Source organism: Pseudophryne corroboree, chromosome 8, assembly GCF_028390025.1.
Source record: "Pseudophryne corroboree isolate aPseCor3 chromosome 8, aPseCor3.hap2, whole genome shotgun sequence".
NCBI lineage: Eukaryota > Metazoa > Chordata > Amphibia > Anura > Myobatrachidae > Pseudophryne > Pseudophryne corroboree.
In genome coordinates this window covers 197,879,715-198,023,893 of record NC_086451.1, presented here as the reverse complement: position 1 = coordinate 198,023,893, position 144,179 = coordinate 197,879,715, and the positions used below count along the sequence as shown (strand labels likewise).

General features: G+C 43.8%; 1 protein-coding gene and 4 pseudogenes across 3 annotated transcripts; 2 read left to right on the top strand and 3 right to left on the bottom strand.

Moving 5' to 3' along the window:
* Nucleotides 1–45,900: 45,900 nt before the first annotated feature.
* On the bottom strand, nt 45,901–46,018 carry LOC134950192 (5S ribosomal RNA; annotated as a pseudogene).
* A 139-nt stretch (nt 46,019–46,157) lies between these two features.
* Nucleotides 46,158–46,275, bottom strand: LOC134951854 (5S ribosomal RNA; annotated as a pseudogene).
* Nucleotides 46,276–49,767: 3,492 nt separating this feature from the next.
* Nucleotides 49,768–49,885, top strand: LOC134951842 (5S ribosomal RNA; annotated as a pseudogene).
* Nucleotides 49,886–50,024: 139 nt separating this feature from the next.
* On the top strand, nt 50,025–50,142 carry LOC134950191 (5S ribosomal RNA; annotated as a pseudogene).
* A 25,498-nt stretch (nt 50,143–75,640) lies between these two features.
* LOC134948808 (gastrula zinc finger protein XlCGF17.1-like) lies at nt 75,641–141,584 on the bottom strand. Of its 3 annotated transcripts, none has more exons than XM_063937048.1 (2): nt 141,511–141,584; nt 75,641–78,180 (listed from the first exon to the last, which is right to left on the bottom strand). In XM_063937048.1, exon 2 carries the CDS (start codon nt 78,122–78,124, stop codon nt 77,045–77,047), a length of 1,080 nt encoding a protein of 359 aa, XP_063793118.1. In that variant the 5' UTR covers nt 78,125–78,180; nt 141,511–141,584; the 3' UTR covers nt 75,641–77,044. The 3 variants fall into 3 exon arrangements, with proteins under 3 accessions (XP_063793118.1, XP_063793117.1, XP_063793119.1); XM_063937047.1 differs by having other exon boundaries at nt 141,504–141,583; XM_063937049.1 differs by lacking the exon at nt 141,511–141,584 and adding an exon at nt 141,457–141,504.
* Nucleotides 141,585–144,179: the final 2,595 nt, after the last annotated feature.

Here is a 144,179-nt window from a genome sequence, read left to right as displayed (position 1 = left end):
TTCATATTGAGAGCCATTTCGTTCTGTGCGGAAACAGGTGTGTGGAGGAACACTACGGACTCAGTAGAAAGTGTTTATATATTGATGGGATGTCACTTTATTCCAAAACCAAGTGATATCGGTAGAGAGTGGCTGAGTTTCCTTGCTAGTTCAGGAAATCGAGCACATAGCTGCATATCCTACGATCCTTTAGATCCTGGATATTGATACTTGGAAAAGTACCTAAGTGTTAAATGTTAAAATACTTAATGGTTTGGTTGTATCCAACCTCCAGAATTATTATGTCATCCACAAGAACAGTGGATCCAAATTGTTCCCTGGTTTATACAAAAGTATCAGGATGGCAATGTACAAATAGAGATTGTTAAAATTGTAATGTCCCTAGGTCTGAAAAATGCAGACCTGATAAGTGGCATACTGCCCACAGCACGTACTGCTAGAAGCGGTAATGAGGGAGAGTTAAGGGTTACTCCCTATAAGCAAGGTTCCTGGAGATGTCCCTTAGAATGTAAGCTCTCATGAGTAGGGCCCTCTTCCCTCACGTGCTTATCCGTTTCTTACTTTAATAATCCTCAACTGCCCAAATCGCACAGTTTTTTGGCCACCTGGAACATATCTCTATCATTTACTGGTGTAGTTATGCTTAGTTACTATGTATTTGTCCTAAATTGTATTCAACTGTAAGTCACTGTTTTCCTGTTTTGATTATGTGCATATGTACTTTGTAATTGGGCGCTGTGGAACCCTTGTGGTGCCATATAAATAAAGGATAATAATAATAATAATAAAGATGTGAATGTTCTCAGACCAATACATCGTCTAGATTGCAATACATCGTCTAGATTGCAATAGCTAAGAGAAAGTAACCGTTACAGCCCGTCTGTGTTGTAAATCCCTCAGGGAAACCACAAATGCTGATCCCATATGACCAAAGTACTGTGTAAATCCAAAATATTACAAAATCTGAACAATAGATATATCAAAGTTTTATCGTAGTAGTAAGATAGTAACATTATCAAGTATAATCTGTTGTTCTATGTGCTCTGTAAATATACAGACTGGGAATGGGAAATAAGGTTAGTTCTATGTGACTAATGACATGCGGATGTACAAATGTTTATGACTACGGAATATGGATAAGATAACATAATAAAATATAATATATATATATATATATATATATATATCATAAGAAGTAAAGAAAAATTGCATTAGAAAACAATTGTCATTTTTATTCCTTAAGGTCTTAGAATGTTTTAAAGATAATTAGAAAGCAGTAAGTTTTATAGAACATTCTACTGTAAAGTATATTAAATGGTGACTATGCATAATTATGCAGATTTATATATATTTTTTCATAAAGTAATTTTTTCACATATGCAATGTGTATTTTAGTTTTGGGTTAGAGAATATTTCTCAGCTGTCAGGTAGCTGAAGGATAGCAAGCATAGTGCTCATTATTACAGTGCTTTATTATTGTTATTTAAAATACTAAAAGTTTTGTGATGCAGTTTTTGATACAGGGAAAAATGAGTTAGACATGGTAGCTCCAAACATATTGATTGAGAACATTACATACCATGGTGTCAGTAAAATGTGTTGGGAATTGTAAACAAGTTGCCAGATTTGAGGGAATAGAATCCTGCTGCATTCTTTTAGTAAATACGTGTATGATATGTGATATATGTGTATGTGTATATATATATATATATATATATATATATATGTATATATATAGACCCTGTTAAGTACATTTAGAACAGGTTTTAAAAGCACGGCAACAGGTTTCTTATCAGCCATATGTTAGGCAGCACACACAAGATGATAGAATATGAGGGTGTGCAACTCCTGTGTCGGCAACAGTGTACTCAGTCACCACTGGCAGTTCGATAAAAGTGACTTTACCCACAGGAGACACAAGGGTTTCAAGAGCTGTTTTTATGCACAACCAGATTCCTCTACGTTTACTTACAGATCAGGCCATTGCAACTACTGGATTGGGAGGTTAAGCCCTACCCCTGCAAGAAAGCAAAGATGTAACCTGAAATACAAGCTGCTATACAAGTCTATCTCTCACAGGAAAAGTAAGACAAAGAGGAACAACAACTCCCAGCATGAACATCATTATGTTGAACACCAGCCTGGGTGGACTTGGACTAAGAAGATGACATGCCAGCAGCAGTGGGAAAGAATATGCAAGTAAAGAAAGGACAAAGTATGAAGAATAATGGATGAATCATAAAGAGAGGTGATTGGAAAAAGAAAAGTTGAGAAGCAATATGAAAGTTTGGAGACTAAAGGAAATCTGCTTTAAGTAGGACAAAGAAAGACATCTGACAAGTGGTCAGTACTACATGGCAAGATTACAGAGATAATGCCATGATTTAAAGCAACAGAAGCTCCGGGGTTTAAAGCAAATAATAAGGAACAAGACAGAAAAAGTTCCAGAAGACAAATGAATGATGCTTCTTCTGCCAATATGAAGTACAAGCTTCTTCAGGTACTCCCCAGTAAACATAATGTCTCCAGAGGAAACAACAGAAGGTATGATTACAGTCACCTTGCCCACTGGAGAAATACGTTTGTGTCTAATAAATACTGGAGCCAGCACATGCAGAAGACAGCAGAGGGAGATACCACAAGAACTGATGATATCAGAAATACTTAAAAGGACAGGAGATGCAAGAACTACAGTCACCAATACCAGCCCAGTTCTTGACCTCGGAGTACATGTCCAGTGACTTTGCTGGAGCACAATGTACTGAAGCTTATCCAAGGAGAATACAGTACACACCAGCAGAAGTTGAACTTTAAGCAATACTACTGGACCAGGATAGCCCTGTGGAGGGGCTATATCACCAAGTGATTTATCCACAAAACACACAGCTAAATACAGGATGTGAATGAACTGCTGATTGCCACCACTACTAAAAGAAGCACCAAGAAGGGGCAGTGTCCTTAGTGAAGTTTCTGGAAGAACAAGACTGCAGAGCCTCAGAAGGAGAAATTGCAGCTAGTCAAGCAAGAGGTAATCTTCCTAGGACACCCAAGGTACCCGACATCTAACAAAAGTGAGAAGGAAAAGATTCATACTGCAAGCTAAGATGCCAACTAGTGTCAAGCAAGTCAGATGATCATTCCTGGGCCTAGTAGGACACTACAGAACACGGATACCTCTAGCACCAGACTACATGCAAGCATTGTATGACAACACTGAAAGGGAGGAGGGTCCGCATCCTACATACAGCAACAGATGAATGAAGCTATTGAACAATTGGAAACAGCAGTTGCCTCATCTCAAGCCCTAAAACTACCTGACTATTAAAGAAGGAGGCCATACATAGAAGTCCTTATGCAAAATCATGGACTGAGGTGAAGACCAGTGGCCTACAACTCAAGCAAGCTTGACAGCAGTAATCAAAGAGCACCTACCGGCATCAGAGCAGTGATAGCAGCAACAGTCCTAGAAGAGTACAAGAGCACAGACACAGTGCTGAATCAGTAGTCCTAGAAGAGGACAAGAGCACAGGCATAGTGCTGAATCATCAACTTATCATCCAGGGTCCACATGCAGGTACAGAGAAGCTTCAACAAGCAAGAACCAAACACCTGTCAGTGGCAAGGCTGACCATGTATGAAGTAGCACTGCCAAAGTGCGACAAGTAACCATCAGAAGATGTATTACCCTCAACTCAGAAACCCTTTTCCAGCATTAATCAATAAAGGTGTTGAATCTCAAGATTCAAAAGGAGGGAAAAACAGATTATCTACTGATGAATGGGAAAGCAAGAAGTTGATGATAAGGACTAGGAAGGTGGTCCAGAAGAGCAAGATACAGCAGATCATCATGGATACAGGACCGGAGGGATGGTCCAGAAGAGGAAGAGAATAATTCTGGTAATCAAAAATTTTGGTGTTAATGGAACAAGTACCTCAACTTGCCATATGTTACATACACAGCCCTACCTAATGCTCAGCAAGAGCTATGTGTGGATGGATCAAGGTACCATGAGGATGGAATTCCTTATACAGGAGTAAGTGACCACTGAACATAGAGTTGTGGATTCAGGATCCTTACCACCCCAGTACAAGAGTGTGGGCCAGATATGGAAAAGCAGAGGCTTCAAGAAGGCAAGTGGCGAAGACATACGACATGCTTCACTGATCAGACACCAGTCCAGAGCTCTGCAAGGGCCACAGAAAAGGTTGCAGTAATGAAGATCCAGGCACATGCAAGAAATGACACTCCTGAAGCAAGAGGCAACAATCTGGCAAGATGCTGAAGCCAAGAGGGCAGCAGGAAAGGCAAGTCTATCCAGTAACCATTCCAGTGCCAGACTAGAAACGCTGATTGAATTTTAGAACCAAGCAGGAGAGGGTGAGAAAGTAGCCTGTGGATAAAGAAAGCAACCAAACAACCAACCAACCAGTAAAGGTAGCCATCTACACCATACAGACAGAAGTAACAGAAAGAAGCAAGGCCTCAAATGCCTGATCTACAGGATTTGAAGAAATTTCAGGAACAAGCAGGTCCTGAAGAAAAAGCAGCATGGCAAAGAAGAAGAGCCAGACAAGAAGAAGACACTGGCTTCTGAAAATTAGAAGAGAAGTTATACTTACCCAGAAGCTTATATCCACATATTTGTTAAGTCAGCCATGGACTCACACACCTGGGAGAGGATCAAATGGAAAATTCAGTTAATGGAAGATGGATAGCTCCAGGATGTTATCCAGCAGCAACCAAGTTTGTACAAGCCTACTAGATATGTAGGCCTACTGAAAATGTCCAATCCAGGACAGAAGGTCAAGTCAATCATTGGAGCAATCCCAAAAAAGTTATTTTCCATTTCAAAGACTGCAAATTGACTATATCTAACTGCCAAAGATGTATTGGCAGCCACAGACATTTTAAGTTATTTGCCAATGGCAAAAGCCACAGCAAAATCAATAGCTAGAAAAATAGTTTCAGAAGTTATGTGCAAATATGGAATACCAGAAGTTATAGTAGCAGATAGCGGTATTTATTTCATTAAAGAAATAATGTAGTACATAAGGTATGATTTGGGAATACAACAGGCATTCCATGTATCCCCCACAGGTTAGTGGGTGTGTCACAGAAACCACCAGAGGATGCTAAAGTGTTTATTTTTAGTACTGGTTAATATTAGAACCATAGGTTATTCACCTTATGAAATATTGTTTGATAGCATACCTAAGATAAAATGTTATTATCCGTAAGGGTTACGGCATACATATGGTAATTTGACTGCATATGTTAAAAAAGTCTTACTGAAGAAACTGACACTTCTGTATTTTCTAGTTTGCCTTTCTCCCAGATTCAGGAGCAAATCTAAATCCCCACAAGCTTTAACCAGGAGATTGGGTGTATCTGGAAAGACATGTAAAAAAGTAATTTGAGCCCAGATTTGATGGTCCATATCGAGTGTTGCTGACCACGCCCACTTCTGTGTCAATTAAGGAAAGAGAGACTTGAGTTCCACTGCAATTTTGCTCAAGTTAAGTTTGAACAATGAAATACACAAACATGCAGAGGCTAATTGGGCCTAAACTAGACAGACCACTATGGGTCATTATATTGGGAACTTCAGTAGTCATTGTTGTCATAATATAATCTATATCTCTCATAGGAGAGGACAGGGACTGGCATGTCCGCCAATCCAAAGTCACGTACCAGTGTTCAGTATATAAGTATATACTTTTTATATATGTAGTATATGTAGTATGTACTTCTTATATATATATATGTATATAAGAAGTGTGTTTTCACACTAGAGTTTGTGTTAAGTCAAGTTAAAGTAAAGATCATGAAATCTGTAGAAGTTCAAAGATACCAGTTAATTAAGAAATGCTGGGCTCACATGGGCCCACATCTGGAAAAGGAGGGGAATGGACATCTGTCCCCACTACATTAGCGTATAATAGGTTTTAATTTGTTTAAAGCAAATACATACTACTAAAATAGTGTAATATTTTTTAGAATATGTATCAAGAGAACTCCAAGAATGTGTTGTATATTATTACTAATGAAACAAATAGTGCGCAAGAAGTGGTTTAGAGAAATGTTCTGCTCAAACCCAGCTAATTGATTTAGCGGGATCAAAGAGTAGATTGTTGGAATAGTGAAGTTTTTATTAAAAATTGTTGGCTTAGCAATTTGCATATATCTGTATTTTAAGATGCTATTTTGTTTCCTTTCCTTTCAGCTTGAAAGAAATCTGTAAACTCAAAGATGTGAATCCTCCGAGTGTTAACAAAACTACAGAAGAGCTTGGCAAGAAGGAGCCGTGAACAGTCTACCTTAATGGATATGATGTGAACGGTTCTTTACCTTCCGTGGGAAAGAGTGACAAGCACGATCCTATGGGAAGATAGCCTTTAGCACCATTATAGCTAGACTGTTTGCTAAGTCTTTTTAGGCAGAGTTTATGTGATGCCTTGTAGCTCAACTGTAAAGTCATATTGTTATCAGCGGTAATGTCATTTTATTATGAAAGGAGGGACTGAGGAAGATAGATGTATATAGCTTAAGCATGTCAGCCATTTTGTTAAGTAGCATCCATGATATAGTGAAGTAGAAGTATGCTTTGCTGAGTTAATCATAATAATGCTGACATTTCATAGTTAGTACATTCTGTGCGAAGCAAGGTCGTAGCTATAAGTCTTGAAAACATGTTATTAGACAGTCTCTTATGTTTAGACTACTGTGAAGGACACATAGGAGGGTGACAGCCTGAGAGGAATTATGAGAAGAGATGCATTATTGTTTTTAAAATGTGACGTGTATCAAGTGTTCATGCAAGTAGCTTTTTCCTCTATATAATGCCCTGCTGAATAAAGTAGAGCTAGTCTCATTTTGCTGGACATAACTGACATGTGGTGTCGGCTTCCTGGGATTCCCAATCGATTGGTAAACAAAGGGTAACAACAGACAATTGAAGGAAATTGATAAGAGGAGGCTTATCTCCAACAGAAATAATATAGGCAACTTTAGCACGATCACTGGGGAAATTGCCTGGCTGTAGCTCAAAATGGATTTCACACTGGTTGAGAAATCCCCTGCAGAATCTTGGAGATCCGTCAAATTTTGCTGGCGTTGGAAGATGAAGACGTGGAGTAGAAATGGGTAAGGTGGGTGGGGTTACAGCTGGTGTCACTGTGGTGGACGCACCGGACGCGCCTGATCCATTGAGGGTCGTTTGAATCCCATCCAGCCGAGTAGAGAGATCCTGGAGACAGCGGATGATGTGGCCTTGTGCAGCCTCCTGATGTTCAAGTCTGGCTGCCAGTTCTTGCATCGGCCTGGCCGCTTGATCCTGGTCTCCGGCTGGATTCATATGGTCAGTGCTTACTGTCACAACTGAGGGTTTAGGCTGACAGGAGGAAGCCTCAGTTGTAGGGGCTGAAATTAAATTAAACTTGGGAGGTTTAATCAGACCCCTGGACATGTAAGTGTAGAAGGATTACCCGAAGGTGTGACCATGACAACCAGGTTAAAAGTCAATAAAAGCTTTATTAACAGACTCCGTGTAGAGACAACAGTATTCACAGTTGGTAATGAGCAGTGACAAATAATACAGTTCCTGGATCACTATAACCATGGAAGGTATCACAGAGCACTGGTAGGTTGAGGAACAGATGTTAAAGTCCTTTGATGGAATAACCTTACCAGGCCTGGCTGTAGTAGTGAAGGTAGCCGAGGAACACGTTAGTAGGTGTATTAGATGAAGCTGGTAACTTGAATAGACTGTTGTAGATACTGGATAAAACCAGCCAGATGGTGGAAACACAGAGTGGATGCTGGATGGAACCAGCCAGGTGATGAAGACACGGAGTGGATGCTGGATGGAACCAGCCAGGTGATGAAGACACGGAGTGGATGCTGGATGGAACCAGCCCGGTGATGAAGACACGGAGTGGATACTGTGAGATGCTAGGGAGCGTGGAAACAGAAGAGTTGAAAAGCGGTTACCGGTGGTAGTGGATACTGCTGGTAAGTAGGGATCCGCTGGAACAACACCGGCACTTTAAGGAAGCTGGATACTGCTGGAAGCTGACCGCTGGAAGCAGATGGGTTAATAGCTGGAAGCTGGAATAGCCACGGAGGACTGCAGAGTCAGGCTGCACCGCAGGATGGAAAGCAGGTGCGGGTCACTTAGTGGAGGCTGGAGACAGGAGCTGGAAACCTGGAGAAACAACCACAGGAGAGAGAGACTGGAACTAGGTTTGACAACCAAAGCACTGACCATTTCCTGGTTCAGGCACAGAATACTTATACCTGCTGCAGGGCAGGCATTGGCTGACCAATCATGCAGATTCCACAGCGCAGCGGATTGGTGGAGATTGAACATGTGACTGGAACCAACATGGCTGCGACCATGTTAGTACTTGGAGGGAAGGTTGGTTTGGAAAACCATGTGGAAACATAACAGTAATGGCGGCGCCGGCCTCGGAGGACAGGAGACGCTAGACTGACAACTGTACACCGAGACACATGGATGACAGCGGAGGCCGCGGCAGGCATAAGGCACCACTCTGACAACCTGCATACTGGAACACAGGAGCGGCGGCGGAGGCCGCGGAGGACGGGAGACGCCATACAGGATTCAAACATGGCGCTGCTGTGACAGCATCTCAGAGTGACAGGAGGGATATGCAGAGCGTGAACACAGATGAGATCCGGCCCTGGAACGCTGAGCCAGCCTCAGGAGACATCGAAAAGGCAAGTAATGGCGTCCAGATACCCGAATCGTGACAGTCATCCTTCATTGAAAAGAACAGGTACCAGCAACATTGCAAACAAACAGGTTACATCGGCCTTTGTACCACATGCAATCTTCCAGCGGTTGAGAACTACACATCCCAGCATGCCCTGACACAGCGTAAGCATTGCTGTGTCAGGACATGATTTGAGATGCAGTTTTGCAAAAGCAGGAGGGCCGCAGTTTGGACATGCCTGGGTTACTTGGACAAGAGAGAGTTTTGGGCAATACATCTCACCTGAGTGGTGTCTCTGCAACATGGCGGAGGTCCAGGTCCACATCACAAGTAGGCCGACCATGGTACAGCTGGGGTACTGTCGTGTCACTTTACATCCATGCTGGGTACTTAGCACTTTGGGAAGGCTACTCCGTAAGACTTGTGGAAGAGAATAGTATGAAGTTCCAGGTATTTGTAATAGAGTCATCCTTCGTGGAAAAGAACAGGTACCAGCAACATTGCAAATAAACAGGTTACATCGGCCTTTGTCCCAAATACATTCCTCCAGCGGTTGAGAAACTACACATCCCAGCATGCCCTGACACAGTGTAAGCATTGCTTTGTCAGAGCATTATGTGAGATGCAGTTTTGCAAAAGCAGGAGGGCCGCAGTTTGGACATGCCTGGGTTACTTGGACAAGAGTGAGTTTTGGGCAATACATCTCACCTGAGTAGTGTCTCTGCAACATGGCGGAGGTCCGGGTCCACATCACAAGTAGGCCGACCACAGTAGAGCTGGGGTACTGTTGTGTCACTTTACATCCACGCTGGGTACTTAGCACTTTGGGAAGGCTACTCCGTAAGACCTGTGGAAGAGAATAGTATGAAGTTCCAGGTATTTGTAATAGTGTCATCCTTCGTGGAAAAGAACAGGTACCAGCAACATTGCAAACAAACAGGTTACATCGGCCTTTGTCCCAAATGAAATCCTCCAGCAGATGAGAAACTACATATTCCAGCATGCCCTGACACAGCGTAAGCATTGCTGTGTCAGGGCATGATTTGAGGTGCAGTTTTGCAAAAAGCAGGAGGGCCGCAGTTTGGACATGCCTGGGTTACTTGGACAAGAGGGAGTTTTGGGCAATACATCTCACCTGAGTGGTGTCTCTGCAACATGGCGGAGGTCCGGGTCCACATCACAAGCAGGCCGACCATGGTAGAGTTGAGGTACTGTCGTGTCACTTTACATCCACGCTGGGTACTTAGCACTTTGGGAAGGCTACTCCGTAAGACCTGTGGAAGAGAATAGTATTAAGTTCCAGGTATTTGTAATAGAGTCATCCTTCGTGGAAAAGAACAGGTACCAGCAACATTGCAAATAAATAGGTTACATCAGCCTTTGTCCCAAATGCATTCCTCCAGCAGTTGAGAAACTATACACCCCAGCATGCCCTGACACAGCGTAAGCATTGCTTTGTCAGGGCATGATTTGAGATGCAGTTTTGCAAAAGCAGGAGGGCTGCAGTTTGGACATGCCTGGGTTACTTGGACAAGAGGGAGTTTTGGGCAATACATCTCACCTGAGTGGTGTCTCTGCAACATGGCAGAGGTCCGGGTCCACATCCCAAGTAGGCCAACCATGGTAGAGCTGAGGTACTGTCGTGTCACTTTACATCCATGCTGGGTACTTAGCACTTTGGGAAGGCTACTCCGTAAGACCTGTGGAAGAGAATAGTATGAAGTTCCAGGTATTTTTAACAGTGTCATCCTTCGTGGAAAAGAACAGGTACCAGCAACATTGCAAACAAACAGGTTACATCGGCCTTTGTCCCAAATGGAATCCTCCAGCAGATGAGAAACTACACATTCCAGCATGCCCTGACACAGCGTAAGTATTGCTGTGTCAGGGCATGATTTGAGATGCAGTTTTGCAAAAGCAGGAGGGCCGCAATTTGGACATGCCTGGGTTACTTGGACAAAAGGGAGTTTTGGGCAATACATCTCACCTGAGTAGTATCTCTGCAACATGGCAGAGGTCCGGGTCAACATCACAAGTAGGCCGACCATGGTAGAGCTGGGGTACTGTCGTGTCACTTTACATCCACGCTGGGTACTTCGCACTTTGGGAAGGCTACTCCGTAAAACTTGTGGAAGAGAATAGTATGAAGTTACAGGTATTTGTAATAGAGTCATCCTTCGTGGAAAAGAACAGGTACCAGCAACATTGCAAATAAATAGGTTACATCAGCCTTTGTCCCAAATGCATTCCTCCAGCAGTTGAGAAACTATACATCCCAGCATGCCCTGACACAGCGTAAGCATTGCTTTGTCAGGGCATGATTTGAGATGCAGTTTTGCAAAAGCAGGAGGGCTGCAGTTTGGACATGCCTGGGTTACTTGGACAAGAGGGAGTTTTGGGCAATACATCTCACCTGAGTGGTGTCTCTGCAACATGGCAGAGGTCCGGGTCCACATCCCAAGTAGGCCGACCATGGTAGAGCTGAGGTACTGTCGTGTCACTTTACATCCATGCTGGGTACTTAGCACTTTGGGAAGGCTACTCCGTAAGACCTGTGGAAGAGAATAGTATGAAGTTCCAGGTATTTGTAATAGTGTCATCCTTCGTGGAAAAGAACAGGTACCAGCAACATTGCAAACAAACAGGTTACATCGTCCTTTGTCCCAAATGGAATCCTCCAGCAGATGAGAAACTACACATTCCAGCATGCCCTGACACAGCGTAAGTATTGCTGTGTCAGGGCATGATTTGAGATGCAGTTTTGCAAAAGCAGGAGGGCCGCAGTTTGGACATGCCTGGGTTACTTGGACAAGAGGGAGTTTTTGGCAATACATCTCACCTGAGTGGTGTCTCTGCAACATGGCAGAGGTCCGGGTCCACATCACAAGTAGGCCGACCACAGTAGAGCTGGGGTACTGTCGTGTCACTTTACATCCACGCTGGGTACTTAGCACTTTGGGAATGCTACTCCATAAGACTTGTGGAAGAGTATAGTATGAAGTTCCAGGTATTTGTAATAGAGTCATCCTTCGTGGAAAAGAACAGGTACCAGCAACATTGCAAATAAATAGGTTACATCAGCCTTTGTCCCAAATGCATTCCTCCAGCAGTTGAGAAACTATACATCCCAGCATGCCCTGACACAGCGTAAGCATTGCTTTGTCAGGGCATGATTTGAGATGCAGTTTTACAAAAGCAGGAGGGCTGCAGTTTGGACATGCCTGGGTTACTTGGACAAGAGGCAGTTTTGGGCAATACATCTCACCTGAGTGGTGTCTCTGCAACATGGCAGAGGTCCGGGTCCACATCCCAAGTAGGCCAACCATGGTAGAGCTGAGGTACTGTCGTGTCACTTTACATCCACGCTGGGTACTTAGCACTTTGGGAAGGCTACTCCGTAAGACCTGTGGAAGAGAATAGTATGAAGTTCCAGGTATTTGTAATAGTGTCATCCTTCGTGGAAAAGAACAGGTACTAGCAACATTGCAAACAAACATGTTACATCGTCCTTTGTCCCAAATGGAATCCTCCAGCAGATGAGAAACTACACATTCCAGCATGCCCTGACACAGTGTAGGTATTGCTGTGTCAGGGCATGATTTGAGATGCAGTTTTGCAAAAGCAGGAGGGCCGCAGTTTGGACATGCCTGGGTTACTTGGACAAGAGGGAGTTTTGGGCAATACATCTCACCTGAGTGGTGTCTCTGCAACATGGCGGAGGTCCGGGTCCACATCACAAGTAGGCCGACCACAGTAGAGCTGGGGTACTGTCGTGTCACTTTACATCCACGCTGGGTACTTAGCACTTTGGGAAGGCTACTCCGTAAGACCTGTGGAAGAGAATAGTATGAAGTTCCAGGTATTTTTAATAGTCATCCTTTGTGGAAAAGAACAGGTACCAGCAACATTGCAAACAAACAGGTTACATCGGCCTTTGTCCCAAATGGAATCCTCCAGCGGATGAGAAACTACACATCCCAGCATGCCCTGACACAGCGTAAGCATTGCTGTGTCAGGGCATGATTTGAGATGCAGTTTTGCAAAAGCAGGAGGGCCGCAGTTTGGACATGCCGGGGTTACTTGGACAAGAGGGAGTTTTGGGCAATACATCTCATCTGAGTGGTGTATCTGCAACATGGCGGAGGTCCGGGTCCACATCACAAGTAGGCCAACCATGGTAGAGCTGGGGTACTGTCGTGTCACTTTACATCTACGCTGGGTGCTTAGCACTTTGGGAAGGCTACTCCGTAAGACTTGTGGAAGAGAATAGTTTGAAGTTCCAGGTATTTTTAATAGTCATCCTTCGTGGAAAAGAACAGGTACCAGCAACATTGCAAATAAACAGGTTACATCGCCCTTTGTCCCAAGTGCAAATCTCCAGCGGTTGAGAAACTACACATCCCAGCATGCCCTGACACAGCGTAAGCATTGCTGTGTCAGGGCATGATTTGAGATGCAGTTTTGCAAAAGCAGGAGGGCCGCAGTTTGGACATGCCTGGGTTACTTGGACAAGAGGCAGTTTTGGGCAATACATCTCACCTGAGCGGTGTCTCTGCAACATGGCAGAGGTCCGGGTCCACATCACAAGTAGGCCGACCATAGTAGAGCTGGGGTACTGTCGTGTCACTTTACATCCACGCTGGGTACTTAGCATTTTGGGAAGGCTATTGCGTAAGACTATATGTAATTAGAGATGAGCGGGTTCGGTTCCTCGGAAACCGAACCCCCCCCAAACTTCACCCATTTTACACGGGTCCGAGGCATACTCGGATTCTCCCGTATGGCTCTGTTAAACCGAGCGCGCCCGAACGTCATCATCCCGCTGTCGGATTCTCGCGAGATTCGGATTCTATATAAGGAGCCGCGCGTCACCGCCATTTTTCACTCGTGCATTGGAAATGATAGTGAGAGGACGTGGATGCCGTCCTCTCACTTTGTTTCAGGGGGCTGCATATCTTTATTCTGGGGACCAGCAGTATACGTTGTCTGCCTGAAAAACGCTCCATATCTGTGCTCAGTGTGCTGCATATATCTGTGCTCACACTGCTTTATTGTGGGTACTGGGGACCACCAGTATATTATATAGGAGGAGTACAGTGCAGAGTTTTGCTGACCAGTGAACACCAGTATACGTTGTCTGCCTGAAAAACGCTCCATATCTGTGCTCAGTGTGCGGCATATATCTGTGCTCACACTGCTTTATTGTGGGTACTGGGAACCACCAGTATATTATATAGGAGGAGTACAGTGCAGAGTTTTTCTGACCAGTGACCACCAGTATTATACGTTGTCTGCCTGAAAAACGCTCCATATCTGTGCTCAGTGTGCTGCATATATCTGTGCTCACACTGCTTTATTGTGGGGACTGGGGACCAGCAGTATTATATAGGAGGAGTACAGTGCAGAGTTTTGCTGACCAGTGACCACCAGTATTATACGTTCTCTGCCTGAAAAACGCTCCATATCTGTGCTGCATTGTAGTATATAGTAGGAGTACAGTTCATAATTTTGCTGGCCACCAGTATATAATATATAGGAGTACGGTACAGAAGGCCACTGCTCTACCTACCTCTGTGTCGTCAAGTATACTATCCATCCATACCTGTGGTGCATTTCAGTTTTGCACAGTTTGCTGACCACCAGTATATAATATATAGCAGTACGGTATAGTAGGCCAATGCTCTACCTACCTCTGTGTCGTCAAGTATACTATCCATCCATACCTGTGGTGCATTTCAGTTTTGCACAGTTTGCTGACCACCAGTATATAATATATAGCAGTACGGTACAGAAGGCCACTGCTCTACCTACCACTGTGTCATCAAGTATACTATCCATCCATACCTGTGGTGCATTTAAGTTGTGCGCAGTATATATATATAGTAGTAGGACAGTGCATTGCCACTCGTAGATGGGCCAGGTGTTTGTGTCGGCCACTTGGTTCACTTAGCTTAGTCACACAGCTACCTCATTGCACCTCTTTTTTTCTTTGCATCATGTGCTGTTTGGGGACTATTTTTTAAATCTGCCATCCTGTCTGACACTGCAGTGCCACTCCTAGATGGGCCAGGTGTTTGTGTCGGCCACTTGGGTCGCTTAGCTTAGCCATCCAGCGACCTTGGTGCACCTCTTTTTTTCTTTGCATCATGTGCTGTTTGGGGACTATTTTTTAAATCTGCCATCCTGTCTGACTCTGCAGTGTCACTTCTAGATGGGCCAGGTGTTTGTGTCGGCCACTTGGGTCGCTTAGCTTAGTCACACAGCTACCTCATTGCGCCTGTTTTTTTCTTTGCATCATGTGCTGTTTAAGGACTATTTTTTTGAAGTGCCATCCTGTCTGACACTGCAGTGCCACTCCTAGATGGGCCAGGTGTTTGTGTCGGCCACTTGGGTCGATTAGCTTAGTCACACAGCTACCTCATTGCGCCTCTTTTTTTCTTTGCATCATGTGCTGTTTGGAGACTATTTTTTTGAAGTGTCATCCTGTCTGACACTGCAGTGCCACTCCTAGATGGGCCAGGTGTTTGTGTTGGCCACTTGGGTCGCTTAGCTTAGCCATCCAGCGACCTCGGTGCAAATTTTAGGACTAAAAATAATATTGTGAGGTGTGAGGTGTTCAGAATAGACTGAAAATGAGTGGAAATTATGGTTATTGAGGTTAATAATACTATGGGATCAAAATGACCCCCAAATTCTATGATTTAAGCTGTTTTTGAGGGTTTTTTGTAAAAACCACCCGAATCCAAAACACACCCGAATCCGACAAAAAATTTTCAGAGAGGTTTTGCCAAAACGTGTCCGAATCCAAAACACAGCCGTGGAACCAAATCCAAAACCATAACACAAAACACGAAAAATTTTGGGTGCACATCACTAATATATATATATATATATATATATATATTTATATTTATATATATTTATAAACACACACACAAATCTCCAAGAGTTCAGACCATGAATTACCTTAGCTATCTAAATGTCATGTTTGTAATTTGTCAGCTATTTCAAATTGAGTTTCTCTTCAAACTAGGTTCCTGGATATTGTCTTTCTGTTTGTCCTGTCTTCAGATAAAACAATGACAATCCAGTATTTATTGTCTTCGACAGATACTGGATAACTCTAGAACAATGGGAGTAACCAAAAGTATTTGCCTTCTTCATAGGATTTCAAAGCTTTGCGTAAACAAGGCCGTCTGGTACATTGGCCCTCATTCCGAGTCGTTCGCTCGGTAATTTTCATCGCATCGCAGTGAAATTCCGCTTAGTACGCATGCGCAATATTCGCACTGCGACTGCGCCAAGTAATTTAACAATGAAGATAGTATTTTTACTCACGGCTTTTTCTTCGCTCCGGCGATCGTAGTGTGATTGACAGGAAATGGGTGTTACTGGGCGGAAACACGGCATTTTATGGGCGTGTGGATAAAAACGCTACCGTTTCCGGAAAAAACGCAGGAGTGGCCGGAGAAACGGGGGAGTGTCTGGGCGAACGCTGGGTGTGTTTGTGACGTCAAACCAGGAACGACAAGCACTGAACTGATCGCAGATGCCGAGTAAGTCTGAAGCTACTCTGAAACTGCTAAGTAGTTTGTAATCGCAATATTGCGAATACATCGTTCGCAATTTTGCTAAGCTAAGATTCACTCCCAGTAGGCAGTGGCTTAGCGTGTGTAACTCTGCTAAAATCGCCTTGCGAGCGATCAACTCGGAATGAGGGCCATTGTATTCGAGTTTCTGGGAGGATAATTTATGTGTGAACCATCTTCATGCTATTATAAGGATGAGCAGACAGTGGGTGATTTATGTATTATATTGATTAAATATATAATATGTCTTTGTGGCTTTTCCATGCGAGTACAAATGCCTCCGTAATTACTCATACCACGCGCTAACACGCTCGACCGTGTGAGCGATCATACGCAATTTGCGAATATGTGCACGCACGGCAGAATAAGTACTCGCACGGAGGCCATCTGTGTAATGTTTGTATGTGATGTGTGTGCTGTAATATTTTCCGACTTCGACACACCTCACAGTGATCCGATTAGGAATGGAATGGTAGGGTTACATCCTGTCTGGGTAATAGCAACTCCCAATGGGAGAACCGATAGACAGGGAGTAACCCTCACCAGAAATTCTGCAATGTATTGCCCATGGACCAGATCTGAACTACAGACAATCATTTCAGAATTCCCCGATCCCCGGAGACATTTAGCCAGATGTCAGAAGTTTATTAAGGATCTGGGTAATGCCCATGAACCTACAAACAAAGATTGACGGACACTTTTGAAAGCATGCCTATCTCCTAATATTGACACCCAAAAATTTATCACGGATTGTAAAATACAGTCAGATAATCCTCTGCCTGATGAATACAATCAGGAGAACGTGAAACGAATTTACATACAACTAGGATTGTACTTCCCCATTGTTGTCCGGTGGAATACAATTTTCTCCAGAAAACAGAGAGAAAATGAACCAACATCCGAATACTTCCATAGGACCTTACAAATAATGGCTAGATATACTGGGGTATCGGATATAAGGAATGATGTGAATTACAGGGAGGTGGCTGTCTCTGTGCTAATGGACAGGCTCAATAAGGCATTGAAAGTCAGGGTACAGACTTCTTTGCCTAATTGGAGAGGGGTCACACTAGATACTCTCAGAGAATGCGCTATTGAGCATGACAGGAATATCTCCAAATGCAGAGAACAGCAGGAGAAGAGGTTGAAGACGGTAAGCATACAGGCACTTAAAGGGATGTTTAATCAACCAAGATCCGAGGCCCCTAAAGACTGGAAACGGGCAAGAATATGTTATATTTGTAGAAAGGAGGGACATTATGCCAGGGATTGTAGGAGTAATGGGACACATAGTAAATATAGACCCCCTAGACAAAGAACATGAGCCACGTTAGCAAACACATAGACGGGACCAAGGGACATATAGTAAGTATTTAAAGCCATAGAGGAAAACACTAATTCAGCAAATGGGAAGAACGAGAAAAGTGCTACATTACCCTTTGACAAAACCTGCAGAAGTTATGATTGGGCCTCTATGATGCTAAACCTTTTTCTTTTTTTTTCCTAGCAGCAGTGGCCCCTGACTATCTTAATCAACAGAGACTTTGTTAAATGTGAAATACATATAGTGTGCCCCCGCTCAGGAAGTACAAAGTATGTTAGATACCCACAAAGACTAATGTTGCATTCCACTGTTCTAGATTCATGACCATCACAGGAAGTGGAAATTATCTCGCAAAATACCGGGATCCCTATGAACTTAGGAAGGACAGGACACTGGATTGATGGCTGGGATAGTCCCAGTAGTGATACAACAAGCACAAACTTTAAAGGGAGTATACCAAGTAGAGAATCAATTCCCCGTAGTGCCCAATCCAGTTGTTACTTTAATAAAATCCTCTTCACCTCTACAGAACCTATCTGTTACCAACCTCTATGTGGTTTTTCTTCACAGTTTCCTCTTCATCTTTTACGTTCACCTACAGGAGCGTACAATACATAGACCCAATTACAGTTCATACACCACTTGCCTTATCGGTCTTTCAGAATGCTGCCAGAACCCGGTATATCTCACCAGCACAATGGCACCAGTATTACTGCAGTGTGCCTTGTCATGCACAAAGGGTAGAGAATGAGAATACTGGTGAAGGGAAATTGTGTATAGACACTGATATGCATGATGGTGTGTCAGCCCGTTGGTGAACGCAAACCTGACACATTTTTTTTTCTCCTCTCTCTCCTCTAGAGATGTTTTTACCCTACACAACAAATACACAACAGTTAAATCGAAATGCAAAATTTGTGTTCCCTACAGGAGAAGGCCGTCTGGAAGGCGAAGGTATATGGTTAGGAGTCCTCAGGACTTTTGAGAGATAGACAAGGTAAGCCAGTGGCCCACAGGGCATATCTCTCAAGCCTAGCTGAGGCGGCACACAGTCTGACTCATCTGGGCAAGGAAGGTATGTGCAAATTGGTAAGAACCTACTGGAGTGCATCAGGGTTCTCTTCTCATGCAGGCAAGAAAGCAATGACATGTCTTACTTGCTTGAGGAAGAATATTGGTAAGACGATACCAATGGAGCCATCCATATTCCTCCTACAGACGGACCTTTCCAGGTAATACATATTGACTTCATACAGTTACCACCCTGTAGGAATTTAAAGTATGTTTTGGTATGTAGAGATGTCTTTTCAAACTAGGTAGAAGCGTTCCCTGCTGCCACAAATACTGCCGTATTCACTGCAAAAAAAAAATCGTGCAGGAATTTGTGTGTAGATATTGTATCCCTAAAATAATTGAAAGTGATAAGGGTACCCATTTTACATGTGAAGTCTTTCACGTCATGTGCAAACTGATGGGTATTAATAGTAAGCTACATACTCCATACCGGCCACAGGCCAGTGCGAAGGTGGAGAGAATGAATAGCACTATTAAGAACAAACTGAGCTAAGTGGTGGCTGAAACTGGACTGTTGTGGCCAGAAGCATTGCCACTAGTGTTGTACAGCATCAGAACCACTCCCAGGTCACTGCTTAACCTATCAACTTTCGAAGTTCTTTTTGGATGACAACCCCATGTAATGATAGACCCCCAGGATGATTTGAAGTGCAATAATGAAATGACGGTACAATATTTGGTTAGGATGAGCCAGCAACTGAGAAACCAGAAAAGGAATCTGAAACTGGCGATTCCTGACCTACCAAACAGTAATTGTCATGAAATTGAACCTGGGGACTATGTGATGATTCGAAATTTTCTACGCTCAGGTTGCCTCATTGACAGGTGGAAAGGACCGTATCAAGTTTTGTTGACCAGCACGACAGCACTAAAGGTTGCCGAGAGAGAGAGACTTGGGTCCACTCGTCCCACTGCAAGAAGGTCGCTGACCCGGAGAAAACTTGTGACAAAGAGAAAGGTGAAGAGAACCTCGTATCACTAGAGAATCTGTTCTGGGAAAGCTGAGAGACAGGACTGTTGGACGGCACCTGAGTGTGGTGAACAGCAAAATCAAGGATGGTTGTCGTAACATTTTTATTTTTTCTCCTCCAATCACCCCCCCACTGCATTTTTCTTTTTTCTCCCTTTTTATTTTTCTCCTTATTGAAATGGATCCACATCAAGAGACTGTGTTTGCGGCTTTTTCTGGTGACTCTGTTTTTGATCAGGACAATTTGTTTTTGTGAGGGCCCCCGAGAGGTCGAGCAAGGATCTGGAATGGGTTCTGATGGGGAGGATGGATTCGTAGGACTCCAGGATCAGTCCATCACTTTGGTCAAAGCTGGTATCAGTAAGAGATCTGGTAGTCACGGAGCTCAGAGGCAATGTGAAGGGTTATTGTCTGATGAATAGTGCATATGTAAGTACTGCGAAAACATAGTCAAAGATGGGTGCATCCAGAGATTTCAGTCAAACACTAATACCAACATTGGCGGACATCCGTTGAGAGATTACCACTTATTAGTGGGTACGGTCTTAAACCAAACGGAATGCTGGGTGTGCTCGCAAGTACCTCAAGGACAGAGTAAGTCGGGATTAGTGCCATACCCTTTAACAGTAAATGAGGTACTCGAATTACATGGAGGGAGACCGGTGGACAGGAAATTTAATATATCTAGGCCCAAACCAATATGATGCCCTAGGCAAGATTTTGGCTGGTGCCCACTAGCACCGCCGCTAGTTCTGCAGGAGATGCCTGGCATGAGTCAGCTGGCAGCTCTGTTAACGTTGGGCGCCTTTTGTTTATGAAAATGCATCTTATTTGCATTACTATGTGGCCAGGATGCACAAGCAGCTTCTGCTGATTAAAATTATATGCAGCATGCTTATATTCTGTGTGCGACTGCGGCTGTATCTGCATACAAAATGTTACATTACAGTGATTTTCAGGAATACACTGCAACGTAGCATTTCATATGCAGATACAGCCGCAGTCACACACAGAATATAGGCATGCCGCATATAATTTTAATCAGCAGAAGCTGCTTGTGCCCCTAAGCATACCAAATGCCCCAGGCATTTGCCTAGGTTGCCTATGCCTTAGGCCGGCTCTGTCTAGGCCCCCTAGCTTGAAGCTCCACCAGTACCACGTAGATAGGTCACTGCTGTGTTTTAACGTGTCCAATTTCCAGAAACCAGGAAATTGGGAAGTGACATGGAACAATCAAACAATGACCTTCTCACATAGGGCTGATAAAGTACCCATCAATTCTGAACTTGTACGCAGGATAGCCACAAGTAGGAATCCCACGTATACACGTGGGATCAAAACCTTGTGGGTTGGAAAAGTGAAACAGGGATATTGTGCCCACATCATCCAGCCCGATACTTGTACTGAACAAATGGGAGAACTGGGGACCGGTTTCTTTGTGAGAAAAATCTGTGATATGGTGTTGTTACATTTTGTCCCCTATGTTCTTCTAGACAGAGATCATGACCACTACACATGACAAAATGAAAGATATTCACTGCAACGCTCAGACTCCTTATAGTCATACACATTATGAACACATTGTCAAGAGACACCTCATAGATAGGACAGAGCCCGCAGCCTCTGATTTGATCCCTGAGTCCACCGGGATTCAAATTCTTCTCGCATTAGATATCACCCTTACTGCCAGAGGAATTATACATTATAGGTACATCCATGCACTAGCGAACTTGATAGATAATATCACTGAGATGTATGATGACACTTTCAGGTATACAGGTAGGGAGCTACAGGCCTACAAGAAGGAGCTGGTCCAGCACAGGATGGTCTTAAATTACGTCACGGCTGTGACAGGTGGGTACTGTGTTACTCTGGCAGCTCAATATGGTGTGAAGTGCTGTACTTACATTACCAACAGTACTGAAGACCCAACGTAGCTCATCGATCAAAAGATGGACGATATTTTACAGTTGAAGTGTGAGTTCAGAAGGAAACACAACCTTACCTTAATGGCTGAGAGTAATGAATTGATTGGCTAGGCCTCATGGTTGAACCCACTCAAATGGTTCTCTGGGTTAGGAGAGTGGGCACAAAGTGTAATTGCTAGTGTGGGAAAGTTTTTCCTCAGTATCCTGGGTGTCGTCATAATTATCGGTTTGATATTCAGATGTGTTCGAATTTTGATGTGGCACAAACACAGGACAAATTTGATGAGTCTAAGGAGTGAGGGCGTTGTAACAGTGGCAGACTTGATATATGATCCGACCGTAGAAACAGTGTTGTGATAAGGATTGTAAATGAATTTCATGGCCTTATTTCTTTCATCATTTTTCTGCTTTCCCCTCTACCCAGAAAACATCCAACCGGAAAAGACTTCAGTATACCCAAATTTATGTAAATGTATTTTTATATGTCTTACCCTCATCACTGCAATCTTCAGTTAATAACACACATAGGGGGAAATTCCAAGTTGATCGCAGCAGCAAATTTGTTAGCAGTTGGGCAAAATCATTTGCACTGCAGGTGTGGCAGATATAACATTTGCAGAGAGAGTTAGATTTGGGTGGGGTGTGTTTAAACTGAAATCTAAATTGCAGTGTAAAAATAAAGCAGCCAGTATTTACGCTGCACAGATACAAAATAACCCACCCAAATCTAACTCTCTTTGCAAATGTTATATCTGCCCCCCCCAGCAGTGCACATGGTTTTACCCAACTGCTAACAAATTTGATGCTGCGATCAACTCTGAATTACCCCCATAGTCAGTAAATGTTATCCAAACATAATAGCATACACATACATCTCCCCCACATGTATCATCAGATAAATGTGCTCCCCATTTATTTTTCTAAGAAGCCGGACAAGGTGAGGGCTAATGGCCCTTGCCTAGAAAGAGTCCGGTAATGTTTGTTTGCCCATGTACAGACCCTTAATATGGGATGAGAAGGATTAAATGTATGCTTTGCAATACCTCGAAGCTTACTTTAGAACTTATACAACACGATGATACATCCCCCTCAGACTCTTACTCATACATACATACATACATACATGCTTTTGTCTATCCCACTAGGCTATATATTTCCCACCTACACCTCTTCCCCTGTTACCCGAATATTGTATATATTGTAAATGTAATATTTTCAGTATTATTAGTTATGTGTGGCAATTTTTGTTTGCTGCCAAAGGGTGGACTGTCGAAGTCGAAAATATTATACTCACATCCAACATGTACAAACACCACACAGAGTGGCCTCCGTGTGTGTACTTGTTCTGCCGTGCGTGCACATGCCCGCACGCTGCGTACATTGGCTCACGAAGCCCTGCGTATTAGTGCGGGGTATGAGTAATTACGGTAGCATACGCATTCACATGGAAAAAGCCACAAAGACATAACTGATATTTCATCCACATAGTGCATAATTTACACATAGCCCACACACCACACCAGCAAGTTACATTTACTTTAGAAATGGAACAATAGAGATATTCACCTTTACAGGATGTGAGGGGACAGAAATAGGTCAGAACATAGTATTTGGTATCCACATGTACAGAAATTCAAGGGCAATATTCTGATCACAGTTTGCAGATAATTGCATGCTCCTGTGCATAGTTATGCACAGGAATACAATATTTATATCTCACTGTATGTACTATACTCCTGATACCCTGGGACCCAGTGGAAGACATCTGCAAGTACACCTGAACTAAGCATCGCCCACCTGTTCAAACCAACCTATGACCCCTCACATACTGTAAATGACCTGCCCCTTGACCTATGGATGAAGAGCTTACAGTTTCCTTTGTTTCATGCTTTGGACTATTGTATAGAAACCAAGCCTCCTGGCCGACCTCAGTCTATTCTCTGAAGGTCAACTTTCCAGATTGACTGAGGACCGGATCCAGGTGGCGCAGGTGAACAAACGTATGTATCCATTGGTTGTAGCTACTTCTCTGTAATATCATTGTATTTCATTGTATATCCCCTTTCAGTAAATAATTGTTGCTGCATTGGACCACAACATAACATATACTACTGGTGTCGCATTCCGTTTCTGTTAAGGGTTTAAAGTGCATTTCACCCACACGTGTAGCTGCATTGTGCTCACAGCGTGTCGGCGTGTGTACGCAAAGTGTGTACGTATTACGCCCGTTCGGCGTGAGTACGCAAAGTGCGTACACAGTACAGGCCTGTGTACGCAAAGTATGTAAACAGTACAGAGGTTATGGATTGCATTCAGCGGCTGCAGCGGCCTGAACTTTAGTGTAATAAGGTATGGCTTTTTCCTGTAAGTTAAAACGAACTTAACATAGGTGACCGTGCAGCTGCCATAGCCACGCACCACCCTCTGCAGCTCCCTCTCCTGGCACCCAGCCTGCCCAGGCCAGGCCCTCCATCAAAAGACAGAGACTTCTTGTCCTCTTGGCCAGAGCTGCGGCAGCTGACTTGCATGACCCCATGTGTCACGCAACCGGTTATTACAATGTCCCAGGTGATAATCTTAAAAAAATTATAATAATCTCCTCTAACTATAAGAGGAAAAGTTAGTGCCGGAAAATTAAAAATTTGCCATATACCACGCGCAGGGGCAAGAAAAGGCTCAGACCATGGCCTTTATTTGTGAGTGGTGGTCCTGCTACTGTTCTTTCATGTGCTAAAATATCTATTTCAAAAGCCAAGGCCACACACAGATATTTTCTGCAACCTCTCATGCACCACTTGCTCTAAGTCTTTACCTCTAAAACAGTGAAATAAGTGAACAAAAAGAACACTAATGCTGAAGAGGAAAATGTGTGTCACAGATTCCCGAAGAGACTATATGGGTGTGCATTAATGCTACTGTGAGAGTCTGACATTTCTGATTCTGATACTAACCCTAGAGAAGCCTCCTTCAACCATTTCTGAAACCCCTGCAAAAGGAAGGATGAGTAGCAGTAAAAGTAATGATGATGGTTCAGACATACCTTGGAAGTAGTAAATATGCAACAGGATGAGGGGACAGTAATGGTTATGATGATAATGAATGTGTTGGGCAAGAACAAGTCAATAAAATTCAGGAGAATAACATTGTTTGTGTTGCAGTCAGCCACCAGTGACGACACTTCATGCCAGTGCATTGCCATGACTGTGGAAATATTTTTACCCAACTCCTGACATTTGTAGGGGCATTAACCATTTAGGCATCTCCTGCCTGTTATGTCATTTGCAGCAAGTTAATTCCAGTGGTTTATGAAAATCTGGAAAATAATATAATACCAAGCAATCCAACAACAGCTACCAGCAGCATGAATAGATACCAGCACATGCAATCTAAACCACCAACACCTTCATCATTAACTTCCTCATTAGCAATCAGAGGTAGTTCTACATCCAATTTGCAAAGGCAAACTGACTCCCCTATCCACGATTCTCAAGAAAAATCCTTAAGCGCTAGGGCTGCTGCTGCTGGGTGTGAATCTTCATCACAGAAGGAGACCAAGAAGAAGAATTGTAGCTTCATACAACAATTGACTGTAAAACAATCATTTGCAAGAGGAACCAAGTATGACAGCACCATCATGTTGATCAGTAGATTACTGAAGCCATGATGGCTATGTTAGCATTAGATCTGCGTCAGATATCCTCTATCAATCCATCTGGTTTTAGCCGATTAGTTGAGACGTGTCCATGCTACCAAATTCCATCTCGATTTCATTTTGCCAGTACAGCAATTCCTCACCTGTACCGGGATGTTTAACAAAAATAAATTGTTTCCCTTAAAATGTAATTGTACTGATTATTCACTTAAATACAGATATGTGAACAAGTGGTACTGGTCAAACTAAAGACTACAGTACGTGACTGTGACAGCCCACTGTCAGGGGACGTGATAGCAAAATGGCTTACTCTGCTAATACACTCCTTTAGGATTTGTAATTTTCAATAACAAAAGTAACATTGTACAATATGAGCATTATGACTAGGTGATTTTCAACACTTTCCATGTTTTGCGCACACACTAAACATGGTGTTTCAGAATTTCTGTAAAAATGACAAAATTTCTGGGCATTTTGGTATTCACCTACCATTTGTAGAACATTGTAGCAGCTGTGAGAAAAGTATAATTTGCCATGCCACCAGCTGTTGCAAGAGGTAGTATACAGATGGAATTTATATGCTTCAGTGACTAAAGAAACAGCAACAAGCCATCAAGGCATACACATCAAACAATGAGATAGGAAGAAGGAGGACATGGAAGTCTTGGCAGCAGCATACATCTCGTTTTGGACAGCCATTTATTTGTCACAATTGTTGATGTCATCCATTGCCAACTTTTCATCCAGGTGTACAGGCCCCATTTCCTGCAGTTTCTCCGTGGACAGATAAAGAGAATGTAACATTGATTACAGCCTGATCTCCCACTAATACAGCATGTAATGCTTGTGTAACTTCTGGCAACCATTGCTCTGTTTGCATTTGAAAACTCACATTTGCAAGCTTGGTTTAATTATTTTTCATGTTTCCTATTTTCTTTCCTTACAGTAGTAGCAATAATTTAATTCTTTACCTTCCACTAAATAGTACTCCACCTCCAATCACCTAAACTGGCAATGGGCCTGTGATTTGCTGGTTGTGAAAGTTTATTAACATTATTAATCATCAGTTTCTACTTTCTTCAATTATCAATTTCTATTGGCCTGAGGCCTTTGATTTGCTGGTTGGAGAAGTCTGTTATTACATTATTAATTAATTAGCACTTTCTACAATTATCAATTTCCATTGACCAGATGACTACGATTTGCTGTTTGGAGAAGTGTGGTTGTAATATATTTTCTACTGGGCTTTTACTTTTAGGCTATTAGTTATTGATTGATGAAAATATTCTATAGGGTTGTATAGTTTATGAAGTTGCCATCCTGTCTGCCACTACTGTGCCACTATGTTTCATATTCTTTTAAGCTGCCATATGTTTGGGCTGCTGCTCTGTTGCTTAGTTTAGCCAGCCAACATGCTGCAACCTTTGGCCAATATTAGTGAAAACAATATTGGGAGTTAAGAGGTAGTCAAAATTGACTGTAAATGTAAGTTATTGATGCTAATACAACTATAAAATAACAGTTCCAAATTACATGATTTTTGCTGTTTTTGTAAAAAATTCCAGATCCAACACCAAAACACTTGAGCGTGGTTTTGGTATAACCAAAACACGATGATGATTTAGAATCAAAACATGGGGATCTGCACAAATCTCTACTTCCAATACTGAGAGGAACTGCACAATTTGTTTGTCAGCAGGGCACACTGGGAATTACCTTATTTAGCGAGCCAGTCTAGCTATTCAAACTGTCTCAGTACACAATCTGCATGAGAATTTCTATAAAACTAAATTGAATAAGGGCAGCATATGTAGGCCAGCACAATGAGTGACAACAATTGTGCTGGGTACACACTGGCCAATACATTTTGCCACTAATTGAATGGTCGCTATATTGCGGGCACATCGGCATGTGTGTGTACCAGCGATATGTCTCTGAATGATGTCATTCACAGCACAGTACAGCCGATGACCGATATATCTGCATATATATCGGCGCATCGTGCTGTGTGTAGGGGCAGTCAGTCAAGAGGTGCCTGGATAGGTAGTAGGTTCTCCAAGCCTTACTAGGCGAAGCGCATGTCTTACTACCTATCTGGGCAACTCTTGATCCCTGTGCACAGGACCAACCTAAAGCACTAACTGATAAGTATTTAAAAAAAAGTTTTTCTCTAATACTTATTACTTAGATTCTCTGTTTTAACTGTTTTAAACCATTCCTATTGCATGACATTAATCCAGTCTATTCCAAGACATGTATCCCTAATAGTTATCTCATGACACACATTGTTAGAGACAGACATCATCCCAATTATGTTATAGACTTCCATTAGGATCTACATAACACAGCAACAAAACTCAGCAATTGATACTCCTTAATAGTAGAGATGAGCGGGTTCGGTTCTCTGAGAACATCACATCCCAAGCCTGGATCTGAGTCCGGCTCAGGACTTCCCGACAGACTCGGAAACAAGAACACGGCAAAACATCATCATCCCGCTGTCATATTCTTGCAAGTTTTGGATTCCATATAAGGAGCCGCGTGTTGCCGCCATTTTCACTCCAGTCCTGGAGAGTGTAGCGAGAGGACGTGTCTCTCTCCTCAGTGTCTGTCTGTGCGGGAAAGTGGTGTGGCGACCTGCTCTGTTTTATGTGTGTCATTCCAGTGCTGTCTTGTGCTGCATCAGTCCAGTGGTGGTGTCTTGTGCTGCATCAGTCCAGTCACAGTGGTGGTGTCCTCTGCTGCCATATGTCCAGTGCTGCTGTATAAGTCCAGTCCATTGCAATGGTGCTGGTTGTCCTGCATCAGTCCAGTTTGTGGTGTCCCTTTACTACCGTATAAGTCCAGTGGTACTACCGCATAAGTCCAGTGATACTGCCGTATAAGTCCAGTGATTCTGCCGTATAACTCCAGTGATACTGCCATATAAATCCAGTACAGTGGTACTGCCATATAAGCCCATTGGTACTGCCGCATATGTCCAGTGATACTGCCGTATATGTCCAGTGGTACTGCCTTATAAGTCCAGTGGTAATGCCGTATAAGTCCAGTGATACTGCTGTATAAGTCCAGTGGTACTGCCATATAAGTCCAGTGGTACTGCCATATAAATCCAGTCCAGTGGTACTGCCATATAAGCCCATTGGTACTGCCGCATAAGTCCAGTGGTACTGCCGTATAAATCCAGTCCAGTGGTACTGCCGTATAAATCCAGTGGTACTGACGTATAAATCTAGTCCAGTGATACTGCCGTATACATCCAGCCCAGTGGTACTGCCATATAAGTCCAGTGATACCGGCGTATAAGTCCAGTGGTACTGCCATATAAGTCCAGTGGCACTGCCGTATAAATCCAGTCCAGTGGTACTGCCGTATAAGTCCAGCGGTACTGCCGTATACGTCCAGTGATACTGCCGTATAAGTCCAGTGGTACTGCCGGATATGTCCAGTGGCACTCCCGTATAAGTCCAATGATACTGCCGTATAAAAAGAAAAGAACCTAGGCGCTAACTTATTGAATAAATTAATTATCAATTTAACATATATGTATATGTGTTTTTCCCAACTCTGCTACTCCCTTTCGTTGTTGTAAACAAACCTCTGTAGGTTTGTAAATTCAAAACAGGAAAGGAGAAAATTATCAACTGCGCCTGGGACTAGCAGTGTATGGGATAATGTCTATATAAACATAATATTAGGATACCCCCCATGCGTCAAAAAAAGCAACAAATATCCAATAATTATGAAAATAGAAAAGTTTTATTTTTATATATAGATATCACAATAAAATTGAAATAAAAATAAAAAGGTTACTGTGCACAGTAAAAACTGAATACATTCAATACAATAAACATAAAATGTATCACTTGTATTTGCAACAATAAAACAAGTGCTGTGCTGTGGATAGCTAAAATAGCTGTAGGTAACAGATCATCCTTTTAGGTTCACTGGTTTAAAATAAAACCTGAGATAACTGCATTGTTAGCCAAACTCTTGTATTAGGTAAGTTCTTGATAGTATATTTATTTATTAGAGAGTACCTGTAGTCAGTCCGCTCGTATGAACCACCGTTTGGCTTAGTGAACAAATGGAAGAAAGCTGTGTTCATAAGAGTCTTTTAGTGAAATATGCCATTTGTCAGATTGGGTAGAGGTGGCATCCCACCGTGCTGGATACCTGATTTGCGTTGCGAGGGAGAACCAAGGGCAAGGCTATGCTCACCTCGTGAATGGCTGCTGGTTTGCTTCCAGATATGGACCACTGCAAGTGCTGGGAGCCGGCCAGCCAGATGTGTTCTCATCTGGCGCCGGCAGTGCTGAATCTATGTGGGAGAACACTGTGGGATCTCGCCGGAGCCTGGTGGATGGCTGCTGATTAGTTGCCAGGTACAGACTACTGCAGGTGCTGGGAGCTGTCCAACCGTGTGATCATCTGGTGCCGGAAAGCGCTGGAAAAAATGCAGGAGACCTCAACGGGATCTCACCAGAGCCCAGACACAAATCAATGATTCAAAGACCGGCACAATAGGGAGGAGTCCTAACGCGTTTCATCATGCCCACGTGACTTTCTCATACCTTTGATATCACAGTGTTGTTATACTTACACATATTTGTTATTTGTGAGTTTACTATTTCCCATACTAGTTCATTGGCAGGACACGTTTAAACACAATGTGTCATTTGTTTTAATAAATAACTAATAAAAGCTAAATTTTAGATTCTAGTGCACCGAAGACAGATCCCTTTTTCTTTCTTTTTCTTCTTCCTTTATCCTGCATCATTATATGATCTGTGGTAGCACCCCCTAACAATATACAAACAATTGTTGTTACATTCATATTAGGGGACTTTTTTCTTATCCCTTTCCTGTGCAACTGATCTCCCCTTTCCCCTTTTCCCTCGTGACATATTGTTATATAACTCCAGAAAAATAATGGAGAACAAAAATTTGGAGGATAAAATAGGGAAAGATCAAGAACCACTTCCTCCTACTGCTGCTGCTGTTGTTGCTGCTGGGAGTCGATCGTCATCCCAGAGGGGAAGTCAGAAGACCACTTGTACTACTTCATCTAAGCAATTGACTGTACAACAGTCCTTTGTGAGGAAGATGAAATATGACAGCAGTCATCCTGTTGCAAAGCGGATAACTGAGGCCTTGACAGCTATGTTGGTGTTATACGTGCATCCGGTATCCGACATTAGTGCAGTGGGAGTTAGACAATAGATGGAGTTAGTGTGTCCCCGGTACCAAATCCCATCTAGATTCCACTTCACTAGGAAAGCGATTCCCGGACTGTACAGGGACATTAAGAAAAGTGTCCCCAGTGTCCTGAAAAATGCGGTTATACCCAGTGCCCACTTAACCACGGACATGTGGAGCAGGGCATACTAAGGACTACATGAATGTGACAGCCCACTGGGTAGATGTATTGCCTCCTGCAGCAACAACAGCTGCGGCACCAGAAGCAGCATCCCACAAATGCCAGTTCGTTCCTAGGCAGGCTACGCTGTGTATCACCGGTTTCCATAAGAGGTACACCGCTGACAACCTCTTACAGAAAATGAGGGACATCATTGCACAATGGCTTACCCCACTTAGACTCTCCTGGGGATTTGTGACATCAGACAATGCCACCAATATTGTGCAAGCATTACATCTGGGCAAATTCCAGCACCTCCTATGTTTTGCACAAACAATTAATTTGGTGGTGCAGTATTTTTTGAGAAATGACAGGGGCATGCAGGAGATGCTGTCGGTGGCCCGAAAAGTTGCGGGACACTTTCGACATTCAGCCACTGCGTGCCACTCCTAGATGGGCCAAGCGTTTGTGCCGCACACTTGTGTCACTTAGCTTAGTCATACAGCTACCTCATTGCACCTCTTTTACTTCTTTGAAAGATGAGCTGTTTGGGGCCTAGTTTTTTTAAGTGTCATCCTGTCTGCCACTGCAGTGCCACTCCTAGATAGGCCAGGTGTTTGTGCCGCACACTTGTGTCACTTAGCTTAGCCATACAGCTACCTCATTGCACCTCTTTTACTTCTTTGAAAGATGAGCTGTTTGGGGCCTAGTTTTTTTAAGTATCATCCTGTCTGCCATTGCAGTGCCACTCCTAGATGGGCCAGGTGTTTGTGTCGCACACTTGTGTCGCTTAGCTTAGCCATACAGTGGCCTCGGTGCACCTTTAGGCCTAAAAACAATATTGTGAGGTGTGAGGTGTCCAGAATAGACTGGAAATGAGTGGAAATGAATGTTATTGAGGTTAATAATACCATAGAATCAAAATTACCCCCCAAATCTATGATTTTAGCTATTTTTTTTTTAAATCATCCAGATCCAAAACCATATCCCAAAAGGGTTGTTTTGGCAAAATCTATCCAGATCCAAAACACGAGCGGCAGTTCCAGATCCAAAACCAAAACACAAAACACAAAAGTGCCCCCCGCACATCTCTACTTAATAGAGCATTTAACTCTTGACACTTAGCTCATTCATAGTTATAGATTGCTGTATACAAATGTCTCTAATTTTTCATTGAGTATCTACCAATTGCTTTTGTTTCAGAGGAACTCTCATTGGGTATAATTCAGACCTGATCGTAGCAGCAAATTTGTTAGCAGTTGGGTAAAACCATGTGCACTGCAGGTATGGCAGATATAACATTTGCAGAAAGAGTTAGATTTGGGTGGGTTATTTTGGTTCTGTGCAGAGTAAATACTGCCTGCTTTATTTTTAGACTGCAATTTAGATTTCAGTTTGAACACATCCCACCCAAATCTAACTCTCTCTGCAAATGTTATGTCTGTCCCAACTGCTAACAAATTTGCTGCTATGATCAGGTCTGAATTACCCCCTTTGTGCGGCAGTCTCCCCACCCCCCTGTGCCGGTTTTTCCAATGGGGTCAGGGCAGTGGCGTAAATTCGTCCCAGTTGCCCGTAGGAAAGATAAATATTGTCCCCCCCTGAATTTAGATAAATATATGTATATAGATTTATAGAGAGCAAAAGAGAGTGTTCTGAAATAAAAATGTATATATATACATTTAATTGTCTTTTATTTTAAATCACACATTTCTTAGCAGTCATAACCAGAATTAGAAGCCATGACCTGTTGCACTGACGGCAGACACTTTACCTATACTTTACCTATAGAGCTATTTGCTCCTGCATAGGAAGCATGAGAATTCAAACTATATGAAGTTACTTGTAATTGTCAGAGAGCTAACTTCATATAGTTAGAATTCTCACGTTTCCTATACTGGAGCAAATAGCTTCATCAGTAAGGTGTCTGCTTCCAGTGTAACAGATCGTGGGTTCTGATCCTGGGTATGACACTTGTAAAATGTATATCTATAATAAAAATGGTGTGACTTGTAAGGTGCAGGGAATAGTGAGGATGTCATTCACTGACGAGATAGCAGCGGCTATTAATTAACTTAATTGAATGGTTTCACAGAATGAGAAGAGAGGTGCCCCCATTCACAGTAGGAGCCCGGCTGCAGATGACTCCGTTGCCTCCCAGAGTTATGCCTCTGGGTTAGGGTGAGATTTTCTGTACAAAAGCAGATTCCACTTCATTTTGTTCTTATTCCCTCATCCCTGACCTTTCCCTATGCACCCTCACCTTCATTTTAACTGTCGTATCAGACACACAGGAGGGCAGTAGTACAAGGTTTAGGCCAAATGAGACCTTCTTCCATCTATGGGGGTCATTCCGAGTTGATCGCTAGCTGCCATTGTTTGCAGCACCGCGATCAGGCAAAAAATCTGCACTTCTGCGCTTGCGTATGGTGCGCAGTGCGCACACGCAAAGTACTTTCACAAAAGCCAATGCAGTTTCACACAAGGTCTACCAACGCTTTTCAGTCGCACTGCTGATCGGTGAGTGATTGACAGGAATGGGGCATTTCTGGGAGGTAACTGACCGTTTTCCGGGAGTGTGCTGAAAAACGCAGGCGTGTCAGATACAAACGCAGGTGTGCCTGAGGAAACGGGGGAGTGGCTGGCTGAGCGCAGGGCGTGTTTGTGACATCAACACAGGAACTAAACAGACTGGATCTCACCAGAGCCCAGACACAAATCGGTGATTCAAAGACCGGCACAATAGGGAGGAGTCCTAACGCGTTTCATCATGCCCACGTGACTTTCTCATACCTTTGATATCACAGTGTTGTTATACTTACACATATTTGTTATTTGTGAGTTTAATATTTCGCATACTAGTTCATTGGCAGGACACGTTTAAACACAATGTGTCATTTGTTTTAATAAATAACTAATAAAAGCTAAATTTTAGATTCTAGTGCACCGAAGACAGATCCCTTTTTCTTTCTTTTTCTTCTTCCTTTATCCTGCATCATTATATGATCTGTGGTAGCACCCCCTAACAATATACAAACAATTGTTGTTACATTCATATTAGGGGACTTTTTTCTTATCCCTTTCCTGTGCAACTGATCTCCCCTTTCCCCTTTTCCCTCGTGACATATTGTTATATAACTCCAGAAAAATAATGGAGAACAAAAATTTGTAGGATAAAATAGGGAAAGATCAAGAACCACTTCCTCCTAGTGCTGCTGCTGTTGTTGCTGCTGGGAGTTGATCGTCATCCCAGAGGGGAAGTCAGAAGACCACTTGTACTACTTCAACTAAGCAATTGACTGTACAACAGTCCTTTGCAAGGAAGATGAAATATATATTTTTTTAAATCATCCAGATCCAAAACCATAACCCAAAAGGGTGGTTTTGGCAAAACCTATCCAGATCCAAAACACGAGCGGGGATCCAGATCCAAAACCAAAACACAAAACACGAAAGTGCCCCCCGCACATCTCTACTTAATAGAGCATTTAACTCTTGACACTTAGCTCATTCATAGTTATAGATTGCTGTATACAAATGTCTCTAATTTTTCATTGAGTATCTACCAATTGCTTTTGTTTCAGAGGAACTCTCATTGGGTATAATTCAGACCTGATCATAGCAGCAAATTTGTTAGCAGTTGGGCAAAACCATGTGCACTGCAGGTATGGCAGATATAACATTTGCAGAGAGAGTTAGATTTGGGTGGGTTATTTTGTTTCTGTGCAGGGTAAATACTGGCTGCTTTATTTTTACACTGCAATTTAGATTTCAGTTTGAACACACCCCACCCAAATCTAACTCTCTCTGCACATGTTATATCTGTCCCAACTGCTAACAAATTTGCTGCTACGATCAGGTCTGAATTACCCCCTTTGTGCGGCAGTCTCCCCATCCCCCTGTGCTGGTTTTTCTAACAGGGTCAGGGCAGTGGTGTAAATTCGTCCCAGTTGCCCGTAGGAAAGATAAATATTGGTCCCCCCTAAATTTAGATAAATATATGTATATATATTTATATATATAGAGAGAGAGTGTTCTGAAATAAAAATGTATATATACATTTAATTGTCTTTTATTTTAGATCACACATTCCTTAGCAGTCATAACCAGGATTAGAAGCCATGACCTGTTACACTGACGGCAGACACTTTACCTATACCTTACCTATAGAGCTATTTGCTCCTGCATAGGAAGAATGAGAATTTAAACTATATGAAGTTACTTGTACGTGTCAGAGAGCTAACTTCATATAGTTAGAATTCTCATGCTTCCTATACTGGAGCAAATAGCTTCATCAGTAAGGTGTCTGCTTCCAGTGTAACAGGTCGTGGGTTCTGATCCTGGGTATGACACTTATAAAATGTATATCTATAATAAAAAGGGTGTGACTTGTAAGGTGCAGGGAATAGTGAGGATGTCATCCACTGAAGAGACAGCGGTGGCTATCAATTAACTGTGAAAAATATTGCAGTACACCCATCAAGTACAAACTACACACAGATGGCCTCTGTCGCGTACTTATTCTGCCGTGCGTGCACATATCCGCAATTTGCTTATGGTCGCTCCCGCGGTCCTGTGCATTAGCGCGTGGTATGGGTATTTACGGTAGAGTTTGTGAACGCATGGAAAGCTATCAAAACACATTACATATTTAATCCAAATAGTGCACAATATACACATAGTCTCCCTGCACCACATCAGTAAGTTACAGCAGTTTAAATGGTAACTCAATCTGCAATTAGGAGTATATTTCCCTACTGTTGTCAAATGGAATAAAATCTTTTCCATAAGACAAAAGGAAGGTGAAATGGCATCCGAATATTTCCATCGAGCACTGCAGGAAATGTCTAGATACACTGGGATCGAGGACATAAAAGATAATGCGCATCACAGGGAGATAGCTGTAACTGTATTAATGGACGGGTTAAAAGAGGCATTAAGAGCAAGGGTACAGACCTCTCTACCAAACTGGAGAGGTATCTCGGTGGCTACATTGAGAGAGTCCGCTATCGAGCATGACAGGAACATCAGTAAGCACAGGGGGAAAAGCTGATGACAGTGAGTATAGACGCACTTACCAAAAAGCCATATCAGCTGAAACCCCAGATCCCTGATGGTAAGTCACGTATAGTAACATGCTATGCTTGTCACCAGGTAGGACATTACTCAAGGGAATGTAAGAATAAAGGTACACATAATGTATACCGACCCCCTAGGCCAGGATATGAACCACACTACAATGCACATAATTGGGATCAGGGACCACTTAGGAGAAATCACGAGCCACATGCAGGGGAAACATGGGGGTACCCACCAAGGAGAGACTGGCAGGCCTCCGAAAATTCTCAGCTACCCCCCTCACATATTGTAGCTGCCAATGCGCTGTGAGGGGGTCTCAACACACAATAGGGGTTGGGCCACACCTGTAGTCTGTAGCCAGTGAAGTTGATTGCTAGCCTTGGTAGTGAACCTGAGGTAACGGTTGATGTAGCTGGTGTACCATTACCTTTTCTCGTAGATACAGGGGTGGCCAGGTCAGTGATAAATTCAACGATAGGTATAAAAACCACGGGTAAAACAATTTCGGCAATGGGAGTAACAGGAACTATGCAACAATACCCTTTGAGTAGACCTGCAGAGGTTACGATAGGGCCCTTGCAAACCAAACATTCTTTCCTGTTGGCTGCATCGGTTCCGACTAATTTACTCGGCAGAGATTTATTGTGTAAAATGCGGTGTGTCATATACTGTACTCCTGAGGGTGTCTTCTTGGATATACCTGGGAACCACGCTCAAGAATTACAAGATATATTAGACACCCCTCAAAGGCTAATGTTGCATTCTACTGTTATAGACATGTGTCCATCACAGGTAGAGGAAATTATCTCACAAATACCGGGTTCCCTTTGGACCAAAGATGGACAAGACACTGGATTGATGGCGAATGTAGCTCCAGTAGTAGTACAAGTAAAAGATGGTAGGATAGCTCCAAAAATCCCTCAGTATCCTCTGAAGCCAGAGGTAGAATTAGGAGTATACCCCGTCATAGAGCGGCTGCTACAGCAGGGCATCCTAGTCAGGACGTCCAGCACCGCCAATAGTCCCATCTTCACTGTGAAAAAGAGTGGGGGGAGGGGTTACAGGCTAGTGCAGGATCTTAGGTGGATAAACAAGATAGTTGAGAGCCAATTCCCCGTAGTGCCCAATCCAGCTGTCATCCTCATGCAAATTCCCTCTACGGCAACATTTTTTACTGTTTTTCTGTCCCTCTTCACCCTGACAGCCAATACCTCTTTGCTTTTACATACAGGGGAGTACAGTACACCTGGACTCGTCTCCCCGAAGGTTTAATTGACAGCCCGAGTATTTTCTCTCAGGCCTTGCATGACTGTTTACAATCCTTTTAACCTGAGAGTGGATCAGTGCTAATACAGTATGTCGATGACTTATTGTTATGTTTTGACTCACTCGAATCGTCCGTGAAAGACACAAAATAGCTTGTTTCATCTTTCCCAAACGGGACACAAGGTTTCAAAGGATAAGTTGCAGTTGTGCCAGACCAGGGTAAAATATTTGGGACATTGCTTGACTCAAGGACTTAGACACCTCACCGCTGATAGAATACAGGCGATTCGCGACATGACTCTGCCACAAACTCAGCAACAGGTCCGCACTTTCCTTGGAATGTGTGGGTACTGCCGAAAATGGATCCCAGGATTTTCTATACTGGCTTTAACTTTGCAAGAAATGGTCTCTTCGAACAAACCAGAACGGATCTCGCACACAGATGAGTCCGAACTAGCATTTGAGAGACTCAAACAGTGCCTATCACAGGCACCTGCATTAGGTATGCCAGATTATGAGAAGCCCTTTGAATTGTACGGTACCAAAAGTGCAGGTTGCGCGGCAGGGGTTTTAACACAGAGACATGGTGATGCCAGCAGACGGGTAGCATACTATAGTGCACAGTTGGACACTGTAGCTCAGTCTCTCCCCACTTGCTTGCAAAGTGTTGCAGCGATAGCTTTGCTGGTAAGTAAAAGCGAGGACGTAGTGTTAGGACATGACCTGACCATTCATACACCTCATCTTCTCAGTTTACTAAGTGGGAATTATCACTGATGGCCCCGGTAAACATCACCATTAAGAGATGCAGCTCACTAAATCCTGCAACTTACTTGCCAAGTGTGCCTGGACAGGCACAAAGGGTGGAGGATGAGAATAATGGTGAAGGAGGATTTAGTGCAGATACTGATACGCATGATTGTATGGAATACCTGAATCAGACTTTCACAGCGAGACCTGACATCAGTGACAACCCACAGGAAGGAGTAGACTATACCTTCTACACTGACGGTAGTTGCCACAGACAGAAAGAATCGGGAGACTTGTGTACTGGATATGCAGTTGTAGACGACAGAGGTATCTGAACTCCTGGGCCCACCGCACTCAGCACAAGTTGCTGAGTTGGTCGCCCTAACCAGAGCGTGTGAATTGGCCAAGGGTAAGTCAGCTAATATATACACGGATTCTAGGTATGCCTTTGGAGTAGTGCATGATTTCGGGGCCCTATGGCACCTCAGAAATTTCATGACGGCAGCTGGCACACCTGTAGCGCATGCGTCCCACATGAAAAGACTTCTAACAGCGATACAGGAACCAGACAGAGTGGCTGTTATCAAGTGCAAAGCACATACTTACAACCAAGACCCAATTTCACTTGGTAACAGCCAGGCAGACAAAGCTGCTAAATGAGCAGCCAGCACCCCCATACAAACGAACATCACATCACTGATGACATTCAACACAATCAACACACAAAAAATTAATTGAAATGCAAGATTTGGGTTCATTACAGGAAAAGGCGGTCTGGAGGTCAAACGGGTATGGCCTGGAGTCCTCAGGACTTTGGACAGGTGGACACGGTAAGCCAGTGGCCCCCAGAGCATATCTTCCAAGTCTAGCTGAGGAGGCACACGGTCTGACTCATCTGGTCAAAGAGGGTATGTTCAAGCTCGTAAGAGCCTACTGGTGTGCGCCAGGATTCTCTTCTCGCTGCCACAAATACTGCTACGTTCACTGCAGAGAAAATTGTGCAGGAATTTGTGTGTAGATATGGTATCCCTAGAATAATTGAAAGTGACAGGGGTACCCATTTTACAGGTGAAGTCTTTCAGGTCATGTGCAAACTGATGGGAATTAATAGCAAGCTGCATACGCCGTACCGTCCACAGGCGAGTGCAAAGGTGGAGAGAGTGAACAGCACTATTAAGAACAAGCTGAGCAAATTAATGGCTGAAACTGGATTGTCGTGGCCAGAAGCTTTGCCACTAGTGTTGTACAGCATCAGAACCACTCCCAGGTCTCCCCTTAACCTATCACCCTTCGAAATTCTTTTTGGTCGACAACCTCATGTAATGATAGACCCCCAGGATGATTTGAAATGTAATAATGAAGTGACTGTGAAATATTTGGTTGGGATGAGCCAGCAGCTGAGAAATCAACAAAGAAATTTAAAGCTGGTGATTCCTGACCTACCGAACAGTAATTGTCATGACATTGAACCTGGGGATTATGTGATGATTCGAAATTACTTACGCTCAGGTTGCCTCATAGACAGGTGGGAAGGACCATACCAAGTCTTGTTAACCACCACGACAGCATTGAAGGTCGCTGAAAGAGAGACTTGGGTCCACTCGTCCCACTGCATGGAGGACCAGACTGGGTAGCGCGGCGAAATAGAAACAAGTATGTAACATTGACTGTAGCCATTATTCTGTTGTATTGTATTGTATATATTGTAACCCCCTTTCAGTAATAATATGCTGTGGTGTCGGAACCCAGCAGTTTAATTACAATCTGGTGTCGTGTCTTCCTTTCCCTGCTAAGGTTTAAAGTGTATTATTATCGCATTGCATAGCTGTTGATAAAGATGGAAACCATCTTTGTTCATAGACTCCATATTGCTAAGCTGTTTATAATTGTTTATCAGATCAGAGTTGATATAGGAAAGAACTGCAAGGCGTTGCACCATTGAGTGAGCCATATTGAAACCTTCTTATGATCTATTTTTATTACTTTTCTGAGTAAAATATAAATGTCAGCAGCTAGACATATAGGCTTCACAGGTGTCCAGTAGTTTGCGGTAAGGAAGGTGTAAAAACATAACTAGACATAGCATGTCTCACTGTTAGCAAAATTCCCCTAACTAACCCATTTAAAAGCACATACAGTATAAAAAATATAGGCGTTGGCAAATATATTACGTATAAGATAAGAGTTTTATTAGCCAATAGGATTAAGCTTGGTGTCAGGAATCGACGACACCATATGTTAATTTGTATCCTTTATAATATGCTGTTTCCAGGAAATAAAATCTGCTTCTGCATCTGATTCTGTTTCTGCTATTTCCTACTTCACTCTATTTAACTAGTAACTGGCTGCAGCCATGAATGAACCTGATGCTGACCGATTGAGTGTGTGCTTGAGCTTGGATCAGCGAGGGGCGCCCTGTCCTGGGCTCACCTTTATCAATATGGAGGTCCCACCGAGATCCTTATCACCTGTTGAACAACGGACGGCTGGGTGGATAGTTGCTGGACTGAGACTCACAAAAACCATGCGCATGGTACGTAGAGATATTTTATCTCCAGACTATCATTCCTTAAACTATCCATCTATTCAGTTGTCAGACAGGGATCGGGGATTGTGCACAACGATCACTCACTAATCAGGTTGATTTTTTTCATTTTCCTTCTATTCTCTTATATGTGCTTATATGTGTTATAAAGACGTAAGAATGTATGAATGTGGAAGTAAATGAATTCTGAGTATTTAGAGTGTGTCTGCATATAACCAACTGATGGTTTACTAAACGTTGCTGCGACCACTGTCTTGTTTTGTCTTATATTGAGAAATAGAACTTATGTTAAGTTTGTGTTACTGCAGTCTATATGTGTAGGATATTGTAGAAAGACTTTAAAAAAAATAAGTCAGAGTTATGAAACAAACATGTCCCCTTTGTAAGTGTGTAGTACTCTTAGTAAAGGCACACCACAATCAGAAATTTTATTGACATTATATTTGTAGTCCAGGAGAATCACCCTTATTCTCTGAACCGTGGGAAGAGGGATTTAACATTTTTGTACCAATAGGTTGTAATTTTATTCTTAAAGTAAAAAATATTGGAAAGGATTGGTCAGATATACTGTCTGAATTGGAAGGTTCAGAGCAATATATTGTACATAATATACGAGTCTAAGTTACAGTCACGATAGAATATCATTGCATCTGACTTGCATATATTGCTAGCACCTCAACAAAACACGTCCTGTCGCTTTAAAAATTATAGCGTACAGAGTTTAAGAAAAAAAAAACAGGAACGGAAGCCGTTTAAAAAAATAAATAAATTCTCTCTCTTCCGTGAGCTGTAACCACAGACTAGTGCGAGCAGTGAATGCAAGTTAAATTTCCAGTCAGGATTGTGTCTGCATAGTTATCATACATAAGTTAGGAAAAGGATATTCATTTATTTTAAAAGCCATAGTGTATACCGCAGAAGAAGGAGTTTGGGAAAAATTGGTTACAGATCACCTCTGTTCTAGGCAATTTTCCTCACAGTTATATCTCTGAGGATCCGTTAGATCCAGATTACTGATATTTTCCGGATTTTATTGAATACTTACTGGCCATAAGTATTGGGAAATACAAATACTTATCCTTCGGATGAAGCACCTCGGAGTGCCATGGACATTATGAAGAATGTACATGGTGAGCAATGCTTGAAGGGTATGAGACGATTGTTTCAATGGGCAAAAGTGACTACTAATGGCACTCTACCCCGGATAGGTTGAAACAAATTATAGTAACCTATGGGAGATATGTGAAGGATAATATTCTGGAACAGAGTCTTGATTTGTGGATTAAAACAGGTAAATTACTTCAGTATAAGAAAAAGTTAGAAGAGTTAAGACAAACTCAAGAACAAATGTCTCTAATTAATATGGATTATTTTAAAGATGCAGACATATCTGGACAGGAAACAATGATACATAGAGGTCCCAAGAAAACCAAAGGGTATCCTTACTGGGCATGTCCAAATTGTGGACATTGTAACCCACTAGATGACACAATATGCCCAGTTTGTCAGACACCCTGGTCTTATAAATGTAAACCCTGTAAAGAACCAAATGTTATAAAATCTGTTAAATCTAAAAAGTTAATCAGTAAATGGTTGCCAGTGTTAAAAAATAAATAAATAAATAAAAGACCTACTAATTATACCTGAAGATGTGCATGCCCCAGACTAATACATTGGTAGACTAAAAATTGTACAGCATGTAATGTCAAGAGACCAAAAATGTCTCCTAACAAAAATTTATGTATGGTCTCAAGTTTGGCATCTGCACCTCCAGTGTATAATTTACTTAAGAATTTGGTCCCTGCAAACTATATCCGGTGTGCACATAAAATGCTGTCACACCTGATGTAACTGCTGACGGACCTAATCCAGCGCGCCCAAAGTTGTGCTGAACTACTGCATGCTAAAAAAAATTCAGAACTGTTAACATAACAGTTACAGAACTCCCTGATGTTAAACAACAATTTATGGAGTTCATTAGACATGTAAAAAAAGTAAAAATAATTTAAACCTAAAAATAGAATCCAAAAAGGGTTATAAGTTTTCTGGATCCTGCTTAGTGATGGACAATTGAACTCAGGTGGCATGGAAATGCAAACATAAAACCAGCTGGTGAAGTAATCTATTATTTACTTCTTTTTTGCCTTCCCATGTGGGCTGGTCTGGTCCGTCATTAGGTAAAACTGGGGTCCAAAAGTCTCAGTTTCAGGCTGCTTTTGTCTCTGAAACTGCATGCTTATCAAATTGTGTAAAGAGATTATTCATAAATTGTAATCAGTGTGTTTGCACTTTTCTGTCATTTTGTGCCACAGAATAAAAAAATATATAGTCTGTAAATTAGATTGGTAAATATGTATTGAATCAGTGCCTACAAATGACTTGTAGACTTCAATGGAAGTGTGTAATATAATGTATTATGTAAGTTCTAATGGTTTATCATTAAACTCCAGCTAACCCCTGTTCGGAGTTGGGAGAGTGCTGGCTCACTCTCAGTGTTTTATTTGTGTGTGTAAAATAGTATTCTCTTAATACAGGTTGAGTATCCCATATCCAAATATTCCGAAATACGGAATATTCCGAAATACAGACTTTTTTGAGTGAGAGTGAGATAGTGAAACCTTTGTTTTTTGATGGCTCAATGTACACAAACTTTGTTTAATACACAAAGTTATTAAAAATATTGTATTAAATGACCTTCAGGCTGTGTGTATAAGGTGTATATGAAACATAAATGAATTGTGTGAATGTAGACACACTTTGTTTAATGCACAAAGTTATAAAAAATATTGGCTAAAATTACCTTCAGGCTTTGTGTATAAGGTGTATATGTAACATGAATACATTCTGTGCTTAGATTTTGGTCCCATCACCATGATATCTCATTATGGTATGCAATTATTCCAAAATACGGAAAAATCCCATATCCAAAATACCTCTGGTCCCAAGCATTTTGGATAAGGGAGACTCAACCTGTATAAAGTTTTGGATAAGTATAATGAAATGTGTTGTGGCCAAATAAATATTGCCCCAGCCAATAGCAAAGGGCTGTCATAAGACTAAAAATATGACATGTATTTGCATTAAACAGATCTCCACAGTAAAATTAATATTTCTGTGTCTAAAACAGTAACAGTTCATAGGTAGATAATTAGAAACATGTTACAGATGTAAAAAAATATTTTCTTTAATGTACAGCTCGTTACTGTTCCAGTTACAGTGTGTAATGAAATGCCAGAGAATCAGGAAGTGTTTGGGTAACTATTACAAGGGGTGGGGCCAAGTGATAAAGTAAACTAGGTATAAGAAGTGGGCAGAACTGTAGTTATAGTCCATACCCCTAAGATAAAAGTCTGCCCTCATGATACAATTACATTTACATGGTATAAAATCAAGATTGTAACTGTAAACTGTAACAATGCATAAATGATACCTCTGAAAGATGTTAGGTGAACATACATTAACATTGCATTACTGCTGATGCTTGGCATATAACAGTAAAGGAGGAAGGTTTATTTTAGAAATATCTCTATGACGCACCTTACAACAGCTTAAGTCATTTCTAGAATTAATCACCTATTGTACAAAATACATTCTAAGGGCATCACAGAAAACTAAGTTTTATATGATGCCATCAAAAGAACAACAAGTGTAAGGTATTTTTAAATAGAACCCAAATGTCAAGCCTTATTGCTATTCATATATAAAAAAAAGAAATGTAGGGTACATAGAAATAAGTTATAATATGCACAAAACAAAGTACAATTTCTAGGACACTGCATTTCTGCTTATAGTAAGCATATCACTACAAAAAGGAGGAAAATTATTTCAGAAGTTAAACCTCCTCAAACATGTAAACAACTCATATCCTTTTAGGTATAATTACATATTGCAAAGAGTGAATTGTAGGCGCATCACAAAAACTACTAGTGTTATATGATGCCCTAAAGGGACAAAATGCACAAGGTGCATTACTCATGACACAAGAACAGCTAGATGCTTTTTGTCAGCTAAAAACAAACATAATATCAGCACCAGCACTGGGACTTCCTGATTATGCAAGGCCTTTCAACTTGTTTTGTTGTAAAGTTTCAGGCTATGCGCAAAAAAAAATATTAATGCAGGTACATTGTAACAAGCAGCGACCCCTAGCGTATTACTCAGTACAGTTAGACCCAGTCATACGGGCAGCACCAACATGTGTCAAGTCAGTAGCAGCGTTACTGTTAGACAAGGCTGCTGATATTGTTCTGGGTCATCCCTTAACTGTACAGGTGCCTCACTCAGTGACTAAAATTCTGAACCAAGCGCAGACTAAACATTTATCTGCTGCTAGACTAACCAAATATGAAGTAGCATTGCTTACACCATCCAATGTCACTATCAAACGTTGTACTTCTTTGAACCCAGCTACATTATTGCCGCTGGTTTCAAAAGAGGGGAATGGTGCGAGTGATGATGAAATGACAGGCACAGAAAATCAATCAAATTTTTCAATTTCTACACACGATCAAGAACATGATTGTATAGAGTTAATGACCCTTGAAGCCGCAAGTACACCAGACATACAGGAACATCCTCTACTAAATGCAGATTTACATTTATTTGTGGATGGCTCCAGGTACTATGTGGAAGGGGAACCGCATACAGGTTATGACTATGCAGTTATCTGGAAGAGCAGATATTTTATAGGCTCTTCAGGAAAACCAATAAAACATGCAGACTGTATTAGGGCATTATTTGCTGCCTTTCAATTGCCAAAGAAATTAGCAGTCATAAAGGTCAACGCGCACACTAAAAAGGATACTGCAGAGGTCAGAGGAAACGCTCTAGCTGATCAGGCTGCAAAAGCTGCAGCAGTCAAGCCTCTGCCAGACACTCAGGTGATGTTAACTGTCACACCAGAGTCATTAGACTTACAGTTATTGTGCAAATTACAAGCACAGGCCTTAGGCAAGGAGAAAAAGGATTGGGAAAAATTAGGTGGGCGAATACACGGTGACAGATTGATGGTGGAAAACCATATCTGTTTACCACGCTCACTTTACCCAGTCTTAGCACAAATATTGCATGGAAAAACTCACCAATCCACAGATGCAATGGTGAGGATTCTGAACCAGCATTGGGTAGCACCAAGTTTCACACAGGCAACACAGGCTTATGTTGCAGGGTGTGTAACTTGTGCTTTACATAACCCAGGAAAGGTTGTGAAGGTGAGACAAGACAAAAAACCCTTGTTTGGGAGCACTCATTTGAATAAATTAAATTAGATTAGATGAGGTAAGTATGGAAAAAAATATAAATACGATAAAACTTAACCTTTAATTGTTTCTCAAATAAAAGGAAAAAAAGGGGAGGAGGAATGGTATGAAGAATATAGGACTCGTGTCTGGTAATTTAGCGAAAAAAACTTGTTTAACCCTTTTAGCAAATGAGGTACAAGTGGCTAGGAGAAGGTGAAAATATTGGAAGTGATAAATTGGAAGGATATAGGTATATTCAAGTGAAATGAGTATATCCAGGACCGTCACTATATATGCCTCAATACAAAGGTATCCAAATGGAGAGTGATATGGTAGCAAGTTTGAATGAGCAATGTTGAATGTTGTATTAGAGATAGAGGAAAAAGGGGGCCCACTGCACCTGGTATTCTCAGGGGGTTTCCCATCCTGATACTGACCAGGCCATACCTGCTTAGCTTCCGAGATCGGACAGGATCGGGCGCATTCAGGGTAGTATGGCCGTGGGCCTGGGGTGAGAAAGAAGTGAAAGAAAATAAGAGCAAGATTTCAATGTCCGTGCTGAATACAAATCCACCATGGGTGGTCCGGGAGTGTTTTTCCAGAAACAGACATAGGGGTATAGTCAGTTTTGGAGAATTAAAATGGGGCCCACTGCACCTGGTATTCTCAGGGGGTTTCCCTTCCTAATACTAGCCAGGCCACACCTGCTTAGCTTCCGAGATTGGACAGGATCGGGCGTATTCAGGGTAGTATGGCCGTGGGCCAGTGTGAGGAAAAAATTGAGTGGAAAGGGAGAATGCACTGTTTTAGTGTACTTCACACTCAACCACAACCACTGATGGTTTCGGGATAGTATTTCCAGACAATGTAAAAATAATTGGTGTCTGGGTTTAGGGAGGATGTGTATAGTTGGAGAAATTTAGGAAAGTGATATATGATGTGAGTGTGTGTGAATCATGTCACTAAATGAAAAAAAAAATTTTTTTTGGGGGGATGTATGAAAAGGTAGAGTGAGGCTTGAAAAAAATTATATATACTCTAATTAACTGATGTAAAGGACAAAACACACAGAGTAGGTTAGTCCCTATGCGAAAGAAAATAAATGGTCATATATTATGACGGAGCTCAGGGCTGGCTCCTAAGTGTCAATACTTACCTTTAATTCCTAAGTAGGAAGAAATGAATACCTCTATCTCATATCAAATATCAAATAGTCAGAGATGAAGTATGAAAAATGCTACCATAAAACATATGCATATTGAAAAAACAAATTGTATCTTTAGATCACATTTTGGTATCTGTATATAGTAATAGTAGAACCTTGGAGGCAAGGGCGGGTATGAGGACTAAGTGCCACAGATTATTACTGTAATTCAGCAAGCTGTTGTGAGACAGAAAATATAGTATTTAGATTGCTATTGCGATATCTGTGACAAGGGTAAATAAAGTGGTGTATAATGGTCTGATGACCGTTACCACTGTCATGGGGTAAATTGACACCTCTTTACAAATTGATGATAAGTATAGGCATAATTGATGACCCTAATGGTCTGATGAAATCACCCAGTATAGGTCGTTTGTAAGGAGGAAGCACACTATTGAGCGCAAGGAACAGTGCTAAGCACTGTATAATCAGTTTAGAGCAGGGAAAAAGTTTCCGTGCTGCACTGATTTGAAGTGATGCGCCTAAGACCCTGGTGGTCTAGTGTTATGTACCCTGGCCGCACGATCTGCGGCGGATTTTATATGTTTTACTTACCTTTTCAAAGTCCTGCTGGTCCCGCTGTTAGTGACGAGCGCGGCCGCCCGCTTCCGGGTTGGGCGTCGCCGCGATGACGTCACTGTTGACGCTTCTCTCAACGTACGTTTCACCTTTTGGCTTGGTCACGAGAGCCCCTCTCTGCTGCTCTCATGTGGCCAGCTCTTAAAGGTTAGAGTAACCAATGGAATGAGTTAGTTGTGACTGATTGTAAGTCAGACCAATCTGAACGCTGGTTGGATGTCCCATAGAATCCATTTTGGAAAAGGGAAAGGAGGGAAGGAAAAGAATGAAAATGATGGGGAATGTGGCAAAGAGCGTGAAGTTAGCTAAGACCAGGTGTGTGAAGGATTGTGAATGGGACAAATGGGAAAAGAAATGGTAATGAAATGGTGATGGAAGATGAAAAAATATAATAATAAAATAAAATAAAAGTGAATGATGATAAAGGTAAATATGAATGTATGTGAATAGTATTGAAATAAAATAAAAATAAAAATAAAAATAAAAATAAATATAAATATAAATATAAAAAAATAATAAAAATAAAAATAAAAATATAAAAATAAAGTAAATATTAATAATAATCATAATAATAAAAATAATAATAAAAATAATAATAATAAAAATATAAAGATGAATCATTCTTTTTCTTCTCACATTCAAATTCATTTAATCCTCACAATTTTTCACACCAACAACATTTTTCTCACTTTATATCACCATGGATCACTATATTATTTCTTACATATATTTTTTACCATTTTTATATTTATTTTATTTCATATTCGTATTTATTTTTATATTCATTTTTGTTTTTGTTTTTATTTTATTTTCATCATTTTTATACTTATTCATCTTTATATTTTTATTATTATTATTTTTATTATTATTTTTATTATTATGATTATTATTAATATTTACTTTATTTTTATATTTTTATTTTTATTTTTATTATTTTTTTATATTTATATTTATATTTATTTTTATTTTTATTTTTATTTTTATTTTATTTCAATACTATTCACATACATTCATATTTACCTTTATCATCATTCACTTTTATTTTATTTTATTATTATATTTTTTCATCTTCCATCACCATTTCATTACCATTTCTTTTCCCATTTGTCCCATTCACAATCCTTCACACACCTGGTCTTAGCTAACTTCACGCTCTTTGCCACATTCCCCATCATTTTCATTCTTTTCCTTCCCTCCTTTCCCTTTTCCAAAATGGATTCTATGGGACATCCAACCAGCGTTCAGATTGGTCTGACTTACAATCAGTCACAACTAACTCATTCCATTGGTTACTCTAACCTTTAAGAGCTGGCCACATGAGAGCAGCAGAGAGGGGCTCTCGTGACCAAGCCAAAAGGTGAAACGTACGTTGAGAGAAGCGTCAACAGTGACGTCATCGCGGCGACGCCCAACCCGGAAGCGGGCGGCCGCGCTCGTCACTAACAGCGGGACCAGCAGGACTTTGAAAAGGTAAGTAAAACATATAAAATCCGCCGCAGATCGTGCGGCCAGGGTACATAACACTAGACCACCAGGGTCTTAGGCGCATCACTTCAAATCAGTGCAGCACGGAAACTTTTTCCCTGCTCTAAACTGATTATACAGTGCTTAGCACTGTTCCTTGCGCTCAATAGTGTGCTTCCTCCTTACAAACGACCTATACTGGGTGATTTCATCAGACCATTAGGGTCATCAATTATGCCTATACTTATCATCAATTTGTAAAGAGGTGTCAATTTACCCCATGACAGTGGTAACGGTCATCAGACCATTATACACCACTTTATTTACCCTTGTCACAGATATCGCAATAGCAATCTAAATACTATATTTTCTGTCTCACAACAGCTTGCTGAATTACAGTAATAATCTGTGGCACTTAGTCCTCATACCCGCCCTTGCCTCCAAGGTTCTACTATTACTATATACAGATACCAAAATGTGATCTAAAGATACAATTTGTTTTTTCAATATGCATATGTTTTATGGTAGCATTTTTCATACTTCATCTCTGACTATTTGATATTTGATATGAGATAGAGGTATTCATTTCTTCCTACTTAGGAATTAAAGGTAAGTATTGTCACTTAGGAGCCAGCCCTGAGCTCCGTCATAATATATGACCATTTATTTTCTTTCGCATAGGGACTAACCTACTCTGTGTGTTTTGTCCTTTACATCAGTTAATTAGAGTATATATAATTTTTTTCAAGCCTCACTCTACCTTTTCATACATCCCCCCAAAAAAAATTTTTTTTTTTTTTTTCATTTAGTGACATGATTCACACACACTCACATCATATATCACTTTCCTAAATTTCTCCAACTATACACATCCTCCCTAAACCCAGACACCAATTATTTTTACATTGTCTGGAAATACTATCCCGAAACCATCAGTGGTTGTGGTTGAGTGTGAAGTACACTAAAACAGTGCATTCTCCCTTTCCACTCAATTTTTTCCTCACACTGGCCCACGGCCATACTACCCTGAATACGCCCGATCCTGTCCAATCTCGGAAGCTAAGCAGGTGTGGCCTGGCTAGTATTAGGAAGGGAAACCCCCTGAGAATACCAGGTGCAGTGGGCCCCATTTTAATTCTCCAAAACTGACTATACCCCTATGTCTGTTTCTGGAAAAACACTCCCGGACCACCCATGGTGGATTTGTATTCAGCACGGACATTGAAATCTTGCTCTTATTTTCTTTCACTTCTTTCTCACCCCAGGCCCACGGCCATACTACCCTGAATGCGCCCGATCCTGTCCGATCTCGGAAGCTAAGCAGGTATGGCCTGGTCAGTATCAGGATGGGAAACCCCCTGAGAATACCAGGTGCAGTGGGCCCCCTTTTTCCTCTATCTCTAATACAACATTCAACATTGCTCATTCAAACTTGCTACCATATCACTCTCCATTTGGATACCTTTGTATTGAGGCATATATAGTGACGGTCCTGGATATACTCATTTCACTTGAATATACCTATATCCTTCCAATTTATCACTTCCAATATTTTCACCTTCTCCTAGCCACTTGTACCTCATTTGCTAAAAGGGTTAAACAAGTTTTTTTCGCTAAATTACCAGACACGAGTCCTATATTCTTCATACCATTCCTCCTCCCCTTTTTTTTCCTTTTATTTGAGAAACAATTAAAGGTTAAGTTTTATCGTATTTATATTTTTTTCCATACTTACCTCATCTAATCTAATTTAATTTATTCAAATGAGTGCTCCCAAACAAGGGTTTTTTGTCTTGTCTCTCCTTCCCAACTGTAGTCCAATCTACAATTTTCCTGGGAGCACCGCCAATCAGTAGCAGTTCCTAATCACATTTTTTCAACTGCATTTATATTGGTTTTCTTATGCTATTCATATATCTTACTTAGATTATTAACACTAGTGCGGTTCCAAATTCAACCTTATATATATAAAGGTTGTGAAGGTACCAGCAAAAAGTACCCCGCAAACCTGCTACCCCTTTCAGCGATTACAAATAGACTTTATCCAGTTACCTAAATGTTCTGGGTATAAAAATGTACTTGTGTGCAAAGACCTATTCTCAAATTGGGTTGAAGCTTGGCCTTGTAGAGCAGCAAACGCCAAAAAAAAAAAAAAAAGTTAATGCAAGAAGTAATATGTAGATATGGAGTACCTTAAGTTATTAAAAGCAACAGAGGTACCCATTTCACAGGAGAAGTATTAGGCAAAATTCTGTCAGATTTAGGTGTTACTCAGGCCTTTTACACTCCCTATAGGCAAAGTAGTAAACATGTAGAAAAACGTATCTATTACCTTAAAACTAAAGCTATAAAAATAAGTTACAAAAACAGGCAAAACATGGCTAGAAGGTTTACCCATTGCTTTGTTCTCACAAATACTTCAAGTGAAAAGCATGGGTTAATACCATATGAAATCTTATTTTGGTATTGTTGCTAGGACAGTATGCTATTTTCCACAGCAACTGCAACATGAGCATGGTAACTTAACTTATTATGTAATGCATATATAACAGCAACTAACCAAATTGCACGGCAAAGTTTTTGATTCTATTCCAGACACCAACTGTTCCCAAGACTCACATGAACTAAAGCAAGGTGATTGGGTGGTCACTAAGAAAGAGAAAGTCTCTTGAACCCAGATTCAAAGGACCGTTTTAAGTTCTGTTGACTACCACCACTTCAGTCACGTTGAGTGGAAGAGACTCATGAATAGACGCATCTCATTGCAAGAAAGTGACAAAGGAAGTATTATCCAATCACGATACATAATCAAAATATAAAGATACAATTTAATAGGCCACAGGCCATATAAGGGTCTGGGGGATGTATAATGTGTTACTCAGTTCTTCTTGTTAGCATGGTTATTCTTATATAAACAGTAATGATTAATCCTTACTTATATAAGGAGTCAAGTGATAGTGCAATAATCAGTAACTATGCCAAAAATAACAGAACAAAAAGAAATATATATACACAACTAACTACCCTTGCTCCACCTGAAATGTCTACACATAGGGTGTCAGCAATTACCCAGGTACAGACAAATAGGCATATAAGATGCTGGTCATTAAATGTAAAACAGGACCAATATAAACAGTTGTCACCAATTGTTTACTGTATCTGCAGGCTAGTATGTCACTTTGCAGACCATCTATGAAATAAAATGTTGTACTTATTTAATAAATTATACTAGCCCAGAAGATATTATTGATGAAAAGATGAATGAAGTAATACAGTTGAAAAATCAGTTCGCTACTAATCATAATTATACCAGTATATTTCCAGATTCTTTCTTTTCTTGGTTTTATAAACACTATACAACCAATTGCTTTTCAGAAATATTATCTATTGTTGCTAAGGAACTTGTTTCGCTATTAATTGCATATTTTAAGGCTTATTATGTGGATACTGACACTAAAATGTTTTTATACCTAAGGCATTGCTGAAACTGCTAAACCGCAACCAATTTATATGAAACTTATTGGAGGAGCTATAATATACAATTCCACATTCTTCTACTGTGAAACCTGCCATACCATATACACAGAAGCTTCCAGCTGTCCCTACTGTTATGATGACATAATCTAATGAACTTTGCTGTCACAATATTGAGTCAAAAAGACTTTCAAGGACTATTGAGCAAGGACTATGAACATTATAATGATTCCATCCTCAAAAGACTCCTCTGCTTTATGAACTTTCTCTTGTGGTTAGGGATAAGAGAATAGGGAACATTGGTTCTGCCCGAGCATAGGGATGTTAAATGGATTAGCCCATGCTTGGAGTGCCCTTATGGTACACCAGTCGTGAAAGTAGGTGTCCCTATAGAATTAATGACCAGGTAAAGGAAGGGTAAAATAGAGGTAAAAATTGTAAACAAAGAGGGGAAATTGATAAAGATGGAAACCATCTTTGTTCATAGACTCCATATTGCTAAGCTGTTTATAATTGTTTATCAGATCAGAGTTGATATAGGAAAGAACTGCAAGGCGTTGCACCATTGAGTGAGCCATATTGAAACCTTCTTATGATCTATTTTTATTACTTTTCTGAGTAAAATATAAATGTCAGCAGCTAGACATATAGGCTTCACAGGTGTCCAGTAGTTTGCGGTAAGGAAGGTGTAAAAACATAACTAGACATAGCATGTCTCACTGTTAGCAAAATTCCCCTAACTAACCCATTTAAAAGCACATACAGTATAAAAAGTATAGGCGTTGGCAAATATATTACGTATAAGATAAGAGTTTTATTAGCCAATAGGATTAAGCTTGGTGTCAGGAATCGACGACACCATATGTTAATTTGTATCCTTTATAATATGCTGTTTCCAGGAAATAAAATCTGCTTCTGCATCTGATTCTGTTTCTGCTATTTCCTACTTCACTCTATTTAACTGGTAACTGGCTGCAGCCATGAATGAACCTGATGCTGACCGATTGAGTGTGTGCTTGAGCTTGGATCAGCGAGGGGTGCCCTGTCCTGGGCTCACCTTTATCACTGTTGTTTGCGGTGTATCTATGGGTGTGTACGCGCTGTGTGTACTTTGTACCGTCAGTGCGGCGTTTGTGCGCAAAAGTCCATACACAGTACGGGACTCTTTACGCTAACAGCGTAAAGAGTATGTAGAGTGTGTATTAAGTACAGCGGCCGCAGCGGCTCCATGGTAAAGTGTATTTAAAGTGTGTTTAAGGTATAGCTTTTCATTCCTGTATATAAATCAGCATTATCATATATGTATATAAATCATCATTATCTTAATTGAATGGTTTCACAGAATGAGAAGAGAGGTGCCCCCTTTCACAGTAGGAGCCCGGCGGCAGATGACTCCGTTGCCTCCCAGAGTTATGCCTTTGGGTTAGGGTGAGATTTTCTGTACAAAAGCAGATTCCACTTCATTTTGTTCTTATTCCCTCATCCCTGACCTTTCCCTATGCACCCTCACCTTCATTTTAACTATCGTATCAGACACACAGGAGGGCAGTAGTACAAGGGTTAGGCCAAATGAGACCTTCTTCCATCTATGGGGGTCATTCCGAGTTGATTGCTAGTTGCCGTTGTTCGCAGCGCCGCGATCAGGCAAAAAATCGGCACTTCTACACATGCGTGTGGTGCGCAGTGCGCACGAGCAAAGTACTTTCACAAAAGTCGATGCAGTTTTACACAAGGTCTAGCGACGCTTTTTAGTCGCACTGCTGATCGGTGAGTGATTGACAGGAATGGGGCGTTTCTGGGAGGTAACTGACCATTTTCCGGGAGTGTGCTGAAAAACACAGGTGTGTCAGATACAAACGCAGGTGTGCCTGGGGAAACGGGGGAGTGGCTGGCTGAACGCAGGGCATGTTTGTGACATCAAAACAGGAACTAAACAGACTGAAGTGATCGCTAGCTAGGAGTAAGTCTCGAGCTACTCTGAAACGGCACAATCTTTTTTTGTAGCAATGCTGCGATCCTTTCGTTCGCACTTCTGCTAAGCTAAGATACACTCCCAGAGGGCGGCGGCGTAGCGTTTGCACTGCTGCTAGAAGCAGCTAGTGAGCGATCAACTTGGGATGACCCCCTATGTGTCTGTTACAATTGAGGATCTTTTACAAGTGAAAATTAAGGACTAAAAATAAAAAATACACAGACTTATTGATGTTGTTAGTGCCCCAAATCATCTTGGACACCTGGGGACTATAGATTGATCTACACACATTTTCCTTCCAGGTTAACCAGGTGATAAAATCTGTATATGTATATTTTCGCCATAATACATCCATTTGTTACGTCTTGATAAATATTCAGAACTTTTGTATACTTTTCAATAACTACAGCCTTGACCAACTATGATTACAGGGTCATTTTCTTATTATCCAACATAAAATTATAAACTTCATTGGCTGAAACATTCATTTATTTTTATACGTATATCCATATTTATTGAGCAAATTAATCTGAATATAACCTTCAAAGTAATCAACTAAGCTAAACCAGTATATGTATGAGATTAAAACATCATGTAAGCAATGTACAGCAAATAATTGATTTAACTACATTCTAGATAAAGTTATCTAATTAATCTCTGCTATATTATATGGTAACACAGAACTAATTTGGATTATTATTTTCTGTGTATTTCTCTATATGTTTACTATATTGTGTTGTGTGAACTAAAGGTGTGTACACATGCAGTAGCGGATCTTGCCACGGGCAAGCAGGACTTTTGCCCGGGGCGCCGCCTTCCGGAGGGCGCCGGCGCCATCCGGAGGGCGCCGGCGCCATCCGGAGGGTGCCGTACCATGGCAAGATCCGCTACTCTGTGCCCCGCCGCTGGTCCCGCTGTCCCCCGCTGTGAAGGGAAACTAGACGCTACGCGTCTAGTTTCCCTTCATGTAGAGGACCTTTGCTGTGCGGTGCGCGATGACGTCATTGCGCACCGCACAGCATTGTGGGACTGACAGACGCTAGGGGTCATAATTGACCTCTAGTGTCTGTCATCCGAGGAAAGGAGTGGTGCCGGCGGAGATCTGCAGTGGTCGGGAGCGGGGATAGTAAGTATTTTTTTTTTTCAGCTAAGCTACTCCACTGTACAGGGGGCAAAACTGACCATGCCCCCTGTATGAAGCCACGCCCCCATTTTCCGCCCGGGGCGCCGAAGGGTCTAGAACCGGCCCGGTACACATGGTGAGATTCAGACTAAACCCCAATTCTCACTATGCGATAGCGACTAGGCCGGTATCACAAGCATAGATGACTGTGCTTGTGATACTGGCTTTGTACGATTTTGGCTAAGTGTCAGTTTTGACTATCTTTTCTACGAGATAGTCAAAACTGACTCGCCTGCACTGTCTATCTAGGCTTGTGATACTGACCACGCGGGACCATGTATCGGTATCACATACACTTTCACTTTGCGATCTGCACTCATTTTCCTTACAATTTTGACTATATAGTCAAAATCGTAAGAAAAAATCTTACCGTGTGTACACACCTTAAGAAATAGCATGTTTGTTATTTTAATGTGAAAATTCAATAAAGTATCATTGCCCCAACAGAGGGGGTGATTCAGACCTGTTCACTGCTGTGCGTTTTCGAACAGCGGGCGATCAGGTCATAACTGCGCATGCGTATGCAGCGCAATGTGCACGTGCGTCAGACAACAACAAAGGGCATCGCCAGTCAGTGATGGTATAGTGTGAAAAATCCGATCACATGGTGATTGACAGGAGGAGTCCATTTGTGGGTGGTAACTGAGCGTTTATTGGAAGTGTCCGGAAAATGCAGGCGTGCCCAAGTGTTTTCAGGGAGTGTGTCTGACGTCAGCTCCGGCCCCGATCAGCCTGCTGTGATCGCACTGTAGGAGTAAGTCCTGGGCTGCGCATAAACTGCACACAGTGGATTTTTGCAGCTCGGTGTACGCATGGGATCACACACTTGCACAGTGAATTTACACTCCCCCTGGAGGCGGCGAGTATCTGAACGCAGGACAGAAAAGTTTGCAGCCCAGCGATCAGGTCTGAATCCCCCCCAGAGTCTCTTCTCTATCTTATTTCTTAATGATGTGACTCCTGGGAGCACCACCAACTGAGTTATTTTTCTCTAAATCTTATGTGAGATATATCATTGGTATATTGGTTATATCAGTTGTGGAATATAAGATCTGAGACATAACAGGAAGAATATCTGTGTGGGATATTTTGTTTCGTATTTGATACATCAGTAAAGCTGCATAGTGTACTCATTTTAGAGCTGCAACTCATATGACTAAACGTGCATACATACTGGGCGTGTATGCACAGCGATGATCGCTGACATCGCTGGGCTAAAAAACGCTCAATGCATACACACTGAGCTATTATCCCCCCTGCCCAGCGATGTCAGCAGGGGTGAATCTCTTTCCATAGCATGACGCTATGGAAAGCCGTCCACCCTTCTGTTCATCTGCTGGTGATACCAGGAGATGAACGGCGGCCGCCGGCAATGAAGCGGGAGCGCGCATCAGCGCTCATCGCTGGGGCATACACACTGGGCGGTCTTGAGCTGAAAGCAGCTCAAAACACCAAAAGTGACCTGCTCTCAGCTCAACATCGCCCAGTGAGTATGGGCCTTAACAGTAAAAGCTTATTTTCTTACCTTCATCAAAGTTATATGGAACAAATTACTGAAGCTACTGGACTAGCATCATAAGGAATAGTGGGGCAGATGTATTAACCCGGAGAAGGCATAAGGAAGTGATAAACCAGTGATATGTACAAGGTGATAACGCACCAGCCAATCAGCTCCTAACTGTTAATTTACATATTGGAGCTGATTGGCTGGTGTGTTTATCACCTTGCACATATCACTGGTTTATCACTTCCTTATGCCTTCTCCAGGTTAATACATCTGCCCCAGTGGATGGTTACCTTCACTGTCCAATCTTTTTTTTTTTTTATTATTGTCATTGATTGAAGTCACAAAGCATGGCTGTGTTATCAAAGAATAAAACTGCATCATCACAGAAGAGATTTATACTCTTGCAAAAAGAAAAATGACTGATGACTTGTTTCAGCTGTAGTACATAAAAGCTGTCAGCAAGGCCGAGGATTGAAATATGTAATGCATCTATATGCAGTGTTGGACTGAAGCATGAAGGGCACACCGGGGGTATGCAGTGGTAGGGGTCCATGATTAGAGGTGTGCCCAGCCTCCAAAGGGGGTGTGGCCAGCCACCACAGAGGTTTGGCTTACCATTATAGAGAACCTGGTTTGGACTCCTTGATAATTTATATAGTAATTAATGCTAGTGCATGCATGATAATGTGCCAGATTAATGACAGCAATGTACTGTAGAGAATACATAATAATCCTGTGCAGTATACGGTAACATATGTATAATATAAAATTCAAGTGCACAGTCTAGAACCTGATCCCTAGCGGAGGAGGGCCCCTAGGCAGTGGGGCCTACCGGTGGTTTCCCCTGTACCCCTGTGGGCCAGTCCGAGCGTGTCTATATGTGGCACCAGTGTTAATGACACAAAGCAGCAAATAAGATAACTATGGAACAGCTTAGTAACTTTGGGCCTAGGGTGTGATTCAGACCTGATCGCTGCTGTGCGGGCGATAAGGTACTAACTGCGCATGTGTATGCACCGCAATGCGCACACATGTGGGACAACAACAAAGGGCATCGCCGGTCAGCGACGGGATGGTGCGAAAAATCCAATCACATGGGCATTCGCAAGGTGACTGACAGGAGGAAGACGTTTGTGGGTGGTAACTGACTGTTTATTGGGAGTGTCTGGAAAAACGCAGGCATGTCCAAGTGTTTTCAGGGAGGGGGTGTGACGTCAGCTCTGGCCCTCATCAGCCTCTTCTCATCGCACTGTAGGAGTAAGTCCTGGGCTGCACAGAGACTGCACACATGTGATTGCACCCTTGCACGGCAAATTTACACTCCCCCTGGAGGCGGCAACTATTTGAACGCAGGACAGCAAAGTTTGCAGCCCAGCAATCAGGTCTGAATCACCCCCCTGACTCAAAGATATACATAAATCCGATATTTACGTAGATCTCTGCTGTTTAATGATCTGCGCATGTGGAGATTTGGTTCCACGATGTCAATCAAAGTACCCCAAAAGCCTCAGCATAATTGATAAGCTGCTGGTGTTTGGGGACAGCGATGTAGAGCATTTATGGACGTGCCAAAGGCAGTGGATGCTTTCTTGGATGCAGTTTCACTGACCCCAGCAGCGTGATTTTTCCAGACAACCTGAGTGACCTGATGGTTATTTTAACAAAAATAAAAAACTAGGGTAGTTCTGTGGTGCACTTAGTCGATAAGTTTCACAATTTTTGTTTATTAAATCATAGCTTTTATTAGTATCATAAAATATAATCTCCCCACTTATCTATAAAAAGCGAAATATTAAAATATAGAGATAGAAAGAAATGAAATAAAACTGCGAGAGGGTATAGCAGGAGATCCACACGTAAAGTATACAATCAAGCCAGTAGGAAATCCAGAAATACTCTTATTTATCCCCAGACAGAACACAGGAAACAAAATATAGACCAGCAACCTATCAGATTCATTGGCACCTTTTGCCAGGAGAACCAACTAATTAGACAAACTATCCAGAAACACTGCATGTACTGAAAGCAGATCCTGACCTCTCCAGAATTTTGGGAGATAAGGTCCAAATGTGTTGGAGGAGAGCGAGAAATCTTAGAGACTCCCTCGTACATAGCCACTTTCAATCAGAACCATCCATAAGAGCACCGCTTAAGGGATTTTATAGCTGCGGTCACTGTAAAGCATGCCAATATACTGTGAAGACGCAGCAATTCACAGATAAATACGGACATAAGTGGCAGATCCAAGATTTCCTCAATTGCAATACACAGAATGTCGTTTACTGCTTGACATGCCCATGTGGTCTTTATTACGTGGGCATGACAGGGAGACCGTTTAAGCAGCAACTACTTGAACACGCAGGCAACATCCGGAAAGCTGAAGAAGATCAACGTAAATGTAAAGTTTTCTCCACAGTGGCTAGACACTTTATGAACCATCATCAAAGTAATACACGACTTCTGAAAGCCTTTGCGATGGAAAAAGTCAAATCAGATAACAGAGGCGGAAATATGACAAAACCAACTTTTGAGGAGAGAGGCACGCCTCATCTTTTTGATGGGGAGCACCCAACCCCACGGATTAAATGATATCAGTTTTTCTCCCTTTTTATGAGAAATGGATATAATTGGGGAATATTAGCAGATCTTAGAATTACCACAGTTATATAAAACTGTAGCAGGTATAACATGGATTAATAACAAAGTAATTCTCTTTAACTCTCTTATACAACTGATAAGAGTTATTGTCTGTTTCATAATTTGTTTTTTTAGAGATTCAATGCACATATATAAAGAACATTGTGTATCTGTTCCAAATATATGACCATGCGACCTCCAGTATCATTAATTGGTCGAGGAGGCCGCATTATATTACATTATACTATATTATTCCATATACACTATTTTTAAGTTTTTTCTAAATCACGTGGATTGGAAGATATCCACACATAATATATTTTTTATATTTTATATATCTTCTCACATCTTTTTATATTTTATATATTTTTCCTGGAGAGTCTTAGGTCGATTATTAATATCTCTCCCTTACATCACATATCTCTTTTACACTTTTTCACTTTATCAGTTTTTTTGCTCTGTTGCACACTTGTCAGTACTATTATGATAGGAACACATGTCCCATTATGGTATCACCCAGCATCTATTTCATCACCAATCAGCCTAGGGCTTTACATAATTTTGTATGTGCTAAGTACACAAGATAACTTGCTTTTTATCAGATAATCAGACACACAATCACATAACTCACAATTGTGAGATATCACGTAATAGAGATACTAGTAAAAATAAAAATTTACATACTAAGATATTAACTAAAATGTGTAATAGCCTAAGATATGGACAAATTAGTAGAACCAATATAGGAATATTATTAACACACAAACCTAATTTGAATTATTTTAATCACAAATCAAATTGAGCAATGATCATATACAGTGTAGAAACTATGAAATTATTAAAAAATTAAAAAATCTCAAAAAATCATGAAATACACACTAATATGTTTACATGTATACTGTTAAAATTGGTTATAGTTATATTTTCATCATTTTTAGTACCATTTATTATCTAATCACTCCTGTTCTTTTATATCCCCTGCTCAAGGATATTGAAATCAATTAAAGCATTTTAATAAATAAACAGTGACAATATAGTCAGCCAGGTACACAGTAGGGAAAATGTCTTCACATTTGTGAGGATAGTAATTCCTTCACCCTTGCAGTAATTTATGATCATCTATTTTCAATTACGTGTATGCTCGTATTGATTCTAGTAGTATTACTAGACACGGAGCGGAGAGAACAGGAGATTGATTACTTTGCCCTGTTTGGTTACTCGTGGAACGATTAACCTAGATGAATGAGTAGCGCTCGTTTGCGGAATCGCTCTGATTGGTCAGTTTGAAAATTAACGGACACATACCCCTTACATAAACTTGGCAGACCCGGCAGTCAGGTCGGCTCCATGATTAAGCTATGGGCGAAATGCGCATTGGAGTGAGGCGCTGGTAGCCCCGTTTTTGCTCCTGCAAATACTGTACAATTATGTTATGTGTCCATTTAAGTGATCTAATTCAAGTATGCAAACACTAATAGAAGTTCTTTGCATCATGAGAAAGCTCTAAATATATGCAGCGCGTGCAGACTGTCATTTTGTGATATCTTCCTACTCAGCACAACGTACGTGTATTCAGTACACTGGTAGCAGGCATAAAGGCTTAATATTAGAGATCAACCTTAGCCCGATTTGACAATACATCGGCAGCATTTATTTATCTGCATGTAATTACACAGCAGTGGCGATTTAGATTATGTACCTCATGATAGTATGGAGGAAAGATCTAATAGCCAAGTGCCATATATTATTATTATGTCTGCGACCGTCTAATGTAGGACTGCATATCTATAAACTAAGTCTCTGCAGCCCTGCATGAGCTAAAATTCTCAAACAGCAAAGAACAATATATAAAAAATAAAAATAAATAAAAAAGAACACACTTAGGGAGGCAGTAACTGTGAATGGGATAACCCCGTATCCCCATACTACAGCACATTATCATTATAGATGGACTGATTTGGGATTATGCTCTGCATTAAGGCACAGAGGAGTGAATGAGCAACCCATCTGTTATAATATTGCTACAGTGATCTGTTCAGTCAATTTGTAACAGTAGAGGATCGACACTGTATCAACCTCACAACATTGCATGAGGAAATACACTATTGAACTGAAAGGACAGTTAAACTGTATTTGATATAAGATTGCATACTATCTATTTAATGCTTAGTGATCTTAATACATCCTATCTGTAATTACCTCATAACTGTACAATTGGACTGGTTTATAAGAGGAGGAAGGATATCACGAATAGATCACTTTATGACACATTTAGAGAATTAGAAGTAATATATCATCATGGTTCAGACACAATAATACCAATGATATTTGGATTGAATATTTAAATAATAACAGGAGAAATATCGGGTGCTCCAACGCCAGATTTTATTATTTCATTTCTTTCTATCTCTATATTTTAATATTTCGCATTTTATAGATAAGTGGGGAGATTATATTTTATGATACTAATAAAAGCTATGTTTTAATAAACAAAAATTGTGAAACGAACGACTAAGTGCACCACAGAACTACCCTTCTTTTTTCTCTTTTTGGTAAAATACTTGTTCTAGGTAGCTGGTAGCACATCCCCCCTATATACATCTAAAATTTGAGGTTAACACAATAGACGGGGATATAGTCGTACTGTACCTGTGTGGAAACCTTTGTTCTTTTCTACATGACCTGATGGTTAATCAGATGCCCTATGTTCACACATTTGATTCAATGCTGCATCTTCAGACACAGTAGCAGATCACTGAGGCCGGCAGTGTTCGTCTTCTTACATAAGGCTCTTCCTGTGGTTTTTGCATAATTTCTCACAGCCACTGCGTACAAATCTCTGACAACGCCCCTTTATCAAGATTGATCCATGTTTCAAAATATAAATATATATTTTCAGTGTGGAAAAATGTATCTTCTCATTCTTATATGTGAATCAATGTAAATATGCATAAAAATAGATTTTCTAATCATTTTCCACAAATATATAATTGATTCCCTCAGTATTGGGACTCAAATATCTTCTATACCAAATAATTCATATTTTATCTTACTAATGGTAACAATTTAATAGAGTCATACAGAGAGAGGTTAAATCGCTGAGCACATGCCTCTGCTTGTTTGATACAAATACAATGTATCAGGTTGTTGGTAATATAATAACTTATTTATAAGGAGAGGGATTAAAGGTCACTCAGCTCCTATATTATTCATTCTGTGTAACCAGTTTAATCATATACAGTAGTATATCTAAATGAGGCAGCTTAATTTATAAATATACATTTCATATTGACACTATGATACAGACACGCCACCGCCGACACTCACGTTTCACTGGTAACAGCTTTATCAAGGACTTATATATGAGGCTATTTACAACTGAATAGTTGAGTCTGTAGATATAGGTGACCCCTGTACCTGTGAATAATTCTTAATCCTATTTATATAGGTAATGAACAGATCATATACACAGCGATAACCTGGGAGACCAATATTACAATATCAATAACCACTTGCTAGGATCTCTGCAATAACCCACATAGTGATACAATTTAGTCCTTGGACCAATGGTGCCTATATTTCTGCAAAAGTCCTATTCATAGAGGTCAATAGCAGGTTCCACCTATACACTGACTTAGTGTGCGTATTGTAATTTTTATGATTATAAGGCTGATCAAAGATCCTGTTTGCTTCACAATAATATATTGACTTATCCTATACCTCAGAATATATATCAAAATTACTTAATAAGGATCTCAAATATATTAATATTCTTCAAATGAGTAGTGGATGGTTTGTATGAATTGTTCTATAATAATACGAAACTCTGCTGTATCTGTGACCAATCATAGAAGAATGTGAAAATCTGTAGGCAGCCATTTATATTACTGATTAATAATTGGACACAAGAAACACACCGCTGGCAGGATGTAATGCCACCCCAGTTCAGCGGACGTGCGGGATGCCGGACGAACTGTGATGTTTTTTAAAAGGGACAAACGCTTACAAAGGCAAAACAATGCTTTGTAAGTGATTGCTCCTTTAAAATAAAAACGTCCAAGTTCGGCCGCACATGCCGCCGAACTCAGGCGGCATTAAATCCCACTGCTTGTTCTTTCAAAACACTCTTTATTTCTTAGAGCACTGACAATTTTGTTCATTTTCTTTCTTTTTAACCATATATTTCATTGTGTATTTGACTTAACCAACAGGGTGTGGAATAAGTATTTCTTAATATGAATGAATAAAGGTGATATTTTATTATTTACCTATATCATTTTGTGCGCCTATCTAGAACAACCTCTCTTTTTCTATCTCCTCAATATATGACTTGAATAGTCCTGGATGATTTCACACCTTGTAATAATACAGTATATTCAGTGGCAGGAAATTGTGCTTTTATTCACTGCCCACGCACTGCTAAAAGTAATAGGCTTTCCCTTTTACTGTCCTCTTCTTAATCTGGGTGTTAAATTTAAGAACTGATACTGGGCTGAATGTATGCCTGTTTAAAAAAAATGTATCTTCACAATGTACTTACATTGTGCATGCTCTGGAAGTGCACACAAGTAATAATGATGCAGAGTCATACACATTTAAATCGTATCTACATTTCTGACCAAAGTGAAGCAGACGAGTTATAATATGGTGTGCTCATGTAGGCGGAGTTCAGTGAGGGATTGTTGACATAATTGTGGCCCAAGAGATGGCTAAAAGCAAAAAATCGTCTCCACTGCGCCATCTATCAGTGATAGTACCACTTCCTTCATTCTTCTCATTCGCATGAACAGAGACTATCTCAGACCTGCCAGTGTTGCACACCAGTCCCCAGCAGCCAATACGGACTTCAACCCGACTCCGAATTCACGAATACCAGATTCCTGACACAGGAGCTTTTTGTACACTAAATATGTACATTTATATACATTTAATATAAATTGCAAACACCATTTTTTCACCATTCACCACCACAATGCAGATCATTAACTCTTCATATGCTGCTGTAATTTTTTTCTCCACATGGGGCTGATCCTCCAACCCTTGTCCATGCAGACCACTGCCGGTCACAATGATTTGGCTCCTAGTTCCGCAGTCTCTGGTATTAACATTTGTTGAATGGGTGCCTCCTTGTGAATTCCTGGTGGATTTCTTTCTTGCTGCAGTTTTCTACACATACCTCCAAGTTTCCCAATTTTTGTGAGAGTCATGTTTTTGGGCACTGTTCCACCGTCCCAACTGACTGTCACAGTGTCCTGAAGTGGGTGGGTGGGGTTTTTTGGCCCCCTCTTCACTGTGCATGTGCACAGCGTCTATTTCATGGGCGAGATGGTCTGGGGTCATGGCCAGTAGCTCCCAGAGAGCTGGGCATGCCCCCACAGTGACAAAAAACAGTGGTGTATCACTCAACCTGCAATCCACCTAGTGCTTTGCTTGTCTAGATATTTCTATGCTAGCTGAAACTCAGATAAGTATTTATTTCTCTGAGCTTGAAGTCCTAGGGGCATCCAAGTACCTGTGAGCATATTGAACTCTACAGGAATGGCAGCTAACTGTAGGTGAAGATCTTGTTACTTTTAATTCTAGGGAATTTTCTAGTGACCAGCAGAAGCCCTGACACTGAGACTGGTTTGGGCCTAAACCTTCCACGGCATACGTACTACAAGTCTGAAATCAACATCTGGCACTTGCCTGTACTAATTATCAGACATTCCCATTGAATCTTCCTTAACACCTGTCTTCTATGTTCCTGATGGTATCCGGATGATAGGTTGACAGTCAGAAGGTTGACACCAAATGGTTGACATGCATATGGTCGGCATGATCAAAAGATCGACAGGTTCAAATGGTCGACAAGTTCATAAAGGAATTTCAAAGTTACAATGTCAGGTTTGGAATCCAGTAGGATGATACTGGTGGTAGTTATCTTCTGTGGACTAATGATGGTTATGAATGTGGGTGGTATGGGTTCCATGTGGGAGGGCAGGCGTCCCGTACCCTTCACTCTCCACAGAACTTACCCCTCTGATGTACAGGATGGGCGTTTCCTATTGTTACTGGAATTAATCAGGGGATACGCCAGGATCAGATGAAACAGCATAGTTGGTTTATTCATATGCATACATATGGGTGCCTCAGTACAAGAACTGAGAGACAACTTGGTTACACATGTCTCAGGTTTAAATAGGCATTGTCCAACCCACAGAGTGTCACAGCTGAAACTAGAACTAATCACATAGTATACCTTAAAAAGACTTATTGCTAATATCTTGACACAGCACTATTTATAATTTTAAGCATGAAGGACCAAATGGTGGTCAAACATGGGTCACTTGTCAAGAGGACACTACATCCATCATTTGCTATACATCTGACCCCTGTATAACCGCCATGTAAGAACCTGTTCAAAGTACATTTGTTCTAACAGACTTGCAGACCTAAGTAAAACGATACCATGAGCTTATGAGATACAGAAAGTTCTATTCATAGATCTTATCGATGCACAAAGTTAACTCTTAATAATTCTGCTCCATACTGTAAGATTCATATTTCTTTATCACTATATATTAATGGTGGCCGGAGGATAACAAATCGCGGCTAAAATAATTTTTCACTTTACTTTTTTTGTTGCTTACCATATACCATACACCATATAACTTTGTCTTACTGTGTAAACTTTTGATGTTTTATTGCACCCAAAAAAATTCCTATCACGTACATACATTTTGCGTATATATCTGTAGAACACTGACCATAACGCAAGTCACATAGATACAAGTCCGAGTGCTGCATAACAAATCATCCATGTTTCCTAACTGGCCTATTTTCACCAGTGTCTTTGTGGTTCAAAACAAAGGAAGATTAGGCAGCGGATAACTTCCTTGTTCCTCCAATAGAAAGCAGCAAACTGCTTGTGGAATGCCTTTAACATACATACAGTAGTTACATGCTGACACCTACCATCATTATTAAAGGACACCACAAGAGTAATGTGACTGAGACAAGCCCAGGCAACCTGGAGCTTGTTCGGGTGTGTGACCATCAAATTAAGTACCTTCAGCATACCTCAAAAACTGTGGCATGCACATGCCCAATGAGATGTTCTAACTCTCTGCGCTTAAATATATACTCCACTGCAGAGATATCCTGTAACACTTCTGCAACAGACATTAGAGTCCCTAGATTCTGCAGCCATATAGTAACTGACGGGGCAAGAAACCAGAAGGCTCTTGGGGCACTTCTTTATAAGCAAATAGGAGGTAATGCTCCTAGTCTCCACCCTCTGAAGTCACAGCTACCACTGGGTAGCCCTCTCCAGACACACCACTTCTCTGCACACTCCGTGACAGAGTGCCCCCCACCCTCAACCTCCCCACTGCCCATGAGACACTGCAGCCTAGGTGTGGGATGCAGGACAGTGCTCGAAAAGTAGAACTGTCCAGTTGAAATTGGGACAGTTAGGAGGTTTGATATTGATTGGGTGGCATTTTAAGCACTTTTAATTGCCACAAAGATGAAGTAAAGTACACCTCCAATATAGTATATACAGATGGAGCCACATTTATCTTGGCTTCTCTGCTGCGCCTGAGCACACCACGGTTTATTAACATAAAGCCTTCATCTATTGTTCTCAGCTGTAATACAATACAGAGAGAACAATACATCAGGGGATTAAGTCATTACAACAGGGGATTAAGTCTGACTGTCCTGGCTCAATTAATCCTATTAAAGGCCAAGATAAAGATGGCTCTATCTGTAGGAAGGAGTAAACTACACCTCCAGTGTAGTTTATATAGATGTAGCCATGCTCATCTAGCCTGCAGCTCGCCATATTTGCAGCAATCCAGAAGCGGCAAGTGTGCCTGCGACTAGGACACACGTGCACGTTTAAGTATGCGCGCCCAAACGAATACATGGATGGTGCACTGTGTCGCACCTGCGCCTCGGTGAGTGTGCCTGTGCCGCAGGCTGGATGAGCATGGCTACATCTGTAAGAAGGAGTAAACTACACCTCCAATGTAGTATATAGGAAAGAGTAAACTATATGCACCCCACACATTACCGCAAGTCTTATCATGTTTCCAATCCTCTTCTAGAATTGAATAAAAGCCCATCTAACAATGCCTCAAAAGTGATCATTGTCAGATTGATTTATTATGCTGCCATCATTGTTGGTAAGGTACAGTAGGTACCATTGTCTCTATCAGAAAAAAAATAAGATTTTACTTACCGATAAATCTATTTCTCGTAGTCCGTAGTGGATGCTGGGGACTCCGTCAGGACCATGGGGATTAGCGGCTCCGCAGGAGACAGGGCACAAAAATAAAGCTTTAGGATCAGGTGGTGTGCACTGGCTCCTCCCCCTATGACCCTCCTCCAAGCCTCAGTTAGGATACTGTGCCCGGACGAGCGTACACAATAAGGAAGGATTTTGAATCCCGGGTAAGACTCATACCAGCCACACCAATCACACCGTACAACTTGTGATCTGAACCCAGTTAACAGTATGACAACGTAGGAGCCTCTGAACAGACGGCTCACAACAAGAACAACCCGATTTTTTTGTAACAATAACTATGTACAAGTATTGCAGACAATCCGCACTTGGGATGGGCGCCCAGCATCCACTACGGACTACGAGAAATAGATTTATCGGTAAGTAAAATCTTATTTTCTCTAACGTCCTAGTGGATGCTGGGGACTCCGTCAGGACCATGGGGATTATACCAAAGCTCCCAAACGGGCGGGAGAGTGCGGATGACTCTGCAGCACCGAATGAGAGAACTCCAGGTCCTCTTTAGCCAGGGTATCAAATTTGTAGAATTTTACAAACGTGTTCTCCCCCGACCACGTAGCTGCTCGGCAGAGTTGTAATGCCGAGACCCCTCGGGCAGCCGCCCAGGATGAGCCCACCTTCCTTGTGGAATGGGCCTTGACAGATTTAGGCTGTGGCAGGCCTGCCACAGAATGTGCAAGTTGAATTGTGCTACAAATCCAACGAGCAATCGTCTGCTTAGAAGCAGGAGCACCCAGCTTGTTGGGTGCATACAGTATAAACAGCGAGTCAGATTTTCTGACTCCAGCCGTCCTTGAAATATATCTTTTCAATGCCCTGACAACATCCAGCAACTTGGAATCCTCCAAATCGCTAGTAGCCGCAGGCACCACAATAGGCTGGTTCAGGTGAAACGCTGACACCACCTTAGGCAGAAAATGAGGACGCGTCCGCAGTTCTGCCCTGTCCGAATGGAAAATCAGATATGGGCTTTTATACGATAAAGCCGCCAATTCTGACACTCTCCTGGCTGAAGCCAGGGCCAGTAGCATGGTTACTTTCCATGTAAGATATTTCAAATCCGCCGATTTGAGTGGCTCAAACCAATGGGATTTGAGAAAATCCAAAACTACATTAAGGTCCCACGGAGCCACTGGGGGCACAACCGGGGGCTGTATATGTAGTACTCCTTTTACAAAAGTCTGGACTTCAGGAACTGAAGCCAATTCTTTCTGGAAAAAAATCGACAGGGCCGAAATTTGAACCTTAATGGACCCCAACTTGAGGCCCAAAGACAATCCTGTTTGCAGGAAATGAAGGAATCGACCCAATTGAAATTCCTCCGTGGGGGCCTTCCTTGCCTCACACCACGCAACATATTTTCTCCAAATGCGGTGATAATGTTGTGCAGTCACCTCCTTCCTGGCTTTAACCAGTGTAGGAATGACCTCTTCTGGAATGCCTTTTTCCCTTAGAATTCGGCGTTCAACCGCCACGCCGTCAAACGCAGCCGCGGTAAGTCTTGGAATAGACACGGTCCCTGCTGAATCAGGTCCCGTCTTAGAGGTAGAGGCCACGGATTTTCCGTGAGCATCTCCTGAAGTTCCGGGTACCAAGTTCTTCTTGGCCAATCCGGAGCCACGAGTATCGTTCTTACTCCCCTTTGCCGTATAATTCTCAGTACTTTGGGTATGAGAGGCAGAGGAGGAAACACATACACTGACTGGAACACCCACGGTGTTACCAGAGCGTCCACAGCTATTGCCTGAGGGTCTCTTGACCTGGCGCAATACCTGTCCAGTTTTTTGTTGAGGCGAGACGCCATCATATCCACCTTTGGTTTTTCCCAACGGTTCACAATCATGTGGAAGACTTCTGGATGAAGTCCCCACTCTCCCGGGTGTAGATCGTGTCTGCTGAGGAAGTCTGCTTCCCAGTTGTCCACTCCCGGAATGAACACTGCTGACAGTGCTATCACATGATCTTCCGCCCAGCGAAAAATCCTTGCAGCTTCTGCCATTGCTCTCCTGCTTCTTGTGCCGCCCTGTCTGTTTACGTGGGCGACTGCCGTGATGTTGTCCGACTGGATCAACACCGGCTGACCCTGAAGCAGGGGTTTTGCCAGGCTTAGAGCATTGTAAATCGCTCTTAGCTCCAGTATATTTATGTGAAGAGACATCTCCAGGCTTGACCATACTCCCTGGAAGTTTCTTCCCTGTGTGACCGCTCCCCAGCCTCTCAGACTGGCATCCGTGGTCACCAGGACCCAGTCCTGTATGCCGAATCTACGGCCTTCTAACAGATGAGCACTCTGCAACCACCACAGAAGAGACACCCTTGTCCGTGGCGATAAGGTTATCCGCTGATGCATCTGCAGATGCGATCCGGACCATTTGTCCAGCAGATCCCACTGAAAAGTTCGTGCGTGGAATCTGCCGAATGGGATTGCTTCGTAAGAAGCCACCATCTTTCCCAGGACTCTTGTGCATTGATGTACAGACACTTTTCCTGGTTTTAGGAGGTTCCTGACAAGTTCGGATAACTCCTTGGCTTTCTCCTCCGGAAGAAACACCTTTTTCTGAACCGTGTCCAGAATCATTCCCAGGAACAGCAGACGTGTTGTCGGGGTCAACTGAGATTTTGGAAAATTCAGAATCCACCCGTGTTGTTGCAGCACTACTTGGGTTAGTGCTACTCCGTCCTCCAGCTGTTCTCTGGACCTTGCCCTTATCAGGAGATCGTCCAAGTAAGGGATAATTAATACGCCTCTTCTTCGTAGAAGAATCATCATTTCGGCCATTACCTTGGTAAAGACCCGAGGTGCCGTGGACAATCCAAACGGCAGCGTCATAAACTGATAATGACAGTTTTGCACCACGAACCTGAGGTACCCTTGATGTGAAGGGCAAATTGGGACATGCAGGTAAGCATCTTTTATGTCCAGGGACACCATAAAGTCCCCTTCTTCCAGATTCGCTATCACTGCTCTGAGTGATTCCATCTTGAACTTGAATTTTTGTATGTACAGGTTCAAAGATTTCAGATTTAGAATAGGTCTTACCGAGCCGTCCGGCTTCGGTACCACAAATAGCGTGGAGTAATACCCCTTTTCCTGTTGTAGGAGGGGTACCTTGACTATCACCTGCTGAGAAAACAGCTTGTGAATGGCTTCCAATACCGTCGCCCTGTCTGAGGGAGACGTTGGCAAAGCAGACTTTAGGAACCGGCGAGGGGGAGACTTCTCGAATTCCAACCTGTAACCCTGAGATACTACCTGCAGGATCCAGGGGTCCACCTGTGAGCAAGCCCACTGCGCGCTGAAATTCTTGAGTCGACCCCCCACCGTTCCTGAGTCCGCTTGTAAAGCCCCAGCGTCATGCTGAGGGCTTTGCAGAACCCGCGGAGGGCTTCTGTTCCTGGGAAGGAGCTGCTTGCTGCCCTCTCTTACCCTTTCCTTTTGCCCGCTTCTTATAGGACCGAAAGGACTGCGGCTGAAAAGACGGTGTCTTTTTCTGTTGGGAGGGGGTCTGAGGTAAAAAGGTGGATTTCCCGGCAGTTGCCGTGGCCACCAAATCCGATAGACCGACGCCAAATAATTCCTCCCCTTTATACGGCAATACTTCCATATGCCGTTTGGAATCCGCATCACCTGACCACTGTCGTGTCCATAAACTTCTTCTGGCAGATATGGACATCGCACTTACTCTCGATGCCAGAGTGCAAATATCCCTCTGAGCATCTCGCATATAAAGAAAAGCATCCTTTAATTGCTCTAAAGTCTGTAAAATACTGTCCCTATCCAGGGTATCAATATTTTCAGTCAGGGAATCCGACCAGACCACCCCAGCACTGCACATCCAGGCTGAGGCGATGGCTGGTCGCAGTATAACACCAGTATGTGTGTATATACTTTTTAGGGTAGTTTCCAGCCTCCTATCAGCTGGATCCTTGAGGGCGGCCGTATCAGGAGACGGTAACGCCACTTGTTTTGATAAGCGTGTGAGCGCCTTATCCACCTTAGGGGGTGTTTCCCAGCGCGCCCTAACCTCTGGCGGGAAAGGGTATAATGCCAATAACTTTTTTGAAATTAGCACTTTTCTATCTGGGTTAACCCACGCTTCATCACATACATCATTCAATTCCTCTGATTCAGGAAAAACTACAGGTAGTTTTTTCACCCCCCACATAATACCCCTTTTTGTGGTACTTGTAGTATCAGAGATATGCAAAGCCTCCTTCATTGCCGTGATCATATAACGTGTGGCCCTACTGGAAAATACGTTTGTTTCTTCACCGTCGACACTAGATTCAGTGTCCGTGTCTGGGTCTGTGTCGACCGACTGAGGTAAAGGGCGTTTTACAGCCCCTGACGGTGTCTGAGACGCCTGGGCAGGTACTAACTGGTTTTCCGGCCGTCTCATGTCGTCAACTGATTTTTGTAATGTGCTGACATTATCACGTAATTCCATAAACAAAGCCATCCATTCCGGTGTCGACTCCCTGGGGGGTGACATCACCATTACCGGCAATTGCTCTGCCTCCACACCAACATCGTCCTCATACATGTCGACACACACGTACCGACACACAGCAGACACACAGGGAATGCTCTATTGAAGACAGGACCCCACTAGCCCTTTGGGGAGACAGAGGGAGAGTTTGCCAGCACACACCCAAGCGCTATAATATATATGGGAACAACCCTATATAAGTGTTGTATCCTTATAGCAGCTTAAATATAGTAATATCGCCAAACAAAGTGCCCCCCCTCTCTGTTTTACCCTGTTTCTGTAGTGCAGTGCAGGGGAGAGTCCTGGGAGCCTTCCTCACAGCGGAGCTGAGCAGGAAAATGGCGCTGTGTGCTGAGGAGAATAAGCCCCGCCCCCTATTTCGGCGGGCTCTTCTCCGGAGTTTGTGAGATCTGGCAGGGGTTAAATACATCCATATAGCCTCAAGGGCTATATGTGATGTATTTTTTAGCCATAAAAAGGTATTCTACATTGCTGCCCAGGGCGCCCCCCCAGCGCCCTGCACTCTCCGTGACCGCTGTGTGAAGTGTGCTGACAACAATGGCGCACAGCTGCAGTGCTGTGCGCTACCTCAGGAAGACTGAAAAGTCTTCTGCCGCCTGCTTCTGGACCTCTTCCATCTTCGGCATCTGCAAGGGGGGTCGGCGGCGCGGCTCCGGGACCGGACTCCATGGCTGGGCCTGTGTTCGATCCCTCTGGAGCTAATGGTGTCCAGTAGCCTAAGAAGCCAATCCATCCTGCACGCAGGTGAGTTGACTTCTCTCCCCTAAGTCCCTCGATGCAGTGAGCCTGTTGCCAGCAGGACTCACTGAAAATAAAAAACCTAAAAACTTTTTCTAAGCAGCTCTTTAGGAGAGCCACCTAGATTGCACCCTGCTCGGACGGGCACAAAAACCTAACTGAGGCTTGGAGGAGGGTCATAGGGGGAGGAGCCAGTGCACACCACCTGATCCTAAAGCTTTATTTTTGTGCCCTGTCTCCTGCGGAGCCGCTAATCCCCATGGTCCTGACGGAGTCCCCAGCATCCACTAGGACGTTAGAGAAATTTCAGCCGAGTTGACAATACTTTTTTTCTTTTACACAGTTTTCTCAAACACATTCAATTCTTCTCATTAAACAAGGAATCTGAGTGAGCCATACTTTTTGTATTTGAAGATTCTCATTACACTATTGTGCATGCCCACATAAGATGATAATGTCCTAAAATCATAATTTATATTAATTCATAGACATTGTTCATGTGTATGGACAAAATTGAGGTCATTAGCAGGTACTGGACCTAATTCAAAGATGGACATTACTAGCGCCCGTTTGTGGACCCGAGAATGCTAATTTAAGTTGTCCTCTTGTACACTAGCGTGCTCCAGAGGTTACAAGCCCTGAGACAGCCATTTTCTATTTCCCTGTATGTAGTAATTGTGCTGGTGGTTCTAGAATGTCCACCATCGGTACACCATAAACACTTGCACCAGCCTACAGCAAACACAGTGTATCCATCTGAATATGGACACTGTGGAAGCAGCTATGCATCTGAGAACGCAGCCTGCTTACACTGACAGGTCCGAGACTCTCCGATAACATTCCCACTTCTTCACTTTGAGCCACCTCTCAGGAACTCTTGACTGATACCAGCGATCCCGTAACAATAGCTCCTTTGTGCAGACAGTCATGTAAACAAATGCCCGTAGGTGTTTCCATAAAAATTGGTACATTCGCAGTAGCAAATAGTTGCTCAACTGCAACAACAGCATTGTGTTCAGATAATGACCACCTCTGAATCAGGCCCACTGTATGCTATGATATTTATTTCACATAGCAATATAGTAGAGCTATACATTTAACTGTGACCTGTGTGAGGTGCAGTGACAAAAATGTGCAGGAAAAAACAACCAGTCTACTGGCAAGATGGAGCCCTGATTACAACTTAAGTAAGGATTTCTAAAACACAGGCTAATAAAAAGCAAAAGAGAATGCAGGAAAGTAGTGTCAAGGATAAGCGAAATGCATAATACACAATATCAATTAGATGATGATTGCGGCAATCCGTTTCCTTGTAAATGGGGACATTTCCAGTAGCTGCTAAATGGGAGGTTTGTGCTTAAGTGCACTAAGGGTACAAAGTTGGCATGTTTGTGGACAAAGGAAATAGGAGTGGAACAGTAGCAGTGACTCAATGTATCAGCATACCATTGGTTCCTCTAGCAGGAAAACTACACAGCGCAGGTCAACTCTCTCCTCCTTTGGTTCTCTTCCAAACTCTCCCACCAATCCTCTCAATTTCTACCTCTAACGCCCCCTCCCACCATCTGTAGGTGTTCTCCATGGGTCCCTCTTTGGCCTTTATTTTTTCACACTACACCTTGAAAATCTCATCAGCGCCTTAGGCCTCTCATACCATCTGTGCAAATTTACCTCACCTACCACGCTCCCTGTTTTCGACTGTATTTAACTGCCTTTCTGCCATCTTATACTGCATGTCTGAGCCTTTGGCTAAGACCGTACTCATTGTTTTTTCCATTTTAAGGATCCCCCTCTCTCCATTGCCATCACCCACTCTTTTGTCCCAAATGTCTGCTGCCTCAGTGTCATCCTTAATTCTGCTCTCTACTTCTCTCCCCGCATTCAGGCTCTCTCAGTCCATAACATCTCTAGGATTCAGGATTTCTTCATACCAGAGGCTAATAAAACCTTATCCATGCACCCATCGTTTCCTGCCTTGACTAGTGTAACCTCTTCTTTTGTGGCCTCCCTCTCTGCTGCCCCTCCCCTCTCCAATCTATCATTAACACTACTGCTCAACTCAATTTCCTCTGCCTCACCCTTTGAAAACTTTGCAACTGGATACCTATCCCCCTCAGAATCCAGGGCAAACTATTAATCCTTACTTCTAATGCAGCTGCTCACCTGTCTCAACACTCTTATTCACCCTCTCTTCTACTTTTATTACTTCACTTCCTCCTCTTTCCCTTCAAAATCCAATTTAAGCTGCTCTCTCTACTCTCTCACTTTCTTCTCCTACCCACCTTCTCCTCAGTTTACCTTCCATTTACCACCCCTTCAGATTGTAAGCTCTTGGTCATGACCCTCTTGTTTTCCCCATGCACTATCCTTACCACCTGTGCTCTTTTTTTTGTCTCCTCCTCTCCTTTAGCGACTCTGACATTGACATTCATATGATGGGTACTGTACATGATCATTGAGCGCTGTTGTGCCTTACCCTGCAATTCACCTCTGCTTTCTGACTCTAGCTGCATACAGTATTCAAATCTCCTTTCTATTTTTACAGATATAAGCACTGCACACCATATAGAAGTCAAGTATACAATGTATTTTTAGACACTTCATAATGACATACTGTAATACCGACAGAAAACATTTTCTTGATTTGTTTGGGTATGATGAAATGTCACTGTAAAACATAGAGGTACTTGTGATAAAAGAGTTCACTCAATTACTGGACCATGTATTTAAAGCTGAGACATAGTACTGTATAAAGTGTCAAGGCTTAGGGCTGTACTAATAAAGCATCCATTTCTCCATTAGTCCATTAGATGAACATGCTGTAATACTTCTAGGTACCACCTCTTTCTGAATAATTTAAGACAATAACCAAGATCTAATCTATTACAGTTTACCATTCTATGGCTTATTTTATGTCCTGCTGGGGACAGTGCATTTAAATGGCTAGTTTAAAGCCTATTGTGCCCTTATCTTCACATTGTAAGTTTGTATCTAGCCATTAACTATACCCCACTTACTGTATTTCCTATTCATTTCCTGAACATCATTCAGGCTTATATAGTGAAATGCATTCAATAATATCTTATGTAACAAACATTGTCAAAGTTCCATTTAATACGCTAGATGAGTCACTTTATGTAATTTGAAGTTTGGCCACATTCAGTATGTACTATAAATACTGAAAAGACTTGGGGCTATATGACATTTGTTACACACAAATATTAGTCTATCTTTAATGGCTATACAAAGCTGCATATTGTTTTTACATTTTATTACAGCAATATTGCTATGATAAACTAAATAAGGACTTTATTATGAAACTAGGGATAGGCTGGGGCTTTTATACAGCCCAGGCATGGAATTGTGTACATGCGTCTTAGGCGCGCATGCCTCCTTAAAGGGGGTGCCGCGAGTCACAGGGACCTGGCCTCGTGGCATGCCCCATTCTCTCTATGCCGGACGGCCGACCATAGCACCAGAAGGTGGAGCTGCTCGGCCAGTCCCTGTCTGTGAGAGCCAGGCAGCCGAGCAGCTACCCAGCCCGGTCTCTGTCTGGCTGGACTGGCTCATCAGCCCTTCTGTCTATGGGACTGATTCTGAGTTTGGAATAATTTAAGGAGGAGCAAGTACTGTAACTGTGTATCTGTGCAGTCTGTGTTGCAATGCAAGGGGTACAAATACATACAGTACATTTGGTTTCATGTAGGGTATACACTGGCTGGTTTTGCATGCAGCACACAAATGTTGGGCAGCTTTATTTTTACACAGCAATTTAGAATTGCGTGTGGACACACTCCTCTAACATCTAAATCTCTCTGCACATTACATCTGCCCCTATCTGCAGTGCAAAATGGTTTTGGCAAGGTGCACAGTTACTTATTATTACTGGCTAACTCAGAATCAGACCCTGCTGCATATGTAATTTCTCCTGAATGCTAGGACTGCTTTACTGTGGTTATTTTTCTGCACATCAAGCAGTGTCAGATTGTGGCGTGTCCTCTATGTGTAACTTCTGGTGAGTTTTCAGATGGGCATGTTCATGGAAGCTCTCGCCACATTTACTGCACACATACAGTATCTCCGCTGTGTGAATTTTCTGATGTATGATAAGGTAAGATTTGCGAGTGTAGCATTTACCACACTCATTACACACAAATGGCCTCTCTCCTGTGTGTATCCTTTTGTGTAACACCAGCTGAAGCTTGCGAGTGAATCCTTTTCCACACTCCACACACACAAATGGCTTGTCTGCTAGGTGAGTCTTCTGATGACTAGCAAATGTCAGCCTGTTACTGAGGCTTTTTCCACACTGGTTACAGATATAGATGGTGTTTTCTGTATGGAGTTTATGGTGGGCAACGAGGTTTGAGTTACTACTGAAGCTTTTCCCACACTGAGTACATGTATAGGGCTTCTCTCCAGTATGAGTCCGCTGATGTATGACAAAATGGGATCTGTCACTGAAACATTTGCCACACTCCTGACAAGTATAAGGCTTGTGTCCTGTATGGATCCTTTGGTGTAACACGAGATGTGAGCTCTGGATAAAGCTCTTTCCACACTCTATACATGCGTAAGGCCGTTCCCCAGTATGAATCCTTTGGTGAGTAGCCAAAGTAGAACTTCGGGTGAAGCATTTGCCACAGTCGGAACAAGCATAAGGTTTCTCACCTGTGTGACTTCGCTGGTGGGTTGCAAGTGTTGAACTGTGTGTAAAACATTTTCCACAGTCCAGACACACATATTGCCTGTGTCCTGACCACGTTCTGTATTTCCTTCTCCTTCCTGGTTTAATAGTGCTGCATTTATACCTTGAGGACAGAACATCTCCAACTATATAAGTTTCCATGTCTAGATCAGCGCTGTTCTTGTGAGACATTCCAAATCTCTCCTCTGGCTCTAGTGCCGGGGAAACCAGAGACTTGTACCTCTCATCTTGCTTGCGGCTTTCTAAAGCATCTAACACAGATGCTTCCCACTCATGGGTATTAAAATTTGTATTACCAAAATTCTTATTGAGCTGATCACATTGTGTAATATTCTCCTCCATAATCTTGAAAAGCTTTACATATTCATGGAATATCAGATCTTATGTAACCGCAAGACCTAGCAGAGAGACAAATATATAAAAAAATTATAATAATTTTACCAATGTTTTACTTTAAGTCAAACTTAATTTCAATATTGTAAATTACAAATTGAAATTTTATTGTATATGAATATATTTTCATAAATTATTAAATTTGATATCTGTTAAATACACTCTACTAGAACACAAACATAGACTACACATACAACAAACAGCCAAACTTTGATGGGTTAGTATAAAGAGGACCACACTGCCAGATCAAATTGCAACTGTGCAAATAAGTACTTGCACTCACTTTGTACCCACAAGACCAACATTAGGGTAAAAGAGAGGGGGAGCAAGGCAAATTGTAGGCTTCAACAGTGCCGATGCTAGTAGCTTGATGTATTTTTTTTTAAAAAAGGCACCCTGTAGTGCTCCAAAGTACTTTGGGTATGTTCCCTAGTGAAAATACAGTAGTTTATAATGTAGCTATTCAAAGCTGTGATTTTCATAGCTTATAAGAATATATTTTCTATTTTTGTAATAGGTAGACAATAACAGAAACTTGATGGGAGATAGCATATTAGCAATCTCTGCTTGCCAGACTGAGGTCTTTCTACCATTCGGTGTCAATGTTCTCAGCATTCTGAATGCTGTTGGCTGCGTTTATGCAGTGCAAAAGTAGATCACAGCTCAGTATTAAACTTAAGAAAATGGGGAAAGTGCTTAAAGGAACTTCTTCTGGGCAAATGGAGAGGGGGAATTCAATATTTTACAAAATTAGCAGACTCAAATCTTTAAATTACTCTCTAATTAATTAATTAATTAATCATACTAGTGACATACAGTAATGTCATTTAAAGAGACCACTCTGATAGCAGACATGATAGCAAACAAGAATGGCAGTTTAATATACTTTATGGAGATTTCCTGGAGATGCTCAAACAGAACCTTAGTTAAACATAACAAGGTATCCTTTACTTAAAATGGATAGTACCTGCCTACAATATTATTATACAATGAATATAACAATAAATACAGTAAACTCTCCAATAAACTCTGCATGGAAGAAACACTCTCCTAATCAATGGGTGACCGCTTATCCTCAAATAAATTGGTAGGTGTGCCAAAAAAGTTTGTATGAAAACAAGGAATCAGAAATAATGCCTACTAGTGTTTACTAGTACCTTGGAATTCAACAAAGCGTTGTCCCTGATGACAGGGTTATACCCCGAAACGCTATAGGACGCAATATAGAATGCTACTTTCACAATTGAAGGCCAGTCTGCTTGATTGCCACCGGATACCGCTATACACACACACACACACACACACACACACACACACACACACACACACACAAACATATATATACGTTATGGTAAGAACTTACCGTCGATAACGTGATTTCTCTTATGTCCACAGGTATCCACAGGATAACATTGGGATATTGTCGAGCGACAGCGAAAATGGCACCAACATACGGTATCAAGCTTTCTGGCCTCCCAGGATGCATTGGGGCCTCCACTATATAGTCCCGCCCACTGACTCAGTCAGATCAGTTCTTTCCACAGCAATTTTAGGCAGGAACATCAGGCAGAGACCTGTTTAGGCGATAAGAACACACACGCACACCCTTCCATACAAGAAGGAAGAGGTTTTAGTGATTGTCTAGATCCTCAAATTAGATGCGTCAGGGTGGGATCCCTGTGGATACCTGTGGACATAAGAGAAATCACGTTATCAACGGTAAGTTCTTACCATAACGTATATTTCTCTGGCTGGGTCCACAGGATTATCCACAGGATAACATTGGGATTCCCAAAGCCATTTTAGTGGTGGGGACGCTCCTGATTGCACAGGAGGACCTTTCGCCCGAAGTCTGCGTCATGAGAGGCAAAAGTATCCAAGGCATAATGTCTAATGAATGTATTTATGGAAGACCATGTGGCTGCCCTACATATCTGTTCTGCTGAAGCACCCTGTTGTGCTGCCCAAGAAGGACCTACCTTACGTGTAGAGTGTGCAGAGACATTAGCCGGAATAGGGAGATCTGCATGAGAATAAGCTTCTGATATTACCATTCGGAGCCATCTCGCCAGCGTCTGTTTACTAGCAGACCATCCTCTTCTATGGAATCCGTAGAGGATGAAGAGGGAATCTGTTTTCCTGATGGCACTAGTACGATCTATGTAGATTCTTAAAGCCCAGACCACGTCCAGCGACGCTTCTCCCGCAGATAGTCCCGATACCTGAAAAGATGGGACTACAATCTCTTCATTCAGGTGAAACTTTGATACCACCTTTGGAAGATAGCTAGATCTCGTTCTGAGAACTGCTCTGTCTGGAAAAAAACTTAGGAAAGGAGACTTACATGATAATGCTCCTAAATCTGACACTCTTCTGGCTGACGGCATTGCCAGTAAAAAAAGAACTTTAACCGTTAACCACTTAAGATCTGCTCTCTCAAGTGGTTCAAACAGAGGACCCTGGAGAAATTTAAGAACTAAATTCAAATCCCAGGGAGCTGCAGGAGGAACCAATGGAGGTTGAATATGTACTACTCCTTGAAAAAACGTACGTACATCCTGTAAATCAGCAATCTTCTGCTGAAACCATACAGTTAACGCTGAGACTTGAACCCTCAAGGAAGCAACTTTCAACCCTTTATCCAATCCTGCCTGAAGGAAATTTATGAGCCACCCGTGTCTCTGTAAATGTTAGGGTCTCCTGCCCTGTGCTGCCACGTCGTCATGGCAACCGGGAGACAAGTGCTAGCGGAGTAACCTGAGCGCAGCTGATACTCCGGTTCGGGTCTTTTGCTGTGCAGTGGTTACAGGCATGGGATCCGGTGCTGGTTTTTGTGCTCACAGTCTGTGAGGTCTGAGGGGGGCGTGGACAGCACCTGCTTTATAAGGCCTCTTCTCAGGTTAAGCAGATGCTGCTGAATCTTTGTTGGTTAGTCAGTTCCTGAAAGTTAGCCAGTACTGTGTAGCTTTGTATTTTGTTGTTGCTTACTGCAAATAGGCCTGGGCATTTGGTACTACACTCTGCCAATCCAGACCTAGCAGTAAGACTGGAGTCAGTCGTTTAGCCTGCTGAGGTTCTTTTGCTATTCTGTGAACCCAGCAGGTTTGTGGCTGTACTTTCAGACCTGCCTGCATAATCCTCTCTCACTGTGCAGGGCGTCCATGTGTCAGTTTAGTGGCAGTAAGCTGAACCTGGGCCCTGCAAGTGAGAATTAGGATTGTGGAGACTCTCCTTGTGTCTATTATTCCATCTCTGACCAAGGAGTTTACTGCCACACCCGTTGGTAACCCTTTAGGGTTTTGCTGTTGCCCTTAGCAACAGCATTTCGGGTTCTCTACGTATTAAAACACAACATCTTGCTTTTTCCATCTGAGCATTTCTAATACTAGGGAGACACCCAGTTTCTTAGCCTCTGGGCTTCTCTGTTCACTTTGTGTTGGTTTTGTTACCCTATCACCTTCTGTGTACGTTATGTCATATTTCCCAGTCTGTCTGTGAGTTCATTTGTTTTGCATCCCTCTCTGTTCAGACACCAGTACATTCCTGCAGGCACTGGTGTGTATAACAGTTCAAACACCAGTACATTCCTGCAGGCACTGGTGTGCATAACAGTAAACAAACTATCGTCTGTTGAAGATGGCTCAACAGTAAATCTTGCGACTGTGCTAAGATTAACAGGTCGTCTAGGTATGGGAATATTTTTATCCCCTGTTTGCGCAGACAAGCTGCCATAACCACTATGATCTTGGTAAACACCCTGGGTGCTGTAGCTAGCCCGAAAGGCAGAGCTTGGAACTGGAAATGTTCCTGGAGGATGGAAAACCTGAGGTAACACTGATGCGACAGTGCTATAGGCACATGTAGGTAAGCATCCCGTACATCCAGAGATACCATGTAATCTCCCAGTTCCATAGCCAACATTATGGAGCGTAACGTCTCCATGTGGAACTTCGGGATCCATATGTATCTGTTCAGCATTTTCAGATTTAGAATTGGTCGATATGACCCATTTGGCTTCTGGATTAGAAATAGATTGGAGTAAAACCCCTGTCCCCTTTGTGATGGAGGTACTGGGACAATCACACCTGACTGCAGTAATTTTTGAACTGCTTCTTGCAGGGCATTGGCCTTCGACTCTATATGAGACGGGCTGGTGCACAAAAATCTTTGAGGAGGCTGCCTCCTGAATGGGAACCCATACCCCTGAGATACTACCTTCTGCACCCAAGCATCTGCTGTTGACTGTTGCCATATGTGTGCAAAAAGAAGGAGTCGGCCCCCAACTCTGGAATCCTCCAGGCGGAGGCCCGTCTCTTCAGGCTGATGGTTTCTGTTCAGGTTTGGAAGCCGGCTTTTTGCTAGCCCACTGCTTCCTACCCCTGGATTTAAACTGGGGTTGCTTAGGCTCCTCTTTAGCTTTCTCTTTGCTTTGCCAACGAAATGAGCGAAATTTTAAACCCTTGGACTTAGGGTTACAAGCAGCCGGGAATCTGACCTTTTTCGATTCAGCCTCTGATTCTAGGATATCCGATAACGGTTTTCCAAATAATATATTACCGACAAAAGGCAATGCTTCCAATTCTTTCTTGGATTCCGCATCTGCCTTCCAGGTACGTAGCCAAACTGCTCTGCAAGCGACTACTGTCAAGGCTGAAGCTTTAGAAGCAACTGTACCTACATCAAATGCTGCTTCTTCCAAATACTGGGCAGATTGTCTTAAATGGCAAAAACGATCCTCTTGCTCCCTAGTAGGAGAAGGGATGTCATTCTCTAGTTCCTCTATCCATTGCCTTTGCTACCCAGGCCGAAGCCATAGCAGGTCTTACCACTGCTCCTACTAGAGAAAAAATATTTTTCAACAGGCACTCTACCCTTCTGTCTGTGACATCATTCAATGAGGTAGATGACAGTGGTAAAGCAGATTTATGCACGAGTCGCAGAACATGTGCATCTACTTTTGGAGGAACTTCTCTCTTCGAACAATCCACAGCAGGAAATGGATAATAAGAATCCCATCTCTTAGGAATCTTATACTTATTACTGGGCGCTGCCCAAGACTCATCCATCATTTCCGTCAGCTCATCTGATGCTGGGAATTCAGCTTTCACTGATTTTGTTCGTTTAAATACAGGTGCTTTAGCTTTTAACACTGTCTTGGCTGGCTCTTCCAAAGAGAGAACAGCCTTCACAGCATTAATAAGTTCAGCTACATCCTCTGAACTAAAGCTCTGCGACTGATCATCAAACGGAGTTGAATCTATTGTATCATCATCATCCGATGTATCATCTTGTGTAGTCTGCCACACAGACGTATCTGTCTTAGTCTTACCTGTCCCTTGGTTGCTTGTAGAGGCTACTGGAACAAAACCATAGGAAGGGAGCTGCATGTATGGGTTCATAGTGTAACCTAATCCTTGAGGTGGTGCTACCGGAGCTAACCTGTCCGCTATTGAAGACAGAGTCTTTGCGAACATATTTCATGGTGGCTCTGTTGGTGGTTGAACCAACTCTTGTTTCTTACTTCGCTGAAAAGCGAAACAGTTTGCACACAAACCCTCATAAGTGACCAATTGATTCATATCAATTACCCCTGACTTACAAGATAAGCATGTTAGGGCTGTAGGAGTGCTTGATAAATTCTCCTCATCACTTTTGCCGCTCACAGACATGGTATTAACCTGTTATTGACTACACAATTTGTGACTGAAAATCACCCTATATGTCAGTATATAGAGGTGAGATCAATCTGACCATAGTGCACCTGATTTGAGGGTCAGAACAGGACTGACATTACACAGAAAAGTCAGTACACATACTAGCAGTCAGTCACATGTTAAAGTATTAGACATTGCCATATGAGAATACAACCTCCATAACAACTTATACATAAGTAGGAAAATTGTACTTCTGTTTTAAACTGGTTCTTTTTTCAACATAGCATGCAGAAAACAGTAATATACAGGTCTCATATGCAATAGGTACTAAAAATTAACAATGCATACTAAGAAGTAGAGAGAATTTTTAATACTGTATACCCTGCCTCCGTAGAGCGGGATACAGGGAGACTCACCACACTTTCATATCCAAGCAAATACGCTCGTAAGACGCTGAGTGGATTCAGACGCTACTGGTGTTCACTGCCATTCTTGATAACTGATAACGGACACGGACGCTCACCAACGGACACGGACGCTGAGCGACTTCCACGTGTATGCAGACACTAAGGCCTGCGACTCGGTCTGGCGGGTTTATCTCCAGAGTACACAACCGCAGCGTCTAAGCTGTGACCGAGTACCCTCATGGTAGCGTCTGAGCCGGGAGTGAGGTCATTCAGTTCATGAAACGAGACACCCGCGGGAACTGGCCATGAACTCGGAGGAGGGACGGCCAGGAGAGCGTCTGAATCCCCCTGTTGACTTAAACTCCCAGGATCGCGGCCTCTACCTAGTCCTGGCGCCTATGATCCCCAGAGCGTAGCGCTGTCGCACTCTTGATGTTCGGCGCATCAACACACTGTTTGTAGTCTCCACCAAAATCAGTGTAGCTGTGACCTGACCCCTCTAGTAAGAGGAAGTCCATAGACTCATCGTCTCCCCATGCTCCGGCCACAGCCTGGTTACGTCTGCTAGAACATCCGACACAGACGCCCGTCGAGACAGCACTGATACCCGAAGGTAAGCGTTGTTGCGACCCGGTGGGGAGTTGTTGGAGCGTCTCTTTCTACTATGCGTTTAAGACGCTGTTAAGAGAAGTTGCTCAAAAAAACAATATAGTAAGTCTATAAAAATAAAATAATAAAAGCTTGAGGCTGCTCTCACAGCAGCACTGTGACCATGCGGCTTCCTGCCGCACCAAGCAAAAAACTGATCTGACTGAGTCAGTGGGCGGGACTATATAGTGGAGGCCCCAATGCATCCTGGGAGGCCAGAAAGCTCGTGACCGTGTTGGTGCCATTTTCGCTGTCGCTTGACAATATCCCAATGTTATCCTGTGGATAATCCTGTGGACCCAGCCAGAGAAAATAAGATTTTACTTACCGATAAATCTATTTCTCGTAGTCCGTAGTGGATGCTGGGACTCCGTAAGGACCATGGGGAATAGCGGCTCCGCAGGAGACAGGGCACAAGAATAAAAGCTTTAGGATCAGGTGGTGTGCACTGGCTCCTCCCCCTATGACCCTCCTCCAAGCCTCAGTTAGAATACTGTGCCCGGACGAGCGTACATAATAAGGAAGGATATTGAATCCCGGGTAAGACTCATACCAGCCACACCAATCACACCGTACAACTCGTGATCTGAACCCAGTGAACAGTATGATAGAACGAAAAAGAGCCTCTGAAAAGATGGCTCCCAACAATAATAACCCGAATTTTTGTAACAATAACTATATACAAGTATTGCAGACAATCCGCACTTCGGATGGGCGCCCAGCATCCACAACGGACTACGAGAAATAGATTTATCGGTAAGTAAAATCTTATTTTCTCTGACGTCCTAGTGGATGCTGGGACTCCGTAAGGACCATGGGGATTATACCAAAGCTCCCAAACGGGCGGGAGAGTGCGGATGACTCTGCAGCACCGAATGAGAGAACTCCAGGTCCTCCTCAGCCAGGGTATCAAATTTGTAGAATTTAGCAAACGTGTTTGCCCCTGACCAAGTAGCTGCTCGGCAAAGTTGTAAAGCCGAGACCCCTCGGGCAGCCGCCCAAGATGAACCCACTTTCCTTGTGGAATGGGCTTTTACCGATTTTGGCTGTGGCAGGCCTGCCACCGAATGTGCAAGCTGAATTGTACTACAAATCCAACGAGCAATCGTCTGCTTAGAAGCAGGAGCACCCAATTTGTTGGGTGCATACAGGATAAACAGCGAGTCAGATTTTCTGACTCCAGCCGTCCTGGAAACATATATTTTCAGGGCCCTGACCACGTCAAGCAACTTGGAGTCCTCCAAGTCCTTAGTAGCCGCAGGTACCACAATAGGTTGGTTCATGTGAAATGCAGAAACCACCTTAGGTAGAAATTGAGGACGAGTCCTCAATTCTGCCCTGTCAGAATGAAATATTAAGTAAGGGCTTTTATATGATAAAGCCGCCCATTCTGACACACGCCTGGCTGAAGCCAGGGCTAACAGCATCGTCACCTTCCATGTGAGATATTTTAAGTCCACAGTGGTGAGTGGTTCAAACCAATGTGACTTTAGGAAACTCAACACAACATTGAGATCCCAAGGTGCCACTGGGGGCACAAAAGGAGGCTGTATATGCAGTACCCCTTTTACAAATGTCTGAACTTCAGGTACTGAAGCCAGTTCTTTTGGGAAGAAAATCGACAGGGCCGAAATTTGAACCTTAATGGACCCTAATTTTAGGCCCATAGACAGTCCTGTTTGCAGGAAATGGAGGAAACGACCCAGTTGAAATTCCTCTGTAGGGGCCTTCCTGGCCTCACACCACGCAACATATTTTCGCCAAATGCGGTGATAATGTTTTGCGGTTACATCCTTCCTGGCCTTGACCAGGGTAGGGATGACTTCATCTGGAATGCCTTTTTCCTTCAGGATCCGGCGTTCAACCGCCATGCCGTCAAACGCAGCCGTGGTAAGTCTTGGAACAGACAAGGCCCCTGCTGGAGCAGGTCCTTTCTTAGAGGTAGAGGCCATGGTTCGTCCGTGAGCATCTCCTGAAGTTCCGGATACCAAGTCCTTCTCGGCCAATCCGGAACCACGAGTATAGTTCTTACTCCTCTCCTTCTTATGATTCTCAGTACTTTTGGTATGAGAGGCAGAGGAGGGAACACATACACTGACTGGTACACCCACGGTGTTACCAGAGCGTCCACCGCTATTGCCTGAGGATCCCTTGACCTGGCGCAATATCTGTCTAGTTTTTTGTTTAGACGGGACGCCATCATGTCCACCTTTGGTTTTTCCCAACGGTTCACGATCATGTGGAAGACTTCTGGATGAAGTCCCCACTCCCCCGGGTGAAGGTCGTGTCTGCTGAGGAAGTCTGCTTCCCAGTTGTCCACTCCCGGAATGAACACTGCTGACAGTGCTATCACATGATTTTCCGCCCAGCGAAGAATCCTTGCAGCTTCTGCCATTGCCCTCCTGCTTCTCGTGCCGCCCTGTCTGTTTACGTGGGCGACTGACGTGATGTTGTCCGATTGGATCAATACCGCCTGACCCTGAAGCAGGGGTTTCGCTTGACTTAGGGCATTGTAAATGGCCCGTAGTTCCAGAATGTTTATATGAAGAGATGTTTCCATGCTTGACCACAAGCCCTGGAAGTTTCTTCCCTGTGTGACTGCTCCCCAGCCTCTCAGGCTTGCATCCGTGGTCACCAGGATCCAATCCTGAATGCCGAATCTGCGGCCCTCTAGAAGATGAGCACTCTGCAACCACCACAGGAGGGACACCCTTGTCCTTGGTGACAGGGTTATCCGCTGATGCATCTGAAGATGCGATCCGGACCATTTGTCCAGTAGATCCCACTGAAACGTTCTTGCATGGAATCTTCCGAATGGAATTGCTTCGTAAGAAGCCACCATTTTTCCCAGGACCCTCGTGCACTGATGCACTGACACCTGGCCTGGTTTTAGGAGGTTCCTGACTAGCTCGGATAACTCCTTGGCCTTCTCCTCCGGGAGAAACACCTTCTTCTGGACTGTGTCCAGAATCATTCCTAGGAACAGAAGACGTGTCGTTGGAATCAGCTGCGATTTTGGAATATTTAGGATCCACCCGTGCTGACGTAACACTACCTGAGATAGTGCTACTCCGACTTCTAACTGTTCCCTGGACCTTGCCCTTATCAGGAGATCGTCCAAGTAAGGGATAATTAAGATGCCTTTTCTTCGAAGAAGAATCATCATTTCGGCCATTACCTTGGTAAAGACCCGAGGTGCCGTGGACAACCCAAACGGCAGCGTCTGAAACTGATAATGACAGTCTTGTACTACAAACCTGAGATACCCTTGGTGAGAAGGGTAGATTGGGACGTGGAGATAAGCATCTTTGATGTCCAGAGACACCATATAGTCCCCTTCTTCCAGGTTCGCTATCACCGCTCTGAGTGACTCCATCTTGAATTTGAACCTTTTTATGTAAGTGTTCAAGGATTTCAGATTTAAAATTGGTCTCACCGAGCCGTCCGGCTTCGGTACCACAAACAGCGTGGAATAATACCCCTTTCCCTGTTGTAGGAGGGGTACCTTGATTATCACCTGCTGGGAATACAGCTTGTGAATGGCTTCCAGAACTGCCTCCCTGTCGGAGGGAGACTTTGGCAGAGCAGACTTCAGGAACCGGCGAGGGGGAAACGCCTCGAATTCCAGTTTGTACCCCTGCGATACTACCTGTAGAATCCAGGGATCCACTTGCGAGTGAGCCCACTGCGCGTTGAAATTCTTGAGACGGGCCCCCACCAAGTCTGAGTCTGCTTGTAAAGCCCCAGCGTCATGCTGAAGACTTGGCAGAAGCAGGGGAAGGCTTCTGCTCCTGGGAAGCGGCTGCATGGTGCAGTCTTTTTCCCCTTCCTCTGCCCCGGGGCAGAAAAGAGTGGCCTTTTCCTCGCTTGTATTTATGGGAACGAAAGGACTGAGTTTGAAAAGACGGTGTCTTTTTCTGCTGATGTGAAGTGACCTGGGGTAAGAAGGTGGACTTTCCAGCCGTTGCCGTGGCCACCAGGTCCGAAAGACCAGCCCCAAATAACTCCTCCCCTTTATACGGCAATACTTCCATATGTCGTTTGGAATCCGCATCCCCTGACCACTGACGCGTCCATAACATTCTTCTGGCAGAGATGGACATAGCACTTACTCTTGATGCCAGGGTGCAAATATCCCTCTGTGCATCACACATATATAGTAATGCATCCTTCAAATGCTCTATAGTTAACAATATATTGTCCCTATCCAGGGTATCAATATTTTCAGTCAGGGAATCCGACCACGCGACTCCAGCACTGCACATCCAGGCTGAAGCGATTGCTGGTCGCAGTATAACACCAGTATGTGTGTATATACTTTTTAGGATATTTTCCAGCCTTCTATCAGCTGGTTCTTTGAGGGTGGCCGTATCAGGAGACGGTAACGCTACTTGTTTAGATAAACGTGTGAGCGCCTTATCTACCCTAGGGGGTGTTTCCCAACGTGTCCTAACCTCTGATGGGAAAGGATATAGTGCCAATAATTTATTAGAAATTAGCAGTTTTTTGTCGGGAGAAACCCACGCTTTATCACACACCTCATTCAATTCATCTGACTCAGGAAAAACTATTGGTAGTTTTTTCACCCCCCACATAATACCCTTCTTAGTGGTATTTGTAGTGTCAGAAATGTGCAATGCCTCCTTCATTGCCGTGATCATGTAACGTGTGGCCCTACTGGACATTACGTTCGACTCATCACCGTCGACACTAGACTCAGTATCTGTGTCTGGGTCTGTGTCGACCCACTGAGGTAACGGGCGTTTTAGGGCCCCTGACGGTGTCTGAGACGCTTGGACAGGCACTAATTGATTTGCCGGCTGTCTCATGTCGTCAACAGTTTTTTGCAAAGTGCTGACATTATCACTTAATTGTTTAAATACGATCATCCAGTCAGGTGTCGACTCCCTAGGGGGTGACATCACTAACGCAGGCAAGTGCTCCGCCTCCACATCATTTTCCTCCTCATACATGTCGACACACACGTACCGACACACAGCACACACACCGGGAATGCTCTGATAGAGGACAGGACCCCACGAGCCCTTTGGAGAGACAGAGGGAGAGTCTGCCAGCACACACCCAGCGCTATATATATATACAGGGATAACCTTATATAAGTGTTATTCCCTTATAGCTGCTGTTTTTATTGTCATTTGCTGCCAATAGTGCCCCCCCTTCTCTTTTTTACCCTGATTCTGAAGCAGGACTGCAGGGGAGAGTCAGGGAGTCAGGGAGCCGTCCTTCCAGCGGAACTGTGAGGGAAAATGGCGCTTGTGTGCTGAGGAGATAGGCTCCGCCCCTTCACGACGTCCTTATCTCCCGCTCTTTTGTGTAAAAATGGCAGGGGTTAAAATACATCCATATAGCCCTGGAGCTATATGTGATGTATTCTTTTGCCACCTAAGGTATTATCATTTATATTGCGTCTCAGGGCGCTCCCCCCCCAGCGCCCTGCACCCTCAGTGACCGGAGTGTGAAGTGTGCTGAGAGCAATGGCGCACAGCTGCGGTGCTGTGCGCTACCTTAGTCTGAAGACAGGATTGTCTTCTGCCGCCGATTTCACCGGACCTCTTCGTCTCTTCTGGCTCTGTAAGGGAGATGGCGGCGCGGCTCCGGTGACCCATCCAGGCTGTACCTGTGATCGTCCCTCTGGAGCTAATGTCCAGTAGCCTAAGAAGCCCAATCCACTCTGCACGCAGGTGAGTTCGCTTCTTCTCCCCTTAGTCCCACGATGCAGTGAGCCTGTTGCCAGCAGGACTCACTGAAAATAAAAAACCTAAATTAAACTTTTATTCTAAGCAGCTCAGGAGAGCCACCTAGCCTGCACCCTTCTCGTTCGGGCACAAAAATCTAACTGAGGCTTGGAGGAGGGTCATAGGGGGAGGAGCCAGTGCACACCACCTGATCCTAAAGCTTTTATTCTTGTGCCCTGTCTCCTGCGGAGCCGCTATTCCCCATGGTCCTTACGGAGTCCCAGCATCCACTAGGACGTCAGAGAAATATATATATATATATATATATATATATATGAAATAATAATAGAATTCCTTAATGCGCTCTTATTGTAAGTCTACAGTTCTATTTGCTTATTTTATATCAGTTTATTCTATATCAGTTAGTTTAACACTATTTATTTTATAGGCAGGCTTCAAAACAGAGAAAGGATCCCTTGTCGACAGAGATCAACATAGAAACATATATCTCTGTGGAGCGCACTTCTTTAACGTATTAGGCAATTATTTGTCTAATGATAATACTTTTTCTGAATATATATATATATATATATATATATATAGATAAAGAGAGGATGGCTTTACACATTTAGACACCCATATTTAAAAAAACACATGTTTTTATTGTTAAGACAATGTAGTTTAAAATCACATTTGAAATAAAAATGATAATTGTTTCCTTACAAAATAATATTGATCATTAGGAATACAATTGTTTGTTCAGTTTATACACTTAAAATTAATAATAAAAATACTTTCAACCAACGCATTTCGCCTTGTTTCTAAACAACATTTTTTTCTCTTATTGAAAATGCTCTCAAAATGTGAGGAGATGTTTCCTTCTTAAGAGGTTATAGAAAGTGATCTTTTGATCAAACCAATTATTATACTCGATATAAAGCTGGATTAAATTTGGAAGATTTGGCATTTAGTATGACAAAATTTAGCCGGATTCCCTAATTAGGACCATCTGATTGCTAATATCAGTATTAGTATCCAAAAGAGGGCTTTTAGCTGTTATCAAGCTCCCTTCAATTCTCCAGCAGCAATCCTATATGTCTGCATAAATGGGAATCCAAATGTAGAAATTTTGTCATACTGTGGAAATTACTAATACAGTACTAATATATAGTCCCCGAAACGGTGTAGGACCGGATTAAAGACTTTTTTACCTTATATCAAGTCTGCTGAGTGCAGCTGATTCTTCTGCTTCTCTCTCTCTATATATATATATACTGTATATATATGTCCCGGAGATCCTTAAGTGTGGGGAATGGCCAACTTCAAGATGTAAGGTACCTTAAAAAGTGTTCCCACACTCCCATATCATATGTGTGGGCACTGAATTAATAGTTCCTCACTCATTTCCTTTTACAATAGTGTTTCCACACTTATGTACCACCGTGTGTGTGTGTGTATGTGTATCTCCTATATTATAGCCCAGATCTGTGACTCTGTGCCTGTGTGTCTAAGGCTGGGTGTGGCTAGGAACTCTCATTGGGTTAGTGGCAGGTCTATCACACCCAGTCCACAGCTGGTTGGGTGAGAATCGCCCTCCCACACAGGTTACATCCAATAGGAGGCTCTGCCCTTTGGCTGCTGTGTGTTCTGAGCAGCATTAACAATGGGGCTGATGGAGCTGCAGCTCCAGGCCCACATCCCAAAATAGGCCCACTGCATCTGTAGCAACATACCCTCCACAATTTACACATAAAAATAGGCACAAATTCAAAAAGGGGGCGTGGCCACTGGTAAAGGCCTTTTCCTATACTTTCAATGGAAGTTTGGAGAGCTAAAAATGGTACAGACCATAAAAAAAAGGTACTGTACCTGCCAAAAAGGTACAACTGGAGGGTACGCCACTGCATCTGCAGCAAGTCTCTGCGCTGTAGGTAGGGGTAAAAAAAATCCTTTTACTGCAGCGTTCTATGGGGGTCATTCTGACCTGATCGCTCGCTGCAGTTTATCGCAGCGATCAGGTCGGAACTGCACATGTGCAGGCACAGGGCTGACAGCCGACGGCTGTTGTTGCCTAGCGATTGCCTCTGCCCGATACACACACATACGCTGGGCGGGAGGGGGTGGCACGGCGGCATTTGGCACCCATTTTGTGGGCACGGTGTGGCCAATGCAGGAGTGGCCGGACCGTGCAAGGGGAGGGCCACAGCAGCTGCGTGACGTCACACGCAGCCGCTGCGACCAAGGGCAGCAACGAGTAACTCCTGGCCAGACGCAGGAACTGTGCTAGCCGATAGTTACTGTTCAAGTACAAAAGCATCGCCGCTATGTGATACTTTTGTACTTGTGCGGGGGGGAGGGGGGCGGCTTGACGTGCGGGACGGACTAGCCCTGTGCTGGGCGTCCTTTCGCATATCAGTTTAAGTGATCGTAGCTGTGCTAACTTTAGCACAGCTACGATCAGGTCGAAATGACCCCCTATGTCCTGCTGTCAGTCTGCCTGCCCCCTCCGGCATCAATAATCCCCACTCCCTAGCCACGGCGCAGGTGGAACAAAAGCTGCTGCGGCCACCGGCATAGATATGTATGAAAGCGGCGCAGATGAAGTCTTTCATAGCTCTCCCTGCGCCGCATACTCTCTGAGCCCCGGAGCCTTCTCTGCGCGTGATGTCACAGAAGTGCTTCCTCACCACAGCTGTGCCCAGATCCCCAGAGGCCCTGACTCCGCAACACAGCACCTGGGCTGTCAGCCTGGAAGCCCTGTGAATGCTAATGTAATGGATAGAGTGGGTGATATTGCGGAGGGTAATGTCTGGACGCTGAATCAATGTAAAAGGTGATGGTGCTTTGAAGTGCAGTGGGTGTGCAATGTCACTGACACTGCACAGCACTCTCACCTTTTACACTGATTCAGCGAGTCAGTCACTTCTGCCAGCCAGTCAATATTGTAAGCGCCGTGTCCCAACGCGCAACATTACAGGGAAGTAGATGCACTAACTAAACTACAGCTCCCAGCAGCCCTTAGCGCCGAAGCATTCCGGCGCTAAGGGCTGCTGGGAGCTGTAGGTTATTGAGTGCATCTTCTTCACTGTACTGCGGCGCGTTGGGGCACCGGCGCTAACAATAGTGACTGGCTGCTGTGCGAGTCTCCGGGAGAGCCACTGCCAAAGGGAGGGCAGCAGCTTAGCTGCTTCCAGAAGGAGAAGCAGGAGAAGCATTTCCCGCCCCTCCCCCACTCGCAGTACCTCCGGGCCCCATCCGCGGCACCCCCCACTCACCCCTTCCACCACCCACGGTAGCTCCGGACCCCCTCTCCCACCGCGGCTCCCCTGCACCCGCCACTTCCCCAACCACAGCACCTACTAGGTGATTCATCAGGCCCTGCGTGCGCTTTCCACACCGTTGCATGGGGCCCGGACCCCCTCCCCCACCCGCCGCACCACCGCACCCGCGCCTCCCCTTCCCCACCCGAGGCACCCCCGCAACCGCTCCTCTCCCACCCGCGGTGACTCCGGACTCCCTCCCCCACCCGCGGTACCCACGCACGAGCCCCATCCGCGGCACCCCCGCAACCGCCTCTCTCCCACTTGAGGCACCCCCGGACCACCTCCCCCACACCTGCCACTTCCCCAACCACAGCACCTACTAGGTGATTCATGAGGCCCTGTGTGCGCTGTTCACACTGTTGCAAGGGGCTAAGACCCCTTAACTATTGCACGTCCTTTGTCCATGCAATATTTAACCACTCACACAATTATGATTGGAGGTAATACTCCTTATAATAAAAAATATTAAGGGGGCGTATCCCCTTACGACGGTGTGAATCACCTAGTATAATATATATATATATATATATATATATACATACACACACATACATACACACGCATATATATATATATATATATACGTATATACAGTATACACACACACGCACATATATATATATATATATATAAAGATAGTAATGATGTCCGGCACTCCGGTAATATGGTAATGTACGTGCTGCGGTGCCTTCCGTGAGGGAATGGTGTCCCACTAGATAATTCCAAGAGTCAAATAGGCGGCACTCAGCAGACTGGATACAAAGTGAATATTTATTCAACGACCGACATGTTTCGGAGTTGCCTCCGTCCTCAGGGCAGTAATAACAATAGTGCAAAAACCCTCTGGGGTTTTTAAGCCAGAGGGTTTTTGCACTATTGTTATTACTGCCCTGAGGACGGAGGCAACTCCGAAACATGTCGGTCGTTGAATAAATATTCACTTTGTATCCAGTCTGCTGAGTGCCGCCTATTTGACTCTTGGAATTATATATATATATATATATATACAGTACACACACACACACACATATATATATATATATATATGAGGGGGGGATAGGGGTACCAGCAACAGACAGTGTCTGTTCAGATATATATAACTTATGAAGATAGGCAGGATACGTAGAGGTGGGATAAAAAATAATAAGATTTTACTCACCGGTAAATCTATTACTCGTAGTCCGTAGTGGATGCTGGGAACTCCGTAAGGACCATGGGGAATAGCGGCTCCGCAGGAGACTGGGCACAACTAAAGAAAGCTTTAGGACTACCTGGTGTGCACTGGCTCCTCCCTTTATGACCCTCCTCCAGACCTCAGTTAGGATACTGTGCCCGGAAGAGCTGACACAATAAGGAAAGGATTTGAATCCCGGGTAAGACTCATTCCAGCCACACCAATCACACCGTATAACTCGTGATATTATACCCAGTTAACAGTATGAAATATATCTGAGCCTCACTAACAGATGGCTCATAACAATAACCCTTTAGTTAGGCAATAACTATATACAAGTATTGCAGACAATCCGCACTTGGGACGGGCGCCCAGCATCCACTACGGACTACGAGAAATAGATTTACCGGTGAGTAAAATCTTATTTTCTCTGACGTCCTAGTGGATGCTGGGAACTCCGTAAGGACCATGGGGATTATACCAAAGCTCCCAAACGGGCGGGAGAGTGCGGATGACTCTGCAGCACCGAATGAGCAAACTCAAGGTCCTCCTCAGCCAGGGTATCAAACTTGTAAACTTTTGCAAAAATGTTTGAACCCGACCAAGTAACAGCTCGGCAAAGTTGTAAAGCCGAGACCCCTCGGGCAGCCGCCCAAGAAGAGCCCACTTTTCTCGTGGAATGGGCTTTTACAGATTTAGGGTGCGGCAGTCCAGCCGCAGAATGTGCAAGTTGAATCGTGCTACAGATCCACCGAGCAATAGTCTGCTTAGAAGCAGGAGCACCCAGCTTGTTGGGTGCATACAGGATAAATAGCGAGTCAGTTTTCCTGACTCCAGCCGTCCTGGAAACATATATTTTCAGGGCCCTGACTACGTCCAGTAACTTGGAGTCCTCCAAGTCCCACGTAGCCGCAGGCACCACAATAGGTTGGTTCACATGAAAAGCTGATACCACCTTAGGAAGGAATTGGGAACGAGTCCTCAATTCCGCCCTATCCATATGAAAATCAGATAAGGGCTTTTGCATGACAAAACCGCCAATTCTGATACACGCCTGGCCGACGCCAAGGCCAACCGCATGACCACTTTCCACGTGAGGTATTTTAGCTCTACGGATTTAAGTGGCTCAACCCAATGCGACTTCAGGAAATCCAACACCACGTTGAGATCCCACGGTGCCACTAGAGGCACAAACGGGGGCTGAATATGCAGCACTCCCTTAACAAAAGTCTGAACTTCAGGCAGTGAAGCCAGTTCTTTTTGGAAGAAAATGTACAGAGCCGAAATCTGGACCTTAACGTAACCCAATTTTAGGCCCGTAGTCACTCCTGACCGTAGGAAGTGCAGAAATCGACCCAGTTGAAATTCCTCCGTTGGGGCCCTCCTGGCCTCACACCAAGCAATATATTTTTGCCATATGCGGTGATAATATTTTGCGATCACATCTTTCCTAGCCTTAATCAGCGTAGGAATGACTTCCTCCGGAATGCCTTTTTCCTTTAGGATCCGGTGTTCAACCGCCATGCCGTCAAACACAGCCGTGGTAAGTCTTGGAACAGGCAGGGCCCCTGCTGCAGCAGGTCCTGTCTGAGCGGCAGAGGCCATGGGTCCTCTGAGATCATTTCTTGAAGTTCTGGGTACCAAGCTCTTCTTGGCCAATCCGGAACCACGTGTACAGTTCTTACTCCTCTCCTTCTTAGTATTCTCAATACCTTGGGTATGAGAGGCAAAGGAAGGAACACATACACCGACTGGTACACCCACGGTGTTACCAGAGCGTCCACAGCTACCGCCTGAGGGTCCCTTGACCTGGCGCAATATATTTTTAGCTTTTTGTTGAGGCGGGACGCCATCATGTCCACCTGTGGCCTTTCCCAATGGTGTACAATTATTTTGAAGACTTCTGGATGAAGTCCCCACTCTCCCGGGTGGAGGTCGTGCCTGCTGAGAAAGTCTGCTTCCCAGTTGTCCACTCCGGGAATGAACACTGCTGACAGTGCTAACACATGATTTTCCGCCCATCGGAAAATCCTTGTGGCTCCTGCCATCACCATCCTGCTTCTTGTGCCGCCCTGCTGGTTTACATGGGCGACCGCCGTGATGTTGACTGACTGGATCAGCACCGGCTGGTGTTGAAGCAGGGGTCTAGCCTGACTTAGGGCATTGTGAATGGCCCTTAGTCCCAGAATATTTATGTGTAGGGAAGTCTCCTGACTTGACCATAGTCCTTGGAAGTTTCTTCCCTGTGTGACTGCCCCCCAGCCTCGAAGGCTGGCATCTGTGGTCACCAGGACCCAGTCCTGTATGCCGAATCTGCGGCCCTCTAGAAGATGAGCACTCTGCAGCCACCACAACAGCGACACCCTGGCCCTTGGAGACAGGGTTATCAGCCGATGCATCTGAAGATGCGACCCGGACCACTTGTCCAACAGATCCCACTGGAAGATCCTTGCATGGAACCTACCGAATGGAATTTCTTCGTAAGAAGCTACCATCTTTCCCAGGACTCGCGTGCATTGATGCACCGACACCTGTATTTGTATTAGGAGGTCTCTGACTAGAGATGACAACTCCTTGGCCTTCTCCTCCGGGAGAAACCCTTTTTCCTGATCTGTGTCCAGAACCATACCCATGGAACAGTAGACGCGTCGTAGGAACCAGCTGCGACTTTGGACTATTCAGAATCCAGCCGTGCTGTTGTAGCACTTCCCGAGATAGTGCTACTCCGACGAACAACTGCTCCCTGGACCTCGCCTTTATAAGGAGATCGTCCAAGTACGGGATAATTATAACTCCCTTTTTTCGAAGGAGTATCATCATTTCGGCCATTACCTTGGTAAATACCCTCGGTGCCGGGGACAGACCAACGGCAACGTCTGGAATTGGTAATGACAGTCCTGTACCACAATTTTGAGGTACTCCTGGTGAGGAGGGTAAATGGGGACATGCAGGTAAGCATCCTTGATGTCCAGTGATGCAATAACCGCCCTGAGCGATTCCATTTTGAACTTGAACCTTCGTATATAAGTGTTCAAGGATTTCAATTTTAGAATGGGTCTCACCGAACCGTCCGGTTTCGGTACCACAAACATTGTGGAATAGTAACCCCGGCCTTGTTGAAGGAGGGGTACCGTGATTATCACCTGCTGGAAGTACAGCTTGTGAATTGCAGCCAGTACTACCTCTCCTCGAGGGCAGCAGGCAAGGCTGATTTGAGGTAACGGCGAGGGGGAGTCGCCCCGAAACTCCAGCTTGTATCCCTGTGATACTACTTGCAGAACCCAGAACCCAGCCCACTGGTCGCTGAAGTTCCCGAGACGCGCCCCCACCGCACCTGGCTCCACCTGTGGAGCCCCAGCGTCATGCGGTGGACTCAGAGGAAGTGGGGGAGGATTTTTGATCCTGGGAACTGGCTGTCTGGTGCAGCTTTTTCCCTCTTCCCTTGTCTCTGTGCAGAAAGGAAGCGCCTTTAACCCTCTTGCTTTTCTGAAGCCGAAAGGACTGTATCTTATAATACGGTGCTTTCTTAGGCTGTGAGGAAACTTGAGGTAAAAATTTTTTTCCCCAGCTGTTGCTGTGGATACGAGGTCCCAGAGACCATCCCCAAACAATTCCTCACCCTTATAAGGCAGAATCTTCATGTGCCTTCTAAAGTCAGCATCGCCTGTCCACTGCCGGGTCCCTAATACCCTCCTGGCAGAATGGACATTGCATTAATTCTGGATGCCAGCCGGCAAATATCCCTCTGTGCATCCCTCATATATAAGACGACATCCATGCTGAGGCAATTGCAGGTCTCAGTATAGTACCTGAGTGTGTATATACAGACTTCAGGATAGCCTCCTGCTTTTTATCAGCAGGCTCCTTCAAAGTGGCCGTATTCTAAGACGGCAGTGCCACCTTTTTTGACAAACGTGTGAGCGCCTTATCCACTCTAGGGGATATCTCCCAACGTGACCTATCCTCTGGCGGGAAAGGGTACGCCATCAGTAACTTTTTAGAAATTACCAGTTTCTTATCGGGGGAACCCACGCTTCTTCACACACTTCATTCACTCAACTGATGGGGGAACAAAACACTGTCTGCTTTTTCTCCCCAAACATAAAACCCCTTTTTTGTGGTACCTGGGTTCATGTCAGAAATGTGTAACACATTTTTCATTGCCGAGATCATGCAACGGATGTTCCTAGTGGATTGTGTATATGTCTCAACCTCGTTGACACTGGAGTCAGACTCCGTGTCGACATCTGTGTCTGCCATCTGAGGTAGCGGGCGTTTTTGAGCCCCTGATGGCCTTTGAGACGCCTGGGCAGGCGCGGGCTGAGAAGCCGGCTGTCCCACAGCTGTTACGTCATCCAGCCTTTTATGTAAGGAGTTGACACTGTCGGTTAATACCTTCCACCTATCCATCCACTCTGGTGTCAACCCCACAGGGGGCGACATCACATTTATCGGCATCTGCTCCGCCTCCACATAAGCCTCCTCATCAACCATGTCGACACAGCCGTACCGACACACCGCACACACACAGGGAATGCTCTGACTGAGGACAGGACCCCACAAAGTCCTTTGGGGAGACAGAGAGAGTATGCCAGCACACACCAGAGCGCTATATAATGCAGGGATTCACACTACCCACAGTGATTTTTCCCTTATAGCTGCTATAATACACAGATTTGCGCCTAAATTTAGTGCCCCCCCTCTCTTTTTAACCCTTTGAGCTTGAAAACTACAGGGGAGAGCCTGGGGAGCTGTCTTCCAGCTGCACTGTGAAGAGAAAATGGCGCCAGTGTGCTGAGGGAGATAGCCCCGCCCCTTTTTCAGCTGACTTTCTTCCGCTTTTTTATGGATCCTGGCAGGGGTATTTTTCACACATATAGCCTCTGGGACTATATATTGTGATTATTTTGCCAGCCAAGGTGTTAATATTGCTGCTCAGGGCGCCCCCCCCCCCCCCCCCCCCCCCAGCGCCCTGCACCCATCAGTGACCGGAGTGTGAGGTGTGCATGAGGAGCAATGGCGCACAGCTGCAGTGCTGTGTGCTACCTTGTTGAAGACCGAAGTCTTCTGCCGCCGATTTTCAGGACCATCTTCATGCTTCTGGCTCTGTAAGGGGGACGGCGGCGCGGCTCCGGGACCGGACGATCGAGGTCGGGCCCTGTGTTCGATCCCTCTGGAGCTAATGGTGTCCAGTAGCCTAAGAAGCCCAAGCTAGCTGCAAGCAGGTAGGTTCGCTTCTTCTCCCCTTAGTCCCTCGTAGAAGTGAGTCTGTTGCCAGCAGATCTCACTGAAAATAAAAAACCTAAAATATACTTTCTTTTCTAGGAGCTCAGGAGAGCCCCTAGTGTGCATCCAGCTCAGCCGGGCACAAGATTCTAACTGGGGTCTGGAGGAGGGTCATAGAGGGAGGAGTCAGTGCACACCAGGTAGTCCTAAAGCTTTCTTTAGTTGTGCCCAGTCTCCTGCGGAGCCGCTATTCCCCATGGTCCTTACGGAGTTCCCAGCATCCACTAGGACGTCAGAGAAATTACATTTATTTTATATAAAATTAAAAAATAGACTAAACATGAAGGGTGAAAGTACTCACAAATACTAGGTGAGAATCAGCTAGAACCATAAAACATTAAAAATATATAAAAAACATAAATATGAATAAAAAATCTGAGACAAGAGAATGCTGCTTATCTTAATGTGGAGAGTCATAGGTGGCACATCCAACGCGTTTCGTCACTCTAATTTCATCAAGGGGTGAAGGCATACTGAGCAGTTCTCATATATATAGCAAGTGTAATTAAGGGTCATGGGTTATGACATCATATCCTGTTAAGGCTACATAACAATTTCCGGGATATAAAAAGAGATAGAAAATAGATCTGAACTGTAGGTAGATGGTTATAGTATCTTAGGAGTTTAAATGCATACAAAAACGAGTTTCTAAAACCTCAGAAACGGTGGTTTAAGTGTTCATATCAATTAATGGCGTCACTTCCTCCACACTTCCTGTGTCCTTAGCGCATTACTGCGCATGCGCTCTGTGCCACACTTCTGGTATGTGTGTTCCAATATCAGCCTGGCTTGCCCCACTTCCGGCCGCGTCTGGCCACCATTCGTGCCCCACTAACGGTCGCGGTGCGGCGCGTCATCTCTCTGTCTGATTTCACATATAGTATAGTTGCGGCGGCCATCTTTATGTAGACCCGGGATTGCAGACTATTTTGTTTTGCTTTCCAGTATTAGAGAAATTCATAGAAAAGAATAAAAGACTTTTAGTATTGATCTTAAAGTTAATAGATCGCGCCGGGTATATGGATAATGCTACTATTGGACTGGGGCTTTATAAATATTATGCTGTTTTTATGCATCATGAACAGTGCTATTATGAACAAAATTAAAGGTACATATTATACGTAATAACAGAACCTATATAGTGATCTGTATATACAGTAAGTTATATGCTTAATTCAATAAAGAGACAACTTTAGAGTTAAATGAGGGGAGTATTTGTATGTTTTAATTGATTATAGCCTAGAATGATATGGCTATAATATAATTATTATTTAATGTTAGAAGTCAGACCTTATAAAAAAGTGGAGGGGAAAGGGGTCTTGTTTGGGAGAGAAATAGTAACAAAATGGGCATCCCATGGAGATGAAACATCAGCCCCTAGAGGAGCCTTGTGCAGAGTTATTTTAATCGTATATAACAGTGGGTGAAAGGTGGGAATGTATACATATCAATTATATGGTACCTATTAATATATAGTGAGCTAATAGTGAAATATCCTTAAGGGTGTATATAAAAGAGTAAAATGGATTTGCCAGGTACTGTATAACATAAATATGAATAAAAAAAATCTGAGACAAGAGAATGCTGCTTATCCAACTTTTGAGAAATAACAAACACTTGCACAACTAGACCAAAACTCTAGTAGGCTGTTAACTAAAAAAAAATGTTTTATGTTTTGTTTTATGGTTCTAGCTGATTCTCACCTAGTATTTGTGAGTACTTTCACCCTTCATGTTTAGTCTATTTTAAAAAAACTAAAAAATATTTTTTATCCCCCCCCTACGTATCCTGCCTATCTTCATAAGTTATATATATCTGAACAGACACTGTCTGTCGCTGGTACCCCTATCCCCCCCTCATATATATGCCACCTATGACTCCAAAAAGTTTGTGCCCCCCTGAATTGCCCATCTGTTGTTCATAACCGTAACCATCACCTAATGTAAGATTCCTCTATAGACCATAAAACGAGATTTATGGTAAGAACTTACCGTTGTTAAATCTCTTTCTGCGAGGTACAATGGGCTCCACGGAGGCGGGGTTATAGAGGAGGCGGCACTATGCATTCTGAGAACAGTCAAAGCTTTGAGCCTGTTGGTGCCTTGGATCATGATCCTACTCTACACCCCAATGTCATTCCCTGTGGAGCCCAGTGTACCCCGCAGCAGAAACCATATTACTTGCCTACCTGGTTTCATAGTGATGTTAAGAGTACCCATTTTCGGGTGGGTGTGATATGACAAGTTGACAGTGATAATGTTGACTCATTGTGTCAACAAATTCTGATAATGTTGACTCCTTGCCAGTCAATTTTTTAACAATGTCAACATCCTAATTGTTGACTTTATGATGTTGACATTATGTTGGCATTGTCAGCCTTTTAACTACATCCTCCCAGTGTGTCCCAGACTTACCTAAATAAACAGTATTCACTATATTGTATTCTATTGCTTTGTTAATATTACTACAACACAAGGCAGAATAAACATTATGAAAGCAGGATATTACTAAAACACAAAGCAGGATGCTTCTGATGTGTTGCTGATGGGATTTAAACAAACAGCAGGTAACAAGTACGTCATTCTGCAACCAAGTCTCACTTACTGTATGCAAAGGTTCAGATTCTTCAATAAATGGGTAGTAAAAGATTCCCTCGTTAAGTTGACCCATATGTCATTAGAAAATTCATATTGTTTAAAAAAAATGAATAGTAAACATATTTAAGTAATAACAATGACATGTAATGATTAAACAAAAATAAAGAGAAAAGTTTAGATTTAAAGGCACTGTAATAGCAAAGGACTTGTAAAATAGGAATGTGCATATAATGCTAATACTCAATGAGACTTAATCAATACCGGACACAGAAGTACGAAAATTGCAAAAGAGTGATTTTCGGACTTCTGTGCATGCGCAATCATTCACAGTGTGTTCGCATCCCTGAATGACAGGGGACACGCTGCGCTTGCCGCCGGTATCCAGGCTTTCGGGATCCTAACAACGGTCTCCTGACCGCCAGGATATCATGCAATGAGTGCAATACATTTACTATTTCTCAAGAACAATCCACTTATATCATTAAAGATTTGTAAACTCCTCATCTTTTCCCATATGCATGTGTCACAAATAAGTGAGGAAGCTGCCGACACCGACTTGGAGGTGGAGAAACGCATTTGGGACAGGACATTAGTGCAGACACTGCAGCATTCTCTGCTTGTGTCAAAAACTCCAAAGCCGGCCGGCCACAGCTATAATTAGCAGACCCTATTGCTTGGGGGAAGGAGCTAGCAGAAATACCTACCAGTGAGACAAGCTTAGGATAAAAGCTGCTTGCTGAAAAATAACGCTGGGAGAGGTATTGTTAATGACTACACCGCAAAATGTTTTCTAATATATCTGCTGGCGTCTGACCCTGTCTGCTGGAGTCTCTGCATGTGCATATTGCATGAATTTTGAGTTTTTAAATACAGCTGTTTGATTATTACATCACTGAGAGAGTTATTGTCAGTGACTGCAGTGTATGGTGCTTTCTATAAATCTCTGCTGGTTATTAACCCTACATTGGAGTGTATGCATGTGCTTATTGCATGAACTTTGAGCTCTCAATACAGCTGTTTGTCTACATCATCATTTGGAGAGACATTGTCAGTGACTGCATGGCAAGGTGCTTTTAACTATATCTGCTGGGTACTGACCCCTTATATGGAAGTTTATACATGTACTTATTGCATGAATCTTTAAGCTCTCAATACTAACCATTGGAAAAAGCATTAACACCGTAGGAAAAACTTTTGGTGTGGTACAAAGTGTGTTCATTTATTTTTTGAGGCTAACTCCAGCTTTACTTTTTAATTGAAATCTCATTTGGTACTGCTACTAATATATTATCCTATTATAGGACGATTTGGAATATATGTGGTGTTATACTATATAAATTTTTTATATGTAATATATGTGTATTAGGATACTGGCCGGTATCAGAGCCGGCCCTAACCAATATGCTGCCCTAGGCAAGATTTTGGCTGGTGCCCCCTAGCACCACCGCTGGTTACGCCTCTGACCTTACACCTCTTTCCCAGCACCATTCCCCCGGACCCATAGCAGTCCTTATTTTGGTGTTTGTACCCCCTATATTTTAAATAGGAACAGTTCGCACATTTGGCGCTCAGCCCAAAAAGGGGTGTGCTTTTGCTGGCAAGGGGCATGGCCATACAATAGTAACCCCAATTCCAATTACGCCACACAGTACTGCAACTTTATTCACATTTGATCATGCGACAGTGTCCATAATTCATATTACATCCCACAGTAGTATCACTTTACCTTATAAACGTTACTCCTCACAGTAGAGCCCCTTATTCACATTACATCACACTGAATTGCTCCTTTTCACATTACACCACACCCTATTGCTCTTTATTTACATTAGACGACACAGTAGTGCCCTTTCTATATGCAGCGCCATATAGTAGAGCACCTTATACACATAATGCCACAGAGTAATGCCCCTTACACATATGAGACACTATTAATGTCCTTATAAACATAATGCGCCTTACACATTATGACAACCTTTATTAATGCCCTTTTACACATAATGTCCCTTACACATATGCCGCACATTATTAATGCCCTTATACATATAATGTCACACATAGTGCCCCTACACATTTGCTGCACATTATTAGTGCCCCTATACACATAATGACACACATACAGTAGTACCCTCTTACACATATGCCGCACATTATTAATGTCCTTATACACATAATGACACGCATAGTGCCCCTTACACATATGTTGCACATTATTAATGCATTTTTACATGACAGACATAATGCTCCTTACACATATTCTGAACACTACTGCACAACCAACCCACTCACATGCACACTGCACTCACACTGTCACTAACACTGTGACCTCTGCCTCTGCTTGGATACAGATGTGTCCTCATAAATCTTGCCTCAATGCTAACGTTGGGCACCTTTTTTGTATGAAAATGCATCTTATTTGCATTGCTATGTGGCTAGGATGCCCAAGCAGCTTCTGCTGATTAAAATGATATGTAGCATGCCTATATACTGTGTGAGACTGTGGCTGTATCTGCATATGAAATGCTACACACAGAATATAGGCATGCTGCATATCATTTTAATCATCAGAAGCTGCTGATGCCCCTAGGCATATCAAATGCCCTAGGCAGTTGCCTAGTTTGCCTATGCCTATGGCCGGCTCTGGCCGGTATCTATGTATTGTAGTGCATTTTTAATGTATTAATATATAAATATATTTTTAAGTCAAAGCGTAGTCTCATATTTCTTTGTTCATTTCTATATATTTGGGGATATTGGGATCAAATCCCCAAGATTAGCTGCTCTGACTTAATTAGTGACGGCGCCAGGTGTATAAATTCTGTTTCTGTGTGTCACAAATAAGGAGGACACTCTCACTGCAAATGATCCAAAATACAAGACATGGAGAAGCCACAGTCAACTGTTAAGTGCTTCTGTGGTGAAGTGAAAATGTCTTAAGGGTCCTACACATAGGGGGTAATTCCAAGTTGATCGCAGCAGGAAAATTTTTAGCAGTTGGGCAAAACCATGTGCACTGCAGGGGGAGGGGGGGGGGCAGATATAACATGTGCAGAGGGAGTTAGATTTGGGTGGGTTATTTTGTTTCTGTGCAGGGTATACTGGCTGCTTAATGTTTACACTGCAATTTAGATTGCAGATTGAACACACCACACCCAAATCTAACTCTCTCTGCACATGTTATATCTGCCTCCCCTGCAGTGCACATGGTTATGCCCAACTGCTATCAAAATTCCTGCTGCAATCAACTCAGAATTACCCCCATAAGGCGATATGCCGCTGAGGTGCCCGATGGCCGATACGACCAACCCGGCGGCGGGAAAGGGGGGGGAGAGTGAAGTTTCTTCACTCCCCTAAGTCACCCAGCCCCTATAGCAATGCATGCTAATATGGATGAGATTGTCCATATTGGCCTGCATGTATAAGCGACCCGGCACCAACGATGAACGAGCGATGAATGAGCCAAACGCTGCCATCCCGCCCCCTCCCGCCCAGCGACCACCTCTGCCTGTCAATCAGGCAGAAGCGATCGCAGAGCTAAAACAGCCGTCAGCTGTCTGGCATGCGCTGGCGCACTGCAGCGCCGGCGCATGTGCAGTTCAGACCTGATCGCTGCTGTGCAAAAACAGCAGTGATCAGGTCTGAATTAGCCCCAAAGTGCGGACTACAAAAAATAGGATTTTAATTACCTACTGGTAAATCCTTTTCTCGTAGTCCGTAGGGACTACTGGGAATCCATTTAGTACCTTGGGGTATAGATGGGTCCACTAGGAGCCAGGTGCACTTTAAGAAATTGATAGTGTGAGCTGGCTCCTCCCTCTATGCCCTTCCTACCAGACTCAGTCTAGGAAACTGTGGTGGTCATTCCGAGTTGATCGCTTCTAGCAGTTTTTAGCAGCCGCGCAAACGATATGCCACCACCCACTGGGAGTGTATTTTAGCTTAGCAGAAGCGCGAACGAATAGATCGCAGAGCGGCTACAAATTTTTTTGGTGCAGTTTCAGAGTAGCTCAAAACCTACTCAGCTCTTGCGATCTCTTCAGACTGTTCAGTTCCTGTTTTGACGTCACAAACCCACCCAGCCACGCTTGCGTTTTTCTTGGCACGCCTGAGTTTTTCCGCACACTCTCTGAAAATGGTCAGTTGACACCCAGAAACGCCCACTTCATGTCAATCACACTGCGGCCACCAGTGCGACTGAAATGCTTCGCTATACCCTGTGCAAAACTACATCGTTCTTTGTGCTCATACAATGCGTGTGCGCATTGCACCGCATACGCAGAACAGACGTTTTTAAGCCTGATCGCTGCGCTGCGAACAACTGCAGCTAGCGATCAACTCGGAATGACCACCTGTGCCCGAGGAGACGGATATACTTTGAGAGAAGGATAGAAAAGATAAGTGGTGAGATTATGAACCAGCGCACACAGAACAAGATGAAATCCATGCTAACCAAACTTGAAACAGGAACAGCAACAGCTGAGCAAACCAGAATACTTAATCAAGTAATAGTGCAGGAAGAACTAAGCACCAGCTGGGTGCCCAGTATCCCCTACGGACTATGAGAAAAGGATTTACCGATAGGTAATTTTTAATCCTATTTTCTCTTACGTCTTAGGGGATACTAGGAATCCATTTAGTACCATGGGGAAGTACCAAAGCTCCCAAACCGGGTGGGAGAGTGCTGAAGTTCCTGCAGAACAGACTGACCAAACTGAAGGTCGGGAGAGCTGTAAAGCCGAGACACCCCGGGTAGCCACCCAAGAAGAACCCACCGACCTAGTAGAGTGGGCCTGTACAGATTTTGGAACCAGCAAGCCTGCCGTGGAATAAACATGCTGGATAGTGAGCCTGATCCAGCATGCAATAGACTGCTTTGAAGCAGGACACCCAATTTTATTGGGACCATACAGAACGAACAGCGAGTCTGATTTCTTGTGATGAGCTGTCCTCTTTACATACACTTTCAAAGCCCTCACAACATCCAAGGACTTTGAAGTAGCAGAGGTGTCCGTAACAACCGGAACCACAATAGGTTGGTTTATGTGAAACGCGGACACCACCTTAGGAAGAAATTGCTTACGAGTCCTGAGTTCAGCTCTGGCCTCATGGAATATTAGGTAGGGGCTCTTGTAAGACAATGCCCCCAACTCTGACACACGTCTTGCTGAAGCCAAGGCCAACATCAACCTCCTGTAACGGTTCAAACCAGTCCGATTGGAGGAACTGCAGCATCAAATTGAGATCACAAGGTGCCGTGGGAGGCACAAAGGGAGGTTGGATGTGCAAAACACCTTTCAAGAACGTCTGGACCTCAAGAAAAAAAGCCAATAGCTTCTGAAACAAAATAGACAAGGCAGAAATGTGGACTTTTATGGAGCTTAGACGTTGGCCCACATTCACTCCCGACTGCAGAAAAAGCAGAAGATGCCCCAGAAGGAATTCTACCACAGAATATTGTCTGCTCTCACACCAAGAGACATATTTCTTCCAGATATGGTGGTAATGTTTAGACATTACCCCCTTCCTGGCTTGGATCATAGTCGGGATGACCTTGTCAGGAATCCCTCTCCTGGCTAGAATCAACCGTTCAACTTCCATGCCGTTAAACATAGCCATTGTACGTTTTCAAAGACGAATGGGCCCTGTTGCAGAAGATCCTCACGAAGAGGTAGAGGCCACAGATCTTCGATCAGCATCTCTAGAAGATCCGCATACCAGGCCCTTTGTGGCCAGCCCGGAGCAATGAGGATTGCTTGAACCTTTTCCCTTTTTATTCTTTTTAGAATTCTTGGGATCAGAGGAAGGGGAGGAAACACGTACACAAGCTGGTAGACCCACGGAGTCGTGAGAGCGTCTACCGCCAGTGCTTGTGGGTCTCTCGACCTGGAACAATACCGCTTGAGCTTCTTGTTGAGTCGAGAGGCTATCATGACGATTTGTGGATATCCCCACCAACGTCACCAACGTGTCAATCACCTGAACACCTGAATAACCTGAAGGCCCCACTCCCCCGGGTGTAGGTCATGTGTCCTGAGGAAGTCTGCTTCCCAGTTGTCTACTACCGGAATGAAGACCGCCCAGAGGAGAATGCTTGACACTTCTGACATTGCGGCTCTGCTTTTCATTCTGCCCTGTCGGTTTATGTACATCACTGCCATCACACTGTCCGACTGGACCTGAATGGCCTGATTTTGAAGAAGAGATGAGGCCTGCAGAAGGGCATTGTATATAGCCCTGAGTTCTAGGATGTTTATTGGAAGGACGACTTCCTGACTTGACCATCTTCCCTGAAACTGCACCCCCTGGGTGAATGCTCCCCAACCTCTGAGGCTTGCGTCTGTGGTTAGCAGAATCCAACTCTGAATCCCGAACCTCCTACCCTCGACTAGGTGAGAAGTCTGTAGCCACCACAGAAGGAAGATCCTGGCTTTTGGCGACAGACGGATCCTCTGGTGGATGTGAAGATGCGATCCAGACGATTTGTCCAACAGATCTAGCTGGAAGTGCCTCGCATGAAACCTTCTGTACTGAAGCGCCTTGTAAGAAGCCACCATTTTCCCCAGAAGGCAAAAGCACAGATGCACTGAGATCCTGGTTGGCTTCAGGACAGCCCGAACCATCGACTGGATTACCATTGCCTTCTCCAAGGGAAGGAACACCTTCTGAGACTCTGTGTCCAGTATCATTCCCACGAAAGGAAGCCTCTGTGTTGGTTCTAGGTAAGATTTTGGTAGGTTCAGAATCTACCCGTGATCCAGGAGTAGTCTGGTTGAGAGGCCAGTGCTGTCCAACAACCACTCCCTGGACGGTGTCTTTATCAGAAGATCACCCAGGTACGGAATTATGTGCAATCCCTGTTTGCGGAGTAGAAACATCATCTCTGCCATCACTTTGGTGAACACCCTCTATGCCATGGAGAGACCAACTGGCAGGGCCTGGAACTGGTAGTGACAGTCCTGCAGTGCAAATTATAGATAAGCTTGATGAGGTGGACAGATCGGAATGTGAAGGTACACATCCTTGATATCTAGAGACACTAGGAATTCCTCCTCCTCCAGACCTGAGATCACCGCTCTCAGAGACTCCATCTTGAATTTTAACACTCGTAAGTACGGGTTCAACAACTTGAGGTTCAGAATTGGTCTTACTGAACCATCCGGTTTCGGTACTACAAACAAGTTGGAACCCCTTGTTTTGCAGGTGAGGTGGAACGGGAACAATGACCTGAGTCTGTACCAGTTTTTGAATGGCGTCTTGTAACGTTATACTTGCCTCTTGTGAAACTGGTAAGCCTGATTTGAAGAATCTGTGATGTGGGAGCTCTTGGAACTTCAGTCTGTAGCACTGGGATATAAGATCTATGACCCAGGGATCCTTGCACGATCCTGTCCAGATGTGACTGAAGAATTTTAGCCAGGCTCCCATCTGCCAGTCTTCCAGGCATCGCTGTCCACCGTCATGCAGAAGGCTTTGAGGAAGCAGATCCTGAGCTCTGTTCCTGTGAACCGGCAGTTACTGGTTTGCGTGGTTTACCTCTAGCGCCTCTGGTGGTGGTAGAACAACCTCTGGCCTTGCCCCTAAACTTGGCAGTCCGAAAAGGACTGTAAATTGGGTCCTGATTAGGCCTTCCTAGTTGGGGGACCTGCAGAAGGAAGGTATGTGGACTTACCTGCAGTAGCTTTGGAGATCCATTTGTCTAGTTCATCTCCAAATTAGGCCTCCCATGTGAAAGGTAGGCATTCCAAGCCTTTCCTGGAGTCCGCATCCGCAATCCACTGGCGTAGCCATAGACCCCTGCGTGAAGACACTGCCATAGCTGTAGTGCGTGCATTAAGCAAGCTATTTCTATGGCTTCCACCATAAAGTCCTGTAAATGTTGCAGGAGCAAAACAATATCCCCTAATGCAGTGGTTCCCAAACTGTGTGCCTAGGCTCCCTGGGGTGCCTCAGAACACTTGCAGGGGTGTCCTGGGTTGGTGGTCCAGGACCAATCAAAATTATTTCTATTCAATGTAATATGCATAACCAGTGCTGGTGGCTGCCAATCATAACATATGTTGACAAACAGAAGCAAACCTTGTTCCTCACCACATAATGGAACCTAAAGATGACATATAAACACAATTTTTTATTTAATATTTATTTCAAAATTTCTCATAAAAGAAATTTTTGGCCATGGGGTGCCATGAATAAAATTCTGATACTCTAGGGTGCCATGATTCCAAAAAGTTTGGAAACCACTACCCTAGAGGTAAGGTATCTAACCCCTCAATTAGGTTACCCGACCATTTAGCAAAGACTCACATAATCCACCCACATGCTATTGTGGGTCTCTGGGGCACCCCCCGCATCTGTATACAAAGATTTGAGCGTAGTCTCAGTTTTACGATCAGCCGCGTCTTTTAGAGAGGCTGCACCCAGGACAGGCAATACACTTTTTCATGAAAGCCTGGATACTGATGTATCCACTATCAGAGGTTTTTCAAATTTTTTCCTATTCTCAGGAGGAAAAGTAAAGGATGATAACAACCGTTTAGGGATTTGAAATTTCCTATCAGGATTAACCCACTGTTTTTCAAACAGGGTATTTAGTCCCTTTGACACAGGAAAAGTGGCTGAGGATTTCTTTTTTATATTAAAATAAGATTCCTCACTCTCCTCTGTCACATTTTCAGGGATATTTAGAACTTCCCTGATAGCTTCTATTCCCTGTGACAGAGTACCCTCCCCCACCTCTGAGACCACCTCAACCTCCTCCATTTCTGACCCCTTATCATCTGAGTCAGACTGCAGGATTTGGGCCAAAGTTTGTTTCTGCGGACAAATGGCAGGGGACTGAGACGCTGGTTTGGGTACGGAGTCTCTTTTCATAAACTCAGTGATAGATTGTCTTAAGTATTGCGTCTCTTTCTCATTCCGAGATAACTTAGTAGAGATTGTGGAAATCATTCCCCTAATGGAGTCCAGCCATGCTGGTTCTGCCCCACTAGCCTGGGAAGGGACCCTACATTGAGTACACACTACTGAACCCCCTGGGGAAGAGGAACACTGTGCCTTACATGAAACACAGTCTTTGCCTGACATACTGTAATAGTGACAGCACACACAGGAAAAGGTTAAATGCACAGTTAACCCACAAAGAGCTCTTCTAGGGAGACACAGAGGGAGTATGGAACCAGCACACGGCGTACTTAATGCTAATGCCAAGCTTAGCCAAGTCACAGACTAAGTACCCAGATTGGGGACTTAGTACACTAATAATCGCTTCCCCCCTGCTATGACCCCCTGGTACTGCTTGGGTAGTCTGGAGTCTCTCCAGAGGAGCTGCGCATCCCTGTCAGTCAGTGTCTATGTCAGCTACAGAGGGAAAATGGCGCTGGTGAGCTGATGAATCCGCTCAATATGAAGCATCGCACCTTCAATGGCGCATGGTCTTCTTGCTCTTTTTTATACTGGCTGTATGTGTCTAAGTACATAAAATGGAGATAGACTCTTTATGGCTATATTGCCAGTCTGGGTACTGTGTCCGCTGTTCAGCGTCTGTGTCCTTACACAGTGGGAGACGCAGTTCGCCCTGTTTAGAAGCCGTGCGTCTCCATACCCTCATGCCGTCATAATGGGCGGTGACCCGCTAACCGGGACGCTGGCTTAGTACTCACCACTCTTCTCTCTTCTGGCTCTGTTAGGGGTGGCGGCGTGCTACGGGAATGTACACTCTCCGTGATGGGGCTTGTGAATAGTTCCCTCAGGAGCTAGTGTCTTGTCAGCGGGGAATGGGACCATTAACCCTGGGAGAGATGGGGTAGTTCCCCCCCCCAAGTCCCACGAAGCAGGCAAGCTGGTGCCATCCAGTCCTGCCTGAAAACAACAAACTCAGAAAATAAATGCAGTAAACTCTTCAGGCGCTTCCAGAAATATGACCGGCTCCTCCAGTCACATTTTCTAAACTGAATCTGGTAGGAGGGGCATAGAGGGAGGAGCCAGTGCACACTATCAATTTCTTAAAGTGCCCATGGATCCTAGTGGACCCATCTATACCCCATGGTACTAAATAGATTCCCAGTATCCCCTAGGACGTAAGAGAAAAAGTGTTTGAGTTGGCTATGGAAGAACTTGACTGACCTGCACAGTGGGGGTCATTCCGAGTTGATCGCTCACTAGCTAGTTTTCGCAGCCGTGCAAACGCTATGCTACCGCCCACTGGGGAGTGTTTTTTATCTTAGCAGAAGTGCGAACGCATGTGCAGCCGAGCTCTGCAAAAACAGTTTGTGCAGTTCCTGAGTAGCTCTGAACCTACTCATCGCTTGCGATCACTTCAGTCTATTCATGTCCGGATTTGACGTCATACATCCACCCAGCGAATGCCCAGCCACGCCTGCGTTTTTTTGGACACGCCTGCATTTTTGCAAACACTCCCTGAAAACGGTCAGTTGACACCCAGTAACGCCCCCTTCCTGTCAATCTTCTTGTGGCCGCCAGTGCAAAGGAAAACTTCGCTAGAACCTGAGCACAACCACAAAGGGCTTTGTACCCGTACGATGCGCGTGCGCATTGTGGGGCATACGCATGCACAGAAATGCCATTTTTTCACCTGATCGCTGCGATGCGATAATAGGCAGTGAGCGATCAACTCAGAATGACCCCCAATGTTCAAGTTCCAAAATATATTGTGAATGCTTCCAAGAAGTATTTACATATACTATACTTTGGGCTATGTAATATATATATATATATATATCTAAATATGGCAAATGCTTACGAGTACTCAGTATGCCAGTTACCCAGCTAGTTTCTATTTAGACAAAGAAGTACTTTGGAATTGGTACATAAGGAAATGCAAGACTATGGAATTACCATTAATAAAAAATGTACTGTACATTGTAGGAGTAGAGGTGATTGATAGAACCGAGTGGCTAAGATATATGATTCTTGCTTCTCTGAAGAGGTCTGTTTTCTGACACCACCTAAAACTTTGAAGGTAACAGAACATTTAGATAAAACAAAGCACAGCATTTCAGGGAATAGATGAATCACAAGAAAAGTTTCCCAAGCTGGAAAGGGAATTGCTATAATAGATGATGAAAGGTGAAGGTCCTTAGCAGATTGAACAGACATGTAAATAAGAGAAAGAAAAAGAATTCCAGTACAGTATGTTTTACTGTTTTAAAGTTAAGAACTGGTATCTTCGTCTACTGGCTAATTTGTACACTAGAGTACATATTAGCAAGTAGCCAGTTAACATACCAATATGGTTTTGGATTGTGGGAGGTGTCAAAGTCAGAAAATTATCTCTACACACACTGCCATATTTGCACCTCATACTGGTCCGCGCTGCGCATGCGTACGCTCTCCCGTACGTGCACATACTCACAGTCGCGGGCACCCGCAGGCGCACGGTATGCGTATTTACGGTAGAGTTTATGTAATCGTAGCGTGCGACTCATTCGTTACATATTTTCACTAATAATGTATTTTGTAGATCATGGTCCCTTTGATAGATTCTGCAAGTTTGGTTAATATAGAATGTTCATGAACAGAGAAATCCCTCTTTGTTTGATACGAAGGGTCAGACAGGAGTAATACAGTGGTGTTTAGTATCCATCGGAAGAATATTTAATTAGAAATATTCCGGTGTTGGTTTGAAGCAGATCAATCGCTCGTGCGAATAGTTATGGACATAAGAAGTTTATGAACATTTACTTTATTTGCACTTTATTACCCATGCGGCGGGAAACCCAGTTTCCCTCCCACCTGAGCTGTTGGAAATAGTCACAGCCCACCTGTATGAATCAACCTATGACCTTTTGTTATAATGCGAAGCCGAATTCCTGTGTCCAATGAACAATGAGATTGTAGGGACCATTGAATTGTATTGTGTGTGGGGCATAAATAGGCAGGCCGACCGTATCCAGTTCTCTCTCTTCAACGGTTCTCATTGCTGATAATCGGGAGCTGGATATCGAGGCGCATGCGATCGTTTCCCCTTGTGCGTAAGTGTTTCTCCGCAATCATATTGTCTTGATGTTATTGTGAGCCATATCTCTCTCTCTCTCTCTCTCTCTTCTATTTCTCCCGTATTTTTCCCTTAATTGTATTGTATTGTATTTCCTGTGTAGTTATCTGGTTAGTTAGTCTATGTTATATTGTAGTGTATGCTTTGTACTGTGATTCTTTTGCAAGTATAATAGTCGTAATACATATAATAGGTTTTGGACCCTAAGCCCAGGTATCTGTGTATTTCTTATAGTGTTAAGTATTCCCTGAGCGTCGGTGACGCTCAAGCAGCTTTGTAGTTAATCAGGTTACACCAGGTTGCACTTACACTCTGTCACCACACTAAGGTTTACTGTATATTTCGTTGTTAAAGGTATAGATATAAAGGTTTAACGTTATAAGCGTCTGCATCGCTGGTGATCTCCTCGTGGTCCCGAGCGTCCGCTACACTATAGCGAATCATTACGTTAGTCGGCAGCCAATAGCGTGCCTGCCTGTGATCTCTGGGCCGTAAGCGAACGTGACGCTTGAGCGTCTCGACTACGGTTGAGCGATCGTTACGCAACTTGCGTACCCTTACGGTACTTCTTACGTAGATAGCGTACAGTGTTCTTAGACCTCTTAAAGTGTTTTATATACGATAAATATTTAGCTTTATCAATTGCGGGCTCGTCCAGTCCTTCACATATCTGCACTAGGTAGATCAGCAGACATTATCCCTCAGCAAAGGGCGGGAGGTTGTATCCCTCGTAGTGCTGACGGGATAAGCGTCTGCTTCGCTTAGGTAAAGGGTGCTGAAGGAATCCGGGAACCGGAGGTAAGAGCAAAACGCTAGTGTCTTTTAAAACTGTTTATTTTTCTATCTTGCGTACACACGCACACATATATATCTGCATTCCTTTTTCATTTGTGTATTTTCGTATATCACTCTCCTGTCTGCCAGTTTTATAGTTGATAAACGTGCTAAAAGAGATTTGCTGTTATTTCATAATTTAAGAATAGAGGTAATAAAGTTAAAATATAGACAAACACACAGTTTTGCCTGGGAGATAAGGCGAAGTCAGTGTGGTGTGTGGTAGATGATCAAGGATCATCTACATTGATAAAAGTATAAATTGTGTTACGGTGGATCTTTGCTTTGCGTGCACGTGTCCCTAACAAAGACTTGCGTACGCAATCCAAAGGCCGACGCACGCAGCGTATATTACGCAACGGAGCGTCCGGTTACGCCCACGTAGCTCAAGTCACGATAAGTTGATTTTTAACGCAAAGCGATAAATAACGCAAAGCGATAAATAACGCGAGGTGAGAAATAACGCAAGTCTATTTTTGGGTGTCCGAAATTTAAATTAACAGATCCTGCTCCTAATTGGTAACACATCTGGTCTAAAGAAAAATTTCTGTGCAGAAATAGAAATAGAAACAAAAGTGTACATGTGATGAGTGAGTGTTTTTGTATTACATAAGTTTATATAACTTGGAGGTTGAACCAAAAGAAATCACCGAGTACTCGTGAGGAACATACGTGTAAGTGACATGCACGGTGGCTAGGGAGGCATCCTTAGTTAAACATACAATTTGAGCATTAGAGTATAGCGGACCAGGAGGTCGTATAAAACAAGACCAGGAGGTCAGACCAGGAGGTCGTATAGAACAAGACCAGGAGGTCATAGTAGACCAGCAGGTCCAGGTACAGTAAACAAGGAAGTCCGCTATACAGTCCACAGGCACAACACCGAAAAGGGTTGGTGCAACACCCATATAGGCCATACAAGCTCTCGCTGAAGGAATTCGCAGCCGCAATTTTCGATTCCATTGGTCTTTCCGTACATAAGCTTAGTTGCTTGTGTGCTGAACGATTGGACCGCACGTAATTGTGTACAGTAGTTAGTAATCTGACCTAGTACCATTAGAGTAAAGGGGTCACAAACGCTATTTGTACATTCTAACGTGATTTGTGTAATTTTTTATTTTTTCAAAAAGGGAAGTTCGCTGGTCACTCAGGAACTATCTGACAACCCCACCTTTACTGGAAAGGGTAGTGCTCTTCGGATCACACTCGCATTTTTCAAGTAAACAAAGGTTAATAGGTGCCCTGGGTCGAGTGCGCCAGCACCATATCGGTGTGATCAGGTCGCATTGGTCGGCGTGGGCGAGCGAGTGGGGTGCTCGGTAAACTTCACCGTCTGCCTATCGTGAATATTTTGGTTTTCTGTAAGGGTTCGCTGAAGACCCTGATATAGAGATCAGAGGTAGAGCAAGCAACACCTGCAGATTATGGGGGCCAGTTGTTCAGGAAGGGGGAGATCAACCTCGGTTCGGGTTGACTCTGTAAACCGACCAGTAGGATCGGCCAGATATGTAATGTGTGAGAAATATGGAAGTCACACAGAGGTTTTATGTGATGAATGGGAGAGAATGACGGTACATGACGGGGAGAAATTCCCAAGAATAGGTAGCTTCAGCCCAGAAGTGTTACAAAATTTAAGGAGGAGGATATGTCTCATAAAATCAGCAAAGAGACGAATCAAGCATTATGATTATTTGCAGTTGTGGCAACAGGAAGGTGAGATACAGAGAGGTTTGGCTCAGGCGGCGGGATCTGGGTCGGTCAGGAAACTGATAGCCACGGCCCCACCGCCACCATATATAGCGGGAGAGAAGTTGATTGCAGAGAAAGACGCACTAAGGTGTAACACACAATCACTTAGTAACCATGTAAATGTTAAAGATAATGTTGAACCATTAACCCATGCAAGTATTAACCCGTGCAAGTTGTACCCTGTTTTGAACTTTCCTCAGGAGTGTGATCAAGAAGACGATTCGGCAACAATTTCAGCGCTCTCTCTAGCGGCCACCATATCGGAAACCACAGTAGGAACTGCTCCACCCCCGAGATTAGTAACAAAGGCCCCTAGCGGAGGGATAGGTGAGGTCGTGTCAACGGGTAAGTACGGCACCATACATTATGCTGAAACAATTTCACCACAGGCTGTAGAATCTACACAGAATGAGGTTGTTAGAGTAAATCCTGTTAAGGTAATAGTAGTTCCCAATGGGAAAACAGACACGTCAGGAGCCACACCCGTTAGGAACATTGCCATGTATTGCCCGTTTACCCGAATGGAATTGAGGACCATAGTGTCTGAATTCCCTGACCCTAGAAAAGATTTAGTTGCTAGCCAAAAATACATCAGGGACCTAGGAAACACTTTAGAGCCCAATAATAAAGATTGGCAGATATTGCTAAGAGCTTGTTTACCCTCCAATGTCGACGCAGCTCAATTCTTAGTTGACTGTGGATTAGATCAGGATGTACCTCTTACAGATGTGTACAACAAAGATAACGTAAAAAGGATAAATTTACAGTTAAAGGAGTATTTCCCAGCCGTTGTTAAATGGAACAAAATATTCTCCATTAAACAAAAGGAGTCAGAAACGGCAGCAGAATATTTTCACCGGGCACTATTAGAAATGGCAAAGTACACTGGTATAGAGGACATTAAGACCAATGCAAACCATCAAGAAGTAGCAGTATCTGTACTAATGGATGGTTTAAAGGAAGCATTAAAGGCAAGGGTACAGACCACGCAACCATGTTGGCGAGGTCTGTCAGTGGCCACTTTGAGATAGGCTGCTATTGATCACGACCGGAACATCACCAGACACAGGGAGTCACAAGGTGATAAGTTAATGTCAGTAAGTATACAGGCCCTGACCACAAAGCAGCCTGTGGTAATATCACCAAACCCTGTGGGTAAGTCAACTGTGGTAACATGTTATTTTTGTCACAAACAGGGACACTTTGCACGAGACTGTAGATCAAGAAATCGACAAAAGTCTTACCAACCCCCTAGACAACGACACGACACACGACATTGGGATCAGGGTCCACAGAGACGGAGTTATGAGCCACATACAGGGGAAACAAAAAGATATCCCCCGAACAGAGACTGGCATGCCTCTGGTAGTTCCCAGCTATCTCCCTCACAAGTAGTTGCTGCCAGCGGGATTCAGGGAGGTCACCATACCCAATAGGGGTGTGGCCATACCTGTAATCTGCAGCCAGTAAAATTGATTGCAAGTCTTGGAAGTGAACCAGAAATTGCAATCAATGTAGCTGGTAAATCATTAAACTTTCTTGTAGACACAGGGGCGGCCAAATCAGTGATAAATTCGACAGTTGGCATGAGGACCACTGGTAGGACAATTCCAGCCGTGGGAGTAACAGGAGTAGTCCAGCATTACCCTGTTAGCAAACCAGCAGAGATTACAATAGGGCCTTTGCATACCAAGCATTCCTTTTTGCTGGCTGCATCGGCACCAACTAATCTCCTGGGAAGAGACTTACTGTGTAAAATGGGGTGCGTCATTTATTGTACTCCTGAAGGTGTATTCTTGGACATACCTGAGAATCACGCTCAGGAAGTGCGAGACATGTTAGACTCCCCATCAAAATTAATGTCGCATACCATTATGACAAATAGGAATCCATCCCAAGTAGAAGAGATGACATCTCAGATACCAGAGTCACTTTGGACAAAAGACGGACAGGACACTGGATTAATGGCAAACGTAGCTCCAGTAGTTGTACAAGTAAAAGATGGTAGGATAGCTCCAAAAATCCCACAGTACCCTCTGAAGCCAGAGGTGGAGTTAGGAGTTTACCCAGTAATAGAGCGCTTGCTACAACAGGGCATTCTGGTAAGAACGTCCAGCACTGCTAATAGTCCCATCTTCCCTGTGAAAAAGAGTGGGGGGAGGGGTTACCGGCTAGTGCAGGATCTAAGGGGGATTAACAAAATAGTTGAGAGTCAGTTCCCCGTAGTGCCAAATCCAGCTGTCATCCTAATGCAAATCCCTCCCACTGCCAAATTTTTCACTGTCATTGACCTCTGCTCCGCTTTCTTTTCGGTACCTCTGCACCCTGACAGCCAATATTTATTCGCATTCACATACAGAGGAGTCCAATACACGTGGACTCGATTACCCCAAGGTTTCATAGATAGTCCAAGTATATTTTCTCAGGCTTTGCATGATTGTTTACAGTCTTTCCAACCAGTGAGTGGATCAGTATTAATACAGTACGTGGATGATCTACTACTGTGTTCTGATTCATTGGAGGCATCCCTGAAGGATACGAAACAGCTCCTGTTTCATCTTTCAGACACAGGACACAAGGTTTCCAAAGACAAGTTGCAATTATGCCAAACTAAGGTAAAATATTTGGGACACTGTTTAACACAAGGACTGAGACACCTGACCGCTGATAGAATCCAAGCAATTAGAGACATGACTCTGCCACAAACCCAGCAACAGATCAGAACGTTTTTAGGAATGTGTGGGTATTGCCGTAATTGGATCCCAGGGTTTTCCATTTTAGCGTTACCTTTGCAGGAAATGGTCTCCTCAAACAAACCTGATAGGATTTCGCATACAGACGAGTCCGAAACAGCATTTGAGAGACTTAAACAGTGCCTAACGCAGGCACCAGCACTAGGTATGCCAGACTATGGGAAACCCTTTGAACTATACGGAACAGAAAGTGCTGGTTGCGCGGCAGGCGTACTAACCCAAAAGCACGGTGATGCCAGCAGGCCAGTTGCATACTACAGCGCTCAGCTAGACACGGTAGCGCGATCCCTCCCCACATGCTTGCGAAGCGTTGCTGCGATAGCATTGCTAGTGACAAAAAGCGAAGATGTCGTGCTAGGCCACAACCTCACAATCCATACGCCACATGCAGTGTCAGCCTTATTGAATTCTGCCCAAACCAGACACGTATCATCAGCGAGGTTTACAAGATGGGAATTGGCCCTAATGGCCCCCGTAAACATCACCATAAGGAGATGCAGTGCATTAAATCCTGCAACATATCTCCCAGGTGTGCCTGGTCAGGCACAAAGGGTGGAAGGTGAGAGTGATGGGGAAGGAGGATTTAATACAAAGGAAGATACACATGATTGTATGGAATATTTGACCCAAAATTTTACCGCAAGGCCTGACATCAGTGACAACCCACTGGAAGATGCAGAACTCACGTTCTACACGGACGGTAGTTGTCATAGACAGTCAGACTCGGGAGACTTGTGTACTGGATACGCAGTCGTAGATGACCAAGACACCATAGAAGCGGAACCGCTAGGCCCACCTCACTCAGCCCAGGTTGCTGAACTGGTCGCCCTAACCAGAGCATGTGAATTGGCTAAGGGTAAGTCAGCCAATATCTACACCGATTCTAGATACGCCTTCGGGGTAGTTCATGATTTCGGAGTCCTATGGCGCCTCAGAAATTTCATGACGGCAGCTGGTACACCGGTAGCGCATGCAGCTCACATAAAAAGGCTTCTAACAGCGATACAGGAACCCGACAGAGTGGCTGTTATCAAATGTAAAGCACATACATATAGCCAGGACCCAGTATCACTTGGTAACAGCCGAGCAGACGAAGCTGCTAAGTTAGCAGCTGCTACCCCCAGACAGACAGACACAACACAACTGATGGTATTTAATACCATCAACACACAAAAGTTGTGTGAAATGCAGAATTTGTGTTCCACACAGGAAAAGGCAGTCTGGAAGGCAAAGGGATATGGCCAGGAGTCCTCAGGACTCTGGACGGATGGACATGATAAACCAGTGGCCCCCAGAGCATATCTTCCATGTCTGGCTGAAGCAGCTCACGGGCTGACTCATCTAGGCAAGGAAGGGATGTGCAAATTGGTAAGAGCATATTGGTGCGCCCCAGGATTCTCCTCTCATGCGAGTAAAAGAGCAATGTCATGCCTTACCTGTTTGAGAAAGAATATTGGAAAGGCAATACCTACAGAACCATCCCATATCCCACCTGCCGGCGGCCCTTTCCAGGTAATACAAATTGACTTTATACAATTACCCCCTTGTCGGAATTTGAAATATGTACTTGTCTGTATAGATGTTTTCTCAAATTGGGTCGAAGCATTTCCTGCGGCTACAAATACCGCTATGTTTACTGCTAAGAAAATTGTGCAGGAATTTGTATGTAGATATGGTATCCCTAGAATAATCGAAAGTGATAGGGGTACCCATTTTACAGGTGATGTCTTTCAAGGAATGTGTAAGTTGATGGGAATTGATAGCAAGCTGCATACTCCATACCGTCCACAGGCGAGTGCGAAAGTGGAAAGAGTGAACAGCACTATTAAAAATAAACTGAGTAAAGTGATGGCAGAGACAGGATTGACATGGCCAGAAGCTTTACCCATTGTACTGTACAGCATCAGAACCACTCCCAGGTCCCCTCTTAATCTGTCTCCCTTTGAAATCTTGTTTGGTCGACAACCGCATGTCATGATTAACCCTCAGGATGATTTGAAATGTAACAATGAAGTGACTGTAAAGTACTTGATTAACATGAGTAAACAGTTAAGGAATCAAAATGATAATCTGAAGTTAGTGATTCCTGATTTACCAGATAGTAATTGTCATGACATTGAACCTGGGGATTATGTGATGATACGGAATTTTCTACGCTCAGGTTGCCTTATTGACAGATGGGAAGGACCATACCAGGTCTTATTGACTAGCACTACAGCATTGAAGGTTGCTGAGAGAGAGACTTGGGTTCATTCATCCCACTGCAAGAAGGTTGCTGATCCAGAGAAGTCCCGTGATAAGGAACAGACGGTAGAGGTTGTATCACTGGAGTGTCTGTTCCAGGAGGACTGAGGCGGCACCTGAGCCGTGAAAATCTCAAGACCAAGAGCTGTTGTCGACTCCCCACTCCCTTTTATTGTTTTTCTCCACTTCCCATCCCCTCTCCCTAAAATTTATTTTTCCCCCTTCTCATTCTTCTCCGTTTCCTCCTATAAGATGGACTTGCCCCAAGAGACTGTGATCCGGATTTTCCTGTTAACCATGATGTTGACCAGAGCAGTCTGTTCCGGCGAGAGTACCATGGAGGTCGAGAGAGGTTCTGGAATGGGCTCTGATGATAAAGATGGAGGCGTAGTTTTCCAAGATCAACCTAACCAACAAGCAAAGGCGAATATCAGGAAACGATCCGATAGCATTGACCATAGAAGAAATTGCGACGGATTGTTAGCTGAAGAAAACTGTATCTGTAGGCTCTGTAACAATGTCATTGAGGATGGGTGCATTAAGAAATGCCAATCCAGTTTTAATATCCATATGGACCGGCATCCATTGAGTGACTATCACTCCTTAGTGGGTAGTGTGTTAAACAAAACAGATTGTTGGGTATGCTCTCAAGTACCTCAGGGTCATAGTAAATCAGGGCTAGTACCATTTCCTTTAACGATAGGGGAGGTACTTGAGTTAAATGGTGGGAGACCGGTGGACCGGAGGTTTAATATCTCCAGTCCTCCTAGTTTAAAGCTCCACCAATACCACGTGGATAGGTCCCTATTATGTTTCAACATCTCCAATCCCCGAAAGCCAGGAAATTGGGACGTGTCATGGAGCAACCAAACCATGACCTTTTCGCATAGAGCAGATAGAATGCCTACAGATACAGAGCTTGTACGCCACATAGCCAGTAGAGGAAAATCTTTCCGGTATAGGTATACCTTAGGAAATAGGATTACTAAAGTTGGAGAGGTATCACCAGGATACTGTGCACATATCGTACAACCTGATACGTGTACTAAGCAGATGGAAGAATTAGGGTCAGGAGATTTCACATGGAAGGTGTGTAATATGGTTATGTCCTACTCCGTCCCATATGTTCTCCCCGATGATGCATATTTCATATGCGGGAGAAAGGCGTACAAGTGGCTTGCCCCAAACTCTGAAGGATTGTGTTATATTGGAAAAGTATTGCCTGAAGTAATGACTGTGTCACATGACAAAATGAAAGACATACACCGTGGTGCCCAAGCTCCTTATACTCACACTCATTACGAGCACGTTGTTAAAAGGCACCTGATAGAGAAGACAGAGCATCCGGCCTCTGATCTGATCCATGAATCCACCGGGATTCAGGTTCTGGTGGCGTTAGATTTCACTCGCACCGCTCGAGGAGTGATGAATTATAGATACATCTCTGCGCTTGCAAATTTGTTAGATAATATCACTGAAATGTATGATGACACGTTTAGGTATACTGGAAGAGAACTTCAAGCTTATAAAACAGAACTGGTGCAGCATAGAATGGTTCTTAATTACCTCACAGCAGTGACAGGCGGATATTGTGTTACATTGGCAACACAGTATGGCGTGAAGTGTTGCACGTATATCACGAATAGCACCGAGGATCCGGTCGAGGTCATAGACCAAAAGATGGACGATATTCTCCAATTGAAGTGGGAATTTCGCAGGAGACACAATCTCACTCTTGCTGCTGTAGGTAATGAGCTGACTGGTTGGGTGTCATGGTTGAACCCGCGAAATTGGTTTTCTGGTTTAGGAGACTGGGCTCAAGGAGTCATAATGGATGTTGGGAAGTTTCTCCTATGTATCTTAGGTGTTGTCATATCGATTGGATTGATATTTAGATGCGGTCAGGCTTTAATGAAGTGCAATCATCGTACTAGGGTAATGAGTTTAAGGAGTGAGGAAACTGTAATTAACCTGGACTTGATTTATGACCCAAATGTAGAAACAATGATGTGATGAAAATGCGATTTCTACAGTCCGTTTCTTTCACCTGTTTTTCCGTTTTCTCCAAGGTAACAAGACCCACTTGGACAAGGAAGTTGACGAGACGCTATACAGACAACGGATTGACCAAAGAAGAAGTTTTGACCACTGTAGATACGGACATTTGATGAACTTTGCCATGGATCCCCAGTTTCCCTAGAATTCTTAAACTTACGCTAGCCCAACATTTTTTTTGTAAATCTAATGGCATTGACAAAGCTTTTTGCTCGCACCTAATGGGCAAAACAGCGCAAAGAAGACGACTTTCAGCTGATACCGAACAAAACTTCAACCGACAGATGTACATTAACCTGACATAGAATACCACTGCATTTTCCATAAGTGTTCTTTATCTTCATCTCTACAACCCTCAGGTAATGACACACATAGTCGATAGGGAATACAGGCACAGATATCAGCAACCACATACCTCCCCTATTCATGTATCATCAACTAAAATGTGCTCCCCCATTTTGTTACAACCAAAGCCGAAAAGAGCTCGGTAAAGTTTGACAGCCCATCCACAGACCCGTACCACGGGATAAGAAGGAATTCAAATGTATACTTCGCAATACCTCGAAGCTTGATTTACAACACGTACGGCACGATGATACATGACCCCCCAAACATGGACTCATACACACATGCTTCTGCTATCTCACTAGGTCATACCCTCTTCCCACCTACTCCTCTCTCCTCCCTTACCCAACCATGGAAATGAATTAACCCCTGACATATATTTTTCTCCTTTTGAAATGTTTTAGAAGGTGGCAGTTATTATTGACTGCCAAAGGGTGGACTGTCAAAGTCAGAAAAATATCTCTACACACACTGCCATATTTGCACCTCATACTGGTCCGCGCTGCGCATGCGTACGCTCTCCCGTACGTGCACATACTCACAGTCGCGGGCACCCGCAGGCGCACGGTATGCGTATTTACGGTAGAGTTTATGTAATCGTAGCGTGCGACTCATTCGTTACATATTTTCACTAATAATGTATTTTGTAGATCATGGTCCCTTTGATAGATTCTGCAAGTTTGGTTAATATAGAATGTTCATGAACAGAGAAATCCCTCTTTGTTTGATACGAAGGGTCAGACAGGAGTAATACAGTGGTGTTTAGTATCCATCGGAAGAATATTTAATTAGAAATATTCCGGTGTTGGTTTGAAGCAGATCAATCGCTCGTGCGAATAGTTATGGACATAAGAAGTTTATGAACATTTACTTTATTTGCACTTTATTACCCATGCGGCGGGAAACCCAGTTTCCCTCCCACCTGAGCTGTTGGAAATAGTCACAGCCCACCTGTATGAATCAACCTATGACCTTTTGTTATAATGCGAAGCCGAATTCCTGTGTCCAATGAACAATGAGATTGTAGGGACCATTGAATTGTATTGTGTGTGGGGCATAAATAGGCAGGCCGACCGTATCCAGTTCTCTCTCTTCAACGGTTCTCATTGCTGATAATCGGGAGCTGGATATCGAGGCGCATGCGATCGTTTCCCCTTGTGCGTAAGTGTTTCTCCGCAATCATATTGTCTTGATGTTATTGTGAGCCATATCTCTCTCTCTCTCTCTCTTCTATTTCTCCCGTATTTTTCCCTTAATTGTATTGTATTGTATTTCCTGTGTAGTTATCTGGTTAGTTAGTCTATGTTATATTGTAGTGTATGCTTTGTACTGTGATTCTTTTGCAAGTATAATAGTCATAATACATATAATAGGTTTTGGACCCTAAGCCCAGGTATCTGTGTATTTCTTATAGTGTTAAGTATTCCCTGAGCGTCGGTGACGCTCAAGCAGCTTTGTAGTTAATCAGGTTACACCAGGTTGCACTTACACTCTGTCACCACACTAAGGTTTACTGTATATTTCGTTGTTAAAGGTATAGATATAAAGGTTTAACGTTATAAGCGTCTGCATCGCTGGTGATCTCCTCGTGGTCCCGAGCGTCCGCTACGCTATAGCGAATCATTACGTTAGTCGGCAGCCAATAGCGTGCCTGCCTGTGATCTCTGGGCCGTAAGCGAACGTGACGCTTGAGCGTCTCGACTACGGTTGAGCGATCGTTACGCAACTTGCGTACCCTTACGGTACTTCTTACGTAGATAGCGTACAGTGTTCTTAGACCTCTTAAAGTGTTTTATATACGATAAATATTTAGCTTTATCAGAGGACACAGAAGGACCCAGAGGAAACACACCAAAATGCTGGGAGAACATACTGTCGAAGTCAAAAATATTTCAGTACACACATCACGTACAAACTACACACAGATGGCCTCCGAGTGCGTACTTGTTCTGCCGTGCGTGCGCATATTCGCAATTTGCGTATGGTCGCTCCTGCGGTCCAGCGTATTGGCGCGTGGTATGAGTAATTACGGTAGTTTTTGTGATCGCATGGAAAAGCCATAAAAACACATTACATATTTAATACAAATAGTGCACAATGTACACATAGTCTCCCTGCACCACACCAGCGAGTTACACTTGTTTAAATGGTATAAGAACAAAGGGATTCACCTTTACAGGATAGGAGGGGACATAACTAGGTTATAAGGTGGTGTTTGGCATCCAGGTGTAGGGTATTTTAAGAGCAATATTCCGGTGTTGGTTTGCAGAAGATCGCACGCTCCTGCGAATAGTTATGCGCAGGAGCAGAATATTAATATTAACTGTATTTACTGTGCTCTTGATATGCAGCGAGAACCCAGGGGAGAGCATCTGCAAGTGCACCTGGACCAGACATCGCCCACCTATTCAAACCGACCTATGACCTCTCCTGTACTGTAAAAGACCATCTCAGTGTCCAACGGACAAAGAGATTACAGTTCCCATTGTGTTAGGTTTTGGACAAATGTATAAAAAGCCAGCTGCAGGCCAGGTCACTCTCACAATCTCTGAAGGTCATCTACCTTGATGACTGAGGACCCGACCGGGAAGCGCAGGCAAAAGCAAACGTATGTACCATTGACTGTAGCCTCTTTTCTGTTATTGTAATTGTATCTTTGTTGTAATCCCCTTTTATCAAATATATGTTGGCGGGTCGGATCCCAACTTCCTAATTACAATTGGTGTTGTGTCTCTTTCTCTGCTAGATTTGTAAGTGTATTACAGACACACGTGAAGCTGCATAGAGCTCACGGCGTGTCGTTGTGTGTGTATGTACCGCGTGTACTCTGTACGTCCGTCGCGGCGTTAGTACGCAAAGTGCGTACATGGTACGGGACTTTGTACGCAAACTGAGTAATAAGTACATACGTTAAGGATTGCATACAGCAGCCGCAGCGGCGTGATTTTAAAGTGTATTAAGTGTGGTTTTAAGTATTGCTTTTAGTCCTGTAAGTAAATCAGCATTTACAATTGGGGGCTTGTCCGTTTTTTCACACACTCAAAGGCTAGCAGGTCATAGCAGACTTTAATCTATCAGCAAAGGGTTGAAAGATATCTACGTTAAACCTTTTTCTGGATGCTGGATGTTTTAAAACCCTATTTGTGTGCTGTTAGATTGCGACTGCTCTGTCTGGTCTGCAGAGGTGCTGATAGAACCCGTAGGTAAATAGGAAAAAATAAGATTTTACTTACCGATAAATCTATTTCTCGTAGTCCGTAGTGGATGCTGGGACTCCGTAAGGACCATGGGGATATAGCGGCTCCGCAGGAGACAGGGCACAAAATAAAAGCTTAAGGATCAGGTGGTGTGCACTGGCTCCTCCCCCTATGACCCTCCTCCAAGCCTCAGTTAGGATACTGTGCCCGGACGAGCGTACATAATAAGGAAGGATATTGAATCCCGGGTAAGACTCATACCAGCCACACCAATCACACCGTACAACTTGTGATCTGAACCCAGTTAACAGTATGATAAACGCAAAGGAGCCTCTGAAAAGATGGCTCACAACAATAATAACCCGAATTTTTGTAACAATAACTATATACAAGTATTGCAGACAATCCGCACTAGGGATGGGCGCCCAGCATCCACTACGGACTACGAGAAATAGATTTATCGGTAAGTAAAATCTTATTTTCTCTGACGTCCTAGTGGATGCTGGGACTCCGTAAGGACCATGGGGATTATACCAAAGCTCCCAAACGGGCGGGAGAGTGCGGATGACTCTGCAGCACCGAATGAGAGAACTCCAGGTCCTCCTCAGCCAGGGTATCAAATTTGTAGAATTTAGCAAACGTGTTTGCCCCTGACCAAGTAGCTGCTCGGCAAAGTTGTAAAGCCGAGACCCCTCGGGCAGCCGCCCAAGATGAGCCCACCTTCCTTGTGGAATGGGCTTTTACTGATTTTGGCTGTGGCAATCCTGCCACAGAATGTGCAAGCTGAATTGTACTACAAATCCAACGAGCAATCGTCTGCTTAGAAGCAGGAGCACCCAGCTTGTTGGGTGCATACAGGATAAACAGCGAGTCAGATTTTCTGACTCCAGCCGTCCTGGAAACATATATTTTCAAGGCCCTGACAACGTCAAGCAACTTAGAGTCCTCTAAGTCCCTGGTAGCCGCAGGTACCACAATAGGTTGGTTCATGTGAAATGCAGAAACCACCTTAGGTAGAAATTGAGGACGAGTCCTCAATTCCGCCCTGTCAGAATGAAATATCAAGTAAGGGCTTTTATATGATAAAGCCGCCAATTCTGACACACGCCTGGCTGAAGCCAAGGCTAACAGCATCGACACCTTCCATGTGAGATATTTTAAGTCCACAGTGGAAAGTGGTTCAAACCAATGTGACTTTAGAAAACTCAACACCACATTGAGATCCCAAGGTGCCACTGGAGGCACAAAAGGAGGCTGTATGTGCCAGCACCCCTTTTACAAATGTCTGAACTTCAGGTACTGAAGCCAGTTCTTTCTGGAAGAAAATCGACAGGGCCGAAATTTGAACCTTAATGGACCCTAATTTTAGGCCCATAGACAGTCCTGTTTGCAGGAAATGAAGGAAACGACCCAGTTGAAATTCCTCTGTAGGGGCCTTCTTGGCCTCACACCACGCAACATATTTACGCCAAATGCGGTGATAATGTTTTGCGGTTACGTCCTTCCTGGCTTTGACCAGAGTAGGGATGACTTCATCTGGAATGCCTTTTTCCCTCAGGATTCGGCGTTCAACCGCCATGCCGTCAAACGCAGCCGCGGTAAGTCTTGGAACAGACAAGGCCCCTGCAGTAGCAGGTCCTTTCTTAGAGGTAGAGGCCACGGTTCGTCCGTGAGCATCTCTTGAAGTTCCGGGTACCAAGTCCGTCTTGGCCAATCCGGAACCACGAGTATAGTTCTTACTCCTCTCCTTCTTATGATTCTCAGTACTTTTGGTATGAGAGGCAGAGGAGGGAACACATACACTGACTGGTACACCCACGGCGTTACCAGAGCGTCCACTGCTATTGCCTGAGGGTCCCTTGACCTGGCGCAATATCTGTCCAGTTTTTTGTTTAGACGTGACGCCATCATGACCACCTTTGGTTTTTCCCAACGGTTTACAATCAGGTGGAAGACTTCTGGGTGAAGTCCCCACTCTCCCGGGTGAAGGTCGTGTCTGCTGAGGAAGTCTGCTTCCCAGTTGTCCACTCCCGGAATGAATACTGCTGACAGTGCTATCACATGATTTTCCGCCCAGCGAAGAATCCTTGCAGCTTCTGCCATTGCCCTCCTGCTTCTCGTGCCGCCCTGTCTGTTTACGTGGGCGACTGACGTGATGTTGTCCGATTGGATCAACACCGCCTGACCCTGAAGCAGAGGTTTTGCTTGACTTAGGGCATTGTAAATGGCCCTTAGTTCCAGAATGTTTATATGAAGAGACGTTTCCAAGCTTGACCACAGGCCCTGGAAATTCCTTCCCTGTGTGACTGCTCCCCAGCCTCTCAGGCTGGCATCCGTGGTTACCAGGATCCAATCCTGAATGCCAAATCTGCGGCCCTCTAGTAGATGAGCACTCTGCAGCCACCACAGGAGAGACACCCTTGTCCTTGGCGACAGGGTTATCCGCTGATGCATCTGCAGATGCGATCCGGACCATTTGTCCAGTAGATCCCACTGAAATGTTCTTGCATGGAATCTTCCGAATGGAATCGCTTCGTAAGAAGCCACCATTTTCCCCAGGACCCTCGTGCACTGATGCACTGAGACCTGTCCTGGTTTTAGGAGGTTCCTGACTAGCTCGGATAACTCCCTGGCCTTCTCCTCCGGGAGAAACACCTTCTTCTGGACTGTGTCCAGAATCATTCCTAGGAACAGTAGACGTGTCGTTGGAATCAGCTGCGATTTTGGAATATTTAGAATCCACCCGTGCTGACGTAACACTACCTGAGATAGTGCTACTCCGACTTCTAACTGTTCCCTGGATCTTGCCCTTATCAGGAGATCGTCCAAGTAAGGGATAATTGAAATGCCTTTTCTTCGTAGAAGAATCATCATTTCGGCCATTACCTTGGTAAAGACCCGAGGTGCCGTGGACAATCCAAACGGCAGCGTCTGAAACTGATAATGACAGTTTTGTACTACAAACCTGAGGTACCCTTGGTGAGAAGGGTATATCGGGACGTGGAGATAAGCATCTTTGATGTCCAGAGACACCATATAGTCCCCTTCTTCCAGGTTCGCTATCACTGCTCTGAGTGACTCCATCTTGAATTTGAACCTTTTTATGTAAGTGTTCAAGGATTTCAGATTTAAAATTGGTCTCACCGAGCCGTCCGGCTTCGGTACCACAAACAGCGTGGAATAATACCCCTTTCCTTGTTGCAGGAGGGGTACCTTGATTATCACCTGCTGGGAATACAGCTTGTGAATGGCTTCTAGAACTGCCTCCCTGTCGGAGGGAGACTTTGGTAAAGCAGACTTCAGGAAACGATGAGGGGGAAACGCCTCGAATTCCAGTTTGTACCCCTGCGATACTACCTGTAGAATCCAGGGATCCACTTGCGAGTGAGCCCACTGCGCGTTGAAATTTTTGAGACGGGCCCCCACCATATCTGAGTCTGCTTGTAAAGCCCCAGCGTCATGCTGAAGACTTGGCAGAAGCAGGGGAGGGCTTCTGCTCTTGGGAAGCGGCTGCATGGTGCAGTCTTTTTCCTCTTCCTCTGCCCCGGGGCAGAAAGGAGTGGCCTTTTGCTCGCTTGTACTTATGGGAACGAAAGGACTGAGATTGAAAAGACGGTGTCTTTTTCTGCTGATGTGGAGTGACCTGGGGTAAAAAGGTGGATTTTCCAGCCGTTGCCGTGGCCACCAGGTCCGATAGACCAGCCCCAAATAACTCCTCCCCTTTATACGGCAATACTTCCATGTGCCGTTTGGAATCCGCATCCCCTGACCACTGTCGCGTCCACAACGCTCTTCTGGCAGAGATGGACATAGCACTTACTCTTGATGCCAGGGTGCAAATATCCCTCTGTGCATCACGCATATATAATAATGCATCCTTTAAATGTTCTATAGTTAACAAAATATTGTCCCTATCCAGGGTATCAATATTCTCAGTCAGGGAATCCGACCATGCGACTCCAGCACTGCACATCCAGGCTGAGGCGATTGCTGGTCGCAGTATAACACCAGTATGTGTGTATATACTTTTTAGGATATTTTCCAGCCTTCTATCAGCTGGTTCTTTGAGGGTAGCCGTATCAGGAGACGGTAACGCTACTTGTTTAGATAAACGTGTGAGCGCCTTATCTACCCTAGGGGGTGTTTCCCAACGCGCCCTAACCTCTGGCGGGAAAGGATATAATGCTAATAATTTTTTAGAAATTAGCTGTTTTTTATCGGGAGAAACCCACGCTTTTTCACACACCTCATTTATTTCCTCTGACTCAGGAAAAAATATTGGTAGTTTTTTCTCACCCCACATAATACCCTTCTTTGTGGTACTTGTAGTGTCAGAAAGGTTCAATGCCTCTTTCATTGCCGTGATCATGTAACGTGTGGCCCTACTGGACATTACGTTTGTCTCGTCACCGTCGACACTAGACTCAGTATCTGTGTCAGGGTCTGTGTCGACCCACTGAGGTAACGGGCGTTTTAGCGCCCCTGACGGTGTCTGAGACGCCTGGACAGGCACTAACTGATTTGCCGGCTGTCTCATGTCGTCAACAGTTTTTTGCAAATTGCTGACATTATCACTTAATTGTTTAAATACAATCATCCAGTCAGGTGTCGACTCCCTAGGGGGTGACATCACCAACGCAGGCAACTGCTCCGCCTCCACATAATTTTCCTCCTCATACATGTCGACACACGCGTACCGACACACAGCACACACACACCGGGAATGCTCTGATAGAGGACAGGACCCCACTTAGCCCTTTGGAGAGACAGAGGGAGAGTCTGCCAGCACACACCCAGCGCTATATATATATACAGGGATAACCTTATATAAGTGTTATTCCCTTATAGCTGCTGTTAATTATTGTTATTTGCTGCCAACAATGCCCCCCCTTCTCTTTTTTACCCTGATTCTGAAGCAGGACTGCAGGGGAGAGTCAGGGAGCCGTCCTTCCAGCGGAGCTGTGAGGGAAAATGGCGCTTGTGTGCTGAGGAGATAGGCTCCGCCCCTTCACAACGTCCTTATCTCCCGCTTTTTTGTGTAAAATGGCAGGGGATTAAAATACATCCATATAGCCCAGGAGCTATATGTGATGTATTCTGTTTTGCCACCTAAGGTATTCTGTTATATTGCGTCTCAGGGCGCTCCCCCCCCAGCGCCCTGCACCCTCAGTGACCGGAGTGTGAAGTGTGCTGAGAGCAATGGCGCACAGCTGCGGTGCTGTGCGCTACCTTAGTCTGAAGACAGGATGTCTTCTGCCGCCGATTTCACCGGACCTCTTCGTCTCTTCTGGCTCTGTAAGGGGGACGGCGGCGCGGCTCCGGTGACCCATCCAGGCTGAACCTGTGATCGTCCCTCTGGAGCTAGTGTCCAGTAGCCTAAGAAACCCGATCCACTCTGCACTCAGGTGAGTCCGTTTCTTCTCCCCTTAGTCCCACGATGCAGTGAGCCTGTTGCCAGCAGGACTCACTGAAAATAAAAAAACCTAACTAAACTTTTATTCTAAGCAGCTCAGGAGAGCCACCTAGATTGCACCCTTCTCGGCCGGGCACAAAAATCTAACTGGGGCTTGGAGGAGGGTCATAGGGGGAGGAGCCAGTGCACACCACCTGATCCTTAAGCTTTTATTTTGTGCCCTGTCTCCTGCGGAGCCGCTATATCCCCATGGTCCTTACGGAGTCCCAGCATCCACTAGGACGTCAGAGAAAAGCTATTTAAAAATCTGTGTAATTTTTTTAGCGCCAAAAGCGTAACAAAACGTATAAATATTTTGCATACTCCCCCCACGTAGTGTTGCCATAGGTTATTAGTCATTTCTAAACCTGTGTGAAATCAGATACATTTGTTTGCTATATAGATAAATTTGAAATAAATGTATTTAAGGGAGTAATTATAAGAAACACAAAACGCAGTTCTGGCCCAGTCATAAAGGGTTATACAGAACAAGTGTGGGTTGTTTGTGGGCGATTATAGTTTGTATTGCTCACATTTATAGAGATTGTGTGATTTGTTTTATTGCGGACGCACGTTTGTACACGTGATCCGGACAAAGTACAGGAGAGCACTCGTGGCGCAAAAGGCACGCTGGTCGCGTGTTTACGCAAGGTTGCATAGGAATATGGACGCTAAGTACAAATTACACAATATTTATTCAATTAAAGGCGGGATAGTATACATTTAATACAATAGCACATAACTATCCGATTTCAAAAACAGGTTACCTTAAAAATTTAGTTTAAAAACTGTAAGTACCTCTGGGGTAAAGCGGCCGACCTAAGGGAGTAAAAATTTTCTGTACAGAAAAGAAAAACAAGGTGTTTTTGAGTGAGTGAAAGCGGAGTGAGAGGATTTGAACCCCGGAAATTTGGGTCCCGTGGGTACACCAAGTAAGTGGAGGCTTGGTGGCGTGAAGCGGCTGACTCACGTTAATATAGAGATAATACGCAAATCATGAGGAGATTTGTAGAGGAGCGTAATATAGAATTGTGCACTGTGCAGAAGTATAGAAATTGTGAATTGAAGTTTAAAGGTTTTGTATTACGCTCCGGCTGAGGTTTCGCAGCTTGTGATTCGATTCCAGTGGTCGTAGGGCGGATAGGTAACAAGTACCTATACGCTGTGCGATTGGACCGCATGTTTGTGGGTGCGATACATAGCACAACTTGATACCCCTTTATGAGCTTTTGCGTAAAATCGCGGTATCATTAGCTCTGTGTAGAGCATACGCAAGCGTGATTTGTGTAAGTCAAAAAGGGAAGTTTTTGCTGGTCTCTCTCAGGAAAATCTTCAATGGTGGATATTCACTGGAAAAGGTAAGTTATTCCTAAAACTTCCAGTGAATAGATGCCAGTTAGGGCCTCACTGGGTACGCGGTGGTCACTATTGGAGTGAGTCGTGGTACGTCAGCGGAGAAGGAGCGAGTGAAAGCGTTAGGTGTCTTTCACCGTCTATTGTATTCTGCATTTGGGGATTGCATTTATAGGCAAAAAGCCCACAATGGGATCCAATTGCACAAGCAGTGGGCGTTTGGTAGCTAGGGTTCAGGCAGAAGAGTTGCGGCCGAGAGGATCAGCAAGGTTTATTATGTGTGAAAAATATGGTTCACACACAGAGGCTTTTTGCAATTAATGGGTACGTATGACTGCGGAAGATAGGGCCCCACTCCCAAAGGTGGGTAGCTTTGAATCAGAGGTGTTACAGAACATAAGGATTAAAGTATGTCTGATTAAATCCAGAAAACAAAGGGTCAGACATACAAATTGTTTAAACCTGTGGCAGCAAGAGGGGGAGGTGCAGAAGGAACTGGCTTGCACAGCAAGTTCCAAATCTAGCGGGAAAGCGATTGCAAGCGCGCCATCACCACCATATATTGATGGGGAGAAATTGGCTATAAGCAATGGTGCATCAGTAAAAGATAGGAAAGTGATAGATACATGTGCTAACCCTTGCCAGTTGTATCCCATCTTAAATTTTCCCCAGGATTGTGAGCAGGAAGATGAGCCCAGCACGATATCGGCACTCTCTCTAGCAGCCACCATACAGGACACAAAGTTGGGCACGGCACAACCACCAAGAGCTGTAGCAAGGCCCCCTAGCGGAGGGATAAGTGAGGTTGTGCCCACAGGTAAGTACGGCACCATACACTATGCAGAGACTTATTGTGTAAAATGCGGTGTGTCATATACTGTACTCCTGAGGGTGTCTTCTTGGATATACCTGAGAACAACGCTGAAGAAGTGCAAGATATACTAGACACCCCTCAAAGGCTAATGTGGCATTCTACTGTTATAGACACGTGTCCATCAAAGGTAGAGGAAATGATCTCGCAAATACCGGGTTCCCTTTGGAACAAAGATGGACAGGACATTGGATTGATGGCGAATGTAGCTCCAGTAGCACTACAAGTAAAAGATGGTAGGATAGCTCCAAAAATCCCTCAATATCCTCTGTAGCCAGAGGTAGAATTAGGAGTGTACCCCGTCATAGAGCGGCTGCTATAGCAGGGCATCCTAGTCAGGACATCCAGCACCGCCAATAGTCCCATCTTCCCTGTGAAAAAGAGTGGGGGAGGGGTTATAGGCTAGTGCAGGATCTAAGGGGGATAAACAAAATAGTTGAGAGCCAATTCCCCGTAGTGCCCAATCCAACTGTCATCCTCATGCAAATTCCCTCTACTGCAAAATTCTTCACTGTCATTGACCTCTGTTCTGCTTTCTTTTCTGTCCCTCTTCACCCTGACAGCCAATACCTCTTTGCCTTTACGTACAGGGGAGTACAGTACACCTGGACTCGTCTCCCCCAAGGTTTCATTGACCACCCGAGTATTTTCTCCCAGGCCTTGCATGAATGTTTACAATCCTTTCAACCTGAGAGTGGATCAGTGCTAATACAGTATGTCGATGACTTGTTGTTGTGTTCTGACTCACTCGAATCGTCCTTGAAAGATACGAAACAGCTTCTGTTCCATCTTTACCATACAGGACACAATGTTTCAAAGGATAAGTTGCAGTTGTGCCGGACCAGGGTCAAATACTTGGGATACTGATTGACACAAGGACTTAGACACCTCACCGCTGATAGAATACAGGCGATTCGCGACATGACTCTGCCACAAACTCAGCAACAGATCCGCACTTTCCTTGGAATGTGTGGGTACTGTCGTAAGTAACTGGATTCCAGGGTTCTCTATACTGGTTTTACCTTTGCAAGAAATGGTCTCTTCGAACAAACCGGAATGGATCTCTCACACAGATGAGTCCGAACTGGCGTTTGAGAGACTCAAACAGTGTCTATCACAGGCACCTGCATTAGGTATGCCAGATTATGAGAAGCCCTTTGAATTGTACGGTACTGAAAGTGCTGGGTGCGTGGCAGTAGTCTTAACACAGAGACATGGTGATGCCAGCAGACCGGTAGCTTACTATAGTGCACAGTTGGACACTGTAGCATGGTCTCTCCCCACTTGCTTGCGAAGTGTTGCAGTGATAGCTTTGCCGGTAAGTAAAAGCGAGGACGTAGTGTTAGGAAACGACTTGACCATCCATACACCCCACGCAGTATCAGCCTTACTAAACTCCGCCCAAACCAGACATGTCTCATCTGCTCGGTTTACAAAGTGGGAATTATCACTGATGGCCCCTGTAAACATCACCATTAAGAGATGCAGCTCACTAAATCCTGCAACCTACTTGCCAAGTGTGCCTGGACAGGCACAAAGGGTGGAGGATGAGAATGATGGTGAAGGAGGATTTAGTGCAGATACTGATACGCATGATTGTATGGAATACCTGAACCAAACTTTTACAGCGAGACCTGACATCAGTGACAACCCACTGGAAGGAGTAGACTTTACCTTCTACACTGACGGTAGTTGCCACAGACAGACAGAATCGGGAGACCTGTGCACCGGATATGCAGTTGTAGATGACGAAGGTATCATAGAAGCTGAACCCCTGGCCCACCGCACTCAGCACAAGTTGCTGAGCTGTTCGCCCTAACCAGAGCATGTGAATTGGCCAAAGGTAAGTCAGCTAATATATATACAGACTCTAGGTACGCCTTTGGAGTGGTGCATGATTTTGGGGCCCTGTGGCGCCTCAGAAATTTCATGACGGCAGCTGGAACCAGACAGAGTGGCTGTTATCAAGTGTAAAACACACACTTACAACCAAGACCCAATTTCACTTGGTAACAGCCGGGCAGACAAAGCTGCTAAATCAGCAGCAAGCACCACCATACAGACGAACATCACATCACTGATGACATTTAACATGGTCAACACACAACAGCTAATTGAAATGCAAAATTTGTGTTCCCTACAGGAAAAGGCGGTATGGATGTCGAAGGGGTATGGTCAGGAGTCCTCAGGACTTTGGACAGGTGGACATGGTAAGCCAGTGGCCCCCAGAGAATATCTTCCAAGTCTAGCTGAGGTGGCACACGGTCTGACTCATCTGGGCAAAGAGGGTATGTGCAAGCTGGTAAGACCCTACTGGTGTGCGCCAGGCTTCTCTTCTCATGCAGGTAAGAGAGCAATGACATGTTTTACTTGCTTGAGGAAGAATATTGGTAAGACAATACCAACAGAGCCATCCCATATCCCTCCTACAGACGGACCTTTTCAGGTAATACAAATCGACTTCATTTAGTTACCACCCTGTAGAAATTTTAAATATGTGTTAGTATGTATCGATGTGTTTTCCAACTTGGTAGAAGCGTTCCCTGCTGCCACAAATACTGCTACGTTCACTGCAAAGAAAATTGTGCAGGAATTTGTGTGTAGATATGGTATCCCTAGAGTGATTGAAAGTGATAGGGGTACCCATTTTACAGGTGAAGTCTTTCAGGTCATGTGCAAACTGATGGGAATTAATAGCAAGCTACATACTCCGTACCGACCACAGGCGAGTGCGAAGGTAGAGAGAGTGAACAGCACTATTAAGAACAAGCTGAGCAAAGTGATGGCTGAAACTGGATTGCTGTGGCCAGAAGCTATACCACTAGTGTTGTACAGCATCAGAACCACTCCCAGATCACAGCTAACTTATCACCCTTTGAAATTCTTTTTGGTCGACAACCTCATGTAATGATAGACCCCCAGGACGATTTGAAATGCAATAATGAAATAACTGTGAAATATTTGGTTGGGATGAGCCGGCAGCTGAGAAATCAACAAAGAAATCTAAAGCTGGTGATTCCTGACCTACCGACCAGTAATTGCCATGACATTGAGCCTGGGGATTATGTGATGATTCTAAATTTCTTACGCTCAGGTTGCCTCATAGACAGGTGGGAAGGACCGTACCAAGTCTTGTTAACCAGCACTACAGCTTTAAAGGTCGCCAAAAGAGAGATTTGGGTACACTCGTCCCACTGCAAGAAGGTCGCTGACCCGGAGAAAACTTGTGACAAAGAGCAAGGTGAAAAGAACCTCATATCACTAGAGAGTCTATTCCGGGAAAGCTGAGGGGCAGGACTGTTGAAAGGCACTTGAGCACGGAGAGCAACAAGAACAAGGACGGTTGTCGCACCATTTTCTTTTTTCACCTCCCCCTGCATTTTCCTTTCTTTTCTCCTTCTTATTTTCCTTCTTTCCCCTAACGAAATGGATCTATCACAAGAGACTGCGTTTCGGGTTCTACTAGTAATTCTGTTTTTGATCAGGACAATTTGTTTTGGTGAGGGTCCCAGAGAGGTCGAGCAAGGATCTGGAATGGGTTCTAATGGCGAGTACGAATTTGTAGGATCTCAGGAGCAGCACATCACTCGAGTAAAGGCTGGTATCAGTAAGCGCTCTGGTAGTTATGGAGCTCGGAGGCAATGTGAAGTGTTACTGTCTGATGAATATTGTATTTGTAGGAATTGTGAGAACATAGTCGAAGATGGGTGCATCCAAAGATGGCAGTCCAACATTAATATCGACATGGACCGACATCCGTTGAGTGATTACCACTCATTAGTGGGTAAGGTCTTAAACCAGACAGAATGTTGGGTGTGCTCACAGGTACCTCAAGGACAGAGTAAGCCATAAAAACACATTACATATTTAATCCAAATAGTGCATAATGTACACATAGTCTCCCTGCACCACACCAGCGAGTTACACTTGTTTAAATGGTATAAGAACGAAGGGATTCACCTTTACAGGATAGGAGGGGACAGAACTAGGTTATAAGGTGGTGTTTGGTATCCAGCTGTAGGGTATTTTAAGAGCAATATTACGGTGTTGGTTTGCAGAAGATCGTACGCTCCTGCGAATAGTTATGCGCAGGAGCAGAATATTAATATTAACTGTATTTACTGTGCTCTTGATATGCGGAGGGAACCCAGAGGAGAACATCTGCAAGTGAACCTGGACCAGATATCGCCCACCTACTCAAAACGACCTATGACCTCTCATGTACTGTAAATGACCATCCCTGTGTCCAATGGACAAAGAGATTACAGTTCCCATTGTGTTAGGTTTTGGACAAATGTATAAAAAGCCAGCTGCAGGCCAGGTCACTCTCACAATCTCTGAAGGTCATCTACCTTGATGCATGAGGACCGGACCGGGAAGCGCAGGCGAAACCAAACGTATGTACCATTGACTGTAGCCTCTTTTCTGTTATTGTAATTGTATGTTTGTTGTAATCCCCTTTTATCAATTATATGTTGGCGGGTCGGATCCCAACTTCCTAATTACAATTGGTGTCATGTCTCTTTCTTTGCTAGATTTGTATGTGTATTACAAACACACGTGAAGCTGCATAGAGCTCATGGCGTGTCGTTGTGTGTTTATGCACCGCGTGTACTCTGTACGTCTGTCGCGGCGTTAGTACACAAAGTGCGTACATGGTACGGGACTTTGTACGCAAACTGAGTAATAAGTACGTAGGTTAAGGATTGCATATAGCGGCCGCAGCGGCTCGATTTTAAAGTGTATTAAGTGTGGTTTTAAGTATTGCTTTTAGTCCTGTACGTAAATCAGCATTTACAATACAAACCCCACACATTTGTTGGGAATTAGACTCATGTCTGTACTTACTGTACTTAGGCAACATTTGTCTGACATACTCTACTTACCAAGGACCATACAGTAGGTGTTTTCAATTGAAAATGAAAAGAAGGGTGGTTGTGCTATCAATATAGGACAAGTCTCTTTACTGTAAGGGAGTTACACATATACTGTCTTTGCTGACAATTAGGATATGAACAATATTTTACCTTTACTTTGATTTAATGGTTTATATAGAAAATGATATTGTCAAACAGGAAAATTAATATAGATAAAAACAATAATAGTGGCAACTGCGAAATAAATGAAGATATAATATTAGGATAAGAAATTACATTCTAAAAAAAATATTATATTGTAAATTAAATACCAAAACATTTTCCAGAGTACAACGCAGTGTTTCATTGATTCAAAGTTTTAAATGCATCTTAGGAACAAAACAGGTGGAAACATCAGTAAATGACACCAGGAAAATCTTCTCAGTGCTTTACAAAATAGAAGTATAAAAGTGTAACCATCCTTGTAAGCCAGAGGTGGGATATACACTGTCAGGTCAGTGCCTGAGTAGGAGTTCATCTGAAAGCAGCAGATGATTGTTCAGTTTCAATTGGAAAGCTCAATGAAAAAGTACACACATATGTATTGTATAAGAGATACAGACTACAACATGTTGATACATCTTCAGGTATAATATACCAAGTATATCATTTACAGTATACAAATGTTTCTACCGTTAACTGTATAGATAGATGAATGAATACATACATAGATCAACAACACTTAACATGTACAGTATGCACATGACTGCTTACCACGTTACACATGCAAACATCATGTACATGATACACATCTAGCTCACCTCATACCTGCCACAATTGGGCCTTTGTACGAGCTACAGTATACTCTCAGCCACTAACAGACTGCAGCCCGGGGCGTGTTGGTAGTTGTAGTTAGAATCCAGTCCATGCAGCGTCCTGGAGCTGCCGTTAAAACTACAACTCCCATGATGCCACTCTCTGGCTGAGCTACAGCGTTACGGTAGCGTCTATTTAGGCCAGGTTAACCCTCGCTGTATCGTTGTAAGCAGTTAGAGCACTTTCTGTGCAATATAACATAGTTCGTAATCCTGACAAACCATATGAAGGTATATTTTATTACATTTAACTAGGTTTCAACTGATTGTGGTAGATATTCTTTTTCTTTACTGTGTGATATCAGTATCTTTTCAGATCTTGCTGACCATTTTCATACCTTTAAAGGTGCATACACACGGAGCGATATAACTGAGCGATTTTGACTATATAGTCAAAATCGCTCAGAAAGTAAGTGCATATCGCTCTGTGTGTACACAGCCAGCGATAGCGATGCGCGTCCCCGTCAGGTCGCTATCGCTGGGAAAAATAGTCAGTGCAGGCAAGTCAATTTTCACTAGGTCGCTGTTAAAGTTAGTGCAAATCGCTCATTTTTTGGTCCCCAGCGATTTTTCCCAGCGATAGCGATCTCTTCAATTCTAGCCACTCCCCGCCGCCCACTTTGTTACCTCAGTGCGTGCCGAACGGAGGCTGAAGAGGGAGAGCCAGCAGCATTCTGGAGACACTGAAAAATGTGAGTATGTGCACTTCTCCCAGTGTAGCACATAGTGGGGGTCATTCCGAGTTGTTCGCTCGCAAGTGAATTTTAGCAGATTTGCTCATGCTAAGCCGCCGCCTACTGGGAGTGAATCTTAGCATCTTAAAATTGCGAACGATGTATTCGCAATATTGCGATTACACACCTCGTAGCAGTTTCTGAGTAGCTTCAGACTTACTCGGCATCTGCGATCATTTCACTGCTTGTCGTTCCTGGTTTGACGTCACAAACACACCCAGCGTTCGCCCAGACACTCCCCCGTTTCTTCAGCCACTCCTGCGTTTTTTCCGGAAACGGTAGCGTTTTTCCCCACACGCCCATAAAACGGCCTGTTTCCGCCCAGTAACACCCATTTCCTGTCAATCACATTACGATCGCCAGAACGATGAAAATGCAGTGAGTAAAATTCCTAAGTGCATAGCAAATTTACTTGGCGCAGTCGCAGTGCGGACATTGCGCATGCGCATTAAGCGGAAAATCGCTGCGATGCGAAGATTTTTACAGAGCGAACAACTCGGAATGACCCCCAGTGTCCGGACGGGGGCGGGGTGAAGGCGCTGAGCTTGTCCCTGCAGAGTCCCGGCCGAGGGGGGAAGGTATGGCCGCACAGTGGGATGGCGCCCGGGGGAGCGGTATAACTGCACAGTTGGATGGTGCGGGGGGGTGGGGTATGGCTGCACAGTGGGATGGCGCCCGGGGGGGGAGGTGTATTGCTGCACAGCGGGATGGTGCCCGGGGTGGGGGGGGTGTATTGCTGCACAGTGGGATGGCGCGGGGGGGGGGGGGGAGGGGGAGGTGTATTGCTGCACAGTGGGATGACATTTGGTCCGGAGCTTCCCGGTGCGTCTTGCAGGCTGGCATATAGGGGGAGACAGGGGGCAGCTCCTGTCAGGCTGACGTGCTGTGAGAGGTGACAGCCGTGGGGAGGGAGCAAGGTCCATGAAGGGGAGTTGTGATAGTGCCATGCTTTCAGACTTTGGGGAAGGGGAAAATGATGGTGCTGCCCTGTCTATGGTGGAGGAATGGGGGGAGAGGGAATGATGGTGCTGTTGTGTCTGTCTATGGGGCTGGGCTGGATGGTACTGTCCTATCTGGCTGTGGGGAAGAAGGAAATGATTCCACTGGCCGGCCTGTCTGTCTATTTAGGGGGCGGGGTGATTATTGGTAGTGTACTGTCTGTCTATGGAAGGCAGGGGGCTGCTGGGGGTGGAATAATAGCTTTCTGTCTATGGAGGGGGTGGGGTGGTGGCTAGTGCAGTCTGTGTGTGATGAGAGGGGGTGCCTGCGCTATCTGTATTTGGAGGGGGCGGGGGGGGGTGCCTGCGCTATTTGTATGTGGAGGGAGCCTGTGCTGTCTGTATATGGGGGGGGGGGGGGGGGGGGTGCCTGCGCTGTCTGGTGGGTGCCTACGCTGTGTATGGATGATGTAATATTAAACACTATGTGCACCGCCCGGCTACAGGGACACACTCAGCACCATCCCACTGTGCAGCCACTCCCTCCACCCCTGGACCCGACTACTGGAACGAACTTCACCGGATAATAGGTGAGGGGTTTTTTTGTTTGTTTTTTACAGGTACCCCTATTGGATTCTACTGGACAAGTGGACGTGATTCTCGGCGTGGGATGTAGGTAAGTAATCTGTCTCTCATTTTTACAGGTACCCCTATTGGATTCTACTGGACAAGGGGACGTGATTGGCGGCGTGGTATGTAGAAAGAATTGGGTGTACAACCGCAGTGTTGCGCAATAAATACAAGCAGCCTTGCTTCTACACACCAAGGAAAAAACACATAAATTCCATAAAATACGAGAATGCAAGTGGGATGGTGTAGTTAGCACTGGCGCTCAAAATTTTATAAAGGATGTATCCCTTTTTGTTTGGAGGGATATGGCGGCCGCCAAA

Coding starts and splice junctions, on each gene's coding strand:
- LOC134948808 (XM_063937048.1), bottom strand. CDS start 78,124: ATGGAGGAGAATATTACACAATGTGATCAGCTCAATAAGAATTTTGGT.